A 144,179-nucleotide genomic window follows, 5' to 3' on the forward strand; every position below is an offset into this window, starting at 1 on the left:
AGTGGATTGTGAACATTTTTTGCCTATACAGTATTTTCAGTTATTCATGGATGATGTATTTTTAGGTGAGATTGTTGAGCAGACTAATTTGTATGCTGAACAGTTTTTGAGGGACAACAGTGACAAACTTAGGCCCCCCTCTAGAGCTACCCGGTGGAGTCCCACGAATCTGGAAGAGTTGAAGAAGTTATTGGGCTTCACTTTATTGATGGGTTTGGTAAGGAAGCCGAACCTGGCTTCATATTGGTCTTCCAGTCCCTTGATGACAACAGCCATATTTCCAGCAGTTATGACTCGTGATCGGTATTTACTTTTGCTACGCATGCTGCATTTTGTGGATGATTCTTTGGCGTTGCCACGTAGTCACCCTGACTGTGACCGTCTTTTTAAGATTTGGCCTGTTCTTGATCACTTTGTTGTTCGATTTTCAGAGATTTACATTCCATGGAAAGAAATATCTATTGATGAGTCTTTGGTTTTGTTCAAGGGTTGTTTGGTTTTTAGGCAGTACATCCCTAGCAGGAGGGCACGCTATGGAATTAAACTGTATATGTTGTCTGAGAATAAGACACGATATGTTTTACATTTTCGTGTGTACACTGGTAGAGATTCCACCATTGGTTGTTCGTCCACTTTTGGAGTTTCAGAGAAAATTGTGTGGGATCTTGCTAGAAGACTGTTCAACAGAGGCCACCATTTGTACCTTGATAACTTCTACACTGCTGTGCAATTGTTTAAGGAATTGTTTAAAGTGGACACTTTTTCATGTGGCACAATCCACTCTAACCACAAAGGTTTTTCGAAAGAGCTTGTTTGCAAAAAACTTCAGAGGGGTTAGTGCAGTTCCTTGCGTAGTGAAGAACTACTAGCTGTAAAATTTGTGGACAGGAGGGATGTATACATGCTGACTATCATCCATTATGAGAGCACTTCACCTGTGCCTGTTTGGGGTCAGGTTGCTGAAGTGCACAAACCTGTGTGCATTCAGGACTACAATAAGCACCTGGGTGATGTTGACAGAGTAGATCAGAGGTTGGAACCTTACACTGCTATTCGGAAGGCTTATGTTTGGTATAAGAAGTTGGCCATACATTTTTTCAACTTAGCAACTTTCAATGCTTTTATTGTGTTCAAGAAGTGTTTACCTGCATCAAAGTTGACATTTCTTAAGTTTCAGCACTCTGTGATAGCTAGCCTTGTTGTTGTGCAACAGGTAAGTGTTCCTAGATTTGGAGTGGTGGAGGATGTGGCTCGATTGAAAGATCGGCACTTTCCTGATTACATTCCTCCCATATCTACAAAAGACTTTCCCACTAGGAGATGTAGAGTCTGTTGGCGAAGAGGTTTGCGGAAGGAGACTCGTCTTTTCTGCCCTGGGTGTCCTTCTAACCCTGGGCTGTGTGTGCCTGCTTGTTATAGAGTGTACCACACACAAAATAATTTTTGGGAGTATCCATGAGTTGTAAAATGAACTGCCTGGTCTGTTTGGTTAAAATATGAATTCTGTTTTAAGGTTGATATTAGTGCAATGTATTTAGTTTCAGATTTTGTGTTAGTAGATTTGTATCTATTTGCAATTTGTTTGTGTTTGTTTTGTAAAAAAAAATAAAAATGTGATGGCGGTGTGTGTAGGCTGGCGCTTGGCTGGCGGTGTACGTGGACTGGCACTTGACTGGCTGTGTGCGTAGATTGGTGCTTGGCTGGCGGTGTGCGTGGATTAGTGCTTGGCTGGTGGTGTGAGTGGATTGGTGCTTGGCTGGCGGTGTGTGTGGAGTGGCGCTTGGCTGGTGGTGTGCGTGGAGTGGCGCTTGGCTGGCAGTGTGCGTGGAGTGGCGCTTCGCTGGCAATATGCGTGGAGTGGCGCTTGGCTGGTGGTGTGCATGGACTGGCGCTTGGGTGGCGGTGTGTGTGGAGTGGTGCTTGGCTGGTGGTGTGCGTGGACTGGTGCTTGGTTGGTGGTGTGGGTGGACTGGCGCTCGGCTGGCAAACCTCAATTTTAGCTGAAAAATCCGTTTTTTCACACATTTGTGTGTGGGAAAGCGTGGCATCACTGGGCTCACACAAATGTCCTACCACCCAGCATTCCCCCAGGTCTCCCCAAAAAAATGGTACCTCACTTGTGTGGTAGGCCCACGTACCCGCAACAGGCAAGGGCCCAAAATGTAGTGAGGCGACTTCAAAATTGCCTATGTGAAAACCACCTGCTTTTGCAAGGGGGGTCACCTGGGTTTTTGGCCCCATGCTCGACGGCCATCTAGGTAAACCTACTCAACCCACACTTTTCTGAAAAGTAGACACCCCAGGAGGTATGGCTTGCGTGGATCCCCCAACGTTCACTTACCCAGAATCCCTTGCAAACCTCATTTTTAGCTGAAATAATCCGTTTTTTCACACATTTTTGTGTTTGAAAGCATGGCATCACTGGGCTCACGCAAATTTCCTACCACCCAGCATTTCCTCAGGTATCCCGATAAAAATGGGGCCTCACTTGTGTGGGAGGCCCAAGTAACCGCGACAGGCAAGGGCCCAAAACCTTTTTTGATAGGCAATGTCGATGTTGCCTCAAAATGTTTTGGTCCTAGGATGCTTGATTCCGGTCCAGGGAAGACATGGCTTGGCAGTTCGGGCTGGAGTGTTCCCATGAGGCACAGGGTCAAGACTGATTTGCATATGACCATGTCTGAACTGGGGTGGCTTAGTGAGCAAAATAACGATGGATTAAACCCAGATCTGTGACTATGGGTGAATGTTTTGCCATTGTGCAACATTCCGTCCATCATCTTGTGTGTTTTGCTGTATATTTAATAAAGCAGAGGTGTACTTTTTGCTTGCTCTATCTCAGTATCTGCTTTTCTTCCTCCCCTTCACACCTCACTCCTTCACTTCTCTCCAATCTTACTTTACTTTCTGCCCTACATCTGCGTTTTCTCCTACTCGTCACCTCCCCTCATTAAATGCTTTTCATTGTTCACCTTTCCATCTTTCCCTTCCACTCTACTCTCACACGCTCCCCACTGTCCTCTTTTCTTCCCTTGCCTTTCTCCTTTCTCCTGTTTTCACTTTTCCTTCTCATCACGTTCCACTCCAATCTTGCAGTCCCAATCTCTGCTTTCCACATTTCTCTTCACATTGCCTTCTGCATCTATCTTTGCCTTTAGACCTCTCCTCCTCCCTCATTCTCCCTTTTAATTTTTTTCTTCTTGCACATATGTTTATATCTACTCCAGGAATCTGTGTTCTATCTCATGGTCATAAATTAAAATCTTGGTGTGGCCACTCAGTCTTTCATCTTTAGATAAAATTAGTGCAATTGAGCTGGATAACAACATTTTTTTATTTGGTGTCAAGGCTTCCTCTAGTCAATATGTGCTTTACAAACATACATGGTGTGTTTCTCCCTCTGTCCCTTCATTTCTTCTTTTCACATTCTTTTGTTATTTCCTCCTTCTTTATGCATTGCTTATTTATTTCCTTACTCCAGTGCTCCTCTTCCTGCCAGCATTTGTTACTGCCTTCTTTAATGTATTCCTTCCTTCATTCTTTTCTTTCTTTTAAATAGCGCAGTGCAAGCACATTTTCTTTTGTTTGCAAAGCTGCCTTAAGTCCTCAAATGACCTTTCTCTAATTTGAGTTCGCTTTTAAGTTTTTGTCATAGGCTTCCAATATGTTATATTACGTTATATCGATTTGTATAGCGCACTAATCACCCAGGAGGGTGTCCAGGGATTTGGGCAGGTGTATATGTGTGAGGGGCCTGAGTTGCTTTTGTGAAGAGCGAGCCCTTCATCTTCTTGGAGAACTCAATAAGGGAGGAGCTGCACTTCATATTTTACAAATTAAGCACTGACTACACATAAAACACACACACGCACGCACGCACAAACACATATATATTTGAAATTCATAAAAAGGGACATACCATTTCTCAAGATAGTTTTTCAGCTCAATTGTTTACGTTTATTAATTGCTTCCAGAGTGAACATCTCAAATGACCTCCTCTACCTTTCACTCCATAAACTCTTCTTCAATTATTAATAGAAGGTTTAAATAAATCCACCATTTATTAAAAGATGGGCGATGAAGAAGCTGCGCATTTTCCATTCAGTGCTGGCTACTGGGATTGGTTCTGTGTAAATCACTGTTTTCTGACTGTAGGGCCCTGCTATAGAAAACACACCGCCCCCAACCCCTGGAAGGCAAAAATGGGTCTAGTGAACCCCCTCAATCTGACAAAGAGAGGATGTGGCCTTACGGTCAGAGCTACTGACTTTGTAGCTGGGGAATCACGTTCGAGCCTCGGAGTTGGCTCAACATCCTGTGATTCTGGGGAAATCACTCAATCTTTCCGTGCATACCCCTCTTCCCCCCCAAAAGAATGATTTTTCTTGTGTAACGTAACTGGTTCTCGTGTAAATCCACCAATACCTTCTGGTCGGGTTCGCTCTATATAAAACCGCAAAAAAAAAGAGCCGTATTTACTTTGAAGCTGAGCTCGTGCTATAGCTATTGCTCTTCATTCACATACAGACAGTACTTTAAATGGGCCGGTACTCACCGGTACTGAGTACCGGCACTTCTGAATTTTTAGGCCCTCAGTACCGGCACTTCTCATTAACCAAGGGAGAGTACCGGTACCCTAATAAACGGGACTGCAGGCTCCAGGTATGTCTCTCCTATTGCACAGGGTAGATGTCGCTCTGCTTCTCTGGAGCGCCAAGCCTCCTGCAGAGTCCCTGCTGGAGATTCCAGCAGCAGCCATGTGAATGGCCTGAGACTGCAGGGGTCTAAGAGGGCTTGATGTGCGTCAAGTGTGGCTCAATGGTTAGAGTGGCAGACCCTGATGCAGAGGTCTTACCCGGGACCAGGGTTCAATTCCCCGCCTCGGCGGGTCTTGAGCTAAAAAATGCCATGGACCTGATAATTCTCGCCTCGGTGCCTATTCCAATCATGGAGTCCCACTCTGCAACTCTGGGCAATAGCTTGCTTAATCTCCACAACGGTCCCCACAACGCTAAGGATGCCTGGCCTCCACCTTGGGGGTGCCCAGGAGTGGACACCTCACAGGGAAAGCCGTGATGGGTTCCACAGCGGTATTCGTACAAGCGCCTTGAGACCCTTACGGGTGAGTAGTGCGCTATACAAGTATCAATTTACATTTTATGCTGTGATTAACAGTGGAGGGTCTAGATAGACCCTTCCCTGTCGATCACATGCGCAACGACTATTCAGCTGAAAGTGCTTTAGCCTCACCCCGCCCCTCTCCATCAGGTGTGTAAATGGGTTAAGAAAGACAGTCAGTAATTCAGTTGCATTTAGGATATTGATGGCACGGACTGTACTAAAGCGAGTGTCAGCCCCTAAAAATCCTCTGACTTCTCCAAAGCCGGTTTTCTTAGCATTTTTTTATTCAGGACAGGAGCTGCTTCTCTTTGTGAGCCCCTCCAACATTAATCACCGTATTTACAAGATAACAGTGATGGACCTGAGTACTGGCTCCATGGGTGTGACGGTAGCCCCACCCATATGGCAATAAATAGCAGGAAACTCTGCAGTACTCTAGGAATGAGCTACATGACAACTGGCAATGGCTTTGGTTGGGGATAAAGATGAGGTGAACAGAGCAGAAAAGAGGTGGGACGAATGTAAAGAAGTGAGGTGATAGGTTTGCCACTTATTTTCAGATAAAAATACCACATATTTGTTGAGGTCTGTATTAATGAATCGTCATAGAAATTGTATTTTTTTTAAACACTCATTTCTGTAAAGTCATAAATCTGTTGCATTTCTTATAATTCACACACACACACACATACAGACACACACACACTGGCACACAGACAGACACATACAGACACACATACAGACAGACACACAGACACGCACACCCAGACACACGCACACCCAGACACACGCACACCCAGACACACGCACACACACACAGATGGCAAACTTAAGGGATGAGTACAGCATGGAGGGGAGAAAAGGAGACAAGTAGGGAAAAAACCAGTGAGGAAATGTAAGACTTGTGGAGAGAGTAAGCGAAAGGTGGGAGGAACAGGAGCAGAACTAGGGAGATAAGCTTAGAGGCTGGGTAAAGATGAGAGGCGAATGGAGAGGACATGCCTATGTAAAGGCATGGAACCAGGAAGAGCCTTGTTGTAGGGAAAAGGACAGTGGCATTGTTTTAAATGGGCTGGTACTCACAGGTACTGTGTACCAGCACTTATTATTTTTATCCCTGTTAGTACCGGCACTACTCTACTGCTGAGGAGAGTACCACTACTCATGAAAGGTAGGCTCACTGGCTGCTAGTGCTGGTGAGCACTAGGCTGTCATGGTTTGAGCCTATTTGATAGCCTCAGCGCTTCTATAGTCCTAAGCAGAGCCGCTGTTAAACTATTCACCATCACACTGTATTGACAGTGGAGGGCCCATTTAGGCCCTGTGCTGTTAATCATATTCCCACTATTGTGTGTATTTGGGCAAACACAGGCATGAAGGTAGCACATGGACAGAGGCAATTTAGGGAATGAGAGGGAAGGAGTTTAAAATGGATTTAATCCCACCTGAGACTTTTTGTGAGTGTTTGCTTATGTCTGTGTGCTTGCCGACTTGTGTGTGCCTGTTTTTCTGTGAGAGAAAATTGAGGGAAAGAGGGAGAGAATCAGGACACTCAGTAGATTTTAGAGGGAGTGTGAGTGTGTGCGACTGTATGTCTGAGAGTAGATAGTATTATGCCAAACAACAACAAATAACAGTATGGCATTAAAAAGCAGCAAATATTACAAAACGCCAAACTGTTCACATATCATCCTGTTTGGATTTCATTTTGTGTAACGAGTTAACCTGTTTCATTTACATAAACACATTTTTCATGTGTTTTGATAGTGTCTGCAACTGGTACAGAATTCATTATGTATAATCATATGTTACTCTTAGCCCCGCCCACTTGTCACACCTCTAGCTCATATTAATGAGTACCTGCACTTATTTTTTCCCATTTAAAGCACTGCATACAGATGCCATCATTCGCATAGTTGTGCACGTCACATTTGGGCAAGGAGATAGTGAATTAACAGGCAGAGCTGACACAAAGATCGTCTTGGCTTCAACAACTATAACACGAGCCGAGCTGTCACAGCAGATACATCGAGCAAAAATGTCAATGTTAAAATATAATAAATGGGCTTCAAAATAAACAGCAATAGGTATCGCACTGACGAGCGTTTAATCTATTGGCACTGTAAATGACAATGCCTTTTATTTATGTTTTAAAAACCAAAACATAAATGAAAGGCATTGTGATATACAATGTCAATAGCTCAAATTTGCATAAATGCGACCTATTGCATTGCAAATGCTTATTCTATTTGGCCGTTGCAACATCTTAAAATTAGTGTCACGGGTACTGGAGTCATCTCTTTGATGCCCAGGCCACACTGATCTCGAGTTGCTATGATGACAGTCTCCAAGCAATATGGCACTTTTTTCTATTTTCCATTACAGTGAAGGCGTAATCTCCACAGGTTGGAAATAGGTATCTGCTTTGACAACAACAAGATCTACCATTTCTGAAACTGATCACACATCTGTACATCAGAACCAATGGATGAGCACAAGAAAATAACAGATGACCGGACTCACAATCCCAGAACATGGCAAATTTTTAACCAAATCACTTCTGTTTTGTGGGCATCAAAGGTGCATCCCATTGTGAGACACAGAAACACAACATGACTTGACCACCTTTTATTCAAGCATGTTAAGCGTCAAAAAGCTGGTAGAAAATATGTGAGTATCCACATACATGCAAACATAACACGTGTATTTGTAAAGCACACATTCCCCCCCGTATATCTTGCCGCTGAATAACAGCTGTTTATTGTTACTGAACTCAATGGTAGTTATTTCTGTTATCAAAATAAGCTCACTGAACAGATTTTGAGAAGCACTTAGAATGAAAAGCACTATATGCAGGCAGTGGAGCTGCTCCGTGACTTTAAACACATGTTTTGGCTGGGAGCAAATTGCTTCAAGCACATAGCTCAGGGCTGTGAGTAAACCCTTAGGGGCTACAGCAAGTCCATCACAATCAATGAATGCAAAGAGCTCCCTGAGTCTACAGGGGGGGTGAGGCTGAATCTGGAAGGATTAGTGCGAGCTAAACCGCACATGTTCATTTCCCTTTAAAAGTCTGTTTATTTAAAACAGTGGAACAGGCTTGAGGCAATGCAAGTCACAAGTTTGTCAATCATTTCACCAATTTACAAGGCGGGGGATAGAACGCTGCCCAAAAATTACCGGCTGATAGCACTCCTGGATATCGAGGCTAAATACTTTGCGGGGCTCCTACTGACCCACCTGTGCGAATGGGCAACACACCACAATATAATTCCGCCGAGCCAAACTGGTTTCAGCAGCGAAACGGGAACAACGACAAACTTGCTGGCAATTTCGCAACTTATCGACAAAGCAAGGGTGACTAAACAGGCTCTCCACCTTTGCTTTGTCGACTTCAAGGTGGCGTTTCATAACGTCAACCGGGGCTACCTCTGGAGAAAATTGAGTCCTGGGGGATCCCCGATCCCCTATTGAACCTTTTGATAGAACTGCACACCAACAGGTGGGTCCAGGTAAAGCTCGGCAACGGCACACACCTTTCCAGGCGCATTCCGACCACCAACGGCCTAAAGCATGGGTGCGTCTTAGCACCGACCCTTTTCAACCTATTTACAGCCGATTTACCACCTGCCCTAGAAACCTGTAATGCGCACGCTCCACGCTTGGGGGGCAAAGCGCTGCCTAGCTTATCCTACGCAGACGACGTGGTCCTAGTCAGCCACACTAAACTAGGTCTCCAAAACCTCATCAATGCACTGCATGGATATGCCGAAGCGAACCTGTTAGAAATAAATATTGACAAGATCAAAGTTCTGTCTATAAATGGGAACAAAAAGCTGCACACTTGGTTCCTTGGAACAAAGGTTGTCGCAAATTGTTCAGAATACAAATACCTCGGAATATTATTCGATAAAGGAGGTAGCTTCTCGAACCAACTAGAGGCAATCAAGAGGAAAGGGATGCTCATAGCTACCACGCTTAAACAGCTAAAGTCTAATCTGAATGGTCCCACTCTTCTCCCACTGCTCCGTGTGGCACAAGTTAAGCTAGAGTCATCTATTACATACGGCAGTGAGGCTCTAAAAGGCATAGATGCGAAACTGCTGGACACAACCATTGCAAAGGCCTACCAACTTCTCTTTAATCTGCCAACCTACACCTCACAAGCCCAGATCCGGTTAGAGTTTGGACTGACCTCCCAAAAGCTTGCAAGAAAAGGTTGATACATAAAGTGCTGGCAGAAAATAAAGAACTCGCCAGAAAACTCACTGAACCATCTGCTATGGCTAGACCTAAGCAGCTCTCTTCAACTGCCGGCGAAAACTTTCCTAGAAGAATCCCTGACTGTCACAGGTCTAAAAGAACTATGGGAAACTCCTTTACCGCATGTGCAATTCAAGCGTGTTGTAAACAAGAGCATAAAAAGACAATCGCACTAGGAAGATAAAGCGACCTTTTCACAAAGACGACACGAATGGATGACTCTATCCACATACAAATCGCCTGGGTTACAAGCATACTTTGGTCTGGGTTACGGCAGGAAATCAAAAGAAGCCTTCTTAAAACATAGGCTAGGAATTCTACCCTGTATTCCGCATCTGCAACCATGGCTGAGAAGGGACTGGGGGACAAAATGCAGGCTGTGCGGGGCAGAGTATGAAGACTTCGAACATCTACTATGCACCTGCCCAAGGCTGAAAGAGGAAAGAGTAGCCCTGTTAAAAACTGCCTTCAATGAACTAAAAATCCGCACACGCAGACAAGCGGTTCTTGCTTGTTTCGACCCAGGCCTTCCCCCATTAAATGGGAAGTTGGTCAAATTCCTGAAATGTCTGGAACTAAAACTAAAAAATCTGGAAGATGGCACCAGACCGGATTAGTTGAATATTGGCCAAGACACCACACTTGGACATCACACCCGCACCAAACTGTTTTTATCAAAGTTCTCTTGTTTTAAAAATAATATATTTTTCTTATAATTTTTTATCCGAAGGTATGAGCTAACAATGTACTTTTGTAATGGTTTTAATTAACCTAAAACAATAAAAATTATTTACCATATTTACCACAAGTTTGTTGCGATTCAAAGGCAGACACTAAAAAACACGTCAATTTTTCAAATGATGGCTGCTAGTCAAAACTCTGAATTTGAAATGTGGCCACCAGACAAGTACAATACACACTAAAAAAATAATAATGTGAATTGCTGTCAAAAGGAAAGGGGGTGAGGTGGCTGTAATGTCTTCTAAGTGAGGAGCAGGGCTGGTAAGGCACAGCTAAAATGCTCTCGGGAATGAGCTTACAAGATGGCCCCTCAGTCCGGAAGTCCCTTTTTCAAAGCGCTCGGATGTTTAAGGATTTTTAGTGCAAATATGCACATTTCTGAACACATTGCGACACAATGTAAAAGAATGAACTTGACTGACATAATATAGCAGAGGCGCAAGATACACTAGAACGGATGTATGACATTACAACGCATGCTTTTACATCGCATGCCTTTACAACGCGGTTTTTACAACGCATGCCTTTACAAAACATAGTGCTTTGGGGCGCAGGATAGTGAATTGTTTAATTTACTATTCCAACTCCAGTCCCCGTGGATAGTAGGGAAGGTGTTGGATAGTACATTAAACCTATTCCCTATCCTAGAGCACCCCCAGCGCAATGTGTTGTAATGGTTTGCGTTGTAAAAGTTGCGTCGTAAAGGCACTGCGTGGTAAAAGGTGCATTGTAAAGGATGTTTCCCCGCTAGAACACAACAAAATGGCATTACAACATTTTACACAACACAAATACGCAACACCAACCAGGGTAGTAGTGGTGTTTACATAACGTAGCATGCCACCAGAACGTGAAATAAGATTCTCAGTAACTGCCTAGGAAGTATGCAAAACCAGACAGCAGCAGCTTTATTTATAAATACGTTTTACATCGCCTCACAGTACAGATGCAAGAGTCCAGCGATGCAAGATAAGGGGTCCGGACATTGGAACGCTCTCTCGCTGTGCACGTGCGGGTGCCCTCCACCATTACAAATAACGTATCACACTCACACCTAATTTGTAAACCAATAAGTAACGGGGCTCTCGTCGGGAGGCCACTGCAGCTTGCATCACACATTGCCCTTGTCAGCTGGCAATGACAGTAAAAACACAGCTACTAACCATCACACACCACTGTTGTTGTTCTAATACCTAAATTAGCCAGACAGTGTCACCAAGTGGCAAACTGTCATAAGCCCCGGTGCTGGCAATTAGGTGCTGGTGCTGAGCACCGGAAACCACCGGCTCAAATTAAGCACTGACACACACACACCCTCTGTGTTTATACAGACACGCAAAGGTGTCAGACAGACGCTGCCAACATTCGACTGCCAGATGCACACAAACTTGAGATGCTGCTATTCTCATTCAGACGGCACTAGCGGAAGAGGCAGCCACCCCCACCACCCACCACCTCGTGAACACTCACACACAATTAAACCGGTCTCTGTGGAAACCATTATTATTTCTAGTTCCCCCAATTAAAGCATGAAATCCTTAACCCCTTCGCTTCTAGGCCCTTTCCCCACTGTGCTAAGCCTTTTTAGCTATTTGGGGGAGTTTGCGCTTAGGCCCCTGTAACTTTTTGACCACATAAGGTATCCACGCCAAATTAGCGTCCTTTTCTTCTAACATCCTGGGGATTCTAAAGGTACCCTGGGTTTGTGGTTTGCCATAGAGGGGACCCAGAAATTTGCCAAAATACAGCAACATTTTGTTTTTTTGGGGGAAAATGGGAAAAAAGTGCTGCAAATAAAAGCGTCTGGGTTTTTCCCTACGAATGGTATCAAAAAAGGGTTTGTGGGGCTGAAATCAACATTTTCTCAAACTTTAGGAAATGACAGACTTTTGTCAGAAAACCAAACATTTTTACAAAGTTTTGGCATTTTTCAGGGACATAGCCTATTTTTGCTATTTTTTGTGCTTTCAGCCTCCTTCCAGTTAATGGTAGACATCGGTATGAAAGCAATAATAGATCCTGGAAAGCTATACATTTCTGAAAAGTAGACAAGATTTTGAATTCAGCAAGGGGTCATTTGTGTAGATCCTTCAAGGTTTCTTTATAGAAACTAACCGTTAAATATCGGAAAAATTGAAAATTTGTTGAAAAAAACAGCCTTTTGTGTCAACGTTTTCACCTGTAACTTCTTCAAATTATGACATATCTCTGACAGCAATATAGCGTTACATTTTTAGACCTTAATGGTTGTGAGGATATATAGGACTTGTAGGTTCACCAATAATCCGATGAACCCAGAGCCAAAAACTGAGCAGCGACTTGCAATCGTTTTTTTATTATGAACCGGGTCTATTATTCTGGTAAAATTTATACATGGAAATAAATAGGTATGAAAGACACCTATGTATTTCTGAAAAGGGAACAAAATATAGAGTTTAGAAACAGTAGATATTTGCACATTTCCGAAATTGGGAATACTCATACTACCATGAGAATTATCGATTATTTTTCAAAATTACTTCTTTTTTACACATTGTCTTTCATTTGGAAGGCAAAAATGCATTAAAAGTCAATAGGTAATAACAGTTGCTTTACAAATCTGAATTACTCGATGTCTCCTGATACAAATGGTACTTCACTTGTGTGGGTAGGCATAGTGCCCATTATAGGAAACACCTCAAAACGCAACGTGACCACACCACATTTTCACAATGAAAAATTACCCTTTTTTTGCAAAGTGAACCCTAGCGCTGCCGGCACCTAGGGAAACCTAGCAAACCTATACATTTTTTAAAACTAGATACCCAGGGAAATCCAGGATGGGGTGACTTGACTGGCTCTCAACAGGTTCTGTTACCCAGAATCCCGCGCAAACCTTAAAAAATGTAAAAAAAAACCACATTTTCCTCACATTTCTGTGGTGGAAAGTTCTGGAATCTGCGTGGATCCACAAATTTCTACCCACCCCACTTTCCCCAGTCTTCAGAGAAAAATGGCACCTCACTTGCTCGGGTAGGCCTAGTGCCAGAGACAGGAAACGGCGCAAAACGCAACGTGACCACACCCCATTTTCACAATGAAAAATTACCCTTTTTTGCAAAGGAACCCTAGCTCTGCCGGCACCTAGGGAAACCTAGCAAACCTATACATTTTTTAAAACTAGATACCCAGGGAAATCCAGGATGGGGTGACTTGACAGGCTCTCAACAGGTTCTGTTACCCAGAATCCCGTGCAAACCTTAAAAAATGTAAAAAAAAACACATTTTCCTCACATTTCTGTGGTGGAAAGTTCTGGAATCTGCGTGGATCCACAAATTTCCACCCACCCCACTTTCCCCAGTCTTCAGAGAAAAATGGTACCTCACTTGCTCGGGTAGGCCTAGTGCCAGAGACAGGAAACGGCGCAAAACGCAACGTGGACACATTACAATTTCACTGAGAAAAATGACCCTTTTTTGGCAAAGTACCTAGCTGTAGTTTTTTAACCCTAGCTCTGCCGGCACCTAGGGAAACCTAGCAAACCTATACATTTCTGAAAACTAAACACCCAGAGGAATCCAGGATGGGGTGACTTGAATGGCTCACACCAGGTTCTGTTACCCAGAATCCCTTACAAACTTAAATTGTTTTAAAAAAACACGTTTTCCTCACATTTCTGTGGTGGAAAGTTCTGGAATATGCGTGGATCCACAAATTTCCACCCACCCTGCGTTTCCCAGAGTCTTCAGAGAAAAACAGTACCTCACTTGTGTGGGGAGGCCTAGTGCCTGCAACAGGAAGCGGTGCAAAACGTAAAGTGGACAAACCACAATTTCACAGTGAAAAAGGACCCTTTTTTGGGAAAGTGCCTAGCTGTAGTTTTTTAACCCTCGCTCTGCCGGCACCTAGGGAAGCCTAGCAAACCTATACATTTTTGGAAAGTAGACACCCAGGGAAATCCAGGATGGGGTGACTTGACTGCCTCTCATCAGGTTCTGGTACCCAGAATCCCTTGCAAACCTAAAACATTGTCCAAAAAAACCACATTATCCTCATATTTCTGTGGCAGAAAGTTCTGGAATCTGTGTGGATTCACATATTTCTACTTACCGCTTATTCCCCAAAGTCTTCAGAGAAAAACTGTACCTCATTTGTGTGATTAGACCTAGTGCCCGCGACAGGATACTGTGCAAAACGCAACGTGGACACACCACAATTTCACAGTGAAAAATTACAGTTTTTTGGGCAAAGTGCCTAGCTGTAGTTTTTTAATCCTAGCTCTGTCGGCACCAAGGGAAACCTAGCAAACCTATACATTTTTGAAAACTAGACACCCAGGGAAATCCAGGATGGGGGGACTTGTCTGCCTCTGACCAGGTTCTGTTACCCAGAATCACTTGCTAACCTAAAACATTTAAAAAAAAAAAAGAATTCCTCACATTTCTGTGGTGGAAAGTACTGGAATCTGCGTGGATCCACACATTTCAACCCACCTTGCATTCCCCAAAGTCTTCCGAGAAAAAACGTACCTCACTTGTGTGGTTAGGTCTAGTGCCCGCAACAGGAAACAGCACAAAACGCAACATGGACACACAATTTCACAGTGAAAATGACCCTTTTTTGGCAAAGTGCCTAGCTGTAGTTTTTGAACTCTAGCTCTGCCACAACCTAGGAAAACCTAGCAAACCTATACATTTTTAAAAATTAGACACGCAGGGTAATCCAGGATGGGATGACTTGACTGCCTCTCAACAGGTTCTGTTACCCAGAATGCCTTGCAAACCTAAAAAATTGTCAAAAAAACAAATTTTCCTCACATTTCTGTGGTAAAAAGTTCTGGAATCTGTGTGGATCCATAAATTTTGATTCACCCCTTGTTCCCCAAAGCCTTCAGAGAAAAATGGTACCTCACTTGCATGGGTGGGTCAAGGACCCGTGACAGGAAAGGGCCCAAAACCTATTGAGGCGACATCAAAATTGCCTATCACAAAACAACCTGGTTTTGCAAGGTGGGTCCTCTGAGTTTTTGGCCCCGTGCTCGGCGGTCGTCTAGGGAAACCTACCAAACCCACACATTTCTAAAAACTAGATACCCGGGGGAGTCCAGTGAGGTATGTCTTGTATGGGTCCCCTAACATTTTCCTACCCAGAATCCACTGCAAACCTCAAATGTAGCTGAAAAAACCCTGTTTTTTTCCCACGTTTCTGTGGGGGAAAGTTGTGGGATCACTGAGCTGACACAAATTTCCTACCACCCAGCATTCCCCCAGGTCTCCCGATAAAAACAGTAAAATGGTACCTCACTCGCATGGGTGTGTCAAGTGTCCACGACAGGCAAGGCCCCAAAACGTATTGAGGAGACATCAAAATTACCTGTCACAAAACAACCTGGTTTTGCAAGGGGGGTCACCTGGGTTTTTGGCCCTGGACTCGGCGGCCATCTTGGGAAGCCTAACAAACCCACACATTTCTGAAAACTAGACACCTGGGGGGAGTCCGGCGAGGTATTGCTTGATTGCCCCCCCCCCTCCAAAGTTTTCCTACCCTGCAAACCTCAAATTTAGCTGAAAAAAAAAATTCTTTCAAATTTGTGTGTGGAAAAGTTCTGGAATCTGTATGAAACCGCAAGTTTACTACCACTCAGCGTTCCCCCAGGTCTCCTGATACAAATGGTACCTCACTCATGTGGGTGGGTGGGTCAAGTATCCACAACAGGCAAGGGCCCAAAACGTATTGAGGAGATATCAAAATCACCTTTCCAAAACAACCGAGTTTTGCAAGGGGGGTCACCTGGGTTTTCGACCCTGGGCTGGGCGGCCATCTTTGGAAAACTACCAAACTCACACATTTCTGAAAACTAGACACCCGGGGAGTCCCGCGAGGTATCGCTTGTGTGGATCCCACAACGTTTCTCTACCCAGAATCCCCTGCAAACCTCTTATATAGCTGAAAAAAATCAAATGTTTCTCAAATGTCTATGTGGGAGAGTTCTGAAATCTTCATGGCTCCACAAATTTCCTGCCACTCAGTGTTCCCCCAGATCTCCCGATATAAATGATACCTTACCATCGTGGGTGGGTCAAGTACCCTCGACAGGCAAGGGCCCAAAACTTATTGAGGAGGCATCAAAATTACATATCACAAAACAACCTGGTTTTGCAAGGGGGGTCACCTGAGTTTTTGGTCCCGGCTCAGCAGCCATCTCAGGAAACTTACCAAACCCACACATTTCTGAAAACTAGACACCCTGGGGAGTTCTGCCAGGTATGGCTTGTGTAGATCCCTAAATGTTTCCCTACCCAGAATCCCATGCAAACCTTAAATTTAGCTGAAAATATCAATTTTTTCTGAAATGTCTGGGTGGGAAAGTTGTGGGATCACAGGGCTGACACAAATATCCTACCACCCAGCATTCACCCAGGTCTCCTGATAAAAATGGCACTTCACTCGCATGGGTGGGACAATTACCCACAATAGGCAGGGCCCTAAACGTATTGAGAAGACATCAAAATTACCTATCACAAAACAACCTGGTTTTGCAAGGGGGGTCACCTGGGCTTTTGACCCCTGGCTCAGCAGCCATCTTGGGAAACTACTAAACCCACACATTTCTGAAAACTAGACAACCGTGGGAAGTCTGGTGCGGTATGTCTTGCATGAACCCCCCAACATTTTCCTACCCAGAATCCCCTGCAAACCTGGAATTTAGCTGAAAAAACAAATTTTCCACATAGTTTTGTGCAATTTCCTGTCGCGGGCACTAGGCCTACCCACACAAGTGAGGAACCATTTTTCTTGGAAGACTTTTAGGATTGCGGGGTGGGGGGATTTTCGTGGATCCATGCAGATTCCAGTACTTTCGACCACAGAAATGAGAGGAAATACATATAGTTTTTTTTTATAGTTTATGGTTTTGCAAGGTTTCTGCGTAACAGAACCTGGTGAGAGCCATACAAGTCACCCCATCCTGGATTCCCCTTAGTGTAAAGGTTTAAAAAATGTATAGGTTTGTTAGGTTTCTCTAGGTGCCGGTAGAGCTAGGGTTCAAAATCTACAGTTAGGCACTTTGCGAAAAAGTGTCAGTTTTCACTGTGAAAATGTGGTGTGTCCACGTTGCATTTTGGGGCGTTCCTGTTGCAGGCACTAGGCCTAGCCACACTACTGAGGTACTATTTTCCTCTGAAGACTTTGGGGAATGTGGGGTTGGTGGAATTTTGTGGATCCATGCAGATTCCAGAACTTTCCTCCACAGAAATGTGATGTAAATGTTTTTTTTGTTGTCAAAGTTTGAGGTTTGCAAGGAATTCTGGGTAACAGAACTTGTTGAAAGCCAGACAAGTCACACCATCCTGGATTCCCCTTGGTATTTAGTTTTGAAAAATGTATAGGTTTGCCAGGTTTCAAAATCTACGGCTAGGAACTTTACAAAAAAAGGGTCAGTTTTCACTGTAAAAATGAAGTGTGTCCACATTGAGTTTTGAGCTGCTTCCTGTGGTGGGCTACCCAAAAAAGTGAGATACCATATTTATCGGGAGACTTTAGACAACACAGAATTGTAGAACAACTGTTATTACCTATTAACTTTTGATGTATTTCTGCCTTACAAATGAAAGACAATGTGTAAAAAAGAAGTCACTTTGAAAAATGTCGTATTATTCTCATGCTTGTATGGGTACTCACAATTTCGGAAGTGTGCAAATAGCTGCTGTTTCTAAACTCTATAGTTTGTTCCCATTTCAGAAATACATAGGTGTCTTTCATCCTGATTTTTCACTGTATTTATTTTCCAAAATTAATTGCTATATACCCGTGCATAATAAAAAAAACATTGCAAGACGCTGCTCAGTTATTGGCTCTGGGTTCGTCGGGTTCTTGGTGAACCTAAAAGTCCTATATATCTCTACCACCAAAAACATTCTGTAGATGTAACAGTATATTGCTTTCAAAAATGTTTCATAAATAGAAGAAGTTGCAGTTGAAACCGTTGGCACAAATAACTGTTTTTTTCAACTCATTTTCAATTTTTCCTATTTTCAACTGTTAGTTTCTATAAATAAATCTTGAAGGATCTACACAAATGACCCCTTGCTGAATTCAAAATTGGTTCTACTTTTCTTAAAAGTATAGCTTCCCAGGATCCATTATTGCTGTTATACCCATTTCTACCATTAACTGGAAGAAGGTTAAAAGCACAACAAATAGCAAATATAGGCTAAGCCCCAGTAAAATGCCAAAACTGTGTAAAAAATGTTGGTTTTCTGACAAAATTTGTCAGTCCCTGAAAGCTGGGAAAATGAATCCATCCCCACAAACCCTTTGTTGATACCATTTTCAGGGATAACACCAGACGCTTTCATTTGCAGCACCCTTTTCCCATTTTTCAAAAAGAAAAATGTAGCAGTATTTTAGCTCATTTCTGGGTCCCCTCCAGGGAAATCCACATACCCTGGATACCTTTAGAATCCCCACAGTGTTGGAAGAAAATGACACAATTTGGTGTGGATACCTTAATTGGTCAAAATGTTACAGAGGCCTAAGCGCAAGCTACCCCAAATATCCCAAAAAAGGCATAGCATGGGGGGGGGGGATGCCTAGTAGTGAAGGAATTAAAAGGGGCTTGCTTTGATTGGTGCAACGGGGTCAGTGGCACGAGGGCCAAAAGCTCTAGGGCCCCCATTAAACACTGATTATTGCTAAACTAAATGCCTATAGTGCTGGGAACAGCAAAATACTTGGGGTGGGCATGGTCCATCAGGAGGAGGGTTCTATCTTCCAATATGCACTAAATTTTACATTAATTTTAAAAATTATTTTTGTCAAAGCTTGCACAATTGTTTAAAATGTATTTCATGTGTATGTAATATGAATTTTAATTATAATGTATTTTAAAAATGTATGAATTTTAAAATGTATGTTTGTGCTTTTATGAGTGTATAACTCGAATAAAGCTTTTTCAATCAATCGCTAAACTTTGCTACTAAACAGGCAGTCACAAGTGTAGTAACATTTGCAGACAACAGGGCCATGATTTGAAGGGTGTAGCAGGTGCAGTGGCACCAGGTCCACAAGTTGTCAGAACTCCTCTAAACACTGAATATTTCTATATTTTGATACTACACAGGCAATCATAATTGCAGTTACCTTGGAGTGAAAGATGCATGATTTAAAATGGTGCAGCAGGTGCAGTGGCACTGAAGCCAAAAGTTGTCATAACTCCTCTTAACACTAAATATTGCTATATGTTACTACTAAATAGGCTGTCACAATTGCAGTTACCCTGCAGGCAACAGGGTAATTGTTTGATGGTGCAGCAGAAGTAGAACTCCTCTAAAGACCTATTATTGCTATATTTTAAAACTGACAGGCAGTCACAAGAGCAATAGTGCAGCAGGTGCAGTAGCAATGGGATGAAAATCTCCAGGCACTCCTTAAACTTCAATTAACGCTATAATTTACAACTAAACAGGTAATCCTGCGTGCAATTGGCTTGCAGATAACATGTTCATGAGTTGAATGGTGCAGCAGGTGCAGTGGCACTGAGCCAAAAGTTGTCAGAACTCCTCTCCTCTAAACACCGTGGGGCATATTCTCAAGGAGCTATCGCCAAGTTAATAGCACTTTATCACAGCCAAAGTGGCAATAAATGTATCACCCCATTCACAAGCTGGTGCTAACAGCCCAAAGCACCAGTTTACCTGAGATAGCAGCCTAAAAAAAACAGCACCACAGATGACCCCGACAACTATTGATAATAAGATGCAGAGTAGGCGTTCCCGTGCCAAAAGCAGCGACAACACCACTCTGCAACATTCTCAACGACCAGACAGATCGGCGATAAGATCACAAAACATGCAATAAGGCGCGTTAGCAGCAGAAAATTAACACCTGTTCTGACCTGGTGTAAAGTTGAACGACAACCAGCACAGCCCAGAGCCACACCTGAAGAACAACAAATGCCATGGAGCCACTGAACATGCGAGCCGGACACCCAAGACCACGACACCCACTGCCACCACCCCCAGGACCACCACCACCCCCCGGACACCCACTGCCGCCCTGGGTTCAACACTAAGGCAGCGCAGACAAAGACAGCGACCCTCCAAAAACGCACCAACCTCACAGACCCAACACCAGAGAATGTCATTGCCCGCTACATGCTCAAAGGGACAACCCTCCACCGCATCCTGACCACCATTGCCCACAGCCTGATGGTACCAACCAGTGCTTAATTTGTGCCGGTGCTTTCCGGTGCTTAGCACCGGCACTTAATTGACAGGGCCGGGTCTTCGCATCTGCTGCTACATTGATGTTTTTTACCGGAAGTCAGTGTACTTGGTCCACGCAACCTCGGTATGTTCAATGTGATCACAGGACTTCTCTTAATTAGCTGCCCTGCCCTGCCCTGAAGCTGCCACTGTGTGCACTGCAGGCAGGCATAGGCATCAAGCATCAGCAGTACTGTTTGTGGCACACCATGGGGGCCTGGGATAATCCGGATCGTTAGTGCTGCTGTCACGTCCGGAGAAGAGAAGGTGAAGCAGAAGCGGCGTGGGACTCAGTCTGAGTCGACTAGTCCTCGGGTGCACTGCTGACTGTCTGTGGTGAGCAGGGCCTCATTCACGTTGCCAGACCTGTGGGGAGCCGAGGCCCAGGCCAGAGTGTGAATAATTATTTTTCACTGACTGACTTGCTTCAGGCACGATTGGAGCGAGTCTGCAGCTATAAGCTGTTAAAGTGTTACAGAAATTCACGCTCTGCAACATAAATAAATAACATCATCACGGCGTGACTAGTGAGCAGCCGGCTACTATTCAAAAATAGTGATCCTTATTACTGCTCCTCTGGTGAGATTAATTGTGCCTGCTATAGTGCGCAGCGTATGATATGTGTTGCTTTCATTATCGAAATGTTGTCAGGGGCAAGCAAGGGTAGAGGATTCATACTTTCAGTTAGTACTTTCTCCTTGCAGGAGGATCGGTGTCCGGACAATACTATTGAGAACGCTGCAAGCTCGTCTATAATTGCTCTTTGCACTGCAGAGACAAGTATGTGCCTAATGAAATGCATCAAATACCACGCTCTTTAAACTTGTGCAGTCAAACCTGCTTTCTGCTACTGTTCCCCAGGTAGTGTCAGGTCCCGCATTGACACACTGTTGCAAAGGAGCCATGTCCGGTCCGCGCGCATTCTGTGGCAGGATGTTGAATTTCCTGCCTGCCAGCCGGGCCCCAAGGCACCCAGGAAATCTCCTGCTGCATGGCCCAGAGTAAAGGAGGAAGCCGATCTTCACTTCTTCCTGACCTCGACATATTCTTTTGCTGTGCCCTGTCCAGGCGGGGCCCAACTTGTGCTGAGTCTGGGACCTGGGTCATAGTGTGAGCAGATGGCACTGCAGATTGAGGCAAAATAGCATGGCATGCTCTCTAACTCTAAAGAAGAGACAGACAAGATATTTCCGCGGTGCCACGCCAGCAGCTCCTCTCCGTGGATCATTCCGACAGCTATAATGAGATTCGGGTAAGTCAGATATTAATTTATTAATCTGCTACTGATGACATATGGTGTATTTGTTACTAGAATGGGGATGGGCTCCAGCACGGCATAGCGCCTTGGAATTGGCATACTAACGTTTTCTCTCTGTGCTTTGAAATGCAGTGCAATCGAAGGTGAAAGTTTTCTCTAAACTAGCAGCTTTTATGATTTATTAGTGAAAAGTGTTTATTATCTTTGCTTGACAGTGGCACAATCAAGCAACACCCTTTATTTTCCCAGTGCAGAGAGACTTGCTATGTCAGAGATAAGGCAGACTGGTGATTAATGTTGTTCCTGCTAGAGAGAGGTCAGAGTTTTATCTAGTGGCAGTTTGCAGTTTTTACTTTAACCATTAGGTAGCCCAGAGGGTTAATATGCCTAATGCAAAGAAAGTCTACCAGCATATTGTATTGAACTGTATTATATGTGGATAGCTCAGTGGGTTGCAGCTTTTGTCACAGAGACCCCTTTGTTACATGTGGTTCAGCCGCAACTGAAGCAGAGTTTGTGGTTCCTATGCCAGGAATATTCAGGGACAGCCTGGGCTTGTGGAGAGAGCAGTACTGGGAGAGAGGTTCTTATCTTAAGAATTTTCATCTCAGGGAGGGACAGGCACAGGCTGGGGCTGTGGATGACTTGTGCAAATTCTTCATTAGGTATGTTTAACTGCAGTTTCTCATGATGTAGAGTTAATTACTTGAGCCAAATGCACTCAGTGCATTTTACACCGCCTGGGTGCTGCTTCAGGACTGAGGAGGAATACTTCTGTGATATCTCTTTTAGTGAGTTTCTTGTGGCTGTAAAATCCCATTTAGAGCGCTGTATTATCAGAACATTGTGCTTGTCTAACCTGCCTGCAGCTAGACAGTAATGTTTTTTTTGAGACAGACTGCATGTGTGATTTGAGGCTGATAAAATATTGAGTGCCGGACACTAACCTGGATGTACCTAGAAGTAGAAGTAGTAGGGGAACCTCCTATCAAACCTTACTATGAATAAGGCTCCCTTGCTGAAATTCATCTGTCTTTTTGCAGTGCCAGTTGAGGAAGTGGGTGGAGCTAATAAAGGAAGTGGGTGGAGCCAATGAAGGATGTGGGTGGAGCCAGAAAAAGTGGGTGTGGCCTCTGACAAAGATTTGAGCACCTGCACTTCATATTTTACAAATTAAGCACTGGTACCAACACAGCGGACAACCAACATCCCACCTCAGACAAAGCTGCTGGCCGTGCTGCACGTGTTTGCCTCTGGTACCTTCCAAACAACATCCGCCTGAGACGGAGGAGTCACACAGCCAGGCCAATCCAAGTCCCTCACAACGGCCATGTATGAAACCATCAGCTTGGTACCCCACTATCTATACTTCCCACACACTGTGCAGGAACAGCCAGAGACCAAGCAAGGCATGTACGCCACAGCTGGCTTCCCGCACGTGTCAAGGGGGCAATTGACTGCACACGTGTCCTACTAGTGGCCCCTGGCAACACTGCACAAAATAAGCGCAACACAAAGCGCACGTATGTCCAGGCAATAGTGGACCACCAGGGAATCTCCGCCAATGCCGCCGCAAACTACCCAGGCAGTGTGCATGATTCCCACACCTTCTGACAGTCCATCATCAACCTGCGCCACCGGGATGGTCCCCATGGAAATGCACTGCTGGTTGGCCAATACCAAATGCACACACCAGACACCTCAACTCCACAATCCAGCAACACACAACATAGGAAATGCACACATCACAAGCTCACATACAACATGAACACCCACTAGACACGACAGAACAACTCACTATGGGAACCTGGGCCAGCCATGTACATTAGCCATCAATGTAATGGCACCTCGGCCACACATTAGCAGAATGTCGGAAGAGGTGGGGACCAGGCATGTGCAAAGGAGGTAAGTGACCGATGAATGAGAATGTACACAATGCCAAGTGTAGCATGGATGTGCTGGCCAGACTGCAGTATGCAAACCACACACATATCTATGGTGACACACACCGCTGGTGTTTGGAGTGTAGTGGACAGTGGACGCAACCATGTCACCCCGGCCACTGGGCAAGATTGCGGAAATTTAGCTTATTATGTCCCCCCCGTAAGCATGAGCAGAATGTCCAACGTCTCTGCCAGGGAGGTGCTTCTCACCCCGCCACGAGGCTAATGCTGTCAGCGGAGTTGCCAGTGATCCTGTGCGCCTGCTGCACCCTGGGATGCTGGTCCTCGAACCAGTCCTGCCCGCCCCTGCGCACCCAGGCCTCAATGACCACCTGCCGACACTGGCTTGTGCGGAAGAGGGCCCACCACATACCGGTGCAATCTCCAAGCCCGAAGCCTGTAACCATCAGGGCCTCCGCAACACAGGCCCGCAGTACTCCTTACTGGTTGACGTACTCCTCCGGCATGCACAGAGGATAAGTAGGTCACACATTTGGAACTGAGTCTTGATTACACCATGGCAGAGCACATTAATTATGGCTGAGTGTATGTCACTATACACCCTTTGACGTGGTGCCACCAGGTCCTAGTAGTACATCACAACCGCAAGATCCTGTTGGCCCATGCGGACTACTGCTCTCTGCCTATGCTGCGCTCGAGTAGGTCACAGAATTGGAACTGAACATCGATTATTCAAAGTCAGAGTATATATCATTGCACGCAAGAAGAAGCCTAAGTGGATGATGCATTGCATTTGGGTGGAAAAATAGATCATCGCTACGGAGGTGATCGAACACTACCGACAACTGCCCTGGTGTCACTAACTCTGTGCATTGCGAGCCAATGACACGTGGCTGCGGGCCACTGCTGACCGCTGCCTCCAGCCTACACTGCGGTCCAGTAGGTCAGAGTCTTGATTTAGCAATGGCGGAGTTCATATCAGTGTACCAACATCATCGCAGACTGCATCCCCTATCAGCCCCGGTGCCACTAAGTCTGTTCCCCGACATCCATGGACACTCTCTGGTCAGACATTGGTGGCCTCTGAGTCTGTGGACTAGGGGCTAGTTTTCACCCTCAAGTAGCTGATACCGAATTGGTGGTGGCAATGAGGCGGTTGCTTTCCTCTCCTCAATTTGCTGCTTCAGGATAATATCAGACCTCTGCATCATGCCCTGGAAGACACCTTCCACTGTTCTCCACAACCCTCCACCACATTCACCTTCGACATCGATGAGGACCCGCTCAGTCTGCGTGGCCCTACCTCGGTGGACCGCAAGTCACCATCCCGTGGTGGGGAGCCTTTGCCGGCCCCTGTGTATCCGGGGCCACTAACTCTGTGCAGCTCAAGTCAGAGACCCTGTCTGAATGAATATTGGATGACCTCTGTGACGGTGGTCTTGGGGTCATCGACGTCATGTGCATGTGGCCAAGCGCTGTCCGCTGCCTCCGGCCTCAACTGCTGACCACCAGGGCTCACACATCACATCAAGTCCTGACCGGCCCGGACGTCACATCACCACAGGATGCACACACCACCATTGCCAGGGCCAACGCCAATCACCATCTGCTAGATTCGAAACAGTGGTGCTGGGAGACTAACGGAGTTGCTCTCACCTGTCGTGGATGCCATCATCTGCCTGAACCCCTGCTCAGCATTCCACGTGCCACTGACTCCATGCACCACAACCCATGGACCGTTGCTGATTGAGTTTTGTGCAGTGGAGAGATTGAGCAGTTGTTATGCAGGTGTTTTCTGTTTCCATTGCACTGGTTTCCACTGTTTAAGTTGTTGCCAGCATCAAGCACTCTGTGCGGGCTGGCTTATACTCACCCCACACGCATCCAGCACATGCATCACTGTACATGTGGCCCTGCCAATTAAGGGCCGGGCGCACGTGCCCATAGCCAGTTCAACATGATATCTGTGTGTGTCCCTGTGGTCTTGTTGTATGCATGAGGGCCCTGGGCCCTACGACATTACATTGTGCTGTGTACAGCTGACGCAGACATGTCACCGAAGGCAGCGGGTTAGAGCTTGGTCATGAAGCTTTGTCGTCACCCACTCAATTCATAAGGGGAGTGGACTGGGCCATCATATGCAGAGCAAACGTGGGTGTGCGACTGATATGTGCGTGCCCCTGGGTGTGGTTCTGTACTGGGAATGTACATCTGCATGTGTCTCTATGGCAGTGTAGGTCTCCTTTGTGGGGTGTAGGCGGTCCCTGAAGGGTAATAGACACCCACGTATGTGATCTAGTTCACCTTCCATGGGTTCGGACCACACCCACACCTGTTCAGCCACCTCTTTTTGGCGTTCTGACATCTGGCATTGGGGTGCCATGTGTGGGTCGGTGAAGTGTTGTGAGCCAGCCATGCTTGCGGGTACTTCATGCTGTGTGGTCTGTTGCAGGGGCTGGGTTCTCCTCTAAGTAGTTGGGGCTGCCCTGGTCCTAGTGGTAGATTGCGTGGAATGTCCATGGGCTGTTGTAGGGCGTCGGTGTCGAAAGTGTGGTGGTCCTCTCCGGCATCACTGATGTGTGGTTTTCTGTGCTCTGCTGAAGGTGTTGTGTTTTCCTCTGCAATGTGAAGGGGAAATGCATGTTGACATCGGGTTGACATGTATGTTGGCGCATTGTTTACATGCAGACTGTATGACAATGTACATTGTGACTGTTTTGGTGGTGCGGGATTTAGATGTGAGACAGTGTACATTTGGACTACATGACGGATGTGAAGTTGTACGCGTAGATTTCCATTTCACAGTTTCCAGCTCAGTTGTAGTAGGCCTGTTTCTGCGCGTGTGCGGAGCCAAATGTGTCCTCTGTTCTGCAGTGTCAGGGTTGCACATTGTATCACATTGTCGTCAATGTGGATGTGCTGTTGTTGCTTTTGCTGCAGTGTGCCAGGGGAATGAGGGAGATGATCCTGGGTCATTGTGGGTGTGCAGTGTGCTATAGTTATTTGTGCATGTGTGCCGTTGTGCCCATCTCCCCCATCCCCACAGTCCCTGGTCATTACTCGACCTTGTTGTTGTTGTGTCAGGTCCTCCCGAGCTGTGTCCGCACTCCTGACTCCTTGCACCGTCTCCACACTGTTGACTGTGGCCTCTGTTTACTCCAGCTCCTCCTGTGGCGCAGGACCCCACCTTCAGTCGCCGGTGCTGCCTTCCTGTTGGCAGCGGCGTTTGCCTGGTTTTGATTTTCACATCATGCCAGCACCTCTTGGCCTCATCCTTTGGCCTCCTCGACACTCTGACTACATTCCCGGTGGTCTAATTGTGGGTGAGTTGATGGTTATGTTCTGTCACCTCGTGACACTGAACTTGTTTTTGCTACGGACTGCACCCCGTCTTCCTCTCCTTTTCCTTGGCCTTCCCTTAGCCCGTTGTTCCTTGCTGGTGGTCTGTGGGGCTTGTGGGGATTGCGTTGGCCTCTGCGCTCGGTCAGGGTGCATCCATGTTGCTACGCACTTTGGAGTTTTTTCTGGTGTGTTCCTTTTGTAGCTTTTATAGTGCATTTTCCTGCCAGACTCATGGGATTTGCAGGCCTGCCACTGGATTTTGCAGCTTTTTGTATTGCAATTGGCCTCATCGCAGCTTTTTGGGCGTTCGTGTTTCGCATTTTTGCGGCATCGTATTGATTTTAACGCGGTCAGTTGACACGTCATCTGGAGACAATCGCATGGTACAGCCGTGTTGTGAATACTTGGTTAAAACGGCGTAAATTTCCTGCAATGGACTGCGATGTTGAAGGTTGCGTTAAGTTACCTTTGCGATGGTTATCACACGTTCTTGAGAATATCCCCCAAATATTGCTACATTTAACTACTAAATAAGCAGTCAAAGTGTAGTTACTTTGCAGTCACTAGGGTTATGATTTCAATGGTGTGGCAGGTTCAGTGACACTGGGGTCCAAAGCTCTAGGAAACCCTCTAAACATCAAATATTACAATGTTTTATTACTAAACAGGCAGTCATATGTGCAGTTACCTTACAGGTAATGAGGTCATGATTTTAAGGGTGCAGCAGATGCAGTGATACCGGGACCCATAGCTCCAGGGACCACTCTAAACACCAAATATTGCAATATTTTAATACCAAACAGGCAGTCACCAGTGCAGTTACCTTAGAGTAAATAGGCTCACAATTTGATTGGTGCAACAGGTGCAGTGGCACCGGGGCCACATTTTGTCATAACTCCTCTAAACAATAAGGGCCAGATGTAGGTCGGTCGGTAACGGCCGAAAATCGGTATTTTCGGCCGTTACCGACCGGTATTTGAGATATGGTATGTAGGGCCACATGTTTTACAGAATCGGTAAATGTACCGATCGGTAAATTTACCGATTCTGTAAAATACCGAATCGGTATTTTTACCGATTCTGTAAACTTGAAATGTAGGTGGGACTCTTCAGAGTCCCACAAGCCGTACAGAATCTGTATTTTACCAACAAATCTATTTGATGGTAAAATACCGATTCCGGTGTGCATGCACATGTGTGCATGCACACCTGTGCCATATGACAGGCAGACCTGCCCTTAGGGCAGGTATGCCTGCCACTTGGCACCCGAGCCTCTTTTGGGGGTGCCAGAGGGTGTCAAAGTGACACCCCCTGCACCCTTGTGTCAGTCGGTATTTACCGATTCGGTAAATACCGATTCGGTAATGCCCATTCATTCCTATGGGCTTCAAAGCCCATAGGAATGAATGGGCATTGCCGGTCGGTATTTACCGAATCGGTAAATACAGATTTTTACCGATTCGGTAAAAGGAACATCTGGATGCTCCTACATGTCCCCCCTTCTTATTTACCGATTCTTATTTACCGAATCGGTAAAATTCGGTAAATAAGAATCTGTAAATGAGTCCTACCTACATCGGGCCCTCTATATTGCTATATTTTACTACTAAAAAGCAAGTTAGCTTGAAGGCACTAGTGGCATTATTTGAATTGTGCTGCTGGCGCAGTGGCATCGGGCCCAAACGTTGTCAGAACTCCTCTTAACACTTAATATTGCGATTAAATCTTTTAATTCTATTATTTTACTCTTTAAATTTATTTTTCAAAATGTAGTATTACTTACCCGCACTATGCCACTAGTAACAGCACAATATATTGCTGTTAGAAATAGGGGACTCTAGTTGGCAAGGGCTTGTACCTTTGTCCAAGTAGGGACCCTTCTTCCTAGTCAGGATAAGGGAGTTACACTTCTAAAATAACCCCTGCTCACCCCCTTGATAGCTTGGCATGAGCAGACATGCTTATCTTAGAGGCAGTGTGTAAAGCATTTACACATAACCAACAGTAATACAGTCTAAGCACTACAAAAGGACATCAAACCAGTTTAGAAAAACATCCAATATTTTTATATACTTAAGACAAAACCAGAAATGATAAAAATCCACAATACAGTATTAAGGAATCTTTAGTTATCACAATAACTTTGAAAAACAGTTCCTTGAAGTCGATAGCTCCCTCTGGGGCTATCACGGCATCGTGAACAAACAAATCCAAACGGTTCTGGCTGACCGCGGCGTCATGTGCCAGCTACAGTGTCGGGAAGACCCGTAAAACAGTACCTATATAAATAGATGGCATCTGCGACATCTCGTTGAGCTTCTGAATGCACAGCGTCTACAGGCATCCGTTCCGGAGGTCGGTGCAGGAGTCGTCGGGCCCTTGAAGTCACACGCATTGCAGATCGAACTCCTCGCAGTTGAATTCAGGAGCGCTGGCGTCGGCAGGCGTCTGGTGCTGCGGTGCGAAGTGCAGCGGCTCTCAAGTCTCGGTGCAAGCAGTGGCTCAGTGGTGGCATCAGATGGCATCGTCAGTGAGACCAGGGTCACGGTGCGAAGTGATGCAGTGCTTGTCACGGTGCTGGCAGGTCACGTTGCAAGCAGCGTCGTTGCTGGAGCGCTGTTGTCGGTTGACGAACTGGAGTCGATGGCACCAGCAAAGTGCAGCCGTGCGGCGTGCAATGCCTTCAGGTTGCGGTGCGAGCAGCGGCTTGGTGGCGGCGTCAGATGGCGTCGGCAGTGAGACCAGGGTCACGGTGCGAAGTGATGCAGTGCCCGTCGCGATGCTGGCAGGTCACGGTGCAAGCAGCTGCGTCGTCATTGCTGAAGCGCTGTCATCGGTTGGCACCGGCATCAGTAGGCCAAGCCTGCGGTGCGGGATCAGGGAGGCGCATCATGTAACTGTACGAGTGGTGCCCTCGAACCACAGTGCAAGCAACAACGTTGATTTTGGCATGGAGCAGGGTCGAAGATACCAATGCGGCGGCGTGAAGCGATGCGGAGTGCTTTGCCCACAGGTCCCAGGGCGAGCAGCGGCTCAATGGTGGCATCAGCAGGCATTTTCGTTGAGACCAGGGTTGCGGTGCAGCAGTCCCCTCAGGGCCCTCTATGGTGCCTTCAGGGTTGCTTTTTCTTCTGTTGCAGCACAAAACACACAGGGGTATATTATCAAGGGGTTTTATCTCCGCTTTTTTGGCTTTAAAAGCCAAGAAAGCGGAGATAAAATTATCTCCCTATTACCAAGCTGTCGCTAACACCAGTTAGCGACAGCTAATAGGAGATAGCGACCATCATGGGCCCCACTTTGCATGTCAGTGATATTTATCACTAATGATATGCAAAGTGGGCGTGCCAAGATGTTAGCGACTGGAAACAGTCGCTAACATCGCTATCTCCTATTACCAACTTTTGGAGATATTTGCGCTAAGGGCGAATATCTCCAAAAGCTAACACCTGCCCTGAGCAGTTCTTAGCCATGTTATCCAATGGGAGGTGGATAACATGGCTAAGAGCATTTGCTCGATAATGCATGAATATCGCAGACTTTTCAGCGATATTCATGCATTGCGGGCCTTTTTTTATCGCATTTGCGATAAACCTTGCTAATAGCAAGGTTTATCTGCGATAAAAATCGCCGATGTGCGGCGATAATTTTTGTCTCTAAACAAGTTAGAGACAAAAATTATCGCTAGTTGTTGATAATATACCCCACAGTCCCCAGTGCTGAATGTAGAAGAACTTGAAGTCTTTGCTGTTCCTGAGACTTCTTGAACAGGGGCAAGCTCTACCTCAAGCCCTTGGAGAAACTCACAAAATTAGATTGTAGAAAGTTCAGTCCAGTCCTTTCACTGCCCAAGAGAGAAGCAGCCACTGCAGGCCAACACGGCAAAGCACTCAGCAAAGTGGTAGTTCCTCCTCACAGCTTCTCTAGCTTTTCTTCTTGGCAGTCTTCTTGATCCGACAGAGTTCTAAAATTCAGTGGGCACCAATATTTATGCCACAAAATCCTTTATCCTGTCAGGCAGAGAGTGTCTGTGCCCAGCCAGAACCAGTTCTGCCCTCTCTGGTGTGGGTTCCTGGCAGGAGGTGGAGCCGGCATTGTCAGAGGCAGACCAGGCCCATTCAGGTGAAAGGAAATCTCCTCCCCCTACTCTAAATGCAGTCTAGGTCTATTGGGCCCTTTCCTGGCCCACACAGACATCCGGAGACACTGCTGCTCTCCAGCCCCTGTCATCTAAAACCCAGACAGTCAATCCACAAACCCAGCAGAGGCCTGCTGGATGGCTGAGCAAGAAAATACCTACTGTCTAAAAGTGGTATTTTTAAACCCAGAATGTAAAAATCACCTTCACTAAAAGATGCATCTTTTGATTCTGAGTTCAGGCATAGTAAAATGTATTTTCCTTCCTAGTTCCATGGGCCAGTTATGTTTATAAGATGTTATAAACAGACTCCCCATTCAGTCCTACGGGGAACAGGTTGTCTTGCAATAGTGAAAAACGAAATTGGCAGTAATTCACTATGATGATATGCCACACACACCAGGACATGTCCTACCTGTCACATACACTGCACCCTGCCCACAGGGGTACCTTGGGCCTACACCTTATGGGTGATTGTCATGTAAGAAAAGGGAAGGTTAGGGCCTGGCAAGTGGGTGCACTTGCCAAGTCGACATGGCAGTACCAGACTGCACAAAGCCTCAGCAATGGCAGGCCAGAGTTACATTTATGGGCTGTTTGTGTGGGTGGCACAATCCAGTGCTGCAGCCCACTACCAGAATTTGATTTACAGTAACCCTGGGCGAAGAACTACGCTCCGTTCGCGGAGCTTGCGGAGTTTTGGCAACTCCGCGTTCTACGGAGAACGCGAAGCTGTCGATTACTCCGCGATCCGGTGCGTAGCGTAGTTCTCGCGCGCTGAATAACATTATCGCGTGCGCCGGGGGTAAGTTCGCGCGATATTTGACGCGATCACGCACTTTGGAAATAAGGGAACGCAAGCGGGCGGGACAAACCTCTTGAGTAACTTAGCGCGCTAGCTATCTCGAGCATGCAGGCAGCGCCCCGAACACGCGCACCGCGCTCCCGAAGACGAAAAACGGCGCGCGAACGGGTCTAGCAAGCTACTACGCATGTCCGCGGAGCTACGCGAAGGTCGCGGAGTGCAACTGCGTCTTCGCGTAGCTCCGCGGAGTGCGGCTCCGCGAACTACGCCCAGGGTTAATTTACAGGCCCTGGCACACTCTGTGCACTTTACTATGGACTGACACATACATCAAATAGGCCAATCATGGAAACACCCGTCCATAACACATTTTACCACATAAGCACTTGCACTTTACCACTGACGAGCAGTGAGAAAAGTGCGCAGAAACACTAAGCCAGCACAGAGTCAAACCCAGGAGGTCAGAAAGCAAAAATTCAGGGAAAACATGCCAAAAGATGCCAAGTCTGTATATGTTACAACTTCTCAGTGAGCTATAACCTACAACAAAAACAGCTCATTATTAATCACATAGGTGAAACCTACCTAATGCATTTACGAATGCTTCTTAACCTTGGAGCCATGTATGCAGGATTATGGAATCCCTCTGGTCAATTTCTTCTACATGGGCAGCTGCCAGCCAGATGCCGCCTGTTATGGCTCACGATAGATGACGAACCCCTATGCAGTGGGTACTGCTCATCACCAGTTTACATGTCTATGCAAGGCCCTCAGGGAGCATCTGGGAATCTCTCTGACCCCCTTCAGAACAGCGTAGGAAGATGACATTGCACACCTTTTCCACAATTCTGAAAGGAAGGCAGCACTAGAGTTCCCACAGGAGGTCTCCCTTAATATGACATTTAAGAGCATACAATATACAATACTCCATAGAGACTATTTTACACCAAGCAAGCTGAATCGAATGTTCTCTTTGGTGAACCTCAAATTCCCTGAGGTTACTTCATTGCTGCCAATCTAAAACACATGTGATGGTCATGCCCAACATTAGCGCACTAGTGGTGCTCCACACATGACACCCTTGCGAGCGTCACAGAACTCATCGGCCTGGACACATGGGCAGTGAGGAAAATATCATTTACCATGAAGTCTGAACCATTACCTTTACTACGTGGTCTTTACAACTATGTGCCATAAGGGAAGCAGTGTTGGACTTTGAAGTCCAATGCTTTGCATACTGTTGCACGGACTGGAGTTGGCGTAGTCATTTATACCTCTCCAAAGCCCAGCGCTTTTTCCTAATGTTAAGTGGTTTTGCATTGTAAAGGCCTGCGTGGTAAAGGAATGCAGTGGTGAAGACTGGCTGTTGTAAGGACCTCATTGTAAAGCCATGCATTGTGATGGCTTGCGTGGTTGTGTAATGGATCCAAGCGGACCCTCACACTACACTGGGGAGCGAACAACCCTCCTGCAATCACACTATGGCACAAGGTGCTCCACTGCTGGGGAGAAGCTGAGAGCATCAACCTGCATCATGAGGAATCTAGGATGCCCCGTAAGATCCCCATGGCAGCAGCCTGGGACACCATGCACACCCAATTTCAAGAGCTGGTGCGTATGGGCGCCCTCCATAAAGTGTACCGCTGGACTGTCCTGTCGTCCCGTGACAGGTCTCCTAGACTTGGCTCCAACCCCGGCGGGTAGACTGCTGCTGGCCATTAACTCTCGTTACCACTTTTACAAACTGCCAAGCATGTCGTAGGGCCTGGGAGCCAAGTGTATGGCACTAGCGGCTCTGCCCTTCGCACCCCTGCTCGGAAACTGCCCCCCACCCCTTTAGCTATTATTACTGACTTTGCGCAAGCTGATGTTTGGTTACCCCCACTCTGTGAACCGGACATTTGTTGCCCAGCCCTTGGCCCTGACGCACGGAGCACTTTATCTAGAGTCCCTGGAGGGGCTTGAAAAGCAGCGCGGCAGTCCAGCGATTCGGGAGACTGCACTTTGTGAACCGGACATTTGTTGGCCAGCCCTTGGCCCTGAGGCACGGAGCACTTTATCTAGAGCCCCTGGAGGGGCTTGAAAAGCAGCGCGCAGTCCCGCGATTCCGGAGACTGCACTCTGTGACCCGGAAATTTGTTGCTCAGCCCTTGGCCCTTACGCAAGGAGCACTTTATCTAGAGCCCCTGGAGGGGGTTGAAAAGCAGCGCGGCAGGCCAGTGATTCGGGAGACCGCACTCTGTGAACCGGACATTTGTTGCCCAGCCCTTGGCCCTGACGCACAGAGCACTTTACCTAGAGCCCCTGGAGGGGCTTGAACAGCGCGGCGGTAACGCGATGCGGGACGTGCACGGGCTTGGCACGGGCGAAGACCGGGCCAAGACGGCCCCATCTTAGCCCCTTCATAGCCTGACAGAGACTGGACTGGGCCATGGCTCCAAAGTCTTCAATCAGAGGTACTCTGGACATAGATTTTCACAATTTTCCATTGTTTTCAAGGGGACAATATCTATCATATTGAGAAATCGTGGTGCCATAGAAACGATACACGCTTCACATAATATTGCACAGAATACCCCTAGGGCACATACAGCACATGCAGCAGCCCCCTTTATGGCTACTTCCATAGTCCCCACTAACAGTACCGAATTCCTTTCAGTATCGAATAGCCCAAAGGTGGACAGTAATACAAATATAACTGGGAGGGAGAGATATATGACACGTTTGGGCCTACCACCGGCAGCGACACCCTATGTGGTGGTGTTAACTAATGTTCCTAGACTTCAGAATAGGGCGGACGATACGTGGACGAGGGAGAGGAATAAGGCTCTACACTGAATAGGAGTAAGGACGGAACTAACTGAGAGTCTATTTAATGAATTTAAGATGATCAGAAGAGTGAGCTGGGTTGGAAATGGGCCAAGACCCAGATAGGGCGCTGTGTAGTGTTGACCTTTAAAACACCACAGCTGGTTAAATTGATCCAGACACGAGTGGGTAATTATCATCGATCTCGGAGACAAGGTGTAAATTTGGTCCCATTGGGATATTTTTACCAACCTATATCGTGTGTTGGCCTAAAGAACATGGGACCCCAAACTCAGCACCTTCAATTTGGGTCCAACCTTTTAACCTTTAACCGTGTTGCGCCACTGGCGAATCTTGATTCAGTTGATTGACAACAAAAGGTAGGCTCAACATTGCATGGTATAATCGAAGAAGTAGAGACCATTTCTAACTTGTGTGAGACGACAAAGCCAGTTAACATTGACTATACTTCTCCACCCAAGATAATGATGCCAATAAAGATAGAGTGTGCAAACGACTTAGGTTTAGACCCTTCGGCTATTCCAGCCCCCTCCCCAATAGTACAACCTGAGATATTACCCATAAAGCGAACTAAACACGGGAGAAATAACAAAGGTGTGGGGGCAAAGGACACTTATAAAATTTTGTTCTGGAATGTGGCGGGCTTAAAATCAAAAGTGTCCAATAAACAATGGTATGATTTTGTGAGCAGGTATGATATCTTGAGCTTACAAGAAACTTGGGTAGATTTACCAATACACATTTGTGGATACAAAACCTTCCATACGCCAACAGTCCTGTCATCTCATGGAAGAGCGGAAGGTGACCTTTGTACCTATATCTCAAACCATGTTAACTTAAGACAGATTGTTTTTAATGTTACAGATCAGTATTACCAAATTATCAGTTTTCATACAGATCAGGTTTTTAGTATTATTTTAGTGAACTTTTATAATAATGCTTCAGTCGAGCAGATTGAGAGATTAATGCGAAAAGTGAATAGTCATCTATGTAACATACAATCATGTTCAACAAAGGAGACATGCCTTATCTGGGGTGGGGATTTTAACTCTCCGATGTGTAAGCATATGAATAATGGAGTTTGTGGTATGTCGTATGCGAAGGGTTCTAGTTTTGCACACTTTCCACACACTCCTTATGGTGACCTCTTGAATGAAATTACGTTTAGTTTTGATTTTGGGTTTGTTAATGACTTATGTGTTCCTATGGTCCCTTTCCAGCCCACCTTTAATGGTCGAGGGACCTTTTCCATCATCGACTATGTGATAGCCTCGAGTAGATTCTCTGCATGTTTAAAAGATTTTACTGTACACGATGTAGCGCTGAGCGACCACTTCCCCATTAGTATTGGTGTGAAGGTGAATATTAGGAGTACAATAATTAGAAAAGATTCCAGCCAGCTTGTAGAAAATATCTCTTTGAGTAGACAAAAGTTGCGCACTGAAGTGGGAAAAGGTGGACCCAGAGGCTTTTACTAGCAAGGTGGTATCTAATTGTAAATAAATGTTTTCAATTTGTCTGGATGAGGACTCAACTCGCCAGGATATTTTAGATAATTTTGAAGTTATCTCAAGTTTTTTTAAGGATGCACTTCATATGAACCTGTTAGACCTGGCATCATTGGCATGAGTCTCTCCTCCATTTTTTCTGTTTGCCTCCTCTGTTTACGATGTTTTTGCTGGAATATTGCTTTGGGCAGTGTGCCACTGCTGATCAGTGCCACAGTGCAAGTGCTCCCTATGTGAAATTACTGTATTGATTGAATCCCATGTTTGGCTTATTTGGTTTACTGTCAGTCCCTAGTAGAGTGCACCAGGAGTGCCAGGGCTTGTAAATACAAATGCTGCAAGTGGGATTGCAGCACGTGTTGTGCCACCCACAGAAGCGGCCTGGTACAATATGTCTAAAGGTCTGCCATTGCCAGACCTACGTGCAGTCTGGTACTGTCACGCGGACTGCACAAGTACACCTACTTGCCAGTCCCTACACCTTCCCTTAACTTCATGTTAGTCACCCCTATGGTAGGCCCAAGGGCAGGGTACATTGCAAGCTTAAGGTAGGACAAGCCTGACAAGGTTGGCATGTCCTAATAGGGAATTACAGCCATCTTCGTTTTTCACTATTGTAAGGTTACCTGCTCTCCATCAGTTAGAATGGGCTGCCGGGTTATTAATGCTATAATCCTAGCGGGCTCGGGGAGCATGGTGCAATGTCAAGTTTGGTATTCCTGAACTCAAGGTTTAATAACGCATCCGTTGGGGTGGATGGTTTTTGGACTCTGTGTTTGAAAATAGCACTTTTAGAAAGTGGCTATTTTCTTGTCTGACTGTCTACTGGTCTCTGCTGATTTGGTGTGCGTGTGACAGGAGCTGGGTGGCTCCAGAGGTCTGAATGAGTCAGTGTGGGGTGAGTGGGGCATTTGCATTGAGAGTAGGGGAAGATTGCTCCTGATGGCCTGCCCTGTCTGACACAATGCTGTCTCCACCTCCTGCCAGGCGACTGATGGCTCTGTGCCTTCCAGGGATGATCCTGGCTCCACCTCCTACCGGGCAACTGATGGCCCTGCCCCTGCCAGTGACAATGCTGGCTCCACTTCCTGCTGGGCGGCTGAAGACTCTGCCCTGCACAGTGAATAGGCCAGGTGCCTCGGCCTGGCGGCAACACCCACATCAAACCCAGGAGGGGGGAAATTCCCCTGCATGGACAAAGGGATCAAAGCAGAAAAGGGGTATAAGAGAAGGACCCCTAAACTAAGAATGTAGATCACTTCTGACAAGGAAACCTGAAACAAGGAGAAGAAGCCTGCTGATCCAAGGACTTGCCTACCCCTTCTGCCAGTGTCCTGTTTGTTGGGGGAATCCTGCAGTTACTTCTTTATTTTTGCCAAGGAACCAGGAGAGAGGAACTGAGTGTGTACTCTCAAGCTTTGCCAAGGAAATCTCCAAGGGTTGGAAGAGTGCCAGCCTCCTGTTGAAGTCACAGGGTTAAAGGACTTCATCATTTGCTGAAAGTGCTATTGCTGGAACCTGAAAATCCAGCACCTCTGACAAATCCAGCAATCTCGACGCCGACGGACGCCGCCGAATCCAGCTCGACATCGTGAGTGCAGCTCCCCTGTCCCGCACCTTCGACGACGGCCGCCGGGCCCGATCGACGCTAGTAGCGAAGACGCTACCAACGCCTCGACAACGAGCCCTCTCGACGCCGTGAGCGCTGCTCACTCTTGCAACATCACCATCGACATCGACGACGACGCCGTATCCTGCTTTGCCTCATGAGCGCTGCTCCTGCCTGACATCTGTCGACGCCGCTGCAGATCGCCCGACTCCGAGTCCCGATCAACGCCGAAGACGCGACGCCGGACATCTCGATGCCGCTGATCATCGTGTGCTTCGCTTTTCCAAGGTACTGTGTTGTGGGGGTCTGTTGCGACTCCGGGCTCGACGTAGCGCTCCTCGCGGTCGACGCTGAACTTTTGGATTAACTTTGCCTCGACGTCGTGTGACTCCTGTGGGGGTTACATTGTTGCCAAGAACTTTGATTTAAAGAAGAAGAGTTGCTTTTGTTACTAAAGACTTTGTGCTAAGAAGAAACTATACTTGAACTATTATTTTTCTTTCCAATAGTATTTATTAAGATTGTGGTATATTTTTGTCGTTATTTGGTCTTGTGCTAAGCCTTATATAAACAACCTTATTTTTATAATTCTACTGTGTCGTGTCCATTTGTAGTGTATTCACTTTATTACTGTATGTGGTCATAAATGCTTAACACACAGCCTCTGAGATAAGCCTGTCTGCTCCGCCAAGCTACCAAGGGGGTGAGCAGGGGTTATCTAAGTGTGTGATCCCCTTGCCCTGACTAGAAAAGGTGTGTCCCTATTTGTCAGAAGTGTATACCTCTGCCAACTAGAGACAGCCGCTTCTAACAGAACCCAAGTAAGAAAATGAAACAAACTAGAGGTTGGTTTGATACTAGTTGCACAAAGGTTTATTCCAAACTAAAAAAAGCTTTACACGAAGGGAAAAGAAACCGGGACAATATTAGAGAGGCAAGACGTGAATATAAGATGGCGCTGGGAGCCAGAAAGTTGGCTCTCAAAGAGGAAGCTTGGCAAGCCCTGCGTGATGCCTCAGTCAATCGGGACCCTGCAGCCTTTTGGAAGGCAGTTAACACACCTTTTTTGGCCGGAAACGAAATAGCAACCATGGAGATCGCCATTAGTGAACCCGAATGGATACAACATTACTCCAGTTTGTATAATAAAACGTTTTCTGATGAGCAGGGAACTCCTGCAAGTATGGATGACATAAAGAAACCATTGACCCCCCAGACTTACTTATAGATGTTACTCTTAAAGAGGTTAACTCGGCCATCAATTTAAGTTCTGGAGGGAAGGCGGCTGGACCCGATGGATCCCAGTGGACATTGTTAAGTCTAATTTATCCCTCTGGGGTCCACTTCTTATGCAGGTTTTTAACGCTTGCTGTTCCCAAGGCTTTTCTATCAACCTGGTATGATTCAATCATAGTGCCCATTTTAAAAAAACGGGACAGGCAAACCCAGTGTGTTACTGCCTAATCTCACTACTGTAATCTACAATCAAGATTGTGGGACAAATCCTGTTAGACAGGTTGCCAATGTGGGCAGAGGAACACTCAATTTTAAGTGATTTACAATATGGGTTTCACAAGGGAATGGGCACAACAGAACAGGGCTTAAATCTACATATCATATTAGAAAAGTACACAAAAGCAAAAAGGGGAAGGCTGTATGTAACGTTCGTCGACTTAACAGCGGCGTTCGATTGGGACATTCATGAGAAGCTGTGGTCGGTTTTAAAGGAGAGGGGGGTAAAAGCTTCAATAGTTACTTTCTTGAGGCAGCTGTATTCAGGGACAAGGGTAAGGGTCCATTTTGGAAGGGATGGTGAATGCACAGAGCACTTTAGGGTCAGAATAGGAGTAAGACAAGGGTGTATTCTCGCCCCGTTTCTTTTTTCGCTATACATAAATAAATTGGAATCTGTATTGATACAGGAGTGAAAGGATTTAACTGTATTGGCAAACTGTCCTATTCCGGCACTCCTGTATGCGGACGAAGCGGTCCTTATGGCCCGTACACCACTGAGTCTCCAAAGAGTGGTTAATGTCTTTGTCAATCTTATGGCTAGTCTGGGCCTTGTGGTAAATTGTTCTAAAACATTTATGATGAACTGCAAGACAGGACTAAAAAAGAAAACTAAGACCATTTTTATAAACTCAAAGGCTATAGGGAGTACCAAGACCTTTTCTTATCTGGGGATTTTATTGGACCATTTAGGGATGTGGTCATTGGCGATTAAGGTTACTATTGTTTAAATCAATTGCAGCCCTGTTAAACTGCTGTAAAAAATTAGGAAGACATGCCCCTGCAGAAATCCTACGGAATATAGGGCAAAATGCGTTGCCATTGCCAGGTACGGAGAGGGAATTTGGGGTTTTGTAGGAGTTAATGCATTACAGCTTGCAGAAAATATGTTTTTGCTGTCCCTCCTGGCAGTACCCAACAGCACTTCAACTTACATATGTCTCATCAAGAACTTGGGGTAGCATATTTAGAGGACATAATTAAGATACAGCCTGTCCTCTTGTGGCATAGAGTATGGATGGCAGATGGGACAGATTTGAATAGGCAAATATTGAAGGATGCCATGATAGTGGATGGGGTCAGAAATATAAGAGGGCTAGCTTATGTGAAAAAGTTTATGACCAAACTAAGCCATCCTGAATATTCTATAGATCCAGTCACTATGCTAAATGTGTTAAGGAAGGAGCTAAAAGTAAGCTTTTTGCATTTTTTGGGCGCAGTGAGGACCACAACTGAATTAAAGAAACCTACAGTGCAAGCATATTTTCCAGTTCTAGTAATCCCGACGATACAACAATATATTGCTTTGACCTCGGATGATTATGAAAGGTTTCTTTTGATTCGCTTCAGGTTGAACATTGTACATAGATTGTTCAGTTTCCCTGTACAAAATGACTGGTCTAGAGTTTTATGTAATTGCCCATGTGACGAGATCTCAGTTCAATCAACTAAACATATATTGTTTTTTTGTAAACTTTATTCCATACCGAGAAAGAGATGGATTATCCCTGTGCTTAAAAAACTGGGTATTAGACAATGTTATTTTGCATTTACGACTCTTCGTCAGCTAGAGGATAATTTTATTATTGCATCTGTTATTGCTTTTTTTTAAAGTGTCTCGAAAATCAATTGTGATGTGACCCAATTAATTTTAGTACTTTTAAGCATGATTTACGTTTTAACAGCTCTGATATATGTATTGTGCTTTTATGGTTAACTGTAATGGTTACCGAATAAAGAGTGTTTTGAATTTGAATTTACTCCCTCCCTCACAGTTCTTGACGGTTCACATCCTTATTAACCTAGCAACTTGGATCCATTTAAGTATGGTCCCGGCCCATAGAGCTAACACAATACATATTACAATTGTGTACAAAACTATGTAAATAGAAATTGTTGAATGAACAACAAACTAACACCTCCTCCTCCACAGGACCTAAGAACTAACAACTGTAGTGTAGTTCCTATACCCTTTATAGGCTCTGCGCATTGGATTAATATACACTATAACATGACAACTTTGTTTCCCTTAGAATAGGAACAGTTCTCAGAATTGTGGAAACAATAGATAACAGTTTCACTCAGTCAATCGTGCATGCTTTGTTTCAACAGAGTTACACAAAAATAGGTAGACGGGCGTTTCAATAAAAAGGGTTTATTGAATAGTCTTATTTCTCATGCAAGAGATATGAGCTGCTACAATCTTAAGACAGAATGCGAAGTATAATAAGTACAGCGTTGGCAGTAAGATAAAATAATACTGCAATAGCATGGTTTGTAGCTATGACATATATTCGTAAAAATACATACATAAATAACACAGGCTAAAATGTGAATCCTCATCTGGTGCTTCTAAATAGTACTACCCCAGTGTACCTAACCTAAGTGTAGTACGAGGTAAGAAGTAGGTGCTTTTTCCTATAGTCTAGTTTAGCTATAGTTAGTATTTGCCAGAAGTCCCTCTAGGTTCTACTCTGCTCCATACCTTAGAACGAGAGAGGTTGTAATCTCTTTCCGGGTCTCGATCTCTAACACCCCGCGAAGGGAGTCAGAAACACTGGAGCTGGATTCTCTGCGAGGAAGATGACAGCATCTGGTCAGTGCGTCAGGCGGCGACTCAAATTCCTTCCGAACATGCCGTGGTGAGCCGTATCAAGCTGTGTAGCCAAGCCGTGGTTTGCCATGGCAAGTGAAGGTATATTTATACTTTGCAGGTGTTTAGGAATGCCAATATTGATGTCAAAGTCGGGCAGAGGAACATCATGAATGAACCCCTAAGGAATAGATGTTCATACATAATAAATGAGTTCTTGGAGAAATCAATAATCAAAGCAGTCTTAAAGGCTTATGGGTCTGGTTTTCAAAGAACTCGAAGTGACGTGGATGGGCAGATGTGTAACCATGTCTGTGTTTGGTTAGCATGGGTAATGCCTAACCAAGGGTTGGATTTCTATGCCTAAATAAGGGCAATGAGAATTGTGCCTATATAAGGGCATAAATCGTGAAACCTATATACGGGTATCTAAATCGACACACAACACAATGAGCAGAAGATGAAATTCCAGGCTTCTCCATGTCATTACCTCACAGTGCGTCATCGGACAACACAATAAAGCTGAATGACAAGAGGTTGCCTTGTGAAAGCTTCTAGTTAGGGTGCAGACATGGAGCCAGCCAGTCACACTGACCCTTAGAAAATGACGGCCTTGGGTAAAGCTCTTGCTCATATCGGTGGCCTCCAAATAAAACATGTTCTAACAAATTATCGAATCCCACGCAGTGGACATGGATATGCCATGTCCGCAGATTAAACTCCTCGCTGTCCAACGGGGTTGTCTGGAATCAAGTGTGCAACGCCCGTAGGGCTAAAAGGGCTTCCACGCATGGGGCTAGAATAGTTACACTGGTGATAAACTTTTGGTTCCTGTCTGTGAGGGAATCTTTCCCTACTGATGCCCAGGTAGTCCAAGCTTTGTGTGCCTTAAAAAGATCACAGTAATGTCTCTGCTATCCCAGATGTGTCCAGAAAATGGGGCCTCTATCCAGGGTTTATGGACCTATGCCAGACACCCTTACACTTCAAAAAAGTGAGAGAAAAAAATTGTTTGCCAGCAGTGCTTTTTTCGTTTCCTTTTTGCAGTTTATAATGCAGCACCCTTTCCATGAACTATTCCCTTTTGTCTTCAAGGTCATGTCGGACTCGACCCACACCATGACGTCACTGCTTGTTTGAGGACTGGTAATTCTGCAATGCTATTGCACTGTTGTCCTGGGCAGTCATGTTTGATGCCCTGTCCTGTCACTGTTCAAAGTCCAAAAGGCATGCATTGTTTCAGTGATCATTTGCCTTTGCTGTCTGGATGGCACTTGTTCCAAGCTCATTTTTAGGGGTCCTCGATTTGTTTTAAGATCTTGACTGTAAAGTTACACCACACCTGGGGCTTTTACTAGAGCTTTCTGTGACTCATGTTTCTGTGTTTCTTTCAGCTACTACCCATTCACCCGACTGGGCATTTACTCAGGGAACCATTCATCCAGCCATGAGTCTGTCCACATTCTCACCTTTTTAGTTATCCGTGAACTCAGATACCCCATAACTGTGAATTCAGTTAATCATCAATTCATTCATCCTACCATGGGTTCCCCGCTGTCACGCACTCATGTGACTATCAACAAAGAAGCAATTTCAGATACTAAAAATGGCGGATCGATTGGTGTTAATGCACTCTTGTTAAATGATAACTCTGTTCCATGCTACTTTTTTGTCTCCACAACCACACAAACTGAGATGCAGTCTTACACACATACACTAAACACTTGCACACGCATATACACATTTACACCAATCAGCTGTGCTGTCCAATTCACTAAGGCAGGGCAGGTTCTTGTTTTTGAGAGTTGTAATCAGCTTAAATTCGACCGGAAGGCATTGTAATGCTTTACATGTGCACAAAGGTCACATTCAGTTTTTTTAAGAGAAAGGTATTGAGTTAATTGCCCAGAATTACAGGAGGCTATGCCGACACCTAGGGCCCGATTCTCAAAGGTTAACTGCGATGAAAGTCTAACTTTACGGCTTTTGGTATTCACAAAAGGGCATTTACGAGTAGTAAAGTTAGAATTTTGTCTCAGTTAAACTTACGTTTTGTTCTAAAGTTTAACTTTTTTTTGCTCAGATAAACTTAGGACTAAAACTTAAGTTTAACTGAGAAAAACGTCTAACTTTTCGACTTGTAAATGCCCTTTGTGAATACCGAAAGTCATAAAATTAAACTTTCGTTTCAGTTTACCTTTGTGAATTGGGCCCCTGGACTTTAGCAGCAGGAAGCGCAATGCTAAAGATAGCACTGTTCAGTGTTATCTTGTCGCACTCTGTGCTGCAGTCATTTAGGGGGAAAGAGGCGAGCACCTGTTTCTGCAGCAGTAAATTGGACAACTGACAAGTGCGGATAACCCTCTAGCCGATACTCCAATGGATGTGTTCCACAGCGAGTCCAGAGCAGGCATGATAACAAAGTTTAGAGTTCTCACCAGTACTGCACGAGCAAGTGACGCTCGACAGGTACAGGCATAGAACTGTACGTCACATGAGCAAAGGATGGCTCAGAGCTAAAGATTGGCTTTGTTTTTAAATCCTCCTTCCAAAGTTGGAAGTTGAACCATTGGTGAAAATGTAAGGTATGGGAGGAGTCTAAAACTACCCACTCCTGCATGACTCGGACAGTCCGCCCTGTGGTGTCGGCGCTCCAGTCGCGCTGACATGCGTGTGACATAACACGCATGAGGGGAGGAGCGCACGCTTGTGCGCATGCGCGAACGGCGGTTCGCGCCGTGACAGAGCGAGTCGGAGCGCGATTAGCGTTAGACGGCCGGCGCTCTTCCTCAGAGTTTATATAAATAAATATAAATCCTGCAAACCTATACCAGTGTAAGAGTGATCATTGAAGGGGATCTTTCAACACCACAGTGGCGACGAGGAGTGGGATCCAATTCCACACAAAAAAAAAAAAAGAAAAAAGAAGACAAACAGCAGAGTGGAGAAAAAAGGACCTGAGACACACCAACAGGTACTGCCCACCGACGAAACACTGAGTGAGGCACCAACCGCCGCAGGACACGTAGGGAAGAGCGTGGCAGAGGCACAGTGTACCAGACAAACACACCACGTGGCCACGAACCCAGCAACCCAAACACCCACACGGGAGCACGGCAGGGGTAAGCAAGCGTCCCCACAGAGGCCCTGGCGGAAAAAGGTGACCACATGGAAAGGGGAAAGAGGAGAATTGAGCACCAACACGTCGCAAGCAGTGAGTGCCAGCACACCGGGCAGCCCCAGGAATCAGAGAGAGAACGACGGCGCACCAGGCAGCCCTAGGAATCAGGACGGTGAGCCAGACAGACAAGCCAGAATGAGTACCCAGGCGTCCTCACTCACGGCACCCATCCCATTCCTACCCAGGCTGTGGGAACCCCAGATGAAGTGGGAGGACTGGAGGAAGAACTTCAAGAACTACCTAGAAGCCCTAGAAGACGAATCCAGTGATGAGTTCACCCCAGCAAGAAGAAAATGCATACTACTACACAACATGGGCCCAGAAGGTATAAGGGTGTTCACGAACATTGCGACGACGCCTCGACAAGCAGCCGATGCGGACGTCTTCCAACAAGCTCTAGATGATCTGGATGCCCACTACCGTCCGGCAGTGTGTGTCTCAATTGACCGATATAATTTCCAACAGAGGAAGCAACGAGAAGGAGAGTCTGTTGACGACTACGTGGCAGCCCTGAGAAGGTTAGCGGTCACGTGCAAGTATGGGGATTTTGTAGCAGTTATAGACCCTACAGGTGCTGTCTGTAACTTCCTTCTAACCATGGTTACTACCCTATAGAACAGTAAAATAACTTCACTAAAAGGCAGCTAACAGGCTAGATGTAACAACCAATTAATTTAAACAATAAACAATAAGAATAACTGTCAACATGTACAAGTTAAAATGTAATACACGGATAAATAACCAACCGTGTGAGGACTCTGGTCAGAAAGCTAAATAACATGGCCCAGCCCGGCCTCTTCTGGCCCCTGTTGGCCTAAGACGGCCCCGCCCTTGTCCCGGGCTTCTCCCGGCACTGCCTGCGCGCCTCCTGCGACGCGGGTGCACTGCAGGGCATTTAAGCACCACCGGGCGCTAGGTGAGCGTAGGCGGCATCCAGGCCGCAGGTGTTGCCGGGAGATGTGGTCCCGGGTGAGGTGGCAGCAACGTCAGGGCCGCAAGAATCAGGACAGCAGCAGCAGCGGCGGCGGCGGCAAAGTTTTTCAAAAGTAAGTGCCCACAAGCTTTTAGGCAGAGCTCCAGCTCCACCGAGCTCTGCAGGGCTTTGAGGCGCCAACGGGCGCTAGGTGAGCGTAGGCAGCAACGTCAAGGCCGCTAGAATAAGAACAGCAGAGGCGACAACGTTTTTCAAAAGTAAGTGCCCCCAAGCTTTTTAGGCAGAGCTCTGCAGGGATTTTAGGTGCCACCGGGCACTAGGTGATCGTAGGCGGCGTCCAGCCCGCATGTGTTGCCGGGAGCTGTGGTCCCGGGTGAGGTGGCAGCAACGTCAAGGCCGCGAGAATCCGGACAGCAGTGGCGGCGGCGGCAAAGTTTTTCAAAAATAAGAGCCCCCAAGCTTTTAGGCAGGGCTCCCGCTCCCCCGGAGCTCTGCAGGACCCAGTAGTCTCTGACATCACAACACTTCTTACTATGGTTCCTCCTACTGCCACATTTAGTGTCATTGATTTAAAGAATGCATTTTTTTAAATACCTATTCATCCTGATAGCCGTTATTTGTACGGCTTCACTTTGACTAATAGATCATACAGATTCTGTAGAGCTCCACAAGGGTATGCAGAGAGTCCTAGCATTTATAGCCAGGCATTGAAAAGGCAGCTTGATTCTTTTCCTGTACCAAAAGGGGTGGCTCTTATTCAATATGTCGATGACATCTTGTTGGCTGCCGATACCCCTGAACAGTGTAAAGAAGGAACACTGTCCGTGTTATCATTTCTTGCCACTCATCATCACAAAGTCTCTCAGAAGAAATTGCAATTTTGTAGACAGCATGTTACCTATTCAGGTCACCTCCTGTCTAAGGAGGGACGTGCACTCACACCAGATTGCATTCAGACCATTTTAGACACTCCTGTGCCCCGTACTCATAAGGATGTCTGTGCACTGATTGGCCTGATTTCTTTCTGTAGTCAGTGGATCCCTAGCTTTTCGTACATTATTAAACCCTTGTTGGCCTTTTTTACTAAAGACACTCCGATGCCTCTCCCATGGACCACTGAATGCCAGAATGCCTTCCAACAGCTATGTCAAGCTCTTCTGCACCTGTGTTAGGAACTCCAGACTACACTAAGACTTTCACACTTCATGTACATGAGAAGGAAGGTTGTGCTTTCTCGGTTTTAACACAGACACACAGTGATAAACAACGTCCTTGTGCATGTTTCTCAGCTGTCCTTGATCCAGTTGCCCGGGCACTGCCTGGTTGTTTTCAAGCAGTGCCAGCAGCAGCTGTGTCTATGTGTCAGAGTGAGGGAATAGTCCTGTAACATAGATTGTTTATGTTAGTGCCTTATTCAGTCGATGCCTTGCTAAATCAAATGAAAACACAGCATCTGACTAGTGCCCATTTGACAGGGTATGAATTGACACTTTTGGGCCTTCATATCAAGTTGAAAATATGTTTGACTCTGAATCCTGCTACATTATTGCCACTTCCAGCTACTGAATCTCAGTCACAAGAGCTACATGACTGTATATCCCTTACTGAAGAACAAACAAAGGGTTGTGTTGACCTACAGGATACACCTCTTTTTTTTTTTTTTTTAAGTTTTATTAACATATGTTCGATACAAACCAATGCAGTTATGGCATTCAATACAATAATACAATAATACACCAAATTATAAATCACATTTCCTTTCCAAAACCATATGAAGAATATTTCTTGGAAGCGGGAAAAAAATAAAATAATTCCCTTTCCTTTTTTTTTCCTTCACTCCTTCTCCCCTCCTTCTCTCCTTCCCTCCCCCTTTAAAATAAAAGCCAAAGAAATAGGCCGTACAAAAGGGGGTGGTGATGGACGGAGCATCTGAACCAATCAAACACTCACACCCAGTCAAAAGATCTGGGTTTGATCCATCCCCCCTCTCTATAGCCCACTCTGCCACCCCAGTTCAGACATGGCTATATGCAAATCAGTCTAACCCTGTGCCTCATGGGAACAGTCCAGCCCGAACTGCCAAGTAATGCCTTCCCTGGACCGGAAACAAGCTTCCGAGGACCGGTTTCTGGCATTCCAGCCGTCTTCAGCCCGGCTTGCTTGAATCCAGTGGCAAAGTGAGCAAGGGACTCACATCTGAGCATACCCTGCCACACTTATGGCGGCCAAAAGCGGTACAAAAGGGGGTGGTGATGGACGGAGCATCTGAACCAATCAAACACTCACACCCAGTCAAAAGATCTGGGTTTGATCCATCACCGTTCTTTAGCCCACTCTGCCACCCCAGTTCAGACATGGCTATATGCAAATCAGTCTGACCCTGTGCCTCATGGGAAGAAAACAAGTTACTTACCTTTAACTTTAGTTCCCCAGTATTGGTAACTTTCATAGATTCCCATGCTTTGTATCATTCCCCGTCATCGGAATGGGAGTCTCGGTAACAAAAATACCATAGCTGTAGGTACAAAAGACTATGGAAAAAAGGCCTAGGCCTCATTCCCTTTTGTAGCATATCACCCTCTTTGTGTAAAAGAGACCAAACTTTGGCCTCAGCCAATCAGTAGTGCCTCATCACTTAGAACCTTCCTGAAGGAACCTCAGAGCCTCAGATTTTCGTAGCCGTTGTGTACTTAGACACCATATCTGTTGTAGGCTGAGCTTTCCTTGGGGAGGTGGGTGGGCGCATGGGAATCTATGAAAGTTTCCAATACTGGGGAACTAAAGTTACAGGTAAGTAACTTGTTTTCTTACCCCAGTATTGGAACTTTCATAGATTCCCATGCTTTGAATCAGAATAGCAAGCAGTCGGCAGATAATCACATTTTGCATCACAAATTATAGCAATAGACAACATGACATTAGATACAAAATGTGAAAGATGGAAGGCGGGAAAGAAAGGAAAGCTCACCCTTAGTGGAAGAGGTTCCTCAGGACAGCCTGTCCTACTGCTGCATCATCCTGTTGCAGAGATTCCAAGCAGTAATGCTTGGTAAAGGTGTGAACGCTGCTCCAGGTAGCAGCTCTGCAAATATCTTTAATCTGAACCCCCTCGAAGAGGGCTGTCGAAGAAGCCACAGATCTTGTGGAATGTGCTCGGATCCTTCCAGTCAGAGGTTTCCCTGCAGCCTTGTGACAGTGTAGAATGGCACTCGTGATCCATCTCGAGACACCCTGTTTGGAGAGCGGAAGGCCCTTACTAGGACCCCCGAAGGCCACAAATAGTTGAGAAGACTTTCGAAAACCTTTCGTCCGCTGCAAATAGAATTTTAAGCATCGCTGCACATCCAATGAATGCAATGCTTTTTCTGCTGGCGTTGAAGGTTGGGGAAAGAACGTCTTCAGAATGACCGGTTCGTTCAAGTGGAAATCTGAGGGAACCTTTGGCATGAACCCAGGATTAGTTCTCATGATCACAGTGTTTCTTTTGAATTGAAGAAAAGGCTCTTGGATGGTCAAAGCCTGTAATTCTCCAATACGCCGAGCCGACGTGAGAGCAAGAAGGAGAGCCAATTTTCGCAACAGATATTTTATGTCAGAACGATAGACTGGTTCAAATGGACCCTTCATGAGTTGAGAGAGAACCAAATTCAAATGCCATGTAGGAGGGGGCGGTCTCACTGGTGGATAGACCCTGAACAAGCCCTTAAGAAATTGCTTGATTATCCTGGATGACCACAAGGAAGGACCGGATCCCGTCCTGAAGCGTGACAAAGCAGCCAAATGCACTTTAATTGATGAATGAGCCAGACCTGACTTGGCCAAGGACAGCAAGTAAGGTAGGATCTGTTGAGGCTTGGATTTGAAAGGATCAATGCTTTGCCCCCTACACCAACAACTAAATCTTTTCCACTTGAGGCGGCAAGTCCTGTTCGTTGAAGGAGCCCTTGCCTGAGACAGAACTTCCATAATCTCCTTAGACAAAGGCAGGTTCATAAACTTTCGCTGCTCAGGAGCCATGCAGTCAGGTGTAACGACTGTGGATCTGGGTGCCAGATTTGACCGTCGGACATCGTGAGAAGATCCGGCAGAATTCTCAAAGGTAAGGGAGGAGCTATCGACAGCAGATGGAGCTCCGTGTACCAGAACTTCCTCGGCCAAGCCGGGGCTATCAGGATCATCCTGCACCGCTCCACCTTGATTTTCCTGATTAGTCGTGGTATCAGAGGAATGGGAGGAAAAGCGTAGACAAATGTCTTTGACCAAGCTATCGAAAGCGCATTTCCCAGTGAATGTTGATGGGGAAACCTGCTTGCGTAAGACCGGCATTTCTTGTTGGTCGGAGTGGCAAATAGATCGATGTCCGGCTTGCCCCAAAGGTTGAAGACTTGGTCCAAGACTCTCTGATTCAACTCCCATTCGTGGCTGACTGAGGATGATCTGCTCAGTCTGTCGGCATTTTCGTTCAGGAGGCCCGGCAAGTGTTCTGCGCGCAGTGACATCCTGTGAAGGATTGCCCATTCCCAGACCTGCTGAGCTTCTTGCGACAATGGGCGCGATCTAGTTCCTCCCTCCTTGTTCACATAGTGCATGGCCGTGGTGTTGTCCGTCCTGATAAGCACTTGTGAACCTTCCAGGCGAGGTAGAAACGCCTGCAGAGCCAACCGGATCGCCCTGAGTTCCAATAGGTTGATGTGGAGGTGTTTCTCCTGGGGTGACCAGTGACCGCTGACATGCAAGTCCTGCATCACTGCTCCCCAACCCTCCAATGACACGTCCGTTGTTACCACCTGTGGAGATGGGTCGTTTGCGAAGGATAGACCTTGGGACAAGTTGTCTTGATCTGTCCACCATAAGGCCGCTACCTTCATCTCTGGAGTGACCGTCACCCTGTCCTCGAATGAACCGTGGACCTGTTTCCACTGATTGTCTAGTTGCTCCTGTAAAGGACGCATCTTTAGTCTGCAATGGGGAATTAGTGGAATACACAACGAGATTACTCCCAGCAGAGATTTGTAGCGGCATACTGAAAGACACCTTTTTGCTTGTAAGTCCAGGGCCATGGTCTGTAACCTCTGCCTCCTTTCCGAAGTAGGGAAGGCTCTGGAGAGTTTCGAATCCAGGATGGCCCCCAGGAAACGAGCCTTTCTGGACGGAACCAATACAGATTTCTCGATATTCAGAGTGAGTCCCAAGTTCTGAAACAAATTGGTACAAGCCTGAACAGCCTTCAGTGCTGCTTTTCTGGATGGAGCTTTCAGTAACCAGTCGTCTAGATAGGGGAAGACTTGAAAGTGGTTGCTTCGCAGGAAAGCTGCAACTGGCGCCAGCACCTTTGTGAAAATCCTTGGGGCTGAGCGGAGTCCAAAGGGTAAAACCCTGAACTGGTAATGGCTCTTGCCTACTGTGAATCGCAGAAACCTTCTGTGTGCTGGGTGAATTGGAACGTGGAAATAGGCATCCTCGAGATCGAGCGTGGCCATGAAATCCCCCGGGTTGATAAGTCTTAAGATGTCCTGGAGAGACACCATCCGGAAGGACAGGGAGATGAGATAGGTGTTTAGCTCCCTGAGGTCTAAAATGGGGCGCCACTTCTCTAGTGTCTTCCTCACCAGGAAGAACCTGGAATAAAATCCCTGACCCCTTTGGTTTGAGGGAACCGGCTCTATCGCTCCCTTCCGGAGCATCTGTTGAACTTCGAGCCGAAGGAGACGCTGGTGTTTCAATGGAGTGGCTGCCGGGGGCTTGGGTGGAGGGACTTGCGTGAATTCCAAGGTATGCCCTTTCCGAATGATGTTGAGCACCCAACAGTCGGATGTTATCCTGGACCAGTTTTGAAGGTATTTGGTGACCCTGCCTCCAACTTATGATTTCCTGAAGGAGGGTCCAGTAGGAAGAGCCAGGAGGCCGCTATTGGCGTTTGGACGAATCCCGTCCACGACCCGCCTGCTTTCCTTTATTGTAAGGCCTGGAGTAGCTGGTAACCTGGCCCTGTCGCTGTTGATAAGGCTGACGGTATTGTTGGGAACCTGAGCCCGTGGTGGAATAGCGCTGCTGTTGGAATGATCCTCTGTAATTATTACCCCTGCCTCTGGATCCTTTGAAAGGAGACTTCCTGAATTGAAGGGTCCCCAAGGATCTGGCAGTCTCTGTGTCCTTTTTTATGTCCTGCAGGGTCTCGTCAATGAGTTTCCCAAACAATGCTTCCCCATCAAAGGGGAGATCCAAGACCTTGTTCTGGATCTCCGGACGAAACCAAGTAGCCTTAAGCCATCCTTGGCGACGGAGTACTGCCGCTCCAGCCAACGAACGGAATGCAGTTGTTGCAATATCCATTGCACAATCGATGATCTCCATCAATGTTGCCTCTCCCTCCTGTAAAATCTTTTTTGCCTCAGATGTAGATTCCGGAGGCAGGTGGTCAAGGTACGGGGCCACATCGCACCAGAGTTGGCGGTCGTACCTAGCCAGGCTCGCTAGGGCATTAGCCGCTCTCACCAGTAAACTTGCCATAGATGAGAATCTCTTTCCCAGGTTATCTAACCTCCGCCCTTCCTTGTCCGGTGGAGTCGTCAGCGGGGCAGAAGGGTTACGCGATTTCCTTTGCGCCGCCTGCGAGGTGACAGAGTCCGGCCTTGGGTGACCTTTTAAGGCCGCAGGAGCATCATCGGTAGCCTTGTATTTTTTATCTAGGCGCGGTAGCACTGGGACCACCGTCGCTGGGTGTTTCATAGCTTTTATGCCCTCCTTCCATAGGTGATCCACAATAGGTATGGACCTAGTAGTTTTCCGAAAGGGTTCCTTAAAATCATATAAGAAACAATCTTCAGTGACTTTAGGCATGGCTAATTTAAATCTTGCTGCAGCCCTCTCCATCAGCCGATGGAACCCCCCAATATCCGCTGGTGGGGAGTCCGCCGGATCCGGAACTGGAGATGCCGGATCCTCAATGACATATTCATCATATTCCGTATCGGAATTAGAGAGATGATCAGACTGCTGGTCCTTATCCGAAGAATCATCATCATTCTGGCCCTCTTGTAGGCCCGAGGAATCCTTTGATGTTTGAGGAAGAGGTGAAGCCTGAGCCGAAAAATCACCTGTCGCAAATGGAGCCGGAGCCCCTGCAGGCGTGTTAGGCGTTGACGGTACTGGAAGAGGCCTACATGCCTTAGATTTGTAGTCTAGCAGCATCTTATGTAGATCTTGAAGGAAAGATGCTGGTATTGTAACCATGTCCTGTTCAGATTGCTGCTGTTGCAGCTGCAGTTGACCAACCTGCCCGTGGCCGTATTCACCCTCTGAGTCAGTGTCCTGGCATTTGACTAAAAGCTGGGAGGGACTATTGGCATAGCTGTAAGTATCCTGTTCCTCCTCCTCTGACTCTCCCTCCTGAAGGAGCATGGTCGGCATCAGGGAAGATACGCTCATTGGAGATGTTATTTCCGGTGCGATCCGCGTCACTAAAATGGTAACCCTCTTTTCTGTGGATAATATTGTTGGTTCAGTCGTCGACGGTTGTATCCGCGTTGTCGAGATTGGCGTCGTCGACATCGTCGACGATGAAATCGTCGACCTGCCAGCTGTTGCCATTGTCACTGTGGAAGTCGTCGACGCCCTCGTCGACGAGACGGTCGTCGTCGACATCATCGTCATCATAGACGTCGGCACCATCATCGTCGACACCATACTAGAATCCGTCGTCGACGGGACTATCATTGTCGACGGGACCGTCGTCGACGAGACTTTCGTCGCCGACGGGACTTTCGTCGTCGACGGGACTTTCGTCGACGACGGGACCTTCGTCGCCGGTACCTTCGTCGTCGGCTTCGAACTCTCCGTAGACGATGAGGACCCCGCCGTCGACGGTTGCTCTCCTGTCGACGGCGTCTTCGACGACGATAGACCTGATTTTGGTGTTTTCGTCGACGGAACCTCTGCCATCGACGTCTTCGTCGTCGAGGACTTAGAAATCCTCTCAGAAGACTGGGACGAAGGCGTTCTGAAGGCTGTGGCAGTCTTCTCACCTGTAGAAGGCGTGGATGGTCCTGCCCTCTCCTTTACACTTTTGTGAGGAGATTTGATGGGACCCTGGCACTCAGACTCACTGGGGGTCTTTTTTGAGGCCTTTGAAGATCTTTCCAAAAAAGGCGAAGGGGAACCCCTACCCCTTTTCACTGACCTTTTTGAAGAAACCATCGACGCTGCCTCCTCACTGTCACTTGAGACAGTCTCCTTCCTGGTTTTAAGCTTGTGAAGCCATGTCAAGAGCCTACCTTCCCGGTCACGGAGGGTCTTGGCTGAAAAGGTGTGACAGATTTTGCAGTCAGCAGCCCGGTGGTCTGGATAGAGGCAATATATACAGTCCTCATGCTTATCCTCCACAAAAAGCCTTTTCTTGCCACAGGAGGAACAAGGCTTGAAAAGGGCTTTTTTCTTCTCAACCTCAGACATCCTGGATGGTAGCAACAAATCCAAACTGAATTTGAAAGAATTCTGAAGAAAATTCTGAAGTAAATCCTGTTGAAGAGTAGAAGTTGAGCAGAGCTCAAAGGAGACTCGCTAAGCACAACGTGCGGTAGAAAATCTGAGGCTCTGAGGTTCCTTCAGGAAGGTTCTAAGTGGTGAGGCACTTCTGATTGGCTGAGGCCAAAGTTTGGTCTCTTTTACACAAAGAGGGTGATATGCTACAAAAGGGAATGAGGCCTAGGCATTTTTTCCATTGTCTTTTGTACCTACAGCTATGGTATTTTTGTTACCGAGACTCCCATTCTGACGACGGGGAATGATACAAAGCATGGGAATCTATGAAAGTTCCAATACTGGGGTAACAGTCCAGCCCGAACTGCCAAGTAATGCCTTCCCTGGACCGGAAACAAGCTTCCGAGGACCGGTTTCTGGCATTCCAGCCGTCTTCAGCCCGACTTGCTTGAATCCAGTGGCAAAGAAATAGGCCTGCACAAAGCGTACCTTACTACCACAATAATTTACAATGAGCCAATTAAACCTGATAGGAATCCTATCATTTTATTCACTCCTCAACCGGTGCCCAGATCTTAGATGCCAATTTCCTCCTCCGCTTGCCCTTTAAAGAAAATACTGAAAATTCCAGCTTATAAATGGCAAGCAGTCTAGCTCTCCAGTTCATAAATGCCGGTGCTTCGGGAGACAACCATTGTGAAGTTATACACAGCCGGATCTGAGACATGGCTATGAACAAGAAAGCAGACGAATGCCATGCATTTCCAATATTCAGTGAGTCAGAGCCCATTATCACCATTTCTGGGATCAGAGCGCACCAAATCTTGAGCATAATGTTAATAAAGTGCTTGACATCTGATAAGAAATCAGAGAGGTGCGGACAAGAGTAAAACATATGAATGACATCTGTTGCAAACAGCCCGCACCTTGAACAGTGGCCACCCTTTCTACTGCCCCATTTTGCGATTCTTGCTGGCGTATAATATAAATCAAACAGTGCCATATAGCTTTGGGTCCTAAGACTTCCGGACACCAGCACCTCTCTGGCAAACTCCAATGCCGGCTTTAAATCAATACCCAACTTTCCAAGTTTGCCTTCCCACTTAGCACTTAGGACCCCTAAATCATGTGGAAGACTAGACAATAAGTACTGATACACCATTCCTATTCTGGCTCTCTTTTGAATTAGTTCAAATATGGGTAATTTATCTAACATTGAAGGCGCCCCGTCCAGATGTTTATGCACAAAACTTTGAACCTGAAGATATTTAAAAAAATCACGGGGAAGCAACTGAAATGTATCCTTCAAAGAAACATAGGATAATAATTGTCTGTCCCCAACTAAGTCCCCTATGACCAGCAAACCCTGCGCTTGCCATCTAAACATTGTCTGATCCTAAAATATGCAGGGCAAGAGTCGGGCAGCTTTAAAGGGAGTGTATATATTAAGATTAGGAATGGACAGTTTCCGCATCATTTTCTGCCAGATTAAAAACATAGCTATAATTACCTTAAATCTGGTTCTTTTAAAGTAGCTCGGCTCCAGAACCTCCACCAAAACACCCTTAGCAGCGGTACCTAAGCCAATCTCAAAAATAGTAGGTCGATTGCATAATGGCATCTCAACATTGTCCCCTAACAATGGCACTCCCAGAGATTGGGCCAACACCGACCAGTAATACAGTACCAAATTTGGTACAGACAACCCACCTCGGTCCCGGGGAAGGCACATCCACTTAGCTGACCTACAGGAACGCCTATATCCCCACAGAATCCTGTAACAAATCCTATCAGCCTTAATCAGGCTACTTTGTGAAAGTTCTAGGGGGATCGTCCTGAAAAGATATAAGAACTTCGGAAGTACTAGTATTTTTACGACGCTGCAACGACCATAGAGGGAGAGGTGTAGGTGGTCTAACCGCTCTAATTTAGTGTTTACCGCATCTACTACCGGAAGGATATTCAAGTCTTGGATAGTTTTGACTGCAGCGGTAATTCTAACCCCTTGATACGTTGCTTCGGTGACGACTGGAGTCTCTGAGTATGACATTTCTGACGTTTGAACAACCTGAGTTTTGGCAACATTTATCGTATACCCTGACACTAAACCAAACTGCTCCACGGACGCCTTGAGTACGCTGAATGCAGAAGAAACATCCGATGTTAAAACAACAATGTCGTCCGCGTAGGCCAAGGCCCAGTACTCTGTACCACCCACCCTTATCGGTGCTATACTCTGATGTCCTTCAATTTTGCTCAGGAATGGATCAATGTAGAGGGCAAACAGCCAGGGCGAACACGGACACCCTTGCTGAGTGCCCCTACTTATATTACAATAACCAGTCTGTTGGCCAGAAATGCAAAGGGCTGGTTTTGGGGAGGAATATAATGCCTGAATTGACTGAATAAATTCAGTGCTGAAGCCCTTCCACCGAAGCACGGCCCACAAGAACCCCCAGGAGACCCTGTCGAACTAATTCTCGGCGTCCAACAGGATCACCCCGAGGGGAGAGGCCGTGACCTGCGCCCAATCCAATAGGGCAATGACACGCCGGACATGGTCTGCAGTGTCCCTCGCCGGAATGAATCCATGTTGATTCAAAGATACCAATGGGACAATCACCTGAACTTACCTAGATGCTAACATTTTTAAAAAAATCTTAGAATCAATATTAATAAGTGAAATTGGGCAAAAGGATGATGGGCTCAGCTCTGGCTTGTCCTTCTTTTTAAACAGAATGATGATATTCTCTCGACATGAATCAGGGAAAATGCCCTGAGCACCGTAAGGAGATCCCGCCGAACCTCCCCAAAAAATATCTTATAAAACTCCAGGGGCACAGCAGCTGGGCCACTGGCCTTACCATTAGCTAAGCCAATTGTCAGAAAATAGAAGTCCCCTTGGGTACATAAATTTGAGTAAACCTACTCACATAAACTTACAGGTCACAGTATGCTAGGTATATATGTAGTAATCAGAGAAAGCAATGCAGCAATCCTAAATATATTGAATACATATCACACATTTATTAAATATAGCAGACATTAAAAAAAGACCAATATGGTCCAAATCAGAAAAACATGTCAAAGTACATTAAAATTACATATGGTTAAAGAATCACACACAATATGTTGTAACGGGACAGAGATATAAGGAAGATTGAATTCCTATTAGTAAAAAAGTAGACACAAGAAATTTGATGAGCACAATTAAGCTTTGCGTCAAAACTGTTTTCTCTCAAGTTAAAATGTGTTTCTCCTTAAGCATTGACGCGTTTCGGTGAACCACACAGATATCGTCACCTTCTTCAGGAAAATGTGTTACCATCCCTCAAAATCTGTAATATTAAAAAACACAATGTTTTTCATGATCTACTAAACATATCTAATGCATCCTATATTCATTTGCAGCATAGCCTCATTTTACTACATAACCCTATACATTAAATGTAATGAACAGACATTTAGGTTCTAGATGTTTATACCTAATTATACAAACAAAGAGCACATAACAACAATAAAAACAATATAATAGGCATAAGTATACCTAGAACTGGTATGCGTAATCTAGTCATCACATTTGATATCCATATAACATATCTTTCCACCAGATATCTCTGGTTATACTATACCCCTAAGTGTGGTCAAATATCATAAGTATAGAAATACATGTTGTTTAAAACATTGGTATGCATGGATAAGCATTTATATATAGGAGGAGACCAAGTGGCCATAATAATAAACATGCCTGACTATTAAGTTGATGTCATGTGGTTTATGTTGAAGGAGGCCACTAACAGATACCCAAAGGCTTTCTTATAAGATTATATATTGGAATCCTGGTGTGCTCAGTCCTAATAACAAATTACAAAAAGCAAAAAACGGCCTAAATGGGCCAGGGAACAGCGTACCTTTGATAGGATATCAGATTAGAGTTCACGTGAAGCCAAATGGTGCCTCAACACTTGTCTTATTTTCATTTCTTCAAGACCATACATCGACATAACAATGTCTTCATACAGTAAAGTAGTTCTAAAAATAATAAAATCCCTCTTGTTGACACTACCTCTGACTCTATAGGTACAAAGAGCAATAATGGCTATATAAATAAAACCTACTTGTTTGTATGTATGTCACACAGACATTCAATACAGCCGGAGCAGAGGTCTGTTCAAATAGTGTTCCACTAGTAAGCGGTTCGTCTACCCACAATATTTGCCTGAAACATAAGATTACATTGATATTAGCTAAGGGCCTCATCACATTAGACCTCAATAAAACACCATAGTGTTTATAGGTAGCTCATGACCTCTTGTGGATAAAACGTACCTTTAAAAATAATTTGCTCGCGTATCGTTGTAACAGTTTCTGTATAAAGATACGGGGAAAGCGTCTCCCGATGCTGCGGTATAACATCCGCCTAAAGATGGATGACGATGTGCCCGGACCCCTAAACACATGATAATATGCCTTATTAGTTCAACCAAGATCAGCGGTGTCCGAAGGATGACACAGATAGCGAAAACAGTTAAAAAACACTTACTTAATTGATATCCTATATTTTCTTAGGGATATCGAGCCGCCAAAAAACGCCAATATGAGCCAGTGGGTATACGTCAACGTGCCAACGCCTTACGCTTCCTAGCACGAACGTTACTGTTAAATAAAAATAAGCGTATCAGTCTAACTATACAAACACATATTTTATATCTAATCCTCACTATGCTGGCTTCACTATGCTGACTTCACGTACCTTCAAATGATTAAATGACAGGCAGCCGCATGGTCCAAGTCTCTCGTTTATTCAAAGGGGACACCTTGTCATTTTTGGTATATATTTATACGCCGCCGTAGAAACGTGGAAGATTAGGAACACCTCTATCTAGAGTGTTGCGCCATAGACAGGGACTAGAGTGCTAACCTGCCTCATGATGGCGGAAAAACAGAAGAAAGACTGCCGTAATACTATTGCCGCCTATCTCTCGAACTTGCAACAGACAAATAAGATCTATCAACTCAGATGACCGCAGGCGTTAATATAAATGCGTACGTGTTTATGATTAGAGTTTTACGTTTTTTTTTTAAATTACTGACATGATCTATAAAGATAGGTACAAGATTAGTAGTCCATGAAAACACGGACAGTGAGGACAGATTGAGTTAGAGTCTTTCTGTTTCCACGTATCATCGCACACTAATATATCTCTAAATATGACCAAACAAGATAACAGCATTACGTTCAACAGAGCCAAATATATAAAAGTACTCCTAGTTGGATTACGTTATATAGGCATTTTAGAGAAACAGAATACCTTGAACCGAACGTTTATAATTCATTATATAGACATCACTGCTACAATCACCACTATTTACAGACAGCATTAGTAAGTGGCATACGATTGTTTAATTATTTACTGTGTGGCAACTGATTATAAAACCATCAAATGGCTCCAACAATGCGTTCCCACTCCTCCCTGGAGTTCAATCCTTTCCTAACAGTATCAAGAACAGAAATATACCACTGTTCCCGACGGTTCCGCACATTATGTACATTCCCACCTCTTTTTCCAATTTTGACTTTCTCCAACACAAACCACTTGAAAATATTCTCTCTATGCTTATGTTCCAGAAAATGAGGCACCAGAGGGGCAGTGAGTTTCTTCATTTTAATTGCAGAACGATGCTCTTGAAATCTAGTTCTGGCCTCTCTGCCCGTCTCCCCCACATACGCTAACCCGCAGGGGCACAAAATCAAATAGATAATATCTTTGCTCCTACAGTTGTTGAGGGTTCTGCTTTTCAAGGTAACTCCATTATGCGTGATTTCTGAGGCCACAATGCATTGTGGGCACATATTACAAGTTCCACATCTCGTGTTTCCTACAATTTTTGTATTGTCAATCGTTCTCTGATTGTCACCAAATTCATCTCTATATGTGTGGACTAAAAGATCACGCACATTCTTATTCTTTTTATATGCAAATAAAGGTTTTTCAAGTATAGTGTCCTCGTCATGGTTTAAAATGTGCCAATTACTGTTAATCACATTTTTTATTTGGTTGCTCATGTTCGAAAATTTACTCACAAAAAACACCTTTTTGAGGGGCTCCTTTGTTTCATTGGATTTATTTATGAGGGCATCTCGGTCATAAAACCTAGTTCTCTTACATGAATGTGACAATAATTTTTTAGGGTACCCCCCTGTCTTTAAATTTCCTTTTCAAGTCGTCAGCATGTCTATAATAGTCATGCACGTCAGAACAATTTCTTCTGAGACGTAAAAACTGGCTAAAAAGAATACTCTCCCTCTGAGATTTCGGATGAAAACTTGAAAAGTGAAGGAGAGTATTCTTTGCATTGGTTTGGTGAAAAGTTCAACCTCCAAAAAACCATTTGTGTTTTTTATGGAGATGTCCAAGTACTAAAGTAAGAGGTGAATTTAAGGTTGGGGTCACCTAAATTGAGCCACTTTAAAAACTCTTCTAACAATTCAATCAACCCTTCCCAGATAAGTAGAATATCATCGATGTAGCGGTACCAGCCCGCTACATTCTCATAGAAGGAGGCGATTTCATTGTCAATGTGCTTGGCTTCAAATTGGCCCACATAGAGGCATGCCAGACTGGGGGCACATGTGGCCCCCATACTGGTCCCTTTGAGCTGTTTAAAATATTCCTTTTTAAAAAGAAAAACATTGTTAGTAAGGATCAGTTTTACACAGTCAACTATAAAGTCCCTATTTGTACCTCTGAGGTCATAGGAGTCCAGAATGTTATAGATAACATTCACAGTATCCATCTGTGGTATGTTTGTGTAAAGAGACTCAATGTCTAGAGTAACCAGACACTGAGTCTCTTCACAGAATGGACGGCCCTCAATAAGAGAAATAATATGTGCCGAGTCTCTGACATACGATTTAAGACCACAAACTATGGGCCTCAAAAAGTGATCAACATATTTACTGACTGGCTCCAGCAAGGAGTCAATGCTACTCACAATTGGCCTCATTGGTGGATCAGTGCTGTGCTTGTGCATCTTAGGGAGGCCATAGATGGCTGGGACTTTAGGTTCTCGGTTGTTAAGGAAACTGAATTCATCATCACATATATATCCCGCTTCTTTTGCATCGGTAAACAGGGTCAAGCAATCTCTAGCTATCTCATCAAGACATGCTGCATTGGTGCGGGTATAGTGTTCCCTCACATCTAGCAGACTGTACATTCTCCTTTCATAGTCCGCGGTATCAAAAACCACCACTCCACCGCCCTTATCAGCAGGCTTTATAGTTAGGGAGCAGTCCTCCTTCAATTTGTTAATTGCTGCTCTCTCCTCCTTACTGATATTATAGACGGTGGATTTTTTGTTATTAGTTATAACCCTCTGGATACTGCTATCTACTGCTATCTCAAAGGATTCAATGTTTTTACCAACCATGCCCAAAGTGAGTGTTAATTAAAAGATTGCCCTGCATTAGAAGAGGCGAAGAAAAAGCTAGAAGATATCAATAGAGATGTAGAGGGATTCAGTGATTATCTCTTTAATAAAAAATACAATAAACTTAAAAAGGATATCGAACGCTTTTCTGATATGAAAATCTACCCATACCTGAGAGAAAACTACTATCAGCAAAGGAATGAAGGAAATTGGGAGAGGCCTCAGAATAGGCAGATGTATATGAGAGGAGGTAAGAAACAGATTACTTTCTCAAAATCCTCCGGTTCCAGCAGTGAGGAAGATGCTGCCTAGATAGAGGATCACCAGGGTAGAAGTATTCGAGATCAGGGGCCTTTTTTAGAGTCCGGCCCGAAGAGAGGTCAGAGATTCAATTGGAACTCAGGGTGAGGCCAATACAACCGGGGCCCACCACAACAACAATACAACCGGGGCCCTCCTCAACAGGAATATATAAGGACCAGAAACAAGCGTTACTGGTGACCAATGGAATACCAGTAATCAATCTATCAAATAGGGTTCTTAGTGATACTGAGGTAGGGATCTTAGGTAAAGGGTTTAGCTTTGTACCATCAACTGGGCTTGATTAATTTCAACTAGAAAAGGACCTTCGTTCCTTTTTTAGGAAAGTCAGACTCCGTAGGTTCTTTGAGGGTAGGGAGAGTAGGACTCGTGAGAATGTCTCGAGACTTAAGCCTAAGTCCCTACTCACACTCACTTTGGGCATGGTTGGTAAAAACATTGAATCCTTTGAGATAGCAGTAGAAAGCGGTATCCAGAGGGTTATAACTAATAACAAAAAATCCACCGTCTTTAATATCAGTAAGGAGGAGAGAGCAGCAATTAACAAATTGAAGGAGGACTGCTCCCTAACTATAAAGCCTGCTGATAAGGGCGGTGGAGTGGTGGTTTTAGATATCGCGGACTATGAAAGGAGAATGTACAGTCTGCTAGATGTGAGGGAACACTATACCCGCACCAATGCAGCATGTCTTGATGAGATAGCTAGAGATTGCTTGACCCTGTTTACCGATGCAAAAGAAGCGGGATATATATGTGATGATGAATTCAGTTTCCTTAACAACCGAGAACCTAAAGTCCCAGCCATCTATGGCCTCCCTAAGATGCACAAGCACAGCACTCATCCACCAATGAGGCCAATTGTGAGTAGCATTGACTCTTTGCTGGAGCCGGTCAGTAAATATGTTAATCACTTTTTTAAGCCCATAGTTTGTGGTCTTAAATCGTATGTCAGAGACTCGGCACATATTATTTCTCTTATTGAGGGCCGTCCATTCTGTGAAGACACTCAGTGTCTGGTTACTCAAGACATTGAGTCTCTTTACACAAACATACCACAGATGGATACTGTGAATGTTATCTATAACATTCTGGACTCCTATGACCTCAGAGGTACAAATAGGGACTTTATAGTTGACTGTGTAAAACTGATCCTTACTAACAATGTTTTTCTTTTTAAAAAGGAATATTTTAAACAGCTCACGGGGACCAGTATGGGGGCCATATGTGCCCCCAGTCTGGTATGCCTCTATGTGGGCCAATTTGAAGCCAAGCACATTGACAATGAAATTGCCCCCTTCTATGAGAATGTAGCTGGCTGGTACCGCTACATCGATGATATTCTGCTTATCTGGGAAGGGTCGATTGAATTGTTAGAAGAGTTTTTAAAGTGGCTTAATTTAGGTGACCCCAACCTTAAATTCACCTCTTACTTTAGTACTAATAGGGTTGATTTCTTGGACATCTCCATAAAAAACACAAATGGTTTTTTGGAGGTTTAACTTTTCACCAAACCAATGCAAAGAATACTCTCCTTCACTTTTCAAGTTTTCATCCGAAATCTCAGAGGGAGAGTATTCCTTTTAGCCAGTTTTTATGTCTCAGAAGAAATTGTTCTGACGTGCATGACTATTATAGACATGCTGACGACTTGAAAAGGAAATTTAAAGACAGGGGGTACCATAAAAAATGATTGTCACATTCATGTAAGAGAGCTAGGTTTTATGACCGAGATGCCCTCATAAATAAATCCAATGAAACAAAGGAGCCCCTCAAAAAGGTGTTTTTTGTGAGTAAATTTTCGAACATGAGCAACCAAATAAAAAATGTGATTAACAGTAATTGGCACATTTTAAACCATGACGAGGACACTATACTTGAAAAACCTTTATTTGCATATAAAAAGAATAAGAATTTGCGTGATATTTTAGTCCACACATATAGAGATGAATTTGGTGACAATCAGAGAACGATTGACAATACAAAAATTGTAGGAAACACGAGATGTGGAACTTGTAATATGTGCCCACAATGCATTGTGGCCTCAGAAATCACACGTAATGGAGTTACCTTGAAAAACAGAACCCACAACAACTGTAGGAGCAAAGATATTATCTATTTGCTTTTGTGCCCCTGCGGGTTAGCGTATGTGGGGGAGACGGGCAGAGAGGCCAGAACTAGATTTCAAGAGCATCGGTCTGCAATTAAAACGAAGAAACTCACTGCCCCTCTGGTGCCTCATTTTCTGGAACATAAGCATAGAGAGAATGATTTCAAGTGGTTTGTGTTGGAGAAAGTCAAAATTGGAAAAAGAGGTGGGAATGTACATAATGTGCGGAAACGTCTGGAACAGTGGTATATTTCTGTTCTTGATACTGTTAGGAAAGGATTGAACTCCAGGGAGGAGTGGGAACGCATTGTTGGAGCCATTTGATGGTTTTATAATCAGTTACCACACAGTAAAGAATTAAACAATCGTATGTCACTTACTAATGCTGTCTGTAAATAGTCGTGATTGTAGCAGTGATGTCTATATAATGAATTATAAACGTTCGGTTCGAGGTATTCTGTTTCTCTAAATATGCCTATATAACGAAATCCAACTAGGGGTAATTTTATTTATTTGGCTCCGTTGAACGTAATGCTGTTAGCTTGTTTGGTCATATTTAGAGATAGATTAGTGTGCGATGATACATGGAAACAGAAAGACTCTAACTCAATCTGTCCTCAGTGTCCGTGTTTTCATGGACTACTAATCTTGTACCTATCTTTATAGATCATGTCAGTAATTTAAAAAAAACTTAAGAACCCTAATCATAAACACGTACGCATTTATATTAATGCCTGCGGTCATCTGAGTTGATAGATCTTATTTGTCTGTTGCAAGCATTGAGAGATAGGCGGCAATAGTATTACGGCAGTCTTTCTTCTGTTTTTCCGCCATCATGAGGCGGGTTAGCACTCTAGTCCCTGTCTATGGCGCAACACTCTAGATACAGGTGTTCCTAATCTTCCTCGTTTCTACGGCGGCGTATAAATATATAGCAAAAATGACAAGGTGTCCCCTTTGAATAAACGAGAGACATGGACCATGCGGCTGCCTGTTATTTAATCATTTGAAGGCACGTGAAGTCAGCATAGTGAAGCCAGCATAGTGAGGATTAGATATAAAATATGTGTTTGTATAGTTAGACTGATACGCTTATTTTTATTTAACAGTAACTTTCGTGCTAGGAAGCGTAAGGCGTTGGCATGTTGACGTATACCCACTGGCTCATATTGGCGTTTTTTGGCGGCTTGATATCCCTAAGAAAATATAGGATATCAATTAAGTAAGTGTTTATAACTGTTTCCGCTATCTGTGTCATCCTTCGGACACCGCTGATCTTGGTTGAACTAATAAGGCATATTATCATGTGTTTAGGGGTCCGGGCACATCGTAATCCATCTTTAGGCGGATATTATATAGCAGCATCGGGAGACGCTTTCCCCGTATCTTTATACAGAAACTGTTATAACGATACGCGAGCAAATTATTTTAAAGGGTACGTTTTGTCCACAAGAGGTCATGAGCTACCTATAAACACTGTGGTGTTTTATTGAGGCCTAACGTGATGAGGCCCTTAGCTAATATCAACGTAATCTTATGTTGCAGGCAAATATTGTGGGTAGACGAACCGCTTACTAGTGGAACACTATTTGAACAGTCCTCTGCTCCGGCTGTATTGAATGTCTGTGTGAGATACATACAAACAAGTAGGTTTTATTTATATAGCCATTATTGCTCTTTGGACCTATAGAGTCAGAGGTAGTGTCAACGAGAGGGATTTTATTATCAGTAGTAAATCCTGATCTTGTTTTTTTAGAACTACTTTACTGTATGAAGACATTGTTATGTCGATGTATGGTCTTGAAGAAATGAAAATAAGACAAGTGTTGAGGAACCATTTGGCTTCACGTGAACTCTAATCTGATAGCCTATCCAAGGTACGCTGTTCCCTGGCCCATTTAGGCTGTTTTTTGCTTTTTGTAATTTGTTATTAGGACTGAGCACACCAGGATTCCAATATATAATCTTATAAGAAAGCCTTTGGGTATCTGTTAGTGGCCTCCTTCAACATAAACCACATGACATCAACTCAATAGTCAGGCATGTTTATTATTATGGCTACTTGGTCTCCTCCTATATATAAATTCTTATCCATGCATACCAATGTTTTTAACAACATGTATTTGTATACTCATGATATTTGACCACACTTAGGGGTATAGTATAACCAGAGATCTATGGTGGAAAGATATGTTATATGGATATCAAATGTGATGATTAGATTACGCATACCAGTTCTAGGTATACTTATGCCTATTATATTGTTTTTATTGTTGTTATGTGCTCTTTGTTTGCATAATTAGGTATAAACATCTAGAACCTAAATGTCTGTTCATTACATTTAATGTATAGGGTTATGTAGTAAAATGAGGCTATGCTGCAAATTAATATAGGATGCATTAGATATGTTTAGTAGATCATGAAAAACATTGTGTGTTTTTAATATTACAGATTTTGAGGGATGGTAACACATTTTCTTGAAGAAGGTGACGATATATGTGTGGTTCACCGAAACGCGTCGATGCTTAAGGAGAAACACATTTTAACTTGAGAGAAAACAGTTCTGACGCAAAGCTTAATTGTGCTCATCAAATTTCTTGTGTCTCCTTTTTTACTAATAGGAATTCAATTCTTCCTTATATCTCTGTCCCGTTACAATATATTGTGTGTGATTCTTTAACCATATGTAATTTTAATGTACTTTGACATGTTTTTCTGATTTGGACCATATTGGTCTTTTTTTAATGTCTGCTGTATTTAATAAATTTGTGATATGCATTCAAAATATTTAGGATTGCTGCATTGCTTGCTCTGATTACTACATATATACCTAGCATACTGTGACCTGTAAGTTTATGCGAGTAGTTTTACTCAATTTTATGTACCCAAGGGGACTTCTATTTTCTGACAATTATCTTTTGGTGCCCATTCCCTTTGGTATTTGGGTCCCTCTCTTTTATTAGAGACTTACCATTAGCTAAGGCCTTAACAGCAGTCTCCACCTCCTCCCATAGAATAGGGGCCGATAATAGTTTGTTCTGCTCATGCAAAATCTTGGAGGTATCTACACCAGATAAAAAATCCTCGATCTCTGACTCTACCTGAGCACTCAAAATATCTTCGGTGTACAGTTTGGCATAATATTTTAGAAACACCCCATTAACACCCTCCTAAGTATCCTTCACAAACCCATTTTCATCATGAATTTTAGTAACACGACTCTGTACACTTCTCTGATGGAGCCTCTTCGCCAGTACCCTACCAGAGTTTTCACCATACTCAAACATCATCGAGCGGTATTGAAGGTACTTAGTGGCAAGGTCCTGACCGAAAGACTCCAAAAGTTTGGCTTTTATTATAGCAACCGCCTGCTGACACTCCTCTATATTATGACCATGCTTAATTTTAAAAGCTAAATCTAATTCTGCAGACCTGAGTTCCTCCATACGACCCTTAACCTGCTCTTGTCCTATCTTCCACCTGAATGAGAAGCTTTTGGTCTCTTCAGGTACTGCGGCTTTTAAAGCATCCCAGACCACTTGGTCAGGCGCCATATCCCTGTTGATATCTAAAAATTTGACTATCCATATTTTTATATGTGCTTGATAAGTCTCATCCAATAAAAGCTTTCTTTCAAAAGTCCACTCGTGGGGGGGCTTTCTAACATGGGGCCAAGGACATTCAACAATCAATGAATTGTGGTCAGATAAAATCCGAGGAGGAGCAGAGATAGAGGAGACTTCAGCAAGCTGGTCTGAAACAAAGAAATAATCAAGCCTGACCAATTTGTTATGGGGGGCGGAATAATATGTATATCCATCGTCCGTTTTATTGTGCCGGAACCATAAATCCGTAGCCCCATGCTCTTGTAATAATGTCTGAAGTGCCTTAAACACTTTAGGTTTCCTACCACAGTAATTGCCATCCCCAACCAAATTAAAATCACTAGCAATATTAATATTCATATCCCCACATAGCAAAAGTGGACTGGGCCAAGTGGCCAGTTCTATATTTAAGTACTTAACCCCTTCGACGCTGATGACGAGCTGGGCTCGTCATGAGGTAGCCTCCTGCTACGCTGATGACGAGCCCAGCTCGTCACGTAAAGTGCGTTTTCGCAAATCTCAGCGTACGGGCGGAATTCCGCCCGCACGCATGCGGTTAAATACTTTGGGATCATCTATATTAGGACCATAGACTGTACAAATGGTTAACAACCTCCCACCGACTAATAGCGCAGCTATGGTCCACCTCCCCATTCGATCTTCTAGAGCCCTTTTACAGACCCATACTCCTCGCTTCAAAAGAATGGCCACTCCTCTAATCATAGAGGTCAACTTGGAACACGCTATCAAATCATAACCAGGCAATTTCAAACAATCACGCCTCCCCCAAGGTATGTGCATCTCCTGTAAATATAGTACGTCTAGGCACATAGTATATACAATTATAGAAAATAATGCCAGTTTTTTGGCATCATTAAGACCACAAATATTCCATGTGCCTAAAATAAGTTTATCCTGCCCCGTCGAAACCAAAAAAAATCGAACAACCTCCTTCGCAACTTTTCCAGATTTACGAACATAAGAACCAATATATAATAGCAGTGATCAAAATGTAATGTCATGACTGCAATGCCTTTCAAATCCCTGCTTGACCGTACCTTCTCGCAACCCCCCCTCCCCACCCCAACAATCCAATCCTAAGATTGTTCGCTTCTGGCCCTATTTTCTAAGTCGGTAAGCTTCCATAGGATGTCTTCTTTCTGCGCACTGATCACGTTGGTTGCACTCTTCTGCACTGCTAGGGCATCCTCAAAGATAGAAATCCTCTCCTCAGCCTCTCCAATTCTAGCTGCAATATCTGTACACGTTTTTGTGACTCTACGGATGGAGTTCTGAACTCTATGGCAGGCCCCCTGAGTACGGACAGTCTCCTGACGCGACTCCTCGCGATGTGCCATGATCATCTGGCAAATGGATTATATCCCGCTTGAACGCTGTAATATTCTGAAGTATGTCTTGGTAGTGGTTTGTGCCTTTAGTAAATGGGTGGAGGCATACGCTATGAAAGATAATACAGCTCTTACTACAGCGAAGGCGCTCCTAAAGGAGTTTATCCCCAAATTTTGAATTTGTAGAGTTTTGAGGAGTGACAACGGACACCATTTTATTGGGCAAGTTGTTGAGTATCTCATGAAAGGGTTAGGAATTAAGCAGAAGTTTCATGCAGCTTTTCACCCACAATCAGCAGGGCTAGTAGAACGCTACAACTCTACTTTAAAATTGAAGCTGGCAAAGATACAAGCTTCCACACCCTTGAAATGGCCTGATGCATTGCCCTTAGTATTGCTATTTATTAGATCAATACCACATACAAGATCTGGCCTCACACTGTATGAGGTGGTTTTTGGAAGGCCAATGAATATTTTAGGGGATTCCTAAGCCGCGCACTATATATGATGTACCCTATGTATTGATGAATGCTATTTGTCTCAGGTGACTGACAGTTTGTCTTCTATTTATCAACAGATTTGGGAGACTCTTCCAGACAGGTCACAAGGTGAGGGCCACTGCTTACGCCTTGGAGACTACGTGGTAGTCAAGTCCTTCCAGAGAGCCAGCTCCCTAGGATCGAGGTGGCGGGGCCGGAGCAGGAGCAACTGACTACCAGGACTGCGGTGCGAGTGACCAACCGGAAGAACTCTATCCATGCGACACACTGCTAGAAAGTGTTGCAAGACCTAGTGAGCCCCGCTGTGTTGGCATATCACTCCGATATCTTGGTCACTGAGAAAGGACAAGCTACGTCAAATGAAGGACCTGAGGAATTCTTCCCGGACCACACAATCCCTCGTACATCTCGATATCAAATGCGACCCGGGAAGAAAGACACTTTGTTGCTGAAAAAGACTGTTTGAGCCACTGTCCTGGGAAGTGAAAAACTGAGTTACAAAAGGGGGTAACCTTTTAGTGACTACTCGTCTCAACCTCAGTGATGAAACCAACGTCTGCCCAAGACCTTAGGGTACCATCTTTTTTATTGTTTAACGACGATGAACATGCCTAAGGAGAAGAAGCTAACTGCTACAAGAGTCTGTGAAAGAAAGAGTATGTTCATTATTGGACTCCCTTCGATTGTTGTTATTATTGCTATAATAACATGGGTTGTAGAGGGAGTAGCTCTTGCTCGAAATCTACTGACTGCTACTACTCCTGTTCCCATTGAACATCACTACTTCACTCTTCCTTATCATGAGCAGAAGCACAGAATGTCCTACCTCAATAACACTTTCATTCAGATGTTGCACCGTACACACAATGCTACACATGTTACCAACTGCTGGGTATGTGGAATGATGCCAGCTCATCAGAAAAAGGGAGGAACGCCTTTTATTCCCTTGCTGTTTTCACACAATGTCTCCTGCAGAGCCTGGTTTGCATTGTTGTGGGCTTCTGAAGTTGCTGACATTACTTATGCTGATGTTGAGGACTAACCGCTTAATTGAATAGGGTTTGTTACCCTGATGAGGAAGGAGATCCACAAGCTAATGGAACTGTATGGGAAATGGAGGAGTATTGTCAAGGAAATCCCTCTTTGCGCTATGTTTTCCCTAACACTCAAACAACCAAGGGAAATGGGCCTCCTGTTATCGCTGACACTAGAGCTCGAGTGGATCTCTGTGTGAGCAGTATTGGCAGTATACCTGTGAGAAAAAGGGACTGTATTTTAGTGGTAAATATTACTGGAATGAACAATAGCAGTTTTTTTGTCTTCACACAACACCTATTTCATTAGTGGAAGTAAAGGTTATAATCATCTACCTATTAGTTGGTCTGGAAGCTGCTACATGTCTTTCTGCTTCCACCTGTGTATTTGGCACCTGTATCCTATCATACATACTATAAACTGTATAATTACATTTCTAAGAGCCAATTCAAGAGGACAATAAATAATGATGAGGCGGATCAAACTGATACTGCACTGCAGCAGTATATTGACCTTAACTTGGGACTATTCTTCTTTGGTGGTGCGGCCTTAAACAGCAGAAAAATCAGACGTTTGACACGTGTTGTAGAGGCTGTAACCAATCAGACAGCCATGGCACTTGGAAATATCACAGAAGAACTGCAAATTGTGAGAATTATGGTGCTCTAAAACAGGATGGTCCTCAATGTGATTCTGGCCGACTGTGGTGGAGCATGTTGCATCATTGGGAGTAGCTGTTGAGTATATATCCCTGACCATGCTCCTTCAGTTTTTGAAGCAATTTCTGAAATGCACAAAATAGCCACTGAAATTCGTTAGGATTCAGGGACATAGACTTGGACTGGATGGCTATTGTCAGCTCTATGTATATTTTTTGCGATTCTTTTCACCTGTTGCCTAGGTATTCAATGTGGCCCGATGTTCTGTTCCCTTAGTATTTCTACCTGTACCTCATGTAGACCGACTAAACAAACTGTCAAGAATGTAAATGCCCGCCTAGCAATGGACCAGGACCTTAACGAACTCATGAGAATAGATGTACATGATATCTTCCATGCTCCTTTAAAATCATAGAGTTGTCTTCAGCCAGTGCTAAAAGGGCCGTCTGTGGAAATCTGAATTAATTTCTGTTAGCATAAGCTGAAACCATCTTTGTTATGGCATCCATTTTGTTGGCTTTGTAATTCTTCCATCCTCTGCTGCTCGTCTTATTCCTTGCCTGTGCTGTCTATTTTGGTTGACTTCCTGACTCAGCTAAAAGCAATATGCATGCTAAAGAGTTTGTAGCAGCCAGAATACCTGGTCTCAGACTCAACTGTCAACCCCTTTCTGCTGCCATAAGCACTCCTGCTCCCCCTCCCACTTTGCTGAATAAGTGAGTTGTCATCTGCCCATGTTTGTCGGTAACTATTCCTGTGTAGGCCTGTACCTTCTATTTGTATCCACGTGCTTACCAGTGCAGAAAAAGCTGTATATAAGGCCTGTGTTCTGTGACTTCAATGTACTACCTCAGGCAGCACTTGCGAGTGCTGTGTGGGTGTAATCTCACTCATGAGTCATTATTAAACTTGTTATTTGAATTCCAGCTTCAGTGCCAATCTCTATTTTGTTGGTCTAAGGACCCGTGGACAGAGAAGGGTGACCCCTACACCGGTGTTGCTCATTGAAAAGCACATTTCCACAGACCATAATTCTGGTAAAAGGGAGTATAACCTGTGGATACATTTTTTACATTATTGTGCGCAAACTCTGCTGCCCAGGGGGGCGTGGCTTAACGTAATGGCCGGCTAGACGTGTTTGAGCCCAGCTCCTGCCCTAACGTTCCAATATCCTGCAATATCCTGGCACTTTTTGAATAAAAAACGGTGCTCCTGAGGTGAGGAGTCCCCCCGGACCTTGACCGCATCTAACGCTGGTAAAATTTGCCGCTGGTGGAGGCGAGGAGCCTGGCGACCGGCAACGGACCTGATTGCGCCCGCGGACGGTAAATGGCGGCCGCCTCGCGCTGAGGCGATTCCGGAGAGACTGGGGACCCCTGGCAGCGGCTGTGCACCCCCACGGAGGTAAGCGAGGAGACACACGAGCCCCGACGAGGCAACTAAGCATGGGCGTAAAATCCGTTCCGCTCGTGGATTTTGCGGATTTTCTGAAAATTCGCAATCCACGAACTCTCGCGAATTTGACGAAAATCCATGCATTCGCACGCGGCGGATTTTTTGCTTGGTGATACAATATTGCGGCGCGCAGCGTGGTGCACGGCGTTCACTTTCCGTCATTCAGCGTTTGCCGAGTTGTTTTTCTCGATCATATTTTGCGAGTGCTGCGCCATTTTGGATCTTGCTGCGGGATCCCGCGGGAGTTTGGCACCCGCGAATACGTAATCGCGGCTTGCCACCTTGCAGAGCACGCCTCGCGAGAGTTCGCAATTGCGAACACTTAGTTGCGGCGGACAGGAACAATCTCGCACTCGCGAAATAGAGATTTTGCAATTCTGCACAAGAAATCCACCAGCAAACAGCATAAACCTTCAGAAAATGATGATTTTTATCAGAATCACTCCTCAGGTTTACATTTACATGCCCTTTTTTTATGCAAGGAGTACATTTTTTTTGGGGGGGGAGGAAGTGCCCCACAGTCTCCAACTTCCTGTTCCTGTCCAGCAGGCTCGTCCCAGTGCTTTCTTCATGTGCTGGTCACTTTCATTTGGACCTTGACCTGGAAGGATTACTTTTTGTGGGTGCTGCTGGATATTTGGATTTAAGGCCTTTTTGACTTTCTTTGGATCACTTTTGGATTAGAAATCAACTTTCATAAGTAAGTTTGTTTGGGGCATTACAGTTGCTGCAACTACAATTTTGGAACTTTTTCAGAACATTACATAAAATATATTGTGGGTAGCCACAGTATCCAGTAGGACCAGGGTTGGTTATGGGTGCATGATACAACTGTTTTGTTGAATTTAAACATCATTGAGGCCATGGATGGGCTGGGATTGTGCTGAATTTTGTGGTTTTTGTCGTTTTTTTGGGGCTGCTGGTGGGGCCCTTTGCCCAGGGGTGGTGGTGCATGGACTGAGTCTGCCTGTGGGGTCTCACTCTCTTTAATGTAAACATCCTGGATGGCATTGGATTGTGGTGAGAATTGTATGTTTTCCGTTTTATTTTGGGGTGTACTGTTGATGTGGACTGGCCATGTGGTTGGTGGTGGTGGCCATCTTGAGTGCTGCTGGTAAAGGCAACATGTGCTTGGGGTGCAAGGGGCCATTTTGAAGAGAGGCAGTGTCTGAGGCCTGCAATTATTTTGCCTACTTTTCATCCATTATGCCCAGGGGTGGTGAGTGTTGCATGGGCCTAGTCTTTCTGTGGGGTGTCTTCTTGAATTTAAACACCATTGAGGCCATGAATGGGCTAGGATTGTGCTGAATTTTGTGTTTTTTGTCGTTTTTATGGGGCTGCTGGTGGGGCCCTTTGCCCAGGGGTGGTGAGTGTTGCATGGGCCTAGTCTTTCTGTGGGGTGTCTTCTTGAATTTAAACACCATTGAGGCAATGGATGGGCTGGGATTGTGCTGAATTTTGTGGTTTTTGTCGTTTTTTTGGGGCTGCTGGTGGGGCCCTTTGCCCAGGGGTGGTGAGTGTTGCATGGGCCTAGTCTTTCTGTGGGGTGTCTTCTTGAATTTAAACACCATTGAGGCCATGGATGGGCTGGGATTGTGCTGAATTTTGTGGTTTTTGTCGTTTTTTTGGGGCTGCTGGTGGGGCCCTTTGCCCAGGGGTGGTGGTGCATGGACTGAGTCTGCTTGTGGGGTCTCACTCTCTTTAATGTAAACATCCTGGATGGCATTGGATTGTGGTTATTTTTGTGTGTTTTCCGTTTTATTTTGGGGTGTACTGTTGATGTGGACTGGCCATGTGGTTGGTGGTGGTGGCCATCTTGAGTGCTGCTGGTACAGGCAACATGTGCTTGGGGTGCAAGGGGCCATTTTGAAGAGAGGCAGTGTCTGAGGCCTGCACTTATTTTGCCTACTTTTCATCCATTATGCCCAGGGGTGGTGAGTGTTGCATGGGCCTAGTCTTTCTGTGGGGTGTCTTCTTGAATTTAAACACCATTGAGGCAATGGATGGGCTGGGATTGTGCTGAATTTTGTGTTTTTTGTCGTTTTTTTGGGGCTGCTGGTGGGGCCCTTTGCCCAGGGGTGGTGGTGGTGCATGGACTGAGTCTGCTTGTGGGGTCTCACTCTCTTTAATGTAAACATCCTGGATGGCATTGGATTGTAGTGTTTTTTGTGTGTTTTTCGTTTTATTTTGGGGTGTACTGTTGATGTGGACTGGCCATGTGGTTGGTGGTGGTGGCCATCTTGAGTGCTGCTGGTACAGGCAACATGTGCTTGGGGTGCAAGGGGCCATTTTGAAGAGAGGCAGTGTCTGAGGCCTGCACTTATTTTGCCTACTTTTCATCCATTATGCCCAGGGGTGGTGAGTGTTGCATGGGCCTAGTCTTTCTGTGTAGTGTCTTCTTGAATTTAAACACCATTGAGGCCATGGATGTGCTGGGATGGTGCTGATTTTTATGGTTTTTGTCGTTTTTTTGGGGCTGCTGGTGGGGCCCTTTGCCCAGGGGTGGTGGTGCATGGACTGAGTCTGCTTGTGGGGTCTCACTCTCTTTAATGTAAACATCCTGGATGGCATTGGATTGTAGTGTTTTTTGTGTGTTTTTCGTTTTATTTTGGGGTGTACTGTTGATGTGGACTGGCCATGTGGTTGGTGGTGGTGGCCATCTTGAGTGCTGCTGGTACAGGCAACATGTGCTTGGGGTGCAAGGGGCCATTTTGAAGAGAGGCAGTGTCTGAGGCCTGCACTTATTTTGCCTACTTTTCATCCATTATGCCCAGGGGTGGTGAGTGTTGCATGGGCCTAGTCTTTCTGTGTAGTGTCTTCTTGAATTTAAACACCATTGAGGCCATGGATGTGCTGGGATGGTGCTGATTTTTATGGTTTTTGTCGTTTTTTTGGGGCTGCTGGTGGGGCCCTTTGCCCAGGGGTGGTGCTGCATGGACTGAGTCTGCTTGTGGGGTCTCACTCTCTTTAATGTAAACATCCTGGATGGCATTGGATTGTGGTGATTTTTGTGTGTTTTTCGTTTTATTTTGGGGTGTACTGTTGATGTGGACTGGCCATGTGGTTGGTGGTGGTGGCCATCTTGAGTGCTGCTGGTACAGGCAACATGTGCTTGGCGTGCATGGGGCCATTTTGAAGAGAGGCAGTGTCTGAGGCCTGCACTTATTTTGCCTACTTTTCATCCATTATGCCCAGGGGTGGTGAGTGTTGCATGGGCCTAGTCTTTCTGTGGGGTGTCTTCTTGAATTTAAACACCATTGAGCCCATGGATGTGCTGGGATGGTGCTGATTTTTATGGTTTTTGTCGTTTTTTTGGGGCTGCTGGTGGGGCCCTTTGCCCAGAGGTGGTGGTGCATGGACTGAGTCTGCTTGTGGGGTCTCACTCTCTTTAATGTAAAGATCCTGGATGGCATTGGATTGTGGTGATTTTTGTGTGTTTTTCGTTTTATTTTGGGGTGTACTGTTGATGTGGACTGGCCATGTGGTTGGTGGTGGTGGCCATCTTGAGTGCTGCTGGTACAGGCAACATGTGCTTGGGGTGCAAGGGGCCATTTTGAAGAGAGGCAGTGTTTGAGGCCTGCACTTATTTTGCCTACTTTTCATCCATTATGCCCAGGGGTGGTGAGTGTTGCATGGGCCTAGTCTTTCTGTGGGGTGTCTTCTTGAATTTAAACACCATTGAGGCCATGGATGGGCTGGGATTGTGCTGATTTTTGTGGTTTTTGTCATTTTTGTGGGGCTGCTGGTGGGGCCCTTTGCCCAGGGGTGGTGGTGCATGGACTGAGTCTGCTTGTGGGGTCTCACTCTCTTCAATGTAAACATCCTGGATGGCATTGGATTGTGGTGATTTTTGAGTGTTTTTCATTTTATTTTGGGGTGTACTGTTGATGTGGACTGGCCATGTGGTTGGTGGTGGTGGCCATCTTGAGTGCTGCTGGTACAGGCAACATGTGCTTGGGGTGCAAGGGGCCATTTTGAAGAGAGGCAGTGTCTGAGGCCTGCACTTATTTTGCCTACTTTTCATCCATTATGCCCAGGGGTGGTGAGTGTTGCATGGGCCTAGTCTTTCTGTGGGGTGTCTTCTTGAATTGAGGCCATGGATGGGCTGGGATTGTGCTGATTTTTGTGGTTTTTGTCGTTTTTTTGGGGCTGTTGGTGGGGCCCTTTGCCCAGGGGTGGTGAGTGTTGCGTGGGCCTAGTCTTTCTGTGGGGTGTATTCTTGAATTTAAACACCATTGAGGCCATGGATGGGCTGGGATTGTGCTGAATTTTGTGTTTTTTGTCTTTTTTTGGGGCTGCTGGTGGGGCCCTTTGCCCAGGAGTGGTGAGTGTTGCTTGGGCCTAGTCTTCTGTGGGGTGTCTTGAATGTAAACATCATGGAGGGCATGGATGGCTTGGCATTGTGCTGATTTTTCTGTGATTTTCGTTTTTTTGGGGTGTTCATGGGGACAGGCCATGTGGGTGGGGGCCATTTTGAGTGCTGCTACAGGCAGGCCCTGGCCATGTGCTGGGAGGCAGGGGGCCATTTTGAATGCAGGCAGTGTTCTTAAGTCTGCAACCATTTTGCTTAGCTTTCAACCTTTATGCCCAGGGGTAGTGAGTGTTGCATGTAAGCATGAGCGCAAAATCCGCTCCGATCGCGGATTTTGCGGATTTTCGGTAAATCCGCGATCCGCGAACTCTCGCGGATTTACCGAGAATCCGCAATCCGCGATCGGAGCGGATTTTGCGGTCAAAAGTTCAAGCCTGCATAATTTACGATGGCGCCGGCAAGCTGCCAGCGCCATCCTCAAATGGTTACTTAATTAGCTTCCACAGGAAGCTCTAATAGATAAGATACAGCAGGGGCTCGAGCGCCTGCTTTATTTTAACAGTTGGAGCTTCCTGTTGAAGCTAATTAAGTAACTATTGCAGGATGGCGCTGGCAGCTTGCCGGCGCCATCGTAAATTATTTCAACGGTGGTGTCTTCTTGAATAAATATGAAGGGCAGGGTTCATTCGGGCACGACGGTCCTGGCACAAAAAAATAAACCTCAACAGGAAACACTTGCAGATATCAATAAAGCATGTGCCCTAGTTGAAGCTTTAATTCAGTGACTCATTGATCAGCCCAAAAATTAATCTGCTGCTCTGATCGGTCTCTGCCCTTTTATACACACAAGAGGCATGCTCGCATGGACGCCCCGTCCGTTTGGCCCCGCCCACACACTCGAGGTGTGCACCGTCTTCCCGCCATTTACCCACTATGATGGACATTTCACTAAAGGGACCCCTGCGCACTTCGGCGCGATTGCATAGTAACACACACTTGGTCGCTGGAACTAGTTGAAGCGCAAATGCAGTGACTCATTCATCAGCGTTGGGAGGCTGGGCAGATGTGCCTTCTTCCCAAATATACCATCGATGCTGACCTTTTAGACACACAAGAGGCATGTGCGCTCGCGTGGAAGCCCCGTCCGTTTGGCCCCGCCCACACACTCGAGGAAGCCCCGCCCCCAATCCGCAAATCCGCTGAATCCGCTAAATAGGCGGATTTTGCGGATCCACGATCCGTGGATCCGCTAAATCCCCGAATCGTGGATCCGCAAAATCCGCCCATGCTTAGTTGCATGGGCCTAGTCTTTCTGTGGGGTGTCTTGAATGTAAACATCATGGATGGCATGGGATTGTGCTGATTTTTCGGTGTTTTTCGATTTTTTGGGGTGTATGACTGAACTGGTGTTCCTCTGTCTTCCATTGCTTTTAGGTGCACAAGACTCAAGAGAACCACCAGTGCCAGGAAAAAGTCCTGCAGCGGTGTGTGTGTGCAGCATAACGTCACGCGACGTCACGTCTGGACACAGACAACTCTACAACTCGTGCAACTGCGGCCTGCTGTTCTGACCTGCTCTGAAGAAGATGGCCCCCAAAAAAGTTCCCTGTAGCTCCTCTAGCAAGAAAGTTGCCAGTAAGGAGCAGAAGAAGCAAGTTACCAAGGAGACTGGTGTGCCGGCCGCCCCTTTTTTGGGAGTAAAAAAAAAAGTACGCCTGCAGCAGCAGCGGTATCTGCTGGGGACCAAGCTGGGAGCAGCACCCCGCTCCTTTGGGCTCAGTGCCACCACCACCACCACGCCAAGTTAAGTCTAAGCCCTTGACTGCTGCAGAGGCACTTAGTCTAGTTATTCAATCACCATCGACCAGTGATGTTGGCTCATCGCAAGAAAGTAGCAGCAATGTCCCTCAATCAACACAGGTTGATGTAACTCATCTGACGAGTGTTGAACAACCACAGCCGCAACAAAAACCACATGTGCAAGTACAAGCCCAAGTACATGTGGAAGGAGAGGCAGCATAAGGAGATGCGCAATCAGAGGTGCATGGAGGGTCACAAGTGCCCACAATAGTTGTTCCTCCCGAAGTAGGGGCACATCAGGAAATCGACAATCAAGGCGAGGTATCATTTGAGGAAGCCACTCCTCCTGATGATCATTCATTGTCTTCCACACCCCTAGCAAGGAAGAGATCAAGGGTGGTGTCTACATCTTCTTCAAGCACACCTCCTTCTGATGATACAGATCAAAATTGGGAACCAGCACCACTGCCGTCTGAGAGTGAGGCACACCATGATCTGACAAAGGTAGTTAAGCGTAAAAGGAAGCTCGTCCAAAGTCTCAGAGTTATGGAGTGTGATGAGGCTCAACAAGAAGTGGCGGATACTGCTGCTGATGAAGACTCTGACAACGACGACCCAGTCATCATAAAGGTCACTGCAGCCCCAGCGGGCATGCAGCAAACAGACATTTTGACCCTAGCCCGAAAAGCTGCTGAGCGTGATGATGATGATGTTGTCGACGAGGAGGCAGTGGAAACACCACAATCATTGGAGTTAACTAGTACACCAACTCGTACCGCTTCCATATTTCTTCCTCGCCAGAAGGGACCTCCATCCACCTCGACCTCAATTAGTGGTGGTGAAAGTGCACAACGTACTAAAGTTCGGCAATCCACATCCTCCACTTCATCTGGCATTAGCAGCATGACCACCACCACCAGTATCGCCGCCTCCTCCGGCCCCCATAGACAATTCAAGTCCCCAGTTTGGGACTTCTTTAGTGTTTGCCCAAAAAGGGAAAATTTCGCCATTTGTAGCATTTGTAAGCTTGCAGTTAGTCGTGGTAAGTTTGGTACCAACTATGGTACCGGAGGCCAGAGAGGTCATCTTAGGAGACAGCACGCTGTCCAATGGTTTGCGCACCTAAAGGAGATCAAGGAAGCACGAACTGGAAGTCAAGAAAACGTTGATGTTTCATCTGATGATGACGAGGAGAAAGAAGACGTGTCAAACACTTCACTTACACCCAGTACCCCTGTCAGCAGCACACCCCATGTGAGGCACACTTAGAGTGTGGGAGCGAGTGAGACACCAATGCGAAAAAGTTCATCAGCGAGCATAACTGGGTCAAAGAAGTCATTATCATCCCGTAAATGCTTGGTCCAGGGCAACATTAGAACCATGTTTTGTTCAGACGCGCCATATGAACGCAACCACCCACTGACGCGTCTGTATAACACTAAGCTGGCTAAAATGCTAGCTCTGGACCTTCTCCCTTTTTCTTTTGTAGAAGCGGTAGGTTTTCTAGAATTAGTGGCAGCGCTCTGCCCTAAATGGAAGGTTCCTAGCCGGTTCTATTTTGCCAGAGTTGCGGTTCCAGCACTACATGAAGATGTGCTGGAGGTGATTGGGGCAGCTTTGCAGAAGAGTGCTGTTCACACTATACATCTGACAACAGACATGTGGACCAGTGGCGCAGGCGCTGATTACATGTGCATCACTGCACACTGGGTCTCTTTTTCAGGGGTTAAAGCAAAGCTAAACGCAGGTGTTGACCCGGACCAAGTTTTTAAAGCTGCTCGGAAAAATGCAACACTAGCCATGTTTGGCTTGGAGAAACGTCACACAGCACAAAACATTTTGGATGAGTTTAACACAAAGGTCTTTCACTGGCTGTCCCCAAAAAAACGCCAGATTGGTTATGTTTCCACGGATAATGGCGCCAATGTAGTTAAGGCCATGGAGCTGCAACCATTTCAGCCATTCTTTTAAGGCCCGGAAGCATCTGAGGAGCCTGCTACATGAACGTCGAATGCCAGTGAAAGCACTCATCCAGGAGGTGGCAACACGTTGGAACTCAACCTTCTACATGCTTGAGCGTCTGTATGAGCAGTATACGGTACTCGATCACTATTTCTTAAAACAGGGTACAGCTCAGAAGGACCTGAGGATGGATGCAGCGCAATGGGACCTAGTTAAAAGCCTGACAGACATGCTACGTCCTTTTGAGGTCTTAACGCGTTCAGTCAGCAAGGAGGACTGTAATTTTGGAAAAGCTATCCCATTGTTGTGCATGCTGGAGCACCAACTGAAGGCGGTTTTTCAAAAAGATGAAAAAAACAAAGAGCCTTTGGTTTTGGCGGAGAAATTATTAGAGCGCCTACGTGGTGATGAACGTCTTAAAATGATCCACTCAGAACAGCATAACATTTGTGCTACTATTCTGGATCCACGCTACAAAAAGGCGCTGGCAGGCCAAGTATTCTTTCCTTTTGCTGATGAAGATGTTACAAAGTACAAACGTTGGCTAGCCTGGTCAGCCAAGAGGTTTGAAAAAGAACGGCGGGATATTGAAGGAAAAGGCAGTACATCAGCATCAGCTTCAGCAGGCCATCCCCAGTAAAAACAATCCACTTCTGCACCTCTGGCTGTGGCACAAGTGACCTCTCAGCCGTTAAAGACACCGGCAACCGGATCATCTGCACCAGACACAACAGTAACATTGGCAGCTGAAGAGGATTGGCTAACTTGGCTTGGGTTTGGTTCTCAAAAGGTCACAGCAAAAAATAAGCAAAGTGGAGGAACCGTTGAGGACCTTGAGTCGATGGTGCAGGACTATCTGAATGACTCAACAGAGGTCTATCTTAATGCTGAGCCATTGGCGTATTGGCATGGGAAAAAAGATTTGTGGCCACAGCTCTCCAACCTGGCTATAAACTACTTGTCTTGCCCACTCGCAAGCGTGTCTTCTGAACGTGTTTTCAGTGCTGCTGGTGGCATTGTAACTCCCAAACGGAGCCGCCTCTCACCCAAAAATGTGGAGAGGTTAACAATGATCAAGATGAATCAGCACCTCATACCACCAGATTACAAAGTACGATAAAGCACGCCGCATGAAGACGAGGAGGACAGCAACGTAGATGAGGGAATTTGTTCTTTGTTCGGTGACACTGACCTCACCCTGCCTGAATTTGCAGAGTATGATGACGAACTCTTATTCTTATTCCCTGACACCGAGCCCTGAAAATGAGACAATGAATCAATAACTTTCTTTTTCATCCTTATTCACTTTTATTCCTGTGTGTCTGTCTTTCTTTGCTTTGCACAGTTAATTTAATTCAAACTTTAATCACCTAATCACCAAAACAAGCCCATCAGCAGAACTGACTTCACTTGTTTGCTTATTGATTTGAAGGTGCTGCAGTCTGCATTCCTCAGGTTCACAAGTTCAGAAGTGTATATGTCCCTTACTAGGCTATAGCAGCTAGAGACGGCAGACATCGAAGGACACGCCGTACTGGCTTTGATTGGATCCTTTTCAATAGGGAATACACCCCTGATGTAAAGGTGAGAATATGAGAATTTTGCGAAAGTCACCACTATCTATCTGAGAATCCATGTTATTCCTGTAATAAACAGTCCCTGACCCAGGTCATATGTCTCCTATCAGGCCATGCCAGCAAGACAGTGGGGATTGTAAATAACACGCCGCAGAGGCCCCTCCTGGATCCCCTATCATATCTACCGATGGGGAGAATACCCTTCATGTAAAGGTCAGATCATGAGAAAATTTTTACTCTAGTTTTTCCAATTGCCCAATGTATATGGGGAATGCCCACAGTAATGGTTTCCACAGTGAAATATATTTGGAGGAAATAAGAGTCACCATATACAAATGATATGCTTGTAAGTAGTGGATTAAGAGACAAAGTATGACACCATGAGAGAACGACATCTGCACCATAGTAAAAAAAAATTTTTAAAAAAAACTTGGGCTATATCAAAAACATGGTGCAAGGTCCCTGCCTTGACGAGTCTAGGCAGATACAAGGTGGTGACCCTAGATTGCACTGTATGGAGGTATATGAATGCTCCCCACAAAGGTGAAACTGAAGCAATAGGGAGAACCGTTAAATGATGAACAGTACACATTTGAAGAGTACGGATACTGACACATTATTTTTGCTCCCCAAACAGAGAAACTAAAATTCGAAATCTTCTAAACACAGGAAACCCCTATCAAGAAGTCCTGAGGAAGGTGCCATAAAATCAGATGAATTGCACCGAAACGCGTCGACGCATTTTTTTAAGCCAAAGAATCCAAGGGAAGCCTAGTACAAACTGGATGCACATGTATTTTTGTCACAGTTATACAGTACAGTAAGAGTAATTTTAGGCTGTTGGATCGAGGAATCTATAGTGGCGAGAACATACAAGGGGCCACAGTTACAACAGGGGTTCATTGTTTTATAGTGTGTTTTTGTGAAATTTCTTATTGTTTATGAACTGCAAATATGTAATATATGTACTCTTTGGTTCTGAATTTTTTAATTATTGTACACATGAGATATTGATTGTATGTCTTTTTACTTTTCAAAGAATATTTCTTTGGAATTTTAAACATTGTGTCTTTTTTATTGTTGTATGAAAAATCCTTTATTAAATAGATTGTTAACAAATTTTATTTTTCTGTGGAAATTATTACCTGACTGGACACTATAGCACAGCAGAGTATAGTGGGTAGTCTTAATGCTCTAGTGTAACTCCAATGGTACATACACATTGAGCAAACGAGCTCACTCCAGGGATTCCCTTTGACTTGTTGTCACTTGTGCCCTGTTCCCTGGTCGCAGTGGGGCACCCTCTCTCTTGAAATCTTTTAAGTACGGCCCTGTGCTGGAGAGTCTAGGTTTTTTATGGTGACTATTACAGTTTTTTCCTACCCCAATAAAACCCAATAGTCGTTGTCCAATCATAGAATGGATACACTAAAGACCTTTGGCTTTAGTGAAGATCAACTCAACAAAATATTAAGCTCAAATAGAGGCAGCAATAACATTACAGTCATCCCCAATGGAGGAGAAAAGTGGAATCAATTAATTAATTTGAAAAAGAAAATCATTAGGACTGAACTGCATGCTGAATTTATGACACAGTATGTAAGGGCGGGTAAGATACCTATAGGATTGCAAATTCGTAATGAACCAGGGCTGTTTGTAGATAACCAGAAGTTCCTGGAAACTTGGACTTTTATCTGCAACAGATGTAGTAGAGATCTCATGCTGCTCATTATTGAAACCGCCCAGACCACTGTCCTCATAGAAATAAAAGAAATGGAGGAGTTAGAAAAAGCACTGTTAGAGAATAATATAGTTGAGGATGTCAAAAAAAGACTGGAGGAAATTAACACAGATATGAAAGGGTACTGTGAGTATTTAACCAACCGTAAAACTCAAAAGCTGAGAAAAGACATAAATAAATTCAGCCAAGAAGTAGTTTACCCTTTCTTACAAAAGGATTATTACACCGAAAAATCTGAGAACTATAGAAACGAGGGTCCCAAACCTAGATTCCAGACAAGGTTCCAACCCAGAAGACCAAAACACGTACACTTCTCAGGGACATCAGAAAGCAGTATTGAGGAGGAAGAACAGTGCAGAGAAGAGGAAGAATACGCTGGACCTAACAGGGAATATGAAACCCCTTTTTTAGACCAGCGCCCACAGAGAAGCCGCGGGAACTTCCGGGGGAGAGGGAGGGGCCAATATTCCAAGAGACCTGCTCAAAGAGAACAGGAGCAGGACTATCAACAGAACCCGGCCCCTCAGGAATACAAAAGGACCAGGAACAAAATATATTGGCGCTAGAAACAACCCCAATAATAAACCTATCTCAGAGAACCCTAACGAACGCAGAGAAGCAGGTATTAGGTATGGGATTCAACTTTGTTCCAACTACAGGCATAAACAAGTTCCAGCTAGAGAAAGATCTCAGATCTTTCTTTCGCAAAATAAGATTACGCAGGTTTTTTGAGAATAGACCAAATAGAGAACCACCAACGGACTCAGGCTTACGAGCCAAATCTACATTCACCCCTAGCCTAGGCATGGTGGACAAAAATCTGGAGATTTTTGAATCCATCGTAAAATTAGAAATAGGCATGTTATTGGAGAAAAAACATTTCCAAGAACAAAACATTAATAAGGAGCAAAGAGAGGCCATCAATTCCTTATCCGCAGACACTAACATAACAATAAAGCCTGCGGACAAAGGAGGAGGAGTCGTAGTTTTTGATACAACCGACTACGACCAAAAAGTTAGATGCCTTTTATCAAACGAACAGCACTACGCCAGAGTCCCCCAATCTAGACTCACTAAATTAAAAAAAGATGTAGAAACCTTGCTCCTAAAAACCTTGGAAGAAGGTGGCATCACTGAGGATGAATGGAAATTCCTGAGCAATCCAAATCCCAAAACACCAGCATTTTACGGACTGCCAAAGGTCCACAAAAGCCTTAACAATCCGCCGCTGAGACCAATAGTGGCTTCGATCGATTCCCTACTGGAACCTCTGAGCCAGTATGCGGACAGGTTTTTAAAACCACTGGTGGAAAAGCAAAAGTCGTACATCCGCGATACTGCGGACATGATATCTAAAGTTGAAGGGACCCACTTTGACGAGGACAATGAGCTCATGGTGACTCTCGATGTAGAGTCACTCTACACCAATATACCGCAGAAAGATACCATCATAGCAGTGAACAGCCTCTTAGAAAATACAGAGATTGAGGGTGGAAGCAAAGATTTTATTGTTAGATGTGTCTCCATGGTACTTTTGAACAACATTTTCCTTTTCAAGAAAGACCTGTACATTCAAAAGAAAGGGACCAGCATGGGCGCAACCTGTGCCCCAAGTCTGGCCTGTATATACGTCAGCTTATTTGAGGACAAGCACATATACAATGAAGTGAGCCCATTTTTCGAAAACATCCGGAACTGGGCTCGCTTCATTGACGATATATTCTTCATCTGGCAGGGTCCCACAGAAGCATTGGAAGAATTCCTATCTTGGCTGAATTTGGGAGATCCCAACCTCAAATTCACAGCAGCATATAGCAAGATGAGGGTAAACTTTCTGGATATCTGTATTAAAAGCGAGGACAGACAACTTAAGGTAGAACTCTACAAAAAGGAATCAGATCGCAATTCTATTTTGCACTATAACAGCTTTCACCCCAAGAGTCAAAAAGATTCAATACCCTTCGGGGAGTTCCTCCGTTTGAGAAGGAACTGCACAGATTTAACAGATTTCCACAGACATGCTGGTGAAATGAAAAAGAAATTCAGAGAGCGAGGTTATCCTAAGAAACTCATTGACCACTCCCTGAAAAGGGCTCGCTACTACGATAGGGAGTGTCTATTAAATAAAAAAGAGAAGAGAGTACAGGATAAAATTGTGATGGTTAGTCAACACTCGAAGATAGCCAATCAGGTGAAAAATATAATCAATCACAATTGGAAAATCCTTAATAACGGAACGGACACCACTATCTTGGAACGCCCGCTTTATGCATATAGAAAAAACAAGAATCTGAGATCTAACCTTGTACATACATACAGGGAGGATGTCATAGAAAGTCAAACTACCCTCACTGGAACTAAAGCAGTTGGTAATAACAAATGTGGCAATTGCTGCATCTGTGATTTATGTATAGTAACAAAAAAGGTGACACACAATGAAGTAACACACGACATCACTACTTTAAACAACTGTAGAACTAAAAATGCAGTGTACATGATTCTATGCCCGTGTGAGCAAGCGTACATAGGTGAAACTGGTCGTGAGGTGAGACTAAGGATTGGTGAACACAAGTCCGCTATCAAAAACAATAAAGAAAATGCCCCTCTGGTAGCCCACTGGAAAGAACAGGGTCACAGTGAGAAAGATCTCAGGTGGGTCATCTTAGAAAGGATAAAAGAGCAGACCAGACTAGGCAACAGTACCACTAGACGTAAACAACAAGAACAGTGGTTTATGATTAAGTTCAACACAATAAAGAAAGGCCTTAACTCTAGGGAAGAGTGGGAGGTTCTCCTGTAATATAGAGAAATCAATCCTCCCTCCTACCTAAAGATATTAGTCCACATATACATGATGAGTCCTCTAAAAAAAATTTTTTTATAAATTAAACTATTAAAATATATACCTCTATTGTTCACTAGTGATTGCCCGCAAGGGGTACTAAACCATCGCAATGTCTAAATAAAAGATATCTTGAGATGTAATTGAGTAGGTTGATGTACCAATAGGGTACATTTCTTATTCAATCAAACTGTGAAATCACTCCTTCGAAGTTAAAGAGCTAGCTAAAGTTACAATGAAACCCATAACATTTTTTGTTCTAGGGAACGCATTTAATAATAAATTAAAAAAAAGCTATGTAGCAGATAGAATTCCCTTATAAATCAACAGACAACTCTCGGAAAAACGTGAATATAAATTATAAATTAAAAGCAAAAATTATTAAACTGACTTTCTTTTGTCCGGTAAAGAAACATAAATTTTATGAAATAACAAGGGGCCTATTAAATCAACTAATGGCGGATAAATCTCGTCGACTTTCTTATCTTTGCCGGCCAAATACTGCTCTAAGATGGCGCTGTAAGATCTTTAAGGGCCACATATTAAGTGAGGGCAGGACGGCGAGTCCATGACCATGAACAAAAAGGCAGGAAACACCCCGCGCCCTGGACGTCACCCAGGGAAATTTTTATATATACATAAAATACGCTGCCTAAATGAACATGAGGGCAAGTCCCCGTAAGTATATATGTCTCAAATTAACGATACGAGCACCACTCCAAGATGGCGACTCGGCATATACATATAAAGCCCTGGCTGACAAGTGACTACACAGCTGTGAGTAATTGAGGGGCGGAACGAACACGTAAATAGAAGCGCGTTCTGCATAGACAACAGAGAGAGAACAGAACGAGGCAGAGACGCGGCACCCGGTATACGAAGGTAAGAAGTAGAGAGCCTGAGTTAGTCCAACTAGACAGATGGGGGCCAATGTTTTTGTTAAAAACTGGTAGAACAGTAGACCTTTAGTTTAATGCTAAGGTGCTCGAGCAGAAAAGTGGAATATGATAATGTAACGTAATCCAGGACCTGGTGGTGATTAATCTAACATTCCACAACCACTGCCACAACTCTGTGTAGAACCCGGGGACAATATATTTATATGAAATACAACAGAGAGCTAGACTTAAACGAGGGTTTAAAGCAAACTTTAAAACCACAAGTCCTAAAGTGGAGAGTGCCAAAAAAAGTTTAACATCCGATGTAGTGCCCAAGAAAAAAAGAATAGATAACAACTAAACTGAGTACGCTTTCTAAATAATCATCCCATACGTTTTTTGACCCCACCAGAACACATCCAGTTCCCGTGAGGTCTGCAAACACTGTATGCCCGTTCGAAGAGAGTTGTATAATATTTTAAGGTAAGACACGCACGTGACAAAAGCACTGTAATAATACGATTAAAGTCAGAAACGGAAAGGCAATGATGAATGTACCGTCTTGTTTAAATAGATACACGCACATATAAGCCACAAAGACGAAAAAAACAACAAAAAAACTGAAAAAGAAACCCCCACACGAGGAGGCTTTTATCTAAAGACGAAAAGGTAATCAAAACTCCTTTTTCTCCTGTGGGCTTATGGCTTTCTCTTAACAAACCTGTGCCTGACCTAGTGTATATGTCCCTTACTAGGCTATAGCAGCTAGAGACGGCAGACATCGAAGGACACGCCGTACTGGCTTTGATTGGATCCTTTTCAATAGGGAATACACCCCTGATGTAAAGGTGAGAATATGAGAATCTTGCGAAAGTCACCACTATCTATCTGAGAATCCATGTTATTCCTGTAATAAACAGTCCCTGACCCAGGTCATATGTCTCCTATCAGGCCATGCCAGCAAGACAGTGGGGATTGTAAATAACACGCCGCAGAGGCCCCTCCTGGATCCCCTATCATATCTACCGATGGGGAGAATACCCTTCATGTAAAGGTCAGATCATGAGAAAATTTTTACTCTAGTTTTTCCAATTGCCCAATGTATATGGGGAATGCCCACAGTAATGGTTTCCACAGTGAAATATATTTGGAGGAAATAAGAGTCACCATATACAAATGATATGCTTGTAAGTAGTGGATTAAGAGACAAAGTATGACACCATGAGAGAACGACATCTGCACCATAGTAAAAAAAAATTTTTAAAAAAAACTTGGGCTATATCAAAAACATGGTGCAAGGTCCCTGCCTTGACGAGTCTAGGCAGATACAAGGTGGTGACCCTAGATTGCACTGTATGGAGGTATATGAATGCTCCCCACAAAGGTGAAACTGAAGCAATAGGGAGAACCGTTAAATGATGAACAGTACACATTTGAAGAGTACGGATACTGACACATTATTTTTGCTCCCCAAACAGAGAAACTAAAATTCGAAATCTTCTAAACACAGGAAACCCCTATCAAGAAGTCCTGAGGAAGGTGCCATAAAATCAGATGAATTGCACCGAAACGCGTCGACGCATTTTTTTAAGCCAAAGAATCCAAGGGAAGCCTAGTACAAACTGGATGCACATGTATTTTTGTCACAGTTATACAGTACAGTAAGAGTAATTTTAGGCTGTTGGATCGAGGAATCTATAGTGGCGAGAACATACAAGGGGCCACAGTTACAACAGGGGTTCATTGTTTTATAGTGTGTTTTTGTGAAATTTCTTATTGTTTATGAACTGCAAATATGTAATATATGTACTCTTTGGTTCTGAATTTTTTAATTATTGTACACATGAGATATTGATTGTATGTCTTTTTACTTTTCAAAGAATATTTCTTTGGAATTTTAAACATTGTGTCTTTTTTATTGTTGTATGAAAAATCCTTTATTAAATAGATTGTTAACAAATTTTATTTTTCTGTGGAAATTATTACCTGACTGGACACTATAGCACAGCAGAGTATAGTGGGTAGTCTTAATGCTCTAGTGTAACTCCAATGGTACATACACATTGAGCAAACGAGCTCACTCCAGGGATTCCCTTTGACTTGTTGTCACAAGTTCAGAAGAACATGATCCTCTATCCTCCTCCTCCAGACTCCTATTTCCCTCAAAGCAGAGGGCTGGATAACGCCCAATGAAGAAAGACTCAGCACTTGTGGGGGTGTTCTACTTCTTTGCGGGTGAGTTGACGGCTCTGGGGCCATTGCTGTGAAGCTCTAATAACGGATAAACGTGGTTTGGACCAAATCAGAGGCGGAACATTTTTGCCGTTTTTGCTGACTTGCTTGCCTTTGAGGTGCTCTTTGGCGGGGTTCCGGGTGTTTGTGGGTGAGTTTTGGGGTCTGGAAGCACTGCTGCGACAGTCTAATCTTGATTGCATTTGCTTTTCAGGAAATCCCTGGTGGAAAACGGGAGTTATGACCTAGCTACACAGCGCGTTTGGACCGAAGGCCGAGAAATATTGTAAGTATGAGATTTTCCTTTTTGGCTGTTTGGGGGTGTTGTGTTTTTTTGCGGGTGGGTTGGCGGTTCTTGGGGCATTCCTGGGAAGGTCTAATACCGGATAGAAGTGGTTTGGACTAAATCCATGCAGAATTTGTTTTTGCTATTTCTGACATTTTGCTCAATGTAGCGTTTTCGGGGGCCTGTTTGGGGGGCTTCCTGGTGTTTGTGGGTGGGTTTCGGGGTCTGGGAGCACTGCTGGCTACGGATACTTTAGTTTGCAAGAGGTTTGAAGCAAATCCATGGTGGCAGAGGGGAGTTAGGGCCTAGCTGCAGAGCGCGCGCGGAGTGATTTTGGAAATTGGCAAGAAAATGACTAAGTGACCCTTTTTGTACTTTTGCTTTTTGGCTGTTTGGGGGTCTTTTACTAGTTTTCTCCTGGGTTGACGGCTCTGGGGCCATTGCTGTGAAGCTCTAATACCGGATAAAAGTGGTTTGGACCAAATCGGAGGCGGAGGAAATTTTTTGCAGTTTTTGCTGACTTGCTTGCCTTTGAGGTGCTCTTTGGCGGGGTTTCCGGGTGTTTGTGGGTGAGTTTTGGGGACTGGAAGCACTGCTGCGACAGTCTAATCTTGATTGCATTTGCTTTTCAGGAAATCCGTGGTGGAAAACGGGAGTTATGACCTAGCTGCACAGCGCGTTTGGACCGAAGGCCGAGAAATATTGTAAGTATGAGATTTTCCTTTTTGGCTGTTTGGGGGTGTTGTGCTTTTTTGCGGGTGGGTTGGCGGGTCTTGGGGCATTCCTGGGAAGGTCTAATACCGGATAGAAGGGGTTTGGACAAAATCCATAAGGAAAAGCCTTTTGGCACTTTTTGTAATTTAGGGTTCGTTAGGGTTAGCCCTAGCAGCAGGATTGCATGTGTTTCGGGGTGTTCTAGATTTTTGCAACTGAGTTCTGGGGTCTTAGAGCACTCGTGAGAATGTGTAATTTTGGTTGCAAGTCATTTGAAGAAAATCCATGGTGGGAAAGGGGGGATTTGGCATAGTTAAAGAAAGCCTTTGCCACTATTCTTAACTTAGGGCTCGTTAGGGTTAGCACTTAGCAGTATTTCTATTGCATGTGTTTGGGTGGGGGGTTTTCGAGTCTTGGAGCGATGCTGGCTATGGATACTTTTGCTTGCTTGCAAGTGGTTTGAATACAATCCACGGTGGGTAAGGGGGTATTTGGGCCTACTTTTACTTTCAAAGTACGTTTTGTCACCAGTTTTCTGCTAGGCCTCGTTTTTTGAGATCTGATTGGGGGTCTTCTACATTTTTGCGACTGGCTTTAGTAAGGGTCTGGGTGGGAGCACTGCTGGGAAGGTCTCATTTTGTTCTAAAACACAGTTTACAGTACACCTAGCTTGAGGGGAAAGATCCGCTAAATTAATTTGGCCATACTTATTTATCCTTCAAAAGGTGACTCAGACAGAGTACGCACTTTCAAAAATATTGTACTGTCTATTAGGAAAATCAAAGTGTGACTTTTTGCACCACACAGCGTACATACCTTATATTTATTTATCAGTGGTGTTGTAAGAGCACTTCCTGTTTTTCGTTCAATAATTGCAGGCCGGGTTTCAGTCTGTGCAATGGGGAAAAAAGATGGAGTCAGGCTTCACATTAACGAGCCGCAATTCAACATCCGCCAGGCAGGCAGTGGACAGGGTGTCTTCTGGTCACCAACATTGATGGACGAAGCGTCAGCTGGAATGGAGGAGTGCCGCTAATACGTGGAATTGTTTGCTGCATGCAACTTACTTACCAAATTCAACAGGACAACTACAACAACATACAGATACAGTATCCATTGTTTTCTTCTATGAGTGTGACTGCATTTCTTGGATCTCTCTCTGCTTCTAAATTGATCCCTACAGCCATTCTATAGGTTTTACTTCGGCTAATTTTTAAACCTAATTTAATGTAAGAAGTGTTTCTCTGAGTGCAGAGATAGGCAAGTGAAAACGCTGCAGCCCTGTACTGTCGCATTCTAGTACTACTTACTTTTCAGTAACAATGCATGCAGTAGGGCATGCACTTCCTTTATGTCACTTACAAGATTTGTGGTTAGCTTTGTACCCAAAGATTTCTTTATCTTCAATTATTGTTTGTCCATGCTGTGCTTTTTTTTTCTTCTCTCAACAAAACCTACCCAAAAAGAAACCCCAATTCCCATCCATTTTCCAAACCCTAACAGTCTTCCCCTGGGCTGTGTGGTTTTGCTTGATGTGTGACTAAATGACATCAATAATTCCACACACTTGCTGGGGAGGATAAGGTCATAGCAACAGGCTGGTGAAGGAATCCGAGGATATATTCTAGACTTACTCAGCTTCAGTACTATTTCTTGTAGTAGTAGCCAATGTCAAAGAAATTCAACGCAAGTACTAGTTATACTTGCAATACTTTACCATTTGTTAGGCTACATTGTGGCACTGTTCTAGTGTACTGTCACCTGCTATATTCTCTATCGTACCGTTGTAATGCTACAGTAAGGACAAACCAGGTTTCATTTTCTTTTTTTCCATAGGCATGCAACTGCCACTGTGTCACACCACTAGTACCACCGCAACGAGGAAATTTCATCCGCCCAGGATTGCCAACCTTAATCCCCATTTCCCGTGGAGCCAGCCCTGGGCCTAGCCCTACTTTCAAACACAAATTACAGGTAAGATAAGCTTTTGGTGGGAGGTAGTATAATGGAGTATTATGACTAGACGAGAGATTGACGGTAGTACTACTAAAGTCCTAGGAATCTTCAGGAAAACAAACTTACTGTTAAACCCCCCACCCACCAGACTCAAAAGAGTAAAAAACAGGTATGGTCAGATAAAGTTTCAAAAAGTATATTTATGTAGCCCTAACAAAATAATCTCCCTCAAGACCCTCCCTAACCCCAACGATTGTCTTTCAAAAGTCCCAAAAAGAACCCAACGCCCAAATCCCACCCCCCAAAAGTCTCTAAAAAAGGGCCAAGGGACACTACGGCAGGATGCGGTTCACTGTAGCGGCCAGGGCATCAAACTCCTTGCGGAGGATGGCATGGTCGAAGCGGAGGCCCTCCACCAAGTTCTTGTAGGTATGAACCTCCTACTCCAGGTAGGACACTCTGAGGGATAAGCGGCGCTGGCGTGCCTTGCAACTCCTGTGGGGGGCAGCTGATGTCTTTGCTGCTCGGCGGTGGCGGTTGGCTTTGGTAGCCCGGCTCCGTACCGCTGGAGCACTGCGCTGGCTGGCAGCCCGTGGGGGCACGGAGGAGGATGCAGCTGTCCCAGTGGATGTTGTTGTTGTTGTACCGGTTGACTGCGTGTCCTCCTCCTCCAGAGCCACCAGCCGCCGATATTCGGTGACAGTGGCTTCCAGCCTCCGTTGCCAGGCCATTCGAGCCTGCTCCCTCCGTGATGGTCTATTTGATTTGGAAGGAGCAACTATATGAAGAAAGAAAGACATAGTCTGTAACCAATGCTCCTTAAGATTAATAACACAAAGTGATTGAGCAGAAAGATGTGTCACAGTACAAGTAGCAAATTGAAAGCACAGTACATAACTATTGAGGACAGTATCTATCTAACCTCCCACTTCTTCATCCTTGCTCTAACATTAGTGGGAGTTTAAGGAACAAATTCTACGAGCTCTATGGACTTCCATTACAGTCGACTATGACAGTACACTAGTCTTCTTCTTCTTCTTCTCTCTTGTTTAGGAAAATTGGTACATTATCTTATGCAAGCCGGCATTATGCCAGCGCAGTGAACTTGCACCCGAGAAAAACAGACGCACACCATGATGAGTGAGACAGACTTGCGTTACTGTACCAGTCCAGTACATGCAGGTGGTGAATCTCTTACTTTTCTATTACGGGTGGCACTGAGAATACTCTGTTACAAGGGCTACTGCTTAATTAATTTAGCTTTCACCCTACAGTGCAAATGAGTACTAGAAAAGGAAAATGAAGAAGCTAAAGAATTTGATTATCTATCACTTCACATGGGATGTATTTGATGACATATGGGATGACTTTAGGTGCTTTGCTTATTATTGAGTGAACAGTGATACACCCACACATGAATGACGTACTACTACTAAACTAAAGTTATTAAGAGAGGTAGGGAGTGTCCACCGTAATAACCGGATATATGCCGTGCTTGCAGTTGCAATACAAACTACTGCTACTATTCATGGTAGTATTTGGACAAAATTACAACTTCTTTTCTTGCCTTCCCTACACTGGAACGGACGTGCGGGTGCGGTGTTACATGCTCTTCAAGGTAACACTTAGTTCATCCAGTGACCATCTACTCTCTCTAGATACACATATGCTATCTAAGAGTCAGATAATACCATGCTCCAGGCATCCATCCATTCAAAGTATATGCACACATACAGTTTCTGTTTCACCCACCCAGGCTGTTCTCCTTCCACCCATCCTTGCTTCATCATTCACCCAGCCAAGCACCATACCATATTCTTTCCTTCCCAGCCACCTCGGGGACCAAGCAAACACATATCATTCTTCTTTGCCAGCCATCATTAAATTTCTCGTCCTTCCACACTTACTTACACCCTTCTTTCGCTTTTCGTTCATCCCATCCATCAAGTTCATCTCAGATCTTATTGGGATTCTTCTCGCCAAAAACTTCACAGCTAAGTAGAAGTACATTTAGAGGAGGCTACTACCTGGTTGATTTATAATACACACATGCAGAAAGCACACTATGCAGTCTTCAATCTCAATAAGTAAGGAATATATAGCTAACCTCTTCCCGCCACCACCGTGTGAACCCTCACAGGAACGTCCGGCACTTGCACCGCCTCCTCCCCAGAGTTGTCCCCCACGTCCAACACCACCACCTCCACGCTGGCCCCGCCACCAGATGTTCCACCTACAAAGTACATTTAAGAATGTTAGAATACACCACTCACTACTATATAATATTTGGTCTAGGAGGAATAAAGAAATGTGAAAAAAACTAAATACAATGTAATAATTTGTAACTGTCTACTCTAAAGTAAAAATGTCCCTTTTTCCAGGGAAGGCTGTTGTCTTGCTGCACTTTTTGGCACAACTGATGAATGCTTGCTTTTTATTTTTAACAGAAGCTTGACTTCTAAGAACACGAGCAGGGTCAAGCTCAAGTTCAAACCAGGTGAGAGCTCAGCTCGACCACAAGAAATGTGTCCAATTAATCGTTAGCACTAAGCACTTTTCCATTTTCAGTTAAACGTGTAGTTTTATGACAAAGTTGATTTTAATAAATGTGTTTACTTTTAATAAAGCTTTTAAACTTAAATAGACTCTGTGGTTTTTGGTCCTCCAGACTAGAGTGGATGAGCTAAAGGTTTTGGAATTTTTGCAAGCATGAGTGCCTCTGACACTTCTTGACTCTGACTCCGTACTCTTGTCCTGCGTTGTATAATCTAATCATCATTGGGGATCAATCATCGGTGACTTTGGGAGCAAAATGACTCTGCCACACTATATAGTCAGTAAGGAGATTGGGGGTTAAACTACAAAGTCTGTAATCACTGAGGTATGTGGAAAGTCTAACAGCACCTATTATAAATGATAAGCTAAGCAATGCATTATTTAGTGTCCATAGTTCTGTTTGTGCAGATTTGTCCCTGCAACAGTAGTAGAAAGGATTGTCCTACTATCCAAACCAAAAGTAAAGTAGTATCTTATTCTTTCTTGGTGGTCATTCACCTTTTTATTGTTGGCAATTGTCAAAGCATAAACATTTCGAAGACTTGAAAAGACATTATGGACAATCCCAGAGGACTGCACTCAGTGCATAGAGCTATTGCTGACTAGAATGGGAGTCCAATGGAATTGCCAAATGTGCAATCTTAGTTAGCTACACAGACAGACTAATTAGAATAATCTAGTAATACCACAGGGAGTCATAGTCGAGGCAGGATAAGAATTTAGATCCAGTCTACAAGAAGATCAAAGACGATTTAGAAAAAATCGAATGAGGAACGCTAGGAAAAAATAGGTACTCTATATTAAAATTAAAACTTACTGGGGCCAGCAGAGGAGCCCTCGCCTGCCCGATCCTGGCCTGCATCCTGAACAGCACCCTCCTCCTCCTCCTGTGTCCTCTTGCCCCTGGGGGGAGCTGATGTACAACATGAAAGAAAGAAAGACCAGAAAACATGGATGATATTTGTCAACCAAATCAAACATGTCAAAATAACAATAACAAAATATTTTGGCGAAATAGCAAATAGATAGACAACTATTCCACGGGATATATTGACCGATCTCATGTGGTATACTACGTTATTAGTATTGCTTGATTTGCGGACCGTTGACTTTGAAAGTTCCTATGTAACTCACTAAACAGACTACTAAAAAGGTTTGCCTTGGCCTGGCAGGCAGCAGTCCGCAGCACGCGAAGTGACAGACAAAGTCCATCGTGCTTGCAGATCAGTGAATACTCAAACTATAAATCCACCGACCACCACCACTATTTCTTCTTATAGCCATGTGTCTAAAGGAAGGACTGGACTTAAGTCTGTAGGGGCTGATTTAGAAGCCCCTTGCGGCTCTTTTGCTCCATTGTTGCGTGACTTTTGTGACGCAGCGGCAGAACAAAAGAGGCGCCATAGTGCGGCGTATATTAACAAAGTGACGCATATGGGAGATGCATCACGTTGTAAAGCCCTGCGCCATCAGGGGGCGTTCCGGCGCAAGGGAGGGCGTTCCTGCGCAGGAACGAATCCTAAAAGTGGCTGAGGGAAATCTACAAGATGTCAATCAGTCACTTTTAGGACAATGATGCGTGACTCAAACCCTGCGCCTGCTTGAAGCCGACGTACGGCTTGATGCAGCATTGGGGAGATAGGGCACCCCAGAGCAATGCTGGAGTTGCGCCATCGTTGGCACGCAACTCCAGCAGTGCGCCGCCTTTACGGCACAGATGCGTAAGGCTTCTGTGACGTTTTGGGCCCATGGGTGGTGGTGGCATGGCGCACAATTACTGGCGCATCCCTGCTACTTTGCAGGGATGCGCCGGTAATTGAAAATATGACCCTTAGTGTCTAGCATTACGCAGTTCTTTACACTACACTCATACATAATTTCTCAGGCCAATGAAATGAACACAAAATACAAAACAAATAAGCATAGTAGCAAGGCTACTGAGAAGGAGAGCAATGCACCTGAAATGCATAGAAGATTTTGAAATATAATTTACCTACAATGTAATCGGCAGCATTATTGCTCTTGGTAAAAAACAAACATTTGCAAATAACAGAGCCGGATAAAACAGAGTAGTGATGAAATAGCTAGAAATAGCTACTACTACTCACCAAGCCCGGGGATCTCTACGCCAAACACGTCCAGCAAGTCGCGTTCCCGGTCCATGACATCCGTCCAGCGGTGGGTGGCCTGGTTATAAGTACGCCGGACCCCAGAGTGTTTAAACATGGCCCGGCACACATTCTCCCACCGCTTCCGGCGCTCCCAGATGCCGTAGCCGGTTGCGATCTTGCCGCCTCCCATGATGGTCTTGGGGAGGCGGCGCTGGACGGGAAATATTAGTGCGGCCACCTCCTCCGCACTAAAAATCTCCCGAGCTATCACTGTCTCCCCCCTCAAACGCCCGCACGGGAGCCGGGCACGGGGTGTGGGACCCTTCCGCTTTGCGGGCTTCTTCCCGGCTCCCTTTGTCATGGTCTGGGAAGAAAGGAAGTAAAATAAGAAAGAAGAAATAGAACAGGGAAGAAGAAAAGAAAAGCGTTTAAAAAAAGTAGTTTAAAATTAACAAAAAGTAGCAGAAAACACAAAAATATAGAGCTAGAAAAATAGAGGGATAGATAATAAGTAAAATAGATTAAAAAAAACTTCAAAAAAGCAAAGGATGGCAGAGATTAAGAAAGGATACAGAGAGCATGCCCAGAACCATAGCAATGAATGAGAAACAAGATGGCTGCGCCCGTTCACGACCGAGTGGGTAAGTTCGCGCGAGATTTTCCTCGCGATCACGCGCGAAATTGTACTAGCGAGCCGCACACTTTGCGAGATTACACATAGCGGCCGGAAACAGAATTACGTCAAACAAACAAGATGGCCGCGCCCATGTACGACCGCTAGGGTAACTTCGCAAACGTAGCGCTACAAGCGGCTTGCGAACACGCAAAAAATGACGCGAACAAACACGCCGCAAAAAAAACAAATCGTGTATTCGCACGAATTCGAGGCTTCCGAAATCGATCTCGCACGGATTCGCACCCCGCAAATCGCACGAAATTGCAGAAAAACAATTTTTGCAAAACTGGAAGCAATCAGCAGGTGCAAAAGTTCAATCTTAACATTAGTAACCATTCACTCTAGTGCTTCCTGAGGGGCCCCTCCAGAGTTCAGTTGCCTATTTGCAACTATTCTATGACCCTGCTCTGACCCAAACAGCAGGCTCATAGAATAGCTACAAGTAGGCCATAAAGGTCCTGTGAAAAAAAATTGCACTGCAACAGAAAGCAAACTACAGATAAGGAAGGAAGCAGGTGCCAGCCAGACTGTGAGTTTCAAAATCACTGACACATTAATCAACCCCAAATTAATTCATGGCAGTTGAAGCAGGGCAGGTGTGCTTGCTTTTTTTCACCCCCATAATCTACAGTGATAAACCAACCAGAGGGTGGCAGTGAGGATGTACCAGAGGGTGGCATGGGTGTAATAGAGGGTGGCAGTGGTGAAACAGAGGGTGCTGTGAACCTGTGATGATGAACCAGACGTAGAAACAACATAGTCGCGGACGTTGCGAGCCGACAAGTAAGTTCGCGAATTGGTACACAAATCCTCGCGAACCCTTGCGAACACAAAAAATCCACAAATTCGCGGATTTTGCGGATTGCGAATCCGTAAATACGCAAATTCGCGTACGCCAGATTCCCAAAATTCGCAAAATCCGCCCATGCTTAGAGGCAACTAACTCAGCCGATGGCGACCGGTTGAGGCTGAAGAAGGAGCTGCCGCAGGCCTCGGGGGACCCTCCTACGCGAGGCCTAGGAGTAGCGGCCTGGGTACGTTCCGGCGGCGGGAGCGCCGAAAGAGAGACCAGAGACCAGGCCTGCAGGGTCTGAGCGGCCTGAGGAGTCGTTTTCATTGTTTCCCTCCCCCCGCTCCATCGGGGGGACGCCTGGTCCTATTGGGTCTCCGAGTCTGCAAATTGTGTGAGGCCCTGTGGAAACATCGGAGCTACCCCCGCGCGCGAAGAGCGACGGAGAGCAAGCTCATCCTCACGGGATCACTGGGGGTGGCTGCCGGCGAAGGGGAGCGACTAACGGATGAGGCACTGTGGCCCCAGACTGGGTACTAAGGGTACACTCAGGTCGGAGAGGCCTCCATACAGCCCGACGGCCCGAGATGCTACAAAGCCCACAGTGGACAGAGCTCTCCCTGGGACCGGGCAGCCTGGGTGCCGCTCCCCCCCCCCACGACCTGTTTGGCGCCAGTTGATATCGTTGGTGCTCCTGCTGCAGGGGAGCGCAGGTGCTCGACTGGAATCCTAACCTGTGGGTGCCCTGTGGCTGGACTGGCCGGACCTGAGGTTGCCACTGCCCGGGCTGCGCTGCCACTCAAAGGGAGATACAATAAACTATGCAGACCTCCCCTGGGAGGTGCCCGGTGGACCACCCTCGGCGGCCCAAATTAATATGGTAAAGGACCGACCGGTGAGGGGAGCCCAGGCGAACAAGATTGTACAGTATACGGTCCCGGGCCCTACGACGGCGGAGCGCCCTGGGATGGATCGGAGGGTGGAGGCCCCCCCAGAGGCAGCAGCCCGAGATAAAGCTGATATCCTGGCGGCGATCCGGGACTCCAGGGTAGCGGTGGAAACCAAGATGAAAGGGATGGCTATGGACATTAACTACTTACGCCTTGACCTCAGAAAGGTGGCGGACAGAGTCACCACCACGGAGGGGGATCTGACAGTAGTACAAACTGAGGTCCGGCAGATGAAGGAAACGATAGCGGCCCTCCAGGAGCATACGACCCGCTTGGAGGACCGGGCTGAGGATACAGAAGGGCGTTCCCGGAGGAACAATCTCGGCTTCCTGGGATTTCCGGAACGCTCAGAAGGGCCGGCGGCGGACCTATTTCTGGAGGAATGGATCTGCAAGGTCTTCCCGAACCTACAACTATCCAAATTGTTCGCATTAGAGAGGGCCCATAGAACTCTGGGGCCGCCGCCGAAGACGGGATCTCCACCTAGGGCCATAATAGCCCGGTTCTTCAATTTTAGAGACCGGGACGTGATCCTACAGCATATCCGCAAGTCCGGCCCGCCCAGGTATAACCAGAATATTCATATTTTCCCGGACTACACTAGAAAAGTACAGGACCTTCGGAACGATATTTTGCAGATTAAACGGCGGATGCGGAGCCACGACATCAAATACAGTCTGCTCTTCCCAGCCAGGCTCCAAGTACAGCATGGCGATAGGACACACTTCTTCGACCGCCCAGCGGAGGCGGAAGACTGGATGGACGCGCTGGGCCTGGCGGGCCACGACCACACACAAGGATGGCAGGAACAACGACGACGGAATCCACGCCGGCGGAGCCAGCGGCGCGGAGAGGGAGGACGACCTCCAGGAGAACGTGCCGTCACACAGAGCGAATGCATCACAGTGGGCCCGGATGGCACACTCCGAGCGGAACTAACGGCGATTTCAACCCAGAACCAATTCTCCCTACTGTGTTTGGTGCAGGAAACGCAGTCCGACGCAGGGGGGGCCGCCAGTCCAGTGGCTGAACCTGCACAGGACAAGTGACTGGTAACTCAGGCGGTGGGAATGTAACGTAGGGGGTCCTGGACACTGTGAGTATCTTCATGCTTTAATCTGGGGGGATCATGGCAGCCTGACGAGTTAGAGGTGGGGGTGTTCCCCGGAGTGGTTAGAGTGTAATGAGATGGGGACGGGGGGCGGTAACCCTGTGTATCACAGTGCCCATTCTATTGTGCCAATTCTCCTTAATTGGTCGATTGTAGAGTGCCGAGGTGGCCGGCTAGGCCTTGGCCGGGCAGGGCTGCACGGTACCAGTCAGTCGGCTGAAGACTCAACGACGGGGTGAAGGGGTTCTTTTGGTCTATAAAGTATTCAATTGCAGTGTTTATCTTGTTTAATTCTCTAATTGCAAGTTGAAGGGGGGGTCTGAGGGGGGGTGAGTCTTTGGGGCGGGGTTCAAGGTCTCCTGACAGGTTCCAAATCGGGAGATGCGGTACTACCGCCTGTGGGTGGGTGATGTTAGGGTTCCCTGTTTTGGTTCGGGGAGGGATTACCGCCTGTGGGGGGAAATGTTGGGGTTCCTTGTTTTGATTCAAAGAGGGATGCTGCCGGGTCATTTTACACTCTTGCTATGTATTGTTTAAGTTGTCTGCTTTTTGATGGGTCACATCACACTGCGGAGACGATTCCAAGGGGTGCCAGGTTGGAGCTACGAGGTAGACAAATGCTAATCCATGATGGGTGATACCTGTAAATACAAACTACTGACGTGGAATGTTAGGGGGCTCAATAACATGGTTAAGCGGATCAGAGTAGCCACATGGGGTCAGCTATCGTTTCCTACAGGAAACACACCTCTGGGGGGATTGCCTTAAGTATGTCCAGCGTAGATGGCGAGGTCAGTTTTTCGCTACGTCCTACTCAGAGTTTGCTAGAGGGGCGCTAATCTGGGTGGCACCGGGGGTCCCCTTTAAAGCCATACACTCAAAATTGGATCCAGAGGGTAGGTTTGTAATCGTGGTGGGTACTCTAGATGGGCGTAGTGTTTGCCTGGTGAATGTTTACGCCCCAAATACGGATGATGGTGAGTTTTTGGGTCAAGTGCTGTGCCAGTTAGATATAGACCCAGACACGGAGCTCCTGCTGGCGGGGGATTTTAACTGTGCACTTGATGGGAATTTAGACAGATGCCCCCCAAAGCTAGATGCCAAACCTAAAATGAGAGATGCAATGGCCCAGATGCTCCAAAGTTATGACCTCATAGATGCGTGGAGGCACCGCAACCCTGTTCGTCGGGTGTACTCGTGCTTCATGCATGCTGCCAACACACACAGTAGACTAGATTACTTTTTCCTGCAGGGCATGGTAATGGACCGGGTAGAGGAGAAACACCACTTGGCGCGCTACCTATCTGATCACTCTCCGCTCCTGCTCACGTATTTGGTGGGTGGACCACGGCCCAAGTTCCTGCTCTGGAGACTCAACACAGAGGCCTTCAGAGATCCCACTTATAAGGAGGCTATCTCTCAGGGGCTCGGGACGTACCTAGAAGTGAACTGGGGGTCAGCTACTACGAGGGCAACTGAATGGGACGCCATGAAGGTAGTCCTTCGGGGGACAGCTATGTCCACAGAGGTAGGGGTCAAACGGGTGCTGGAACGGGAACTCCGACAGCATGAGGACCGCTTGGCGGAGATGGAGAGTGACTTCCCCACAGACAAGGAGCAACGGCCTGAATGGACGGCCACACAGCAGCAATTGGGAGACACCTGGGCCTCGCTTGGCAAACTTAACAGGACAACCAGCAGATGGGGATGGTATATGGAGGGTGACAGAGCTGGTAGACTGTTAGCGCCTCTGATACGGGCAGAAACCCAACCTCACCCTATTTTGGCAATGCAGAATGAATTGGGCCGGATGGTATATACCCAGCAGGCAATTAACGAGGTGTTCTGATGCCATTTATGTAAAATATACTCGGAATCACAGCCGCTAGCGGGCGCCGAGACCATGGAGGTGTACCTCGAGGGGATACAGCTCCCTGAGATTGAAACAAATAGCCAGGAGGACCTGGGGGGGCCACTCCGAGAGGAGGAGCTATGTTCTGCAATAGCCCACCTGCAGACAGCGAAATCCCCGGGGATGGACGGTTTAGCGGCCAAACTATATAAAGAGTTCAAGGGGGTTCTGGTTCCAAAACTCCGTGAGGTTGCAATGGAGGCCTACGACCCGGGCTCGCTCCCAGACTCCATGCGGGCGACAACTATCGTAATGATCCTCAAGCCGGGTAAGGACCCTCTCCTCCCCGGATCCTATCGAATCATATCCATGTTTATAACGTTTTAAAATACTATAATACTTGCACTGTGTAGGATTGTTGATTAATAACTCCTGCACGGGACACTGCCCCCTCGAACCGACTCCCAGAGCGCATTTTCACTCCGTGGCGCCTGGAGAGAAGGGTTTGGCCATCTTGGGTGAGGGAGGGGTAGCGCTGCAGATGCTGGACGCTTCCTGCCCTCCTCACACCGGATATAAGGAGATGCACTACCATCCGCGCAGCGGGCGCGTGCCAAAGGCAAGCCCATCTGCGCCCGTCCTGACCTATCTAACGATCCTAGCATCGTGTCTCACCAATACCATGAATGGCTGGGCGATGCAACGACTCAGCTAGCACCTACTAAATCCCACTCAAGAAAACAGGAGCACGCCGACTGCTCAGTGGTACACAGAGAAGTTAAAAACCCAAAAACAATTAACTAGGAATAGGGAAAGGCACTGGCGTAGAACTTATGATAGCGAAAACAAGAATAAATATAAAGAAGCTCTCGCCACCTACAAAATAATGATAACGGCAGCAAAAAACACTTTTTTTCGCGACATATAGAAAAAGCAAAAAATTCTAGCAAGCAACTGTACAACATTGCCAAAACCCTATCCGGTAACACACCGGACCTAAATCCGCCCCCGTCACAACTATTATGCGACGAGTTTTTCTTCTCGAAGGTAAACAACATATATCAAGCTTTTACCTTAGAACCTAACATCAGTAGTGCTTCCACTCCCCCGACCATCCTGAGAAACACCATGACCAGTTTTAAAAACCTAACCACTGATCAAACAAAGGCCATAGTGAGATCCATCAAATCAGGATCAGCCCTGGACCCCTGTCCTACTTCTGTGCTCGCCATGTTATCAGATACAACTATTCCAATTATTACTCATGTCTGCAACACGATACTGAGCTCTGGGACCTATCCCGACTCTTTAAAAAACACGCTGATCAAACCTCTGCTCAAAAAGCCAAATCTAGATAGGGAGGAACTGAAAAATTATCGGCCTATAGCAAGTCTCCCTTTTCTAGCTAAAGTGACGGAAAAGGCCATGAATCAGCAGCTATCGGAATATATAGAAAGAAATAACTTGCTTGATGACACTCAGTTTGGTTTCCGTAAAAACCATGGTACGGAAACCGCTCTCATCAAAGCAACGGATGATATTAGAATCATCCGCGACCAAGGAGGAACAGCACTGCTGGTACTCCTGGATCTCTCGGCAGCCTTCGACACGGTCGACCACAAGATCTTGGTCGACCGTGCCGAAAAGATGGGTATTCAGCTCACTGCGAGAGACCTGCTTGCTTCCTTCCTGGCCAACAGAACTCAGGCGGTCACATTAGGACCATTCCAATCGGCCAATTTGTCATTACCGTGTGGGGTTCCTCAAGGCTCATCCCTAAGTCCGACACTATTTAATATATATGTGTCGGACCTTGCTGGTGTCATCAAAGCACACGGGATGAGCCTAACCTCATACGCAGATGACACACAATTGGTGCTGGCCATCAAGGGTGATGGGCAGGTGGTAGCAGAACGGTTCCAAAATGGAATGATTGCTATTGGTGAGTGGATGGCGAGAAACTGCCTGAAGCTCAATTCCGATAAAACGGAGGTGGTTATCTTTGGTACTCTCTCGCCAGCCTGGTCTGTAACTTGGTGGCCATCAGTTTTTGGCACCCCACCTTGCCCTACTTCTAAGGTCAGAAACCTAGGAGTTACCTTTGATGACCAGCTCAATTTTATGGCACATGCAAATAAGGTAGCGGCCTCTGCCCATTTTAAACTTAGAATGATAAGAAAAATCATTCCTTTTCTGCCGGACACGGCCGCCAAGACCTTGGTTACTTCATTGGTTTTAACATCATTAGACTATTGTAACGGACTCTTTCTCAATGCACAAACCAGAGTCACAAAAAAGCTGCAGACTGTACAGAACGCGGCTGCACGCCTGTTGTCTAAAATGCCTAAATTCGTGCCCATCTCAGACACCTTGAGGACCTACCATTGGTTGACCATCCAAAACAGGATAAAGTTCAAATCACTGTGCACAGTTTATAAAGTGTTGCAGGATCAAGGGCCTCGCTTCCTCAAAGACCAACTACTACCTTATAACCCGGTCAGAAAGCTCCGATCCACATCACTTAATCAATTAGTGGTCCCACGTACCAGAACAGTCTCTTGGGGCGACCGCCGCTTTTTAGTTGCGGCTTCTAAAATCTGGAATACTCTGCCACACCACATAAAGACCAGCCCTTCACTCCTACAGTTCCGAAAAAGACTGAAGACGTGGTTATTCAACCAATAACACGGCACCCCATTCCGCATGAGCTTCACCACTGGGGAGGGACATTACTGTAGTCTAGCGCCGAGACGCCTACAGGTATTCGTTCGCGCTCTATAAATGTCAGTAAATAAATAAATAAATAAATGTGGACTTGAAGATCATCAGCCAGGTGCTGGCTTCCAGACTCCTCTCCTACCTTCGTCGCCTGGTCCACGATGACCAGTCAGGGTTCATCCCGGCCGGAACACCTTACGGAATATCCGTCGCCTGGCACATGTCATGCGAACTCTAGCGGGACAGGTCAAACAAAACACACTGGTCTTCCTGGATATCGAACAAGCGTTCGACTTGATTCGCTGGGCCTACCTCTGGAAGGTGCTTTTAAAACTAGGTCTGGGGGAAGTATTCGTAAAATGGGTCCATTTACTATATACCAGACCCGTGGCCAGAGTCCGCACGGGTCGATGTGTCTCGGATGCGATACCCATATCGATGGGAACGCATCAGGGGTGTCCCCTCTCCCCCCTGCTCTTCGGCCTGGCGATGGATCCGTTGGCATGCCATCTCCGCACGGCACTGCAGGGTCCGGGTATCAGAATAGGGACAGTGGAACATGTGGTGTCCTTATGTCAAAGCCCAGCTCACCTGAGTTTCTGTTCAGTTCTGATGGAGGTTGAAGAAAGTCCGACCCCACCCTGAAACTGCTTGTTCCAGCACACTAGTTTTAAACAGTGCACGAAGAACCAGGAGCTCAAGGGAAGGGGGGAAGTGGATAAAATAAAAAAAAGAGAGACGACACCGTTCTTGCGTTTCCACTGTTGAAGTGCTGCTAAAATGTGCGGCCCTCTCTGACTTCTGTAGAAACTGGTGCCTACTGAAACAAACAAAGAACAGATAAGTGCACCCTATCCCTAAATGTGTTCCTGTCTAACCCTTAATATATTATAAATTCTCTTCTAAAAGTACCTCTTGGATCCTGGTCTCTAGCTTCCAGGTTTGGAATGTGTTACTGTTCTGGGATGTGCTTTCTATTACTGTAAAACTTCTGTAAAATCAAACGAATATCATTATCAGAATTACCAACATCTAACATTCGCCTTAATATAACTAAAGCCTAAATTCTTAATAGCAAATTCACTTTTCACACATTTCCAGTCTTTTTATAAAACAAATACTGTATTTTTACATCAAAATACAGCAGGTAATTTGTGCAAGTCCTTCATTTACTGTATGCCTTGCTGTCAATGGTTTCCTCTGTTTGATTCTTAAAAGTTCCAAGTAAAACAATGTTTATTTTACAAAGTTCCACAAAGTATTCTTGTAACAAAGGGTTTGAACCACAAAGTTCTTGGGAGATATCTTGTTCCAAATTGTCTTTACATGAATCCAGAATTCGCAGTCAAAGTTCTTTCAGGTAATAAAAGTTTTGCACTTACTTGTTGCTGAAAAGGTATACTGATCAGTCTAACCGTGTCCTTTTTCTCTTTTGCAGGTCGATTGTAGTGGACACAAGAGGGGCGGAGGCAAGAAGGAGCCGGAAACCGGAAGAAGGAAGAGCCAGCAGCCGCGCCCGTTGAAGCCAATGAAGGTCTGGAGAGAGCAGGAGTGCCAGCGCCGAAGGATCTGTTTTCAGGTAAGTGGGAGGTAGACGAGCACAAGCACTGGGTGAAGCTCAGGGGCTGCCTTTTATAGACAGGGCTGGGTGTGGTTCGAAGAGCTGGGTGTGGTTCGAAGAACTGGGTGTGGTTCTCACAAGCAGGTGTGCAGAGCTTCAGTTATTATGCTAATGAGTTGAAGTAACACATGGCCTAGGGAGGAGTGCTCTAAATAAGCCTTGGTAAAAGCAAGGTCCAATGTGTAAACAAGACAGCAATGTCCAAACTTGTGAATACATTGAGCAGCATACACAGAAGTCTTAGGAAGCGGCTGAGATAACAAGAAAGGCTTTCAATAGTAGGTTTAAAGAGAGTTTTTACAGAGACCACTAGTGCAATGAGAGGGGACATGCTCTTTGCTGTGCACAAACCCTAACAGTCGCCCCCCTGAAAGGCCCTCCTACAGGACGGGGTTTCCCTGGATTTTTTAGATAAAACTGTCTAATCAACCTTGGGGCATGTACATAGGATGCTGGTTCCCATGAATTCTCAGTTTCGTCATATACTCTCCATTCTACTAAATAAAACACGTCCATGAATTCTTTTTGCGTCTTTTATGCTTTTCACTTCATATTCCAGATTTCCCTTAATTGGTATGGGTGGAGGGGGTGGTTCGGGTCGGGTTTTTGGGTTGTACGGCTTAAGCAAGGACACATGGAATGTAGCATGTACTGGGAATTCTTTTGGTAAGTCCAATTTTACTGTCACCGGGTTTACTATGGCAGTTATACTAAAGGGTCCAATGAAACGTGGTTGCAGCTTTCGGGATCCCTCTATATTTAGGTTCTTTGTGGAGAGCCATACTTTGTCACCGATTTTATACATTGGGGCCTCGGATCTGTGTTTGTCTGCTTGTCTTTTCATGCTTACTTTGTACTTTAATAAATGTTTCCTGGCCTTGTCTCGTATGTCACCTAATCTCGTTAGTCTATCTGTTACTGTAGGCAACAGGGAATCTTCTAACAAAATGGGTATAGCTCTAGGATGATACCCCTTCATAAAATAGAATGGTGAGTAGAGCTGCATGCTCAGTATTATTATAAACAAACAACTCTACAGGGAGAGCTTCCAACCATTCACTAGAATAATCAGCCAATAAACACCGTAGCGTTTGAAGTAAGGTTTGGTTCAGTCATTCAGTTTGTCCATCTGTTTCTGGATGGAAAGCAGTGGATAATGCCACATCTATTTTCAGTTTTTCGCATAATTATTTCCAAAATCTAGAGTTGAACTGGCTACCTCGGTCTGACACCACTTTACTTGGCAAACCATGTAAACGCACAATTTCTCTTATAAAAATTTCGGCAAATTCTGCCGCAGTTGGCAACTTCCGTAATGGTACAAAATATGCTATTTTGGACAAAAAATCCACTATCACTAAGACCGTTGTGAAGGATTTTACTGGTGGTAAACCTACAATAAAGTCTACACTCACAGTGTGCCAAGGGTGTTTGGGTGATGGCATTGGTATTAACAAACCGTCAGGGGCCTTATGAGAAGATTTATGTCTTGCACAAACTGGACAGGTAGTGACAAATTTCTTAATATCCTTAGTCATATTATCCCACCAAAAGTGTTTTCGCACATTTTCCAGGGTTTTTACCCAGCCAGGATGACCTGCCAACGGTGAAGCGTGATGCCAAATTATCACCTGTTGTCGTGATACAATAAACCTTGTTGTATTATGTTATGGGAATCCTTTAACCAATCTTGAGGTGCTATTTGCATGTGTGCATTATATAGATCTGTGATGAAATCACTCTGTTGTACTGGTGCCAACAGTCTTTGGGGAGGAATAATGGGTTCTCCTATTTTGTCTTGTTTCATGTCTGAGGTATGTCCGTATCTAGATAACACATCAGATTGAATTTGTTGTGCACCTGGTCTATAGGTTATAACAAAGTCAAATGTACTAAAAAAAATTAACCAGCGCATCTGACGTGGAGTTAGTGCTTTTAGTGATCCAAAAAACTATAGGTTCTTATGGTCAGAAAAGATGGTAACAGGGTACTTGGCTCCCATTAAATGGTGCCTCCATTCAGAAAAGGCTACTTTGATAGCTAATAGTTCTCTTTCAGCCACAGTGTAATTTTGTTCAGCTGGTAATATTTTTGGGAATAGAAGGCTATAGGATGTAATTGGCCATCTACTGCATCTCGTTGAGAGATAACTCCTCCTAAAGCTACTTGTGAAGCGTCCGCTTCAACAAAAAATGGCAAGTCAGGATCAGGATGTTTCAGAATTGGGGCAGAAGTGAACTTTTGTTTCAGGAGTTGAAAGGCGTGTGCCGCCACATCAGACCAAATAAATCGTTGCCCTTTCCGCAACAAGGTGGTTATTGGGGTTGCAATATCTGCAAAATGAGAAATAAACCTCCTATACAAATTGGAAAACCCAGAAAGTTCTGAACATCCTTCACAGATGATGGTTCTGGCCAATCAGTAATAGCACAAATTTTCTTTTCATCCATAATTATTCCTTGAGGTGACAGGCATTATCCTAAAAAGCCCACTTTTCTGACATTAAAAGTACATTTTTCTAATTTAGCAAAGAGATGATTTTCTTTTAACTTTGATAATACTGCACGAACATGTTGGGTATGTTCTTCCGGGTTCTTAGAGTAAATGAGGATGTCGTCTATGTATACTATGACACAAACGTCCAGGAATTCGTGTAGGACCTCATTTATAAAGAATTGAAAGGCCGCGGGGGCATTACACAACCCAAAGGGCATTACTGTGTACTCAAATAGACCAAACATTGTCTTGAAAGCTGTCTTCCACTCATCCCCCTCTTTTATTCGAACCAGGTGGTAAGCTCCCTGCAGATCTAGTTAAGTGTATACAGTAGAATGTCTTAATTGATCCAACAACACAGGAATTAGAGGAAGAGGATATTTATTTTTACTTGTAGCCTTATTTAGTCCTCTATAGTCGATACACGCGCGCAGAGATTTATCCGGCTTCGGGATAAAAAAAAGTGGAGATGACACCGGAGATGTGGAATGTCGGATGAACCCAGACTGTAGTAGGTCGTCTAGGTAGGTTCTTAAATATTTGGTCTCTTCGTCAGTCAAAGCATAAACTCTGTTATTAGGTAAAGGGGCCCCTGGGATAAGGTCTATACGGCAGTCATATGACCGATGTGGGGGAAACACACTAGCCTTCACTGGATCAAAAAAGTCTTTAAAGTCAGAATATTCAGGAGGGAGACTTGGTTCGTCTTGTGTAACACTAGCACAGTGTATTACTGTGCTCTGTTCTGTACCTGCTTCTTGGTAGCAATTGGTTCTACAGAATGAGGAATCCAAAGAAACTGTTCTGTTCACCCAATCAATTTTTGGGTTATGAGTTGTTAACCAGGGTACCCCGAGAATCAAGCTAAAATTAGGGGTATCTATCAGATCAAAGCTAATCATCTCTGTGTGCCCGTTTTGACAGACCATGACAAGGGGACTTGTTTGTTTTGTGATTAATCCAGAGGTCAATTCTGACCCATCCACTGCACATACTGCTTCTGGACAAGGCTTTAGGCAAATAGGAAGACCTAATGTGTTAGCTAACTTATTATCCACAACATTTCCTGTTGCTCCTGAGTCCAGCAGGACAGGGAGAGAATGTCTAACTTGGGTAGTAACAATTAAAAAGATCTGAATTATGAAATGTCTAGGTATGTGCGGTACCATGAAGGCTGCAGAATTAGAGGTTTGATTAAGATGTTTTCTCGAACAAGTAACCTCCCCCTTGTCGAGCTTAATCGTTTCCCGACTCAGTTGAAGAGATAGAGTACACAGAACCCTTTCGTGAAGTTTTAGGTTTTACTGGACATTCTCTGGAAAAATGTCCTGCCTTGCCACAATATAAACATAATTGAAGTTTTCTCCTTTCTTTTTCCTCTGACGTGAGTGGACCTCTGAGTGTCCCTATTTGCATAGGCTCAGGTTCAGGGAGTTTATTATCTGTGTCTTTCTTCTCATGTCAGATAAAAGTTAACCGCGATTCCAGTTTGGATTTATCTCCTTTCTTTCTCCTAGTCTGTGTTCCAATTTCACGACTAAATCTACAAAGTCAGAATAGTTTTCTGGCAAATCTACGATATGAGCCAGCGCGTCTTTTAACTCGTCTCTCAAACCTTTATAAAAAAGGGAGACACGCTTTTCTTCTGGCCAACGTGTCTCGGTGAGAAAACGATTAAAACTAGTGAGATAGGTCAATGAATCCTTGTTACCTTGTTTAAGATTTAAAAGCTTATTATCACTTGCCTGCATAAAAGTGTGTTTTGCAAAAAGGCTGGTCATAGTACGTTTAAATTGATTCCAATTATGGAGGATGGTATCATCTCTATCCACGAAAGGAATTGACCAATTGGAGCTGTACCGCCCAAATAAGACAAGACGAATGCCACTTTCGTAGCATCAGTAGGGAACTGTTGTGGTTTACAAACAAAGTGTAATTGACATTGATTGATAAAAACATGAAATTTGTTACTATCTCCATGAAAACGTTCAGGTGCTGCTAAAGGCACGGCATTAGGAACATTAACAGTAACCTCACCTGGAGGAGGGAAAGTTGTATATTTTGCTCGCACCCCTGTCTCTGAGGAGGTTTTAAACAAAGGCGTAAAAGCTGTGTTCGACTGAGATTCCCTAGGTTTATACCTTCTTACATCCTGTTTTAAAGAGGTGTTTTCCAACTTTAATTTCTCTATTTCCTCTTGCATATGTTGCAAGATGGCAGACACTGATTCATTATGGGCCAAGTCCTCGTTTAGGGCCGGCGCCATATCCGTGGCGTCAATGCCCTCTATGTCTTCCACGGCATTCATCGTCCAAAAGAACTGACATTTTAAAGACTTGTGCTTCTGTCAAAACCCAGCTCACCTGAGTTTCTGTTGAGTTCTGATGGAGGTTGAAGACAGTCTGACCCCACCCTGAAACTGCTTGTTCCAGCACACTAGTTTTAAACAGTGCACTAAGAACCAGGATCTCAAGGGAAGGGGGGAAGTGGATAAAATAAAAAAAAGAGAGACAACACCGTTCTTGCGTTTCCACTGTTGAAGTGCTGCTAAAATCTGCAGCCCTCTCTGACTTCTGTAGAAACTGGTGCCTACTGAAACAAACAAAGAACAGATAAGTGCACCCTATCCCTAAATGTGTTCCTGTCTAACCCTTAATATATTATAAATTCTCTTCTAAAAGTACCTCTTGGATCCTGGTCTCTAGCTTCCAGGTTTGGAATGTGTTACTGTTCTAGGATGTGCTTTCTATTACTGTAAAACTTCTGTAAAATCAAACGAATATCATTATAAGAATTACCAACATCTAACATTCACCTTAATATAACTAAAGCCTAAATTCCTAATAGCAAACTTACTTTTCACACATTTCCAGTCTTTTTATAAAACAAATACTGTATTTTTACATCAAAATATAGCAGGTAATTTGTGCAAGTCCCTTGCTGTCAATGGTTTCCTCTGTTTGATTCTTAAAAGTTCCAAGTAAAACAATGTTTAATTCACAAAGTTCCACAAAGTATTCTTGTAACAAAGGGTTTGAACCACAAAGTTCGTGGGAGATATCTTGTTCCAAATTGTCTTTACATGAATCTAGAAATCGCCGTCAAAGTTCTTTCAGGTAATAAAAGTTTTGCACTTACTAGTTGCTGAAAAGGTATACTGATCAGTCTAACCTTGTCCTTTTTCTCTTTTGCAGGTCGATTGCGGTGGACAGAAGAGGGGCGGAGGCAAGAAGGAGCCGGAAACTGGAAGAAGGAAGAGCCAGCAGCCGTGCCCGTTGAAGCCAATGAAGGTCTGGAGAGAGCAGGAGTGCCAGCGCCGAAGGATCTGTTCTCAGGTAAGTGGGAGGTAGACGAGCACAAGCACTGGGTGAGGCTCAGGGGCTGCCTTTTATAGACAGGGCTGGGTGTGGTTCGAAGAGCTGGGTGTGGTTCGAAGAACTGGGTGTGGTTCTCACAAGCAGGTGTGCAGAGCTTCAGTTATTATGCTAATGAGTTGAAGTAACATATGGCCTAGGGAGGAGTGCTCTAAATAAGCCTTGGTAAAAGCAAGGTCCAATGTGTAAACAAGACAGCAATGTCCAAACTTGTGAATACATTGAGCAGCATACACAGAAGTCTTAGGGAGGGGCTGAGATAACAAGAAAGGCTTTCAATAGTATGTTTAAAGAGAGTTTTTACAGAGACCACTAGTGCAATGAGAGGGGACATGCTCTTTGCTGTGCACAAACCCTAACACCTTATATGCAGATGACGCCCTGGTCTATCTGAATCAACCGACGCAATCGCTACCCGTCCGTTCCACCATAATATGGGACGGATACATCGGGGTTTGAAGGGAAGTATTGCCTTCTGGAACACCCTTAAGATCTCCCTGATAGGAAAGATCACTCTAATCAAGATGGTGGTCCTCCCGCGCTGCCTGTACACGATGCAGGGGTCCTTTTATGAGTTGCTGCACCGGACTTTTCAGGAATTGGATTCCCTCTTAGTCCTCCTGTTATGGAATGGGAAGAGATGTAGGATGAGTCTAGAGGTCCTGAAGCGTAGTTGAGGCACGGATGGACTGAAAGTCCCCGACCTTGAGCTGTACTACTTTGCATCACAGATACAGCTTGCCATTGCATGGTTGACCGCGGACCCCTCCTGGGAACGGTCCTTGCTGGCAGGGGCCCATGGGAATGAACGACTGGGAGCGCTGCTTTGGCAGGGGAGGGGACGACGTGACCTCATTCCCCCGCTGGTACGATTGGGGGCCGCAATCTGGGACCGTGTGACGCGCCGCCACATCTGCGGCACGCGTTTGCCCCCGACATGGATCTGTGGCTAATGCCGCCCTTTGCCCGGATTGCACAGGTCATGTCCGTAGACAAATGGATGTAGGGTGGCTGCCTGATGTTAGCCGATCTGTACCCAAATGATAAATTCATCACTTACCAAGAGGCGGTCACTACCTTCGAGCTGGGTCCGGGGCAATTCCTTCATTATGCCAAACTAGCGGCGACTGCATGGCAGTTATGGCCCTCGTTCCCGGAGGCTCCGGCACACACCCATACCTTAGTCATGATGTTGGCAATGGCGGGGGGCTGGAAGTTTGTGACTCACCTCTACAGGGCTTTGCAGGAGGATAAAAGATTACGGCCCTTGGCGATAGAAGACAAGTGGCAGCAGGCGTGTTCGCAAGACATCACCCCCCGTGATTGGGAAAAGATACATGAAAGCGTGCGGAAGGTGTCGGTGAGCAACCACTTTAAACAAATTCAATATAATATTATACACATGACCTATCTCTCCCCTAGGCGACTCCAGGTTATTGATAACACCAGGGATTCCCAATGCCCGAGATGCCGCAGTCCCATGGCGGACTTTGTCCACATGGTGTGGGCGTGCCCTAACCTCCAATCCTACTGGAAATCGGTTCTGGAGGTCTTGGCGAGGGTCTCGGGGTGGGTGATAGACCTGGACCTGCGCCCTTGCCTCCTGGGCTTAATTCCCAGAGACCCCAAACGGAAAGTGAACAGACGGTTCCTCATACTTGGCCTGGTAACAGCCCGCCGTCGTATAGCGATCCACTGGCTGTCCCCGCAGGGCCCCATGTTGCAGAAATGGAGGGCGGATCTACGGGAGTGGGCATTGGCGGAAGAAGCGCACATAAGGCACACAAGAAGGGACGGGAAGCTACCGGAGGTCCTACAGGCTTGGGGTGTGATGTTTCAGGAACTAGTGGGACTGGATGCCCCACAGACTCAAAACAGCCCAGATTCCACGAACATGGGGCAGGGGGAGACCCAGACACAGGGTGGCGCGACACACGGTGACCCACCATAGAGAAGGGGTGGCATAGATCCAACCTTTCGTTTATACTTTCTCCTTCGTTCCTATATCCGGCAGCAGAGGGGGGGGAGTTCGGGGAGGCGTTGGGGGTTGGGGGAGGGGGGGAGGGGACGGGTGAGTTCCTATGTTGTTCACTATAGGTTTTCTGTTTTTTTTTAGGATAAAGTCATTGGGCGAGTGGTGGATAAAGCGCACTTCATTATCCTCGCCATGGTTAAGAGACTGGCCAATCCCGGACATGATAAACAGATTCTCATACGTACCGCGAATGTGATGTATGTTGTCGGACTCAATTGTGTGCATATCCATGGTGCTCTGAATTGGTATCCGTATGTAACCTTGCTATGCAATTTTGTTTAATAAAGGTTTTCGAAAAATTAAAAGGCCAATTTTCTTCTAATTCTAGCAGTAATAACCTCAGGTATTGCTCTAGTTCTTTGTTCATTCTTTCAGTCTGCCCATCTGTCTCGAGATGATCACTAGTAGAATACTTAGTGTCAATACTCAGTTCTGCAGTAAAGGCCTTCCAAAAGTGTGACGGAAATTGTGTTCCTCGTCTGAAACTAATATTTTTGGAATCCCTTGAGTCTTAACTGTGTTCTGACTGAAAACTAGAGCTAACTCTTTAGCAGTAAGGACCCCTTTTAAAGGAATGAAATGTGCCATTTTGGTGAAGGCCTCCACACAAACCAAAAATAGTGTCAAAACCCTGACTTAAAGGTAAGTCCACTAATAAATCTAGGGTCAAAGTATGCCAGGGATAGGGAGGATTGGGTAATGGTTGTAACAATCCCTTGGGTGGGTGCCTCTCAGACTTTCAACTAGCACAGACCTCAAGAGTGTCCACATATTTGTGAATGTCCTTAGTCATGTTTCGTCACCAAAATCTTCTTTTCATGATTTCTACAGTCTTTTGCACCCACTTATGTCATGCTAACATTGTCATTGCATTCATACAGAGCTTTTTCTCGTAGTCTTGAGTTGTTCAGTACTGAGCTCCATCATGCAAGGGTTAATTTCCTCTGATCTCTCTCACTGAATCATGGCTAGTCTGTTCCCTCACCTCTTCTTCTGTCATTAAATCATGAACGCCTTCTTCAATTGTTCCTTGTAATGTTGCTTCTATGACACTTTTCTCTGGAAGGATGTTTTCATTCTCTTTTTTTGTTTTTTTTTCTTCAGCTTGACAACAGAATTTGCAAACATCATAGCAAAATAAAATATCACGACAATATTTCTAAGAAAGTAAGATCTTAGCACAGTTCCTAAACATATTCAAGAGCAGACAACAACAGAAAATTACAAGAAATGTATGGCTGACTATCACTAGTAGAAAAAAAAAGAAACTAGGGTCAGGTACATACAAGTAGGACATGAAACCGCTTATGGGAATGTTGTGGCCAAAGCAAAAGAAGAGAAAAAAAGAAAAAAAAAAGAACAACGAAAGCGAGAAAAATAAAAAATAAAAAGGCCCAGTCCATCATTTAGTTGTTCAGCCAACGTATAAATGGTGCCCATATTTTCAAGTCCCTCTCGCGCCTCCTCCTACCCCCTCTCTGAAACACTGCAGATTCCAGATTATGAAGAGCTAAGATTCTTGCTTCCCAGTTAATAAGGGTAGGGGAGATAGGACTAATCCATTCAGAGGTTATGCTCAGTCGAAATAAAGACATAGCAATACAGAGGAAAGAAGATCATGGGCTGGTCTAGTGGACAAACAATCACTTTCACACCCTGTTATTACCATCTCAGGCGATAGGACCACAGAGATCTTAAGATCACCATTAATGAATTGCTGACCATCTTGAAGAAATGAAGCCAATTTAGGACACAAATAAAACATGTGTACATCATCGGCTGCCACTTGACCACATCTTGGACACACATGGCCACTGGCGCCTCCCCATTTAGATATCTTGACCGGGGTATAGTAAAGATCAAAGAGAGCCATTTAGCTTTGGGAACGGATGTTTTGATTCTCAATCATCTTCTGTGAATTTTTCTGTGCCCATCCTTGACAGTGCATCTGCTTTTCCATTTCTTGAGCCTGGCCAATAGGTTATTAAAAATCGGCAAAATACAAGGACCATCTAAGTTGTCTTAGGGTTGATTTTCTTGGTGATTTTAAAAATGTTAAGTTTCGATGATCAGTGTATATGGTCACAGTATGCCTGGCTCCCATAAGGTAGTGTCTCCATTCCTTAAAGGCGTCTTTAATTGCGAGCAATTCCTTCTCAGTGATATTACAGTTCACTTCTGGTGGTGTTAACTTCCATGATCAATAAGCTACAGGGTGCAACTGTCATGTTACCATGTGCCTCTGAGACAGAACTCCTCCTAGGGCCAAGTCTGATCTTTTTTGTTTAAATCTTTTTATTAGGGTTTTACATTTATGAAACAGGTCACATGGCAATCTGCATATATGCAAGCAGTACATAGCAATTACAAACGTGGATCAATGACAACAGTTTAACTCCAGTCTCATGAGCGCGGCATTTGCGCAGTATGTCCCCTAAGTTCGTTAGTGGGTTGTCTCGTCGCAGGGTGCCATGACCCGGTGTACCTGATCCATCGGGTGATATGTTGGTGGGGTCGGGTAAAACTATTCCCCCTCCGTTGGCGTACTACCCTATTTGATGAGTGCAAACATCAACTTGTTTGTGGAGATGTCGGACTTCAACCTTTCGACTAAAACTGAACTGGGAACCACAGGAGGGGATACCTCCCGGGGTAAAGAGGAAAAAAGGGGGGGGGGCGAAAACTGCGAGCGTAGGGGCAAGGGGCGCTAGGGGCGTTTTTAAATGGCGCATAAGTCAGACTATATCCAGCAGGAGCCGGCGCCACGCGCCGCGATGGGGCGAACAGGGCGGAGGGGGGAGCAGGACCAAGAGAAAAGAAGAATAGAGGGGGCTGGGGAGGACTCCCTGTCATGACAGGTGATTATGAATGCAACAGCAGAGGAGCCTGCGGGTTGGGGCCTCTAAGTGGGTTGCGAAGGCTGGGACTGCGTCGGCCCCGGAGCATCTTGTGTGGTCGTTTTGTGTTTAAATTGTATCAGCAGGTGTGCCCATTCCATAGAGATTGGGTGTTTGCGCGTTCCTTTTACCTCCTTGTCCCTCAGGATCTCTTCTTCCGCTGCCCCCCACTTGTTCACAGCCCCTATCCAGGCTGCTTCTGGTGGACCCGTAGGGGCCCTCCAATGCATGGCTATGGTTCATTTGGCTAGAAGGATAGCTAAGGATGCAAACCGCCATTGCAGCTTCTCAGATTTCTTTTTCTTATAAATACTCAGGGCACACGTCTCCCAAGTGATAATGTGTTGTAAGTGTACCAACGCGTGCAGTATGTGGTGCACCCTGCCCCAGTATGATTGCAGGGAAGGACAGTCCCAGAACATGTGTTTAAAATCCACATTCAATGTGTGGCAGCGGGGGCATCTAAATTCTGTGTCTGGGTAATATTTACGCAACTTGTCGGGTGTAAGATAAGCGCGATGTAGAACGTTGAACTGTATATTTTTGAAGCGGGCATTTAGGGAGACTTTTTTGGGGTATTCTAGTGCCCGTGTCCACTCTGTGTCGTGGAGGACCCGCCCTACGTCATCCTCCCAGGATTGACGCAACCTGTCTAAGGGATCCTCGATGAGTTCCCGGAGGGCTTTGTAGTGCCAGGTTACTAGGTGTCTACCTGCCCCCATCCGCAGGATCGTGTGTAGCACTGGGTGTGTGGGGGGTTCTCCTTCTCGCAAGTCCCAGAATGCTCGGCTGCTGTCTATTATTTGCCTATGTGTTAAAAATTTCCCCTGTGGAAGGTCATACCACTTGACCAGCTGCTCGAATGACTGCAGTTGCCCCTCGAGGAACAAAGCCTCCACCTCAGACACCCCACTGTCAGCCCACATCCGCAGGTCCCCCTCGGTGTAATATCCCTCCTTCCGGGGGATGCCCAACAAAGGAAGCAGTGGGGAGAATAACGGTCGCCCTTTTGACAGCCTATGGATGCGTAGCATGCATTTGCAGGCGATAGTGACTTCCACCGGGTGTGTGCGGGCTGGTCTGGAGCATGTCATTAGTAGTCGTCGGATGGCGGGTAGAGGCACCCCTCCGCTATCGGTGATCGTCTCCCCCATATGTCTCTCGGCCGTCCAGTGGGACAGTCACTGGAGTTGCGCGGCCAGGAATTATGATTAGAACGACGGGGCACCCAGGCCACCGCTCGCAGTGGGTAACTTCAGAGTACGTAGAGTGACCCTGTGCCGTCCATCCCCCCAGATCAGTGTTGTGAGGAGCATGTCCAGCTAGCGGAAAAACGGACCGAGGTGGAATAACTGGGAGATTTGTAAAATGATACAGTAGTCTGGGTACCATTATCATTTTAGCGACTGCTACCTGCCCTATAGGTGCCAGGGGGCGCTTCAGTGATTCCCCTCATAGAGATCCTCTGGGGAATGGTATAATCTCACACCCAGATATCTGGGGGCCGCTGTACTCCATTTCGGGGTGTGTGCGCCAACCTGCAAATCATGGGGTGCCAGGTCTGGACTGACTGGGTAGATTGTGGACTTGTCCCAATTCACCTTAAGACCTGATATGTCTCCGAACTCTTGCAGAGCATGCCAGAGTGAGATGAGATCACCCCTCACGTCTCGGACATAAACTAGCAGGTCGTCTGCGTTTAAAGAGACGCAGTGGACCGTGTCCGCTATTGGGATGCCCCATCTCTCCCCCTCCCGATGCAACCGAATGGCCAGGTGTTCTACCGCCAGCACGAGTAAAAGGGGGGAGAGAGGGCACCCCTGTCTGGTCCCTCTCTCCACCGGAAACGAGGTTGATATTAGTTTCCCGACCCTTATTCTGGAGGCAAGGTCTCTGTACAGGAGTTGGGTATACGCCATCAGCGTAGGGCCTATCTGGATTTCCCGCAGGACTGCGAATAGGTGGGGCCAAGTCAGGGTGTCGAACGCCTTTTCCAGATCGAAGATCAGGCAGGCCGCATGCGGAAACCGGTCTGTATCCTCGTGTTGTATATGAAACAGCCTACGTAAGTTATGGGAGGTGTTGCGCCGGGGCACAAAGCCACACTGGTCGGGATGTACCAGCGCCGGAAGGATTTGACTATAGCGGTTGGCTAGTATTTTCCCCAGGAGCTTACAACATTTAGTAATGTGATCGGCCTATAAGAGGCTGGAAGTGTGGATTCGCGGAACGAGGCTGGCAGTATGCCTTTAGACAAGGCTTCCTCGTATGTGGACGCCAGATGAAGTGTTATTTCGGTCGCGAAGGTTTTGAAGTATTCCAGGGGGAAGCCAGCCATACCGGGCACCTTTTTCTTTGCAAGCAAATTTATGGCGTGTTTAATGTCGGAGGGTGTGATTTTGCCGTCCAAGTCTTTCCTGTCTGTCTGAGATATTACCGGCATGCGCGACGGGCTTAGGAACTGAGGCAAGTCGTGTGATGACGTCAGCAGCGGGCGCAATATATATCGTGGCGTAGTAGTCGTGGAATATACGTAAGACGTCTAGTTGGGAGTGATGACCGTGTGAGTCTATGTGTTCAGTAATGGGACGGGTCGTCGTGTCCTGTTTAAGCAACCAAGCTAATAGTGGGCCCGTTCTGTTACCCTCCCTGTGCGCCCGGGTCGCATAGGCAAGGAAGTTGTATTGCGCAAGTCCCTCATGGCCTCTGCGTGTGCGAGCTTCGCCGTCGAGAGTTGCACAAGGGTAGCCCTCCCTTGATCAATGCCCTGGGAGAGATTTGCCAGCGCTTTCTCAGCCTCGCCCAGTGCCCGCTCTAGTGTGCGCCGCACCCACACTACCTGCTGAATGCAATGTCCTCTGGCGCTAACTTTGTATGTGTCCCACTCCAAAGCCCTGGAAGAGGCCGAGCCAGCATTTTGTAGGAAGTGTTCCCTGATGTATGTGCTGTGGGCGTGGCAAAAGGCCTGGTTGGTGAGACACTCCTGGGGTAGCTTCCATGTTGGAACCGGGGTGTGAGGTGGCCGCCAGCGCAGGACCGCAATGTGCGCATCGTGGTCTGATAGTATTCGCCCCATATAATCCGCATGCCTTACCTTAGGTAGAAGGTCTGTGGTACATAGGAACCTATCTAGCCTCACTCGCAGGTCATTTCAAAAAGGGGGTGGTGATGGACAGAGTATCTGAGTTAATCAGAACACTCCTACCCAGTTAACAGATCAGGGCTTGATCCATCACCGTTTTTTAGCTCACTGTACCATCCCAGTTCAGAACCTGGCTATATGCAAATTATCTGTCCCTGGCCCAGTGCATCATGGGAACAGGGCAGACCAAACTACCAAGCCAATTCTTCATTGGAAAGGAAACAAGCTTCCGGGGACCGGTTTCTGGCATTACAGCCGTCTTCGGCCCGGCTTGCTTGAATCCTGATGGTGCAGTGAGCAAGGGACTCATGTCTGAGCATACCCTTCCACACTTATGGTGGCCAAAATAATTTCAAAAAGGGGGTGGTGATGGACAGAGTATCTGAGTTAATCAGAACACTCCTACCCAGTCAACAGATCAGGGCTTGAATCGTTTTGGCCACCATAAGTGTGGAAGGGTATACTCAGATGTGAGTCCCTTGCTCACTGCACCATCAGGATTCAAGCAAGCCGGGCCGAAGATGGCTGCAATGCCAGAAACCGGTCCCCGGAAGCTTGTTTCCTTTCCAGTAAAGAATTGGCTTGGTAGTTTGGTCTGCCCTGTTCCCATGATGCACTGGGCCAGGGCCAGACTAATTTGCATGTAGCCAGGTTCTGAACTGGGATGGTGCAGTGAGCTAAAAAACGGTGATGGATCAAGCCCTGATCTTTTGACTGGGTAGGAGTGTTCTGCTTAATTCAGATACTCTGTCCATCACCACCCCCTTTTATGAATCGTTTTGGCCACCATAAGTGTGGAAGGGTATACTCAGATGTGAGTCCCTTGCTCACTGCACCATCAGGATTCAAGCAAGCCGGGCCGAAGACGGCTGCAATGCCAAAAACCGGTCCCCGGAAGCTTGTTTCCTTTCCAGTAAAGAATTGGCTTGGTAGTTTGGTCTGCCCTGTTCCCATGATGCACTGGGCCAGGGCCAGACTAATTTGCATGTAGCCAGGTTCTGAACTGGGATGGTGCAGTGAGCTAAAAAACGGTGATGGATCAAGCCCTGATCTTTTGACTGGGTAGGAGTGTTCTGCTTAATTCAGATACTCTTTCCATCACCACCACCTTTTATTAATCACTCGCAGGTCATGTCAGATGGAATGGAAAGAGTACAGCCGCTCGGTTGGATTTAGCGCTCTCCATGCATCCACCAGGGACCAGTGGTCAAGCCACCGTCGGAAACGTTCTGTTTGTTTGTGGGCTGGCGAGTGGAGTGGTGGGGAATGTGATCTATCCAGGTGTAAGTCTAAAACACAATTGTAAACCCCCCAGGAGCCATGGTATTCCAGTGTGGCGGGCCAAGACACCAGTGAGGGTGTTCCAGTATTGATCTTGGTCAGTGTTGGGGGCGTACACACAACCGATAAGTAGTGGCTGCTCTTTTAGTTGACCTATTAGAATGGCGTATCGCCCCTCCCGGTCAATGATTCTAGTGTGTTCTTTGAAGGGCATCCCCGGCCTTATCCATATGAGCGTACCTCTGGCAAATGCGGAGTACCCAGTGGCGCATATCATGCCTCGCCATTTTGTATGCAATCGGTCCACTTCCTGCGCTGACAAGTGTGTCTCCTGTAGGAGGGCCACTTGAGCCTGTTGACGTTTGATATAGGCGTAGATCAAATACCGTTTGCTGGCCGTGTGGATGCCCCTGACGTTAAGCGTGAGGATCTTGTAATCTGTGTTGGATAGTTTGTGCGTCATGTGGTGTCCATGTGGTCCAAACCCTCGTTCCCGAATGTGTCCACATTTCCATCCACCCCACCCCAGTCCGCCCCCTGCCCCCATGAGCCTCATGCTGCTCCTTCCAGCTGCCACCTGCTCGCTTGGGTATAAGTAGAAAAGGTAGGATGTAAAAGGGGATAAAAAACAGTAACTGTGGGATACATTCCCAACAACGGGGACCCGTTGCGCAAAGCAACAGGTCCAAACTGGTTTGCATGACAACTTTAGTTCAGTATCGTGGGGTTGTGGAGGGACATTCCTTCGGTAGCCGCCGGCGCGGCTCCGCGGCCATTGAAGACGTCAGTGAGGTGTCCTGGTATGGCGGTGCAGCTTGGCTTTGCGTCGGCTGAGGTAAGATGTCGCTAGTCGTCGCGAGTCCCGAGATGCAGGCAGGCAGACAACATGCCATGGCCCGTAGCAAGCAGATTAGCTCCGCGGCGGTCTGCGATCCGGTGTCGGATCTCGTCGCTCTCACTGATTGTCCTGTACTGTCCGACGTCGCATCATATCAGGGTATCAGCTGTCTGGGGAGTTTCCATGGGGGGGGGGGCGACACAGAACCCTCCCAGGACACAGGTGCGTCACTACCCTCGTCCACCGAGCTGAACAGATGGGGGCCATCCTCTGCATCAGACCCTCTCCTCTCAGGGTCTAGGGCGGCCACCGCCCGCAGTGCCTTTTTGTGTTCAGCGATGATTTGAGTTAAATCCAGGGAGCCTGTCCCAGATGGACTGGACCGCACCTACAGGTATGTCAGGGTGATTTTGGGGGTCGTCACCTCCCGCTGCACACCGCTGGGCTGTTTCGTGTGGGTGAGGCGTTTGTTCTACGGGGGAGATGTTGTTCGATTCCAGGCGTCCGCTTCTTTCGGGTCGGAGACGAAGTGTGTGTTCCCGTCGTGGATAATCCTAAAACGGGCCGGAAACAGAAGGGCATATTGAACGTTCTGTTGGCGCAGGGTGCGTTTAACTTTTCGGAAGGTGGCTCTCTGTCTCTGTACTGCTTGGGAATAATCGGGGAACAGCATCACTTGTTTGTCTTCCACCTGTAGGCGGCCATGTACCCTAGCCGCACGGAGGATGGCGTCTCGATCCCGAAAGTACAGCAGTTTCAGCAAGAAGGGTCTGGGAGGGAGGCCCGGTCTTGATCTTCGCGCTGGCACCCGATGCACCCGTTCGATGGAGAAGTGGGGAGTCTGGTCCGTGGCTGGCGTGAATGTTGTGATCCAGTCCGTAATATACTTGACCGGGTCCACCCCCTCCACTCCCTCCGGTAAGTTCATGACACGGATGATGCTCCTACGGGGTTGCCCTTCCAAATCATCCGTCTTATGCTCTAGTGCCTGGATCCGGGTCAGGAGGTCTTTCAGGGTCTGGTGGTGTTGTTGGACCTGCGGCTCCATAGTTTGTATCGTCGCTGCGCTCTGATGCACCTTGCCAGTGAGCTTCCTATGGTCATCTCATAAGAGATTGAGGTCTGTGGTCAGGGTGTCAAACTTTTGTTCCATCGCCACTCTGGAGAGCTCTATGGCCGCTAAGACTTGGTCCAGTTTCCTGGACATAGCGTGTTCTCGGGCAGGGTCTTCCTGTGGTTTCATCACTGCTGGGGGCTGGGAGGGCGTCTTCTGTGGGCGACCCATGTTGGGGGGATTAACTTCTCACCACATCCCACGGACGTCGGTTGCTTCCCGTAACCCACAACGGTCACCCCGTCGGGGAGAGCCTCAGCGGCGGCGTGTTGGTCTCGCCACACGAGAGCCGGGCCTGCAGTCACAACAAGATGCCGGTGAGTGCCGTAGTGGCGATCCGGGCCGGGGGCAGCTGGGTACACTCCCACCGGGTGCTGCAGTCCGCGTCCTGTGCCTGTAGTCTCTGGCACCTCGCCAGTTGCGAGCGGAGGGGGAGCGGGTGCCACCAGTTGTCAGGGCTCCCTATGCATGTACCCCGGGTGTCTTTGAGGAAAATTGAATTTTGCCCTGTCATGTGTCCCTACGTGTTCCCCATCATATGTTATATGTGCATGATTAATATGCATATTTACACCCTTGGCCAAATAAAGATGCATTTATAGTTGCGTCCAACGTTAGTATGCCAGTTATCCAGTCCTCCTTAAGGCAACGTGGATTAGGCTTCTAGGCCTATGTTGCCAACGTCTTTACATTATGCAAGTTAATTCATCGAGTTGCACCCGTTTCTAGGCCTCACAGGGCCCGGACACCAGATTCAAGCTCCAAGTCTCCTGAAACCACTCCGAGGAGCGATGCAGCCCCTCCCGCATCCCTGACCCTTCACTTACTTCCTGCCAAGCAGCGCGGTGCCCGGCCTGGCCTGCCTGCCTGTCTGCCAAGAATATGTTATGCCTCTAGTTATCAGTTCAGCTCCCCGGCTTCACATTCCTAAGCCAACGAACCGCATAAACATCTTCAGCTATAGTCTAGTCTTCCTGTCTCCATGCAAGAGAATTACTGAATTAATATTCATAGAAGATTCATAGCACACGCAATACATGAAGAATATAAGCATGCACCAGCCTTAGTGTCAAGTAGCCTTTGCCCTGATGACTTTAGATTCAAGCAACATGTACTCCAAACACAAGATATCAGATATGCTATAGGTACATGTCGTCCTGACATCCTAGACTTCAGTCTCCTCTTCTAGTGCTAGAAGTCAGAGCCCCCAGCTCTCCCCAGTTACACGTCATGTTTCGTTTGCACGCACCAGTAGGTTAAAGGTTCCAGCTGCCCAGGAAGCCCCCTCCATGTATCCACCCACTTATGACACTTCTGTGACGTTCACCTCACACACCTCCGTGCACGCCCTGTGCACGCCTTCTTTTCACGCCCATATGTTCTTATCTTCCGTTTGTCACTTGTTACGCCTACTGTATTCAATGCAATTGTACTGTTTTACTATATATACTGTATGATGTTAATGAGATGTAGCAGCTGCCATTCCATGCCATTCCCCTTTTCCTTGTGTCTGTCCCTTCCTGAACCTTTGCGGGTGATGGAACCCGATGGTCCATTGGCTCGAGCCACTTAATTAAAGCCCTTATGACTCAGACACCTCGGATTCTGCTTCTTATTTATTGAGCTATCCTTTTCAGTTAATGCATAGAAAAATAGTACCGGTAATTATTTATTTATTTACCACATGAATGGCGCCCGAATAGGGACGAGCCCCTTCCCCACGCGCCGGCGATGTAACGCAGGCCCCCTGACCCTTCTACAGCCGTGACGGACCCCTACTGTGCACCTGCAGATATTTCTGCTCAAGTCTCCCTCAGGCCCACGGAGGAGACGGAGACTGCGGTCCGACATCCAGACGAGGCGGTGAGGAAGGCGGTTCGTTCCGACCAGAGCCCAAGCCGAGAGAGCAAGGTCCGAGGTATCCGGAGGCCCACCTGTTTCCGAAGCCCGAAGCCAGAGGCGCATGCGTAGTGCGTAGTAACCAGACGTCGTAGCAGTCCAGTCCAGTCCGAGGCCTTCAGTTTGCTTCCCGGTGAGTACCGTTGCTGGGGGTATCTAGACGGGTTCATTAATTTGTGCCCGGTCCGACGGGTTTGGGTACACAGATCCGGTCCGACGTGTTCACTTAGGTGGATACGGTATGACGTGTCTCTTTAGGAGACCGGTATGTTCTGTACTGTTTTAGCAGTGCATCCAGTAATTCTAGTAAGTCTGTTCTCGAGAAATTCAAGTATTGTGTTTTCAATGTATCAGGTAGTATTCTGTTCGAACTATTATTAATATGTTTTGATGTCGTGGTAAGAATGATTGTTTTGCTATTCATTACTGTGTTCATTGTGTATTGTGCTCAAGCTCAAGTTCGGTTTAAATATGCTGTTGTTTTCAAAGTTACGTCAGATAAAAACCAGAAAAGGGTTACTCGAAGAATTAGTTCCTGTCCCTCCTAGGGACAGTCCTGGACATTTCATGTATCATAAGCATGGCTTAGATGCCATACTGTATCTAGATTTATGGGTCGATTACACCAAGAATCTCGAAGAGAAATATAGATGGCCTGTTTCAGGAACATGGGATGCCGAGTGCATCATGAGAGTAGAAGAAGCATTATGGAAAAAGAAAGCCAGACAATCCCAGAAAGATGCCATAGAGTTGTGGCGTAAAGAATCTCATAAAAGAACAGAAAAAGAATTCAGAAAAGCAGAACTAAGTAGGGAATCCTCAGAAAAAGCCCAAGAAAGGGAATTACTAGAAGAAGGTGAACGAGTTAGAGCAGAACAGTCGGACAGACAAAGAAATGCCCTTATCAAAGGTATGTATCCCCTTCTCGCCGAGGGTTTGCCTAAAGCGACCCCGGAAACACCCCGTAATTTACCGCCACCATTGGTCCCGACTAAGCTACGTCATAAACCGACCGCAGCTGAAATTTTTCTTTCTTCCTATTTAGACGACACTGTTCCAGAATATGCTAATACGAATCCTACTCCGCCTGTTCAACTTCCACCTCAGCACCCTGTTAATAATGTAATTACTGTGCCTCCAGCCGTTGGTCCCGGGAATCCTGTCCATGTGCCAGTACCCCAGGACCAACCCACATTACGTATTCCTACTTTGCCAGTCCCATTACCAGCAGCCGCACATTCAGTATTAATCGACGATTCTAGTTCAGGAGGAGCAGGGGGAGGTACTCCTATCACCCCGCCTCAAACAAAGCGCCTGACGCTGAGAGACGCAGCATTACAGCGTACGCCAAAAGTGGCCACGTACGAAGCCCTAAAAAAGTTCCTTACTGATTGTAGATATGATCCAGTGCCAGGTGAAGATCACATGATATTATATTCCGTACGTTTACGACGAGTTGCAAACTTTTTGATTACCATATCAGATATGAAAGAACATTTAGACAGAATATACCATTTCATCCGAACAGGGGAGAAACCAGAAAGTATTCACGAAGCTATGGCACACAGGAAAGTCGAGATTCAAGGCATGATTTTGCAGTTTTTAATAAATTGTTTAATAAGAGAACAGGATCGCCCTGATAAAAATCCAGAAGAGATGAAAGTCCTGATAAGATGGAGTGACAATATAGCAGATGGAAAACACAAGACACACATTTGTATAGAAACCATGTACAGAAAGATTCGTAAAGAAATTATAGGCATACACGAGAGGGAGAAAGCAAGAATAGTAGCAGAGAAAGAGAATGACTCTTCGGACGAAGATGTAGACAACGAGAATCCCACCAGAATAGCGTATGTAGGTAGGACGAGACCTTCTGATAGACACACACGCCTAGACTACAAGAAAGCTTTTCCTCCTCCCGTACCAGAACAGTGTTCCCTTGAACAAGTATTCCAGGCTGCCGATAAAGTTCTGAAATTACGAATAGGTTACAGTGAACTTAGTACCATGCATGAACAAGAACTAGCCCGGTCAGCAGTTCGATGGACTAGTGATTCTACCACGTTTTCAGACGAAGTAGTGGCTCAAATGTTTCTGAAGCTGCCCCCAGCCGAGCAGCGACTGGTGGGTATGTACATGATCCAGCACCTCATTACACTGTACGAGAGTCAGCATTCTGATCCAGGTCCATTATATAATGTATTGAACGAGTTACTCCTAAACCGATGGAAAGGTCTAGGTACCGATCTGATTAGCGTCATTTTAGAACAGCGCCACAAATACAGAACGTTCCTGACTCCACATTTTGTTCCTGTTCCACCCCCAGTAAGAAAGACATTCTACATAGACAGACAGAATCCGTTGCGAGAAGTGCATCCTGTTAAGGGAACGGGGGGTGCCCTCGAACGAGTATTTGTTTACACCCCTTTAACGAAAATAGAACTACTAGAAATGAAAAAGTTAGTGCCCTGTCACGATAAAGATCCAGCAGGGTTCCACCGTGAATTAAAAGATATGCTCCGTATGGGAGAATACACGTATCCTGATATCATTAAAATGTTAAAAGTCCTGTTGCCTGCGGGCATATATGAAAAACTCAAAGAAAAAGAATGGGAGGTGGGAGAGAAAAAGATTGATTGGACCGCGTTAGAGAACGAAGATAACACACGAGTCCCAGGTACTGGTCTTGGGGATAAAGCCAAAGAATTGCCCGAGTTGTTAATACAAGTCTTGCCAAGATTACTAGCCACGAAAAAGGAAGATTGGGATGCCATCTCAGCCTGTAAACAGAAACAAGACGAAGACACTAGTGATTTTTATTCCAGATTCGAGAAATGTTTCATTATAAATAGCGGTCTGAAGACAAGTAGTGAGTCGTATCCACATCTTTTTGTCACCAAACTAGTTGAGAATTCTTTACCACAAGTTAAAAATCGAGTACTAAAAGTCGAGAGTACTTGGCAAGCTAATACCCCGTCTCAAATGCTACAGATGTTACAGTACCACCAGAATAGAATCAGGGAAGAGCAAGAACACGAAAGAAGACGTATGAAAGACACGAAAATGAAAGTACTAGTTGCACAATCTGTTCCAGCAGATAGTCAGAAGAGGGGTACGAATCAAACTAGTCATTCTGCAGCTCCCGTTAAAGGGACATGCAATTATTGTAAACAGCCAGGTCACTATATAAATGAATGTGCAGTTCTGAAACATAACATAGCTACAGGTAAGACGAAAGAGAGACCGCGTCCTCCTAGACAGGAACATGTTCCGCAGAATTCGCAATCACCGCAGAACGCACAACAGACAGTTACAGTACCGCAGCCTATAGCTGCCACACAACACGTTACACAACAGATGTACCAGTATGCACAGTCAGATTATCCAGAATATCAGCAGTATTCATGAAACAGCCTAGAGAGGGAGGTTGGCTTGCCTCTCATCGAGATTCCTGTAGATCAAGAGGGTCCCTATGTACACAGTCAAGTATTAGGGAAAGACAGAAAGTTTCTGATTGATACAGGGGAAAGTAGGACTACCATCAGTCATGACGAGGTTCCAGGGGCTCCACTCTCAGGCTCAAGAAATGTTTCCCTGGGATTTTCAGGAAAGCCTATTGTTAATGAAATATCGAAACCAGTTTCCCTAGAAGTTGGTCCATTGTCCCGAACTACAGACTTGTTGCTTACGAAATCATGTCCTGAAAACTTACTTGGTATTAAAACATTGAAAGAGTTAGGTGCTGTAATATGTTGTTCTCCGGAAGGAGTGAGATTGTTTTTACGTGATTTTAAAGGACATTATGTGTTAAGAGATTTTGATCCCAGATTACTGAATGTACCACAGCATTTATGGGCGCGAGGTCCAACTGATGTAGGTTGTATGCACATTACACCATATCGTATTACTCTGAAACAAGGTGTTGTATTGCCACGAATCCGACAGTATAAGTTACCACCTGAGGCTGTAACAGCCTTATCGAAAATCATTGACGAGCTCATTGCTCAAGGAGTGGTTGTAGAAACTGACTCCAATGTATGTAATTCTCCTATCATTCCGATTCTTAAACGTACTGATCCAAATGCACCTCCAGTTTATCGATTAGTGATTGACCTTCGAGAACTTAATAAATGTATCATACCCCAGTACCCAGTGGTTCCAGATATCTCTTCCCTATTGACTGCCATTGATTCCGAAGCTACGTTCTTTACTGTTATTGATCTCAAGAACGCATTCTTTAGTGTCCCCATTCATCCAGACAGCCAGTTCCTTTTCGGATTCTGTTTAAATGGAAGAAGCTATAAATTCACACGTGCACCTCAAGGTTTCACAGAAAGTCCTAGTATTTACAGTCAAGCACTTAAACGACAACTAGACAATATTCACATGCCAACTGATACTGCCCTGCTCCAGTATGTCGATGATCTGTTAATCACAGCCCGAACAGAATGTGACTGCGAACGTGCGTCACTGACCGTCTTGTATTTTCTGGCCGAGATGGGGCACAAGGTGTCCCCTTCCAAACTACAATTCTGTGTCCAGCAAGTGGTATACCTTGGACACTTGCTGTCCAAGAGGGGTAGACAGTTGACACCTGACCGTATCCAGTTAATAGCACATCTTCCACAGCCCAAGACACAGAAGGAGGTACGAGCTTTTATCGGCCTCACTTCTTACTGCAGACAGTGGATTCCTCAGTACGCATATCTAGCCAAACCACTGATACAGTTGACAACACAGGAGGCAGCCACATCGACTGTCCTCCCTTGGACCCAGGAACATACACTTGTTTTCAACGAATTAAAGAAAGCTTTATGTAATGCACCTGTTTTAGCGACACCAAACTACAGTAAGCCTTTTACCCTCTTTGTTACTGAACGTGATGGTACAGCATTATCTGTTCTCACACAAGATCAAGCAGGACAACACAAGCCTTGTGCTTATTTTTCTAGTACATTAGATCCAGTAGCCCAGGCTCTGCCTGCGTGCCTCAAGTCAGTTGCAGCCACAGCTCTAGCTATCAGACAAAGTGATTCCATAGTGTTAGGACACTCCCTGACAGTACAAGTTCCACACTCCGTGGAAGTTCTTCTAAACCGAACACAGACTCAGCATTTGACAATTGCACGTTTAACAGGATATGAACTGACACTGTTTCAGCCACACATAGAAATCAGATGCTGCAACATATTAAATCCTGCTACACTTTTACCCTCGATTACACCGAACCCTGCCACACATGACTGTGTGGAAGTTGTTAACATCATGACAAAGCCAAGACAAGACTTGACGGATATTGCATTACCTGATCCCGACCTGACACTTTACGTGGATGGTTCATGTATGAGAACAAGTACAGGAGAATTAGTAGCTGCATATGCAGTGACTACTGAAACTGAAGTTATAGAAACACATCGTATTGATACCCTGTCTGCTCAAGCAGCAGAGCTCATCGCTCTGACCCAAGCCTGCATACGAGCCAAGAACCTGAAAGTAAACATATATACAGATTCACGTTATGCATTCGGAGTCGTACACGACTTTGGAGTCCTCTGGCAAGAAAGAGGTTTCATGACCTCTCATGGAGCCAAGATTCAGCATGGCCCCCTCATTCAAGCTCTGTTAGAAGCAATACATTTGCCGACAGCTATTGCCATTATGAAGTGCAAAGCACATACGAAAGTCACTGGCACCATTTCCCAGGGTAACGATCTGGCCGATCGAACAGCCAAGCTTACAGCTCAGACTCCAGACATTCCAGTTAACACGACAAAGACAGACGTTCCAGACCAGACGACTTGTATGACAGTTAAGGACCCTACACAAGACGTACTAGACATACAGTCACATGCTACCCCAGACGAAATCAAGAAATGGTCTGAACAAGGAGGGGTCCAGACAGATCAGGGATGGTTGACGAAGGGAAAAGCCACATGGTTTCTCCCCGACTCTATGGTTCAAGTCATTATTAATACCGCACATAGTCCAGCACATTTAGGAGAAAAAGCCATGTTAGACAGCATTCAGAACCTCTGGTTTAACAAGCATTTACGAGCAGCAGCGAAGCAGAAAGTGCGTACCTGCATGATCTGTTGTCAGTTCAATCCAGGAAAAGGTGTTCCGGTGGAACAAGGTGGATTCCATCCTCCTGACCACCCTTTTGAAGTCCTCCAGATGGATTATATTCAGATGGATCGATGTCGAGGTTTCAAGTATGTCCTCGTAGTTGTATGCGCTTTGTCCAGATGGACAGAAGCATATCCAGTTCCAGATTACACTGCCGCGACCACTGCCAGGCAGTTGGTTCGTGAGTTTTTCCCCCGCTATGGTTTGCCCAGGGTCGTGTATTCAGACAACGGCCAGCCATTCTCATCCGAACTTATGAAGCAAGTATCTCTTCTGTCAGGGTATCAGTGGAAGTTCCACTGCGTACGACATCCCGAGGCAGCTGGCCTCGTCGAGAGACATAATCAAACTCTGAAAATACGTATAGCAAAGGTTTGCGCCGAGAAAGGCGTAGATTGGTTGGTAGCCCTGCCGGTTGCCCTTTTTTACATGAGAATGGTCGCACACTCCCGTTCAGGTCTGTCACCTTTCGAGGTTGTATTCGGCCGTCCCCCAAACATGTGGGGTACACCTATGCCACGTAAAATTACAGATGTTGACAGTAATATGCTGACAGATTACCTAGCTTCCTTGATGTCTGCACTACTCTCTTGTCGTTCACAGGTCGCGGCTGCCTTTCCAGACAACACCCAAGTGAAACCGCACGAGGTCGTTCCAGGTTACTTTGTCCTTGTAAGAAATTTTGATCGTTCAAGCCCGCTGGGACCCCGCTGGAAAGAGCCGAAGCTTGTTCTGATGACCACAAAGACCGCAGTGAAATTGGAGGGCCGGAAGGGGTGGCTCCACTCCAGCCACATCAAGCGTTTCCATGGACTTCGTCCAAAGACTTTTTTCAAGGACTGCCCCGATACTGACTCTAAACTTCCCCTGTTAGAGAAAACTCCGCAGCAGGAGTATAAACTCAAGCTCAGGTCTAGCAAGTCAGACAGTTTAATTGTTTAAGTCCCTCTCGGGTGAAGCGGTTAGACAGGTTCCTGACATGTATGAGATAGACCCACATAGTGAGAGAGTTAGACGAAACTCCAAGACAATACGTTATTGTAAAAATCTGCGCAGCCGATGTGTTACTACACTATTGTTTATGTTATTTCTGAGTCTTACGATCACATGCATAAGTTATGTTTTACATGTATTTTTTCCTCCTCTTGGTTTCGCATGTATATCTTTCCTCTAATGATACAGTAGAGCACACATTTAGTGAACTACCCCCTCACGAGTTATCCTACCGACTTGCAATGCGCAACAATACTTTTATCCGAATGTTACACTATTCACACCAGACTAGCAATGCCACTAATTGTTGGGTGTGTGGTCGACTCCCCCCTTACCAGACACCGAAGGGAGTTCTGCCACTCTTTCCCTATCCGTTTTCACACAATGGTTCGTGTGGAGCATGGTTTACGTTAACATCATCTTAGACGATAAGTCCCTTTTGAATAGAACATGTTCCCCAGACAAGGAAGGTCTTTCCCATAGTTTTTTTTGTTTTTTTGTGAAGTAACAAGGGCCCCCTGGTAAGGATGAGAATCCTGGGTCAGGGAAAACATACAATGTGAAGGTAAACACCCAGGCTATCTGTCTAACAGAACACTAGCTATGTATTCAACTGCACCATTACCGAAAATAGAGAACTTAAACCATAACACAAACAATCATAATGATATCAAAAATAGTGTGTTTTAATAAAAACAAGGATACATTTTTACAATGTAGTTATACAGTTATGATGAATTGTTGATAAAAAGTGATATACTTTTATATTAAAAAACATAAATTAAAAAACATTAGAAGGACAGTGATACATGTCCTATCTATTGTTGCTGTGGCTGTTGTATGTCAGTCAACGCGTTTCGACACGTCGTGGTGCCTTCCTCAGGACATTTATAGTTTCAGCCAATTTATCTGTTCCTATTCTCCCAGAATGTTAAGCTTCCCATGTCTTTACCTGACATAGACCTCTGTTTAGACGGTTCGTCTGTAGATTTCTTCAGTTAAAAGCAGAATAAGTGAGGCACCATTATTTTCTTCCTCTAAAAAATGGCATGTGAAAACCTCAGTGTTAAGGATCCACTGCTCCCATCTCACTTAGCCAGCAGTTTGTTTTGCTGAGCGCTCGCTTCTATCAGGGCTCTAATTTTTGGCAGAGTCCCTCTTTGGCGCTTTTTCTCCCTCGCGAAATGGTCCAATCAACGGGCGGCTTGTAACGGCAAAAACGAAGGGCTTCGTTTTTGCCGTGCCAAACAAACTGCTGGTCTCCGCGGTTAGAAGGGGAGGAACGAAGAGACCCGTCCGACGGCAGCGTTGCCGGCAAGATCTAAACTCCGGACGGTTGTTTCATCTAAACAGAGATTTATTAAGTTCCATGTTGACGCTGTCATTGTACGCGGGGAGCTGTAATCTTTCACTGTCACCACGTGGGTTAGCTTGAAAATTAACCAGTTACTGCCCTATGGTGTGTCGCCCTGAATATTTGGAAGACTTCTTTATACGTGTTTATATGGTTTTATCTATAGCCAAGAAATATTCGTTTGCTTAAAGAAAACCACTGAAAGTGTGAATACAGGCTAAGTGAGATGGGAGCAGTGGATCCTTAACACTGAGGTTTTCACATGCCATTTTTTAGAGGAAGAAAATAATGGTGCCTCACTTATTCTGCTTTTAACTGAAGAAATCTACAGACGAACCGTCTAAACAGAGGTCTATGTCAGGTAAAGACATGGGAAGCTTAACATTCTGGGAGAATAGGAACAGATAAATTGGCTGAAACTATAAATGTCCTGAGGAAGGCACCACGACGTGTCGAAACGCGTTGACTGACATACAACAGCCACAGCAACAATAGATAGGACATGTATCACTGTCCTTCTAATGTTTTTTAATTTATGTTTTTTAATATAAAAGTATATCACTTTTTATCAACAATTCATCATAACTGTATAACTACATTGTAAAAATGTATCCTTGTTTTTATTAAAACACACTATTTTTGATATCATTATGATTGTTTGTGTTATGGTTTAAGTTCTCTATTTTCGGTAATGGTGCAGTTGAATACATAGCTAGTGTTCTGTTAGACAGATAGCCTGGGTGTTTACCTTCACATTGTAGGTCTTTCCCATAGGACAGGGTTAGATCTAGAAAATGAAGTATATGATCTAGGTAATTACTCCTCGAATTTCATGATTTTGAATGTTCAGTCCGAGACTACTCCAGACTTGCCTTCTATAACAGTTCTACCAGTGAAAGGCGAATTATGTGTCAGAAAGAATGGTTCAGTACATCTAGGACACAGTGATTGTAATACTGTGGTCGAGTATAGTGACAGTGGGAAATCTACTTACAAAGCCTCACGTCATTCATATTTTGTATGTGGTCAGACCGCATATGTACGTCTGCCCCTAGATTGGGATGGAACCTGTTATATTGCCTTCCTACTGCCACCAGTTTTCCTAGCCCCATCTGATTATCACAGAAATACACATCTAGTACACGTCAGACATAGAAGGGAGATCGAGTCCCCAATTGTCGATCAGACTGAAACTGCATTAGAACAGTATACAGACTTCAATAAAGGTTTCTTTTTCTTCATAGGACCTGTCCAGAATAGTAAGCTAATACGTAGGTTAACCAGAACCCTTGAAGCAGTAGTGAATGAGACTACCTCCGCCCTAGGTAACCTAACAGAAGAGCAATCTGCTATGAGATTTGTCGTTCTTCAGAACCGCCTTGTTCTTGACGTCATACTGGCCGATAGGGGCGGAGCTTGTAGAGTCATCGGATCTAGTTGTTGCATTTTCATTCCTAATAACGCACCGTCTGTATATTCAGCTATAACTAGACTTCATAAAATTGCCCATCAGTTACACCAGAATCCAGGCACCTGGACATGGTCCGGTTGGCTCTGGAGTATAATATCTGCCTGGGGATGGAAAGTACTGTCATTCCTGGGTATAGGAGTAATGATCATATTCAGTTGTTGCCTTTGTTTACAATGTGGCCCTGCGATTTGCGGCTTGTGCGCTACCTCTTGTATTCCCAGTCCGAAGTCCTATTCCCAGAAGATAAAAGACGAGCAAATGATGCTGTATGAACAGATAGATGGTCTCATGAATATTGATGTTTCCTGAAGGAAACGTAGGGAACAAGGAGGGAATGAGGAAAATTGAATTTTGCCCTGTCATGTGTCCCTACGTGTTCCCCATCATATGTTATATGTGCATGATTAATATGCATATTTACACCCTTGGCCAAATAAAGATGCATTTATAGTTGCGTCCAACGTTAGTATGCCAGTTATCCAGTCCTCCTTAAGGCAACGTGAATTAGGCTTCTAGGCCTATGTTGCCAACGTCTTTACATTATGCACGTTAATTCATCGAGTTGCACCCGTTTCTAGGCCTCACAGGGCCCAGACGCCAGATTCAAGCTCCAAGTCTCCTGAAACCACTCCGAGGAGCGATGCAGCCCCTCCCGCATCCCTGACCCTTCACTTACTTCCTGCCAAGCAGCGCGGTGCCCGGCCTGGCCTGCCTGCCTGTCTGCCAAGAATATGTTATGCCTCTAGTTATCAGTTCAGCTCCCCGGCTTCACATTCCTAAGCCAACGAACCGCATAAACATCTTCAGCTATAGTCTAGTCTTCCTGTCTCCATGCAAGAGAATTACTGAATTAATATTCATAGAAGATTCATAGCACACGCAATACATGAAGAATATAAGCATGCACCAGCCTTAGTGTCAAGTAGCCTTTGCCCTGATGACTTTTAGATTCAAGCAACATGTACTCCAAACACAAGATATCAGATATGCTATAGGTACATGTCGTCCTGACATCCTAGACTTCAGTCTCCTCTTCTAGTGCTAGAAGTCAGAGCCCCCAGCTCTCCCCAGTTACACGTCATGTTTCGTTTGCACGCACCAGTAGGTTAAAGGTTCCAGCTGCCCAGGAAGCCCCCTCCATGTATCCACCCACTTATGACACTTCTGTGACGTTCACCTCACACACCTCCGTGCACGCCCTGTGCACGCCTTCTTTTCACGCCCTTATGTTCTTATCTTCCGTTTGTCACTTGTTACGCCTACTGTATTCAATGCAATTGTACTGTTTTACTATATATACTGTATGATGTTAATGAGATGTAGCAGCTGCCATTCCATGCCATTCCCCTTTTCCTTGTGTCTGTCCCTTCCTGAACCTTTGCGGGTGATGGAACCCGATGGTCCATTGGCTCGAGCCACTTAATTAAAGCCCTTATGACTCAGACACCTCGGATTCTGCCTCTTATTTATTGAGCTATCCTTTTCAGTTAATGCATAGAAAAATAGTACCGGTAATTATTTATTTATTTACCACATCTTCATGGGTGTGCCTGCCCCGTGCGCCGCATCTGTGTCTTCGACCCCAGCCGCCTGCGATCAGGGCCACCCCGCTGGTCCCGGTGCTCCACGGCAGCAGGCTCTCAACGCCGGATGGCAGCTCCAGCATCTGCGTCTTCGACCCCAGCTGCCTGCGATCAGGGCCACCCCGCTGGTCCCGGTGCTCCACGGCAGCAGGCTCTCAACGCCGGATGGCAGCTCCGCGTCTATGCCACTCAGTTCATCCCGCTCGCCCGTGGCCCCGCTGTTAGCGGAGGGCCCAGCCCAGGTGTCTTGTGTGCTGTAGCTGCGTCGCAGGCGCGTCTTCTAAGCCGCCTCAGTCAGCGCGACCACCCTCTAAGGCCCAGTGCTGTCTGCTCCCATCCAAGCGTTGCAGAGACACCAGCGGCAGCCACCGACCCCAGCAACAGCCCGACCCCACGCTCCGCGGCCCGCCAACTGCTCACTGTCCCAGGGCCGCCGGGCTCGGGCTGCCTCACCTGGGTATCGTAGGGCACGTGTCTTCCGTAGTGCCGAGCGCCAGCCGAAGCGGGCACGGTGCCTTCTGGTCTTCTCTGTCCTCCGGGCGGCTCTCGCCCCTGCAGCACTAGCCTCGGTGTGTCACTGGATCGAGGCCCGGACCAAGGCCCCACGTTGGTGCAGGCCACAGATCAGGGCGCCCTCTCTCGGCGTCGGACCGGTCCGGAAGGAGGGGGGGAAAGGGGGCCTCCCCACGCTGTTGTGGCACCTCATCTAGACACCTCGGGCCCCTCGTCAGAAGTCCGGTAGTCTGGCTCAGGCAGCCTCCCTCTGCTGGAGGCTCGTTGGCTCCTCCTGAGCCGGTGTGAGGGGGCCGCTAGAGGTCCGTAGCGCTCCGCCAGGGGTCCGCCATCTTGATGAGGCCGTTTACAGAGGACGCGGGCCGAATGCGCCCGGCTCAGTCGCGCCATGTATCAGGTCTCCGAGCACACCGGAATGGTCCCAGCTGTCTCCGGGCTCATATGGCGATCTTCATAGCATGCGATGACACAGGTAAGGGGCAGTAAGGGCTGCGGTCAACGGCCGGCAACCAGAGCCTCACGGAGAGACGTCTGCCATCTTGGCTGGTCCGGCCACGCCCCCCCACCCAGGACCAAGTCTGATGTGTCAGTTTCCACAAAGAATGGTTCAGAGGGGGCAGGATTGGCGCAGAGGTGAAATCCTTTTTTAAAGATGAGAATGCCTCTTCAGCATCATCTGACCACTCAAATGGAATTCCTTTTTTCAGAAGGCGTTTGAGAGGGATTCATTTTAAAAAAAAATCCTGAATAAATCATCGATAGAAGTTGGCAAAACCGATGAAACTCTGGATTTCCGTCACGGGTCTTGGAGACTTTCATTCAGTGACTGCATTGATTTTCTTTTATCCATAGTGACTCACTCCTTCAGGAGATAAGATAAATCCTAGGAATTCCACAGACTTCACATTGAAGGCACACTTCTCTATTTTCACAAATAAACTGCTCTCTCGCAATTTTTGGAGCACTCCTCTGACATGTCCTAGGTGTTCCTGTTATGAGTTTGAGTATATCAGTATGTCATCAATGTACACTATGGCACATTGATCGATGAACTCCTTCATAACATAGTTTAATAAAATATTGAAAGGCTGCAGGGGCATTGCATAGACCATAAGGCATGACCTGATACTCAAAGAGACCATATTTTGTCCCGAAGACCGTTTTCCACTTGTCACCTTTTTTTATTCTATTCAGGTGATATGCTCCTCACAGATCCAGTTTCGTGTTTGTGCTCCTTTAACTTGATCCAATAGAACTGAAATCAATGGGAGTGGGTATCAATTCTTAATGGTGATCCGGTTGATTGCTCAGTAATCGATACAAGGCCGTAACTTCCCTTCTTTCTCAGGGACAAATAATAGAGGTGATGACACTGGAGATTGTGAAGGACGGATGAATTGATTTTCCAAATACTTCAGAATATATTCTTTTAAATGTTGATCTTTCTTTTCAGTCAAGGCACATGTTTTACTGCAGGGTAAATTAGAGCCAGCAGGTTATAGCTCAATTTTGCAATCAAAACATCTGTGAGGAGGTAATTTTTCCGCTTCTTCATTGAAAACATGCTGGAAATCAGCATACTCTGAAGGAAATTCAGTAGTTTGGATTACACAAACAGTTGATTCGCAGTTGCAAAGCATGGTTGCTGGAGTGGTCTCTGGACTGGTTTCTCTTTCTTTAAAGCAATGATCTTTACAATATTCAGGATTCTTAGCAATAGATCTTGTACTCCAGTCTTTTGTTGGATTATTCTCTGTGAGCCGAGGAAGCCCCAGTGTCAATTGAAACTGGGGAGCGTCTATTAAGTTGAATTGTATGGTCTCACAATGTCCTTCTGGACACATTAGGTCAATGGCTTCTGTATGACTTACTTTGGGACCTGGTGACAGATTAGGTCCATCCACAGCTCTAGCTGGTTCACTCTTGTTCTTCCAAATTTGCCCTCAAGCCAATTTGTTCAGCAAATTTTAAAATGCAAAAATGTCCTGTTGCACCTGAATCTATCATAACTGCAACATCTTCCAATTGTGTTTCCCTGAAACCCAGTGTCATAGACAATGTCAAATGTGGAGAGGAGTACTGTAATGTGTTGGCCAGTTGATGATCTTTGGGAGTTGTGTTTGAATCTGCGTCCATCAGCCCAACTCCTCCTATTGATGGTGCTGCAAGTTTTCCTTTGCTGGCAACTTTGGTTTCTTCAGGCAGTTCCCCACAAAATGCCCACCAGTGCCACAGTAGAGACATTGCCAATTTAGTCTTCTCCTCTGTTTCCCTTCTTTCGACAAGGGTCCTCTCACCATTCCTATTTGTATTGGTTCCACTCCATGATGACTCCCTTCCATGGATTTTGTATTCTCAACCTTGGCTCGATCAAACCTTGGCACACAGGCACAAAAATCTTGTCTTCTTTCTCCTTTCCTTTCATTTAGGCAAAAATCTATTTCTAACACCAAATAAATCAATGCTGAAATTTCAATAGGTCTATTTGGTATTTGCTCAAGGGCATCCTTCCTTCAGTTCATCCTTTAGACCCCTGTAGAAAACTGCAGCTCTCTTACTCTCAGGCCACTCTGTTTCTACGATAAATGTGTTAAACTGCGCTAGATATGCCAGCAGATCTCAACTTCCTTCTTTAATTTCCAACAGTTTATTGTCAGTAGCTTGGGATGCTTTTCGACGGTCAAAGATTCTTTGAAACTCTTTCTCGAATTTGTCAAAGTCATACAAAACCGGATCATTCCTTGTTACTAGGGGCATAGACCAGGATGCAGCATCACCACTAAGATAGGACAATATGAAGGCCACTCGAGACTGTGCATTGGGGAAAATTGCAGAGTGACACATGAAATGTATGATACACTGGGACGGGAAGATGTGTGCCCACTGAGAGTCACGATTAAATCGCTATGGAGAGGCTAAGGGAATAACAGGAGACAAGGAGTGGATAACCTGTATTGAAACTTTAGGTATGGGACTTGAAGTAGATTGTAAACCAACTTCTCCTGTCGTTATTTCAAAATTCCTCACTTTTATAGCTACATATGAGGTTTCTCTTCTTGAGGTAACAATCTCCTGTTTTAAATTTTTATTTTCCTCTCTAACTGCCATCATTTCCCTCTGAATGACCTCCAGCATCTCTCCTCATTTTTTTAGGTCCAAACCCTTTGCCACACTGCTTGGATGCAAGAAATACGCGGGCACTTCACCCCTGTCAGGAATGCTCTCACAAATCTGTCACTGGAGCAGTACGACGCTGGTCCCAATGCCCTTCTCAGAACCTCCTGTCAGTCAATTCACTCTTAACTGACAGATTGGCACCAAAGAGTGAAAGGGGAATGGGAGAGAGAAGAGACAGCCCAATCTGATTGGATTCATCTCTGAACCTCGCCTCAGCCTTCTTCCTTCTGTGTTCTTTCGGTTCTCTGGAGGGAACCTGCACAAAAAAATTGAACAACTTAAATTAACCTTCTACCACTACTCTGCCTGTGTATTACTAGTAAATATCATACTGTTTTTACCCAATTATTGAAGGACTGTAGCCTCTCTTCTATTTCTTGTGTGGCAGTATTAATACCCTCTTCTCGTTCTTATTAGGAGTTAAACTGTTTCTATTTCATCAGAAAATGAATGCCTGAAATTTCTTTCTTATTTTCTCTGGTTGCTCTATTTAATTACAATACTCCTTTGCTTATTAGTAAAATAAATGTTTCCCTTTACAGGGTACTTGCCTGGCTTCAAAATTCAGGAATCCAGACAGCCTTCTTTTCAGATAAGTGCAAACTTCCTTTTTCCTTTTTTAATTCCTTTCGCTTTTCATCTTGCTTTTCTTCTTGCTATTGTTAAATGGCACTGATTCATTTAATCTAGCTACCAACCATAAGATTTTCTGAGAAGGGATGGCTCCTCTAATATTTAAATGTCAATTATGCAGTGCTGATAAATATTCACTTGATTTTACCTCTTAGGCAAAGGTTATTTTATTTCAAAACTGAAACCAGCAAGATGATTGCTTTTAAACGCTCCGCTTTTTGCTCAAAAGCAAAAAGTATAAATGTATTTTCTAATTAGCTAACAGAGTTCAGCCCCGGTTTTTGGAGGCTGAAAACATATATAGGTCTGCTTAGACAGCCAGCAGAGGATGGAAATAATAGTTTATTTCAGACAGATTTTCAAATTCAATTCTCGGAAGCTGAAATGAATTACAGTTCTGCTCAGTCAGCTGCCAGAGTAAGACTCCGAAACCCAGGAAATCAATTAACCTACATACTTTTTATAACTGCTGACTGAATTTCAGCTCCGCACTGCGAGCTGAACAGCAAATTATGTTTTTGAATTGTAGTTTGAGAAATGCATCATAGGCATAATTAACAACCACTTAAACGTGACAAACTAAACGTCGAGTTGACACACAATGCATTGACGGAGAAGGGAATTTAACATCTTAACTAAAAGGAATTCTTCTGTGAAGTGTGCAGCTCAGAGGCAGACAGAGCGCACAATACATTCTAAAGCTGCCTTCATCAATGCAGCACTAGAATAGCAAGTTGTTTGTAGCTTTCCAGCAGCCATCTAGGAATTTCTTACCCTTTTAGTAAGGTTACTTTTTATTCTCTTTCGACCAGCAGTGGACATGCATGCTGGCTTCCTTCCGATTTTACCTAATTTCAGTGGGGTTCTGACAATGGCTGACATTGGCGAATGTTTCCACATTACTGGTGCAGCCCTCTGGACTCACAATGCAGTGGCTTCTCAAGGCAGCCCTGGAGAAAGCGTGCCGCTCTTGGTAAAATATGAAGTGCTCAACATGTGCTGATCGGGTAGCAGTGCTCCATACACACACACATACTGATTGGGTGAAACACAAAGGGGTCGATTCTGATTCCGGAAAAAATGCCTTCCTAATGCTATTCGTAGGCTTACCTTCCGACCGAATTGTATTCAGAGCTTTTTCCTACAAACTAGCAAGTACGATGCGTTTTCATGGAAAATTCTGACTGAATCGTCGGGTCCGATTCGTGCACTATGTCAGTGCCTAACAGGCTCAGGAAACATTTTTCATACGCGTCGTATAGGGCAAATATTCCAGTACGTCGCAGCATTCGGACGAAGAGTGTTTAAGCTCCGAATCGCACCATAATGCGTTCATGGTAGACGAGACGGAGTCTGTCATGTCATGTATGTGCCAGGCTGTGTAGAATATTTGCATACGTGTCTAATGGGTTGTGTTAATGCAGGACTATGTGGCATCGTTCGCGTCTGAGTCTGTCGTGTTGTGTTGATGCTTGGCTACATGGAGTCGTTCATGTACGAGTCTATCGCGTCAGGCTCCTTGCCGGCCTTCAATATTTTTTCCGAACGATTTGGTTGGAAATTACATGATTCGCATCTTACTTGCTCATTCTGTTGGCTGGTGTACTTTTCGGTCAGAAAAAAAGACGGGTACGTGTCT

At 45.6% G+C, this 144,179-nt stretch overlaps 1 protein-coding gene across 1 annotated transcript; it reads left to right on the forward strand.

The window, feature by feature from the left end:
- Positions 1–21,486: 21,486 nt before the first annotated feature.
- On the forward strand, positions 21,487–115,821 carry LOC144767027 (uncharacterized). The gene is made up of 4 exons (XM_078650673.1): positions 21,487–21,622; positions 107,429–107,569; positions 113,302–113,442; positions 115,598–115,821. Exons 2-4 carry the CDS (start codon positions 107,519–107,521, stop codon positions 115,796–115,798), a joined length of 393 nt encoding a protein of 130 aa, XP_078506799.1. The 5' UTR covers positions 21,487–21,622; positions 107,429–107,518; the 3' UTR covers positions 115,799–115,821.
- The last annotated feature ends 28,358 nt before the right edge of the window (positions 115,822–144,179 follow it).

This window comes from Lissotriton helveticus, chromosome 7 (genome assembly GCF_964261635.1).
Source record: "Lissotriton helveticus chromosome 7, aLisHel1.1, whole genome shotgun sequence".
NCBI classification, from domain to species: Eukaryota; Metazoa; Chordata; class Amphibia; order Caudata; family Salamandridae; genus Lissotriton; species Lissotriton helveticus.

Coding starts and splice junctions, on each gene's coding strand:
- LOC144767027 (XM_078650673.1), top strand. CDS start 107,519: ATGAAGGTCTGGAGAGAGCAGGAGTGCCAGCGCCGAAGGATCTGTTTT. Junction 107,570..113,301: donor GCCGAAGGATCTGTTTTCAG/GTAAGTGGGAGG, acceptor TCTCTTTTGCAG/GTCGATTGCGGTGGACAGAA. Junction 113,443..115,597: donor GCCGAAGGATCTGTTCTCAG/GTAAGTGGGAGG, acceptor GTTTTTTTTTAG/GATAAAGTCATTGGGCGAGT.